Source organism: Prunus avium, chromosome 1 (genome assembly GCF_965620075.1).
Source record: "Prunus avium chromosome 1, drPruAviu1.hap1.1, whole genome shotgun sequence".
NCBI lineage: Eukaryota > Viridiplantae > Streptophyta > Magnoliopsida > Rosales > Rosaceae > Prunus > Prunus avium.
In genome coordinates, this window is record NC_142284.1 from 10528908 (window position 1) to 10654403 (window position 125496).

Consider the following 125496-nt stretch of genomic DNA (forward strand, 5'->3'; position numbering starts at 1 on the left):
GGGCGACGAGATCAATTAGTACATAGAATGAACGAACTCTTTAATCGATCTAGTTTCTAATTTGTTGATGTTTTAAATAGCGAGATTCACAAACTTTATGATTTTATATACGTTGAAGTTAAGAATCATAATATAATTCACATTTCTCGTAATGGTGTTGTAGTGAAATGACTTGGGAATCCTTTTGGTATTAGTACTTGGTTAATAATCAGCTGCTAATAAGTGTTTGGCAGTGAGATTGGTGTTTAAAAAAAGTGAAAGAAAACGGTAGAAGTTTGAGGAAAATTTGCAGAGTCATAGTTGTTGGGCCTGACTCTTGTACACATGCGTTCATACGTGGAAGGGATAAAATTGTGTTGGCATTTTGGTGACGAAGCCGTAAAGAAGACGCAATCTACACGTGGTGCATGGTCTCTTCTTCCTCTTAATTCAGTCAAACTAATACTGAACTTAACTGGATCAAAAATCTACTTGGCCTCTTCTGGTTTTTGGTATGGAAAATGCTAGAGGCATCAACTTGGGGCAATTGCATAATAAATATAAAATAAGAGAGAAAAACAAATATTTAAACAGCAAATAAAGTGAGCAAATAATGATGAGAAAATGAGTTGTTAAAGAACTCAGAGATATGGGCCAGCTGGCATGGCAGCAAATAAAAGATTCTGTTTCTTATTTGGTTAGAAAATTGATACATTTCTATTGGGACATCAATTCGGCCCAACCGATGAAATCGGTTGAGTAAAAAAATTAGTTTGGTTTTGATTAAGAAAAAGTTAAATGGTTTGAAAATCAAATGGGACCGCATATGATTTGGTTCGGTTTGATTTTAAACTTTTATAGACCGACCTAAATCAAATCGGACTGTTTTTATGTGTATATTTATTTATTTATATTATATTTTATATGTGTATTGAAATTGAAATTTATATTATATTTTACCTGTCGAATTAGGTAATAACTATATATGGATATTTGAATTGAGCTATATTAGTTATTGAAATTTGAAGTTTTATAGCATGTTGAGCTTTATGATGGTTTCATACTCTAGAAAATAATTTACGTATGAAGCAAGTTGTGAATTTATTGCTTGTAATTTGGCTAAGAATGTTGAAAATTTGCAAAAAGAAAGAGAATTGGGCTTAAGCCCAAATCGGCCGAACCAAACCGAACAAAACCGTCCTAAATTAATTCGGTTTCCTTTATGACTTTTCTCAAAACCAAACTGTTATAATGTAATTTATTCAGTCGTAGTTTTGAGATGAAACCGATCTAATCCGAACCGTGCTCACTTCTAATTTCTATTTTCCAGCATACTATGCTATCTCTGTATCTTGTATTTAAATAGATTTATATTTTCAACCATCAATCTTTACCACCTGTATCTATTGAAATGAAAATATAAGAAAGTGGCTGCAGAAACAAGCAAATTATGGTGAACTAGCTCAACGCAAGTTTGAGAGCTCCAAAAATTGGGTGGATCGGTTGAGCCATTTAAGACCACCTCCCCATGGATTTTTAGATAATGCCATTGCCAGGGTCGCAATGGGAGAGTGCAGTGATGCATTTTTCACGCCGCTAACTATCAATGGCACACGAAAAAAGAACACATCAACCCTAACATATTCTTCTGCATTATATACATATATAATAATATGTGCCAACCGGCCAACAACCAACTCCCTTAGACAAGTTCAATAAAAATGGAGTAATTTTTGAGTGCAATGATGACATCAATTCGTCGAATTAGTAATTCACTTATATTATAATATATTAATTTTGAGTCGTAACAGTCAGTTGAAGTACGATTTTGCAAAATTACTGCTAAAAATGAATTATAAGTTGCATGTTTTTAACTAACTTATAAAATGAATTTGTATCGTGTAAAATGTGTTTGGATTTATTATTATCAGCACGATCACAATCCACATGGGACTTTCCAGGCTGTTTTAAGTGGCGACAATACAATTGATAACTGCATTCTCCTTTACCAAATTACTCTGTTTAGACCAAGAAGTGTCTACAAGAATCATTCAAAATGTCGGTTCTTTTGCCTCTTTGAATTTATTCCAACATATGTTTTTTTTTTTTGGTGATTAATAATTGACATGCTGTGGAATATTAGTTAAGATTTTCTTTTACAGAGGTTTCAAAGAATCCACCGATTCAGCACTTTGCTAATGAAAAGGTGAAATGATGATGATGATGCGCATAATTAACTTCAAATTAGAAGAGGGAAATAATGGTGACCAAAAGCAAAGAATCTAAGATTTTTCTGATCATCTTTCGCTTCTTTTTTCTAACTAGGTGTCCAAAAGGTTAGCTTCTACATCGTTCATTTGTCATAGTATGAGTCATGATTCATGATACCGAGAGAAATTCTCATGCACTGGCGAATCTAGGAATTTTTTAACGGAGGTGCAATTTTGAAAGACTAAAAACTCATTGTGGAATGAACATCTAAGGTTTTTACCTAGATTGACATTAGGTCTCTTCATGCATTCATATCATATATGAAAAATTGTTTTATGTAAAAATATTGACTAAGTATAAAAAATGGTTTTTCGAAATAATCATTTTCTTAAGATAATTTTTGGCAGCTTTTATTACTTACACACCAAATAAGAAAACTTGATTTTATGAGATTTTAGTATGAAGTATATATTGACTTAATGAGCCATTATTTTTAGCCTAAATATTTTGCACTAAAACCGATTTTTCATATTTTGATTTGATAGGAATTTGATTTTCTATTATTTTTATTTGAATCCAAATGGGGGGTTCTACCTTATTTACATTGTCAACTTAAGTAAATGTCTTTGTCCTTTACTTTCATTTATTATTATATTACTCCATTTACTTAAATGTTGGAAATGGAAATAAGGTAATCTATATACCAGTTGAGCAAATGGGCAATTTGAAGCACCTATAATGGTTTTTCTGGCGAGGGAAGGTGCATCTGCACCTCCTTGCCCCTTAATAGGTCCGTCACTGCTCTCATGTAACGAAAATAACACTTTTATTAAACTTGGGTTGTTCATCATCATGCATATGTAGCCTTTACTTATTCAAACAAATATATTATTACACGTCGAGTCGACATTATGAAATTAGAGAGAAAATATATGCATGAAAACTTAACTATTCTGATCCAAAAAGAAAGAATACGATCAGATGTGACCGGTTAGAGTCCGAATCATCCACTTTTGCAACAAAACGACAGTAAGCAAATTTGGCCCATCGTCGACCTTGACATTAATTGGCTAATTAGTAGCTAAGGTATCATTCCTTCCAAACAAAAATTAATTGGGGCCCCGATCGTGCAATGCATTATACCATATACCATCCGGACAAGGTTGTTGTGTGGTAGGCATATTGTCACTTGGCTTTATATTCTCGTCCCCTTAATGATTTATGTGAGCAGAATTTCAATGCGCTTTATTCTCAACTCACATCATATGCCATGTGCATATATATATATATATATATTTCTTCTCTTTTTCGTTGTGTATGATTCATGTACACGTGAGAAATTGACGATTGTTACGAATAATTGACATTTATAATTTGGAGTCACTTATTCACGTGCATATGAATGATCCTCACTTAAATTTATTATGCTTTAGAGAGATTGCACAGTTGCTGTTGGCAATAATAAATCTTTGCAAAACAGAAAGCAAAATTGAGGGTCGCTTGTTATAATGTCATAATCAAGGTTGTCCTTGTCCAAGGAGAGAGGTCTCTTAAATCTTTTAAGTTCCAAATAACTATCTCTCTCTCTCTTTCTCTTTATGTGTCTGGTTCAAGGCGTGCACCGTTTGTCATACTATTTAATGCTTAATAAGAAGTCGCATCTGATGTAATATCTCACTCTCTCTCAGCGTCTATCTATTTCTGTTCATCTTCGAAAACCCTGTCACGCATGATTTTATATATAAAACACATCAAAACAAGACCTTGTTTTGTTCTCCACCATAAATAATTAGTAAGACATTAGAAAGATCGTGCACATTAGAGTTGAGAAGGAGCTAATCTGAATGCACATTAGGAGGATCCTAATACTAACCCCAAACTCTCAATAATGGAATAGATAATCTCCCTTTTTCATAAATTACAACCTGCATTGCATGCTAATAGGCTGTGATGTCCAGTGTAGAGGCCTTCTCAAATTGGGCCCATGAACTCTGCTACAAGCCTACAATGGTGCTCTCAGCATCTTCAAACTAGGCCAGCTTTAAACGACAAGTCATTGAGTGAGCATATTACTAATGGGCCCAAAATGTAAGAGAGAGAGAGAGAGAGAGAGAGAGAGAGAGAGAGAGAGAGACGTTTTGGTATCTGGCTATAAACATTAAACAACACGACGTGCCCGCAACATAAGGCCTAACTTCATGTGCGCTTCTTTCCTTAGTCTTTTGCTAGACATGGGGGCTTGACTTGATTGGTGTCTCATTCAAACCACATTTGTCCAAAGGTGTTATCTGGACCCGCAACACACAAAATATTTGTATTGACACACTTCAAATTTGAACCATTGATCATGCTGATTTTTACACGAGAATGTTGAGTAAATTATAAAATTTGACAAGAGAACGTTACCGTCCAAACAAATCTCCTCCACCATCCGAGTTCCAATCTGTTTAACGACATAAGTATGTATGTGTCTAAAATATAAATTTGATAAGACAAGTTAGGGTCTTAAAGAAATCGCCTCTTAGACTCATGTCCGAACATGAATTCAAAATCAAATATGAAGAGAGGGAGGGGAAGGGTTCCGTTGAGACAAAGACAAAAGGCTCTTTTCACACTCCAAACTCAAACCGCACTACCACCATGTCTTAAAAACGCATTTCTTGCCAATTGCTTTCAAGGATTACCAAATCCACAAACCTTCTTTGAATCACTCAAAGACGGCAACAATATCAAACAAAATAAAACAAAATAGTTCATTAAAAAAAAACACACACACACACATTACTTCACAAAATACAGCTTTCATTAAGCTGTTTATACTCTCAACGCGTTTCCAAAAAAACACACACACAGAGTCGACGCGATAAACAGTCGCACATATATAAACTCTCTCTCTTCCTCCAAATTCAAAATCCGAACTTTTGAAAACCCACCAACCCAAACGCCATGGACTTCAACTCCATGAGCTGCCCTTTGATCTTCACCCTCAGCTTTCTGCTTATTTTCACGGCCTTGCCCTCTTCATTCTCTCAGCCAACAGCGGATGCTCCAGCACCAGCCTCCGATTCGTGCAACGGCGTGTTCTTATCGTACGCCTACACCACCGGAGCCAAGCTCCCGCCGGAGCTCAAATCTAACCCCAAGCGCCAGCCCTACCGTTTCGAGTCCGTGCTCACGGTGCTCAACAACGGGCTCGAGGATCTGAAATCTTGGAGGGTCTTCGTGGGGTTTAAGAACGATGAGTACTTGGTCTCTGCCTCCAATGCCGTTTTGGCAGATGGGACTAGTTTGCCTGGAAGTGTGGGAAACGGCACCGTTTTTGCTGGGTTTCCGATGACCGATCTGAAAACTGCGATTAAGACTGCGGGAGACTTGACCCAGATGGAGGTTCAGGTCAAATTGCTCGGGACCCAATTCGGTGTGGCCCCACCCAAGGTTCCTCTGCCCTCGAATATCTCTTTGGCCAATGATGGGTTTGTTTGCCTCAACGCCGTGCAAGGTCAGTTCCTAGCATTCATTTTGGTCGTCTTGGGTATTTGTGGATTTGTGTTTTTCTGGTACATTTTTGGATGTTGGTATTTGATGAAATTTAATTTGGAGTACACAGATTTCATTTTTATCCGTTACCCTTTTTTTATGTTTAGCTGCTAGCAGTTCTTTTGATAGCTTTTATATTTTCAGGTTTCAATCATTTGTTTTGAATGTTCATTATATATAACTGTATTAAATTGAATTTGATGAGAGAATACCTGGTGTATGTTGGTGTGGAGATGAAGGGAAATTACGGTTATATCTGTTCTCAAATATTTGGAATTTGTTTAGAGATTATTTGAACATTTTCTTCCAATTTGCGTTGGACCGTATCAGTCTCATTGGTATATTGACTTGCCTTAAGTCACTAGGAAATTTTTTTACTCCTAGATTCATAACTACAATGGTGAATGTCTAGAACCACAAATCAAGATATCTTCCCCATTAGTTTTTCATTTTTGGAAGACAATGGCCTTCTATATCTGCAAGGAAAATTTGTTAGTCTTGATCTACAGAAAAAAATTTCGGTCTAGTTTTTGTTTAGCTTTTGGTTATAATCAGATCATTGCTTTCTATGTTTCCGTCATATTATTAGACTGTCATTTTTAGGGCGTCCTTTTCTCTACAGACCAATTTGTTAATAACAACCAGATGTCACCGTGATAACGTACATTTGACACTAAGTTGGGTTTTCACTTTTCACTTTTACTATCCATGTTAATGAGCATACTCTTACGCTTCTCTGATAATGTTCTTTCCAGGGACGAATGAAATGCATGTCTGTTGCACCGTAGACACAAAGTTTAAAACGAACATCACTGTAGATGAAAAGTTCCTCCCCCGCCAAAATGGAGATCTTACAATTATGTATGATGTGACCAATACTCAAGACTCAAATTACGGGGCACAAGTTACAATTGCCAACCATAACCCCCTAGGCCGTCTTGATAATTGGAAATTGAGCTGGGACTGGATGGCAGATGAATTTATATTTGCAATGAAAGGGGCTTATCCATCTATTGTAGATTCTTCTGACTGTATATTCGGCAGACAAGTTTCATACTACCAGGCTCTGGACTTCTCCACCGTATTGAATTGCGAAAGACGGCCAACCATAATTGACCTACCTCCAACCAGGGCCAATGACACTGTACTTGGTATGGTCCCTAATTGTTGCCGAAATGGTACAATCTTGCCACGATCAATGGATCCAAGCAAATCAATGTCATCATTCCAGATTCAAGTCTTTAAAATGCCTCCAGATCTTAACCGGTCCCAGTTCACACCGCCACAAAACTGGGCAATCAATGGCACGCTCAACCCTGATTATAAATGTGGCCCTCCTGTGCGGGTGAGTCCTAGCCAATTTCCTGATCGAAGTGGCTTGCCAGTGAATTCATCTGCGGTAGCCAGCTGGCAGGTTGTGTGCAATATTACACAGCTCAAGGGAGCAAGCCCTAGATGCTGTGTTTCATTTTCTGCTTTCTACAATGATTCGGTCATCCCATGCAACACTTGTGCATGTGGCTGCCCTAGTAATACAGCTCGAACTTGTAGTACAACTGCACCAGCTATGCTTCTTCCGCCGGAGACACTCCTTGTTCCCTTTGAGAACCGAACTGTCAAGGCAAAAGCTTGGGCTGAACTTAAACATCTACCAGTTCCAAACCCGACACCCTGTAGTGATAACTGTGGGGTCAGCATTAACTGGCATTTATATACAGACTACTCTCGTGGATGGAGTGCAAGGGTCACACTCTTCAATTGGGATGAAACTTCTTTTGTTGATTGGTTTGCTGCCGTGCAAATGGATAAAGCAGGCCCTGGTTTCGAAAAGATGTACTCTTTCAACGGAAGTAGCTTGGAATTGAATGGTGTCAACAATACCGTATTCATGCAGGGTCTTGAAGGATTGAACTACCTTGTGGCAGAAACAGATGCAGCCAACCCGCAGAAGGATCCTAGGGTGCCTGGGAAGCAGCAATCAGTCATCTCATTTACAAAGAAGAAGACTCCTGGAATTAATGTGATTGGTGGAGATGGGTTTCCAACGAAAGTATACTTTAATGGGGAGGAATGCTCACTTCCTTCAATATATCCAAGTAGTGGTAACAGAAAGAGTACACCGATAATGTTTTCAGTCCTAATGGTTGTAGCGTTCATGGTGATGTAGCAATAGCTGAGGGATGAGGCACTGCCAGATCTTTTAGCTGGTGCTGATTTTTTATATTCTTTCAGTGGTTTGATTGATATATGCTCAACCAGGAGGTTTTGCAAAATCTTAACGACTAGAAGACATGCATGCCATGACTGGTACTTATGAGGTTGTTAGGGGAAATTTGGTTGTCGCTGGTAATCTCTTGCGCTTCTTCTGCACATGCTGAAAGGAGGATAGACACAGCAAGTGACAGCAAATCATATGTAGCGATTGTTCTCATATTTTGTATAAACAATTACTGAACTAGGTGCTTGCTTTGATTTTTTTGTTATATGTATACATGTGGGAACGATTATCCAATATATCTTTTTGGAGTCACTGGAATTTAGGACAATTACTTTGTGCGCCTATACAAATTTTCTGCTCTGAGTGTTTGTGTTCTCTTTGCTTGCTTGTGGATTACAGGAAGCCAATAGGAAAAAAAATCTTCTGAGGCAGACTGTGCGTCTAAATAATTATATACTTTTAACTTGTTTAATGCAAATACCTAATCAACTTTTAGACTTGTTCAACTCAAATTATTCTATTCTTCAGGCTGTTCCTTTTTTCTTCTTTTGTTTCTTTTTCTGGCTGTTGGAATGATTCTAAAGCTCATGCTCAGCTAATGTGGACCACATCTTATCCGACCAATTCTTTTTTTTTTGGGAAAAGGTTATCCGACCAGTTCATGTTGGTTGCATTATTCCCATTTGCCAGTTACTCTCCCCGCAGCCATATCTTTCGTCACTAGTGTGCCTAAAAATAGTGAGACATCTCTAGTAGATTTACTGATTTGTTCTGCAACAGTGTAAATATTTCCCTTTTTTTAAGGGTAAAAATGTAATTCAGATTCCAAGACTTCATGGTGAAATTGCTTGTCATAAATTAGGCGAAATTCCATGTAATTGTTGAAACAAATCTCATGTACAAAAGATAGGAGAGATATTTTTAAGAATAGAAGTCACATAAGAAGGTGGTTAACACAAAAGCTAAAGCATGAATGAGAATCTCTACAAATTTAAGTACAAGAAAACAAACCAGAAAAGAATACCCCCGACTTTTGTCTTGAGTAACCAAATGGAATTTATGTACATCAAAGTCTGATTCCTTGACCGAGAGAGAAATGGAAGAGGCGGCAAAAGAAAATAACTAACAGGGCAAACTTCATGTGTTATTAGAGTTAGAAAGGCTCCTACAATGCCTGCAGGCGTATCAAAACCTACTCTAGAATACTCAAGATGCGCCGAAAACCGAGGACAGTTTCACCAGCACCCCAGAAATTGTTGCTTCTTTCTAGCCACTCAAAATTTTGCATGTATGCCTTTGCATTTCATGCAGCAGTATCTTGCATCACAAATTTCTTTTTGACCTGTTTGATCCGCCTCAATTACCCATCATCCTGACATTTAATCTGCTGGTTTCTTGAAGTAGAAACAAACTTGAATATCCACCATTTGATTGCGAAAGAAATGACTCCTATTGCAGCAATTATATACACCAGAGCTGCAAGCATACAGAATATTGTAGGGAGCACATTCTACACGGGAATATTATCCAAGGAATACCCGTCAAAGTCAAACTCATTTTCGGTGGCTCCAATTCCCTCTTGCTGCTGGAAAACAGAAGAACTTTCATATGAGTAAATAATAACCTTAACAGTTCGAAATTCATATCCAAAAATCTAAACACAGAAGGTAAAAAAATAGGGGAAGAAAAATTGACCTGTTTGAGAAGTGCACTCATTAGATCCTCCTGACCAAATTGTTCCTGAAAGAAGCTAGTTTGAGAACTTGCATCAGGAACCCTTTCAGCTTTAACCCTAACTGTATTGTCAACAATAAGACTGTTAAGGTGTTGACCATTATTTTGGACATTCACATGATGAGTGCCTTCTCCAATTGAGAACATAGCCTTTCCAACAGTAGATGGATTCCTGCTCTGTGCGCTCCTTTGGCTAGAAGAAAATCCTTGATGAACTAAAACTGAGGAGTCAAGGCTACCATGCATGGTGTTTGTATGTTGAGAGGCATCAAAGGTCAAGCCTACATTCTGTAAGTCCCAGTCATTAGATTTGTGCTGATGTAACTCATTATAAATACCATAACTTGGCCCAAATCCAGAAGATCTTTTTATTTCACAGTTCACATCTTCTGGAAATGCTCCTTTAGACGTGAGGCTGGACATTCCTGGTGTACTCCCAAGAGTAAAATTGTTTCCTGGCAGTTCTGAACTGTTGTTCAAGGGAAAGTTCAACATTGAGGAGTTCTGCTGGACTGGATTATATCCTGCCCCTCTGCCATTATCAGCAATCCCATTTCTTCCTAAAACTCCACTAGGAATTCCATTTGATAGGATAGGCTGCCCCATTGATGATGAAAGCCTAGGAACATGAGTTCCAGAAGTTTCATTCAGGATCTGCCCTCTTGACTGTGGTTGAGACATCTGCATAAGTAGAGCGCTGTTCTGGACTCCATGGGCATTGACTTGCATATTCACACCCCCAAGAGATTGTGCAGACTGGTGCAAGTTGGCAAGCTGCTTGGCCTCCATATTTGTTGGAATTCCATGAAGTAAGTTCATTGGCTTACTACTGCTCAGATGTTGTTGCCCCTCTGCAAACCTCAACTTTGGATTTTCAAAGCTGAATAAGTTCCTCTGATCAACAAGGGGCATAGGCATGCCAGATTTTGCTGTTGACCTACCAAGTCCGGCTTGGAGTGTGGCAAGACTTTGAGCAGGAAGTTGACCTGTGACGGCTAGCGTCTGAAGATCAAGCCCATTGAGGGACGACATAGCTCCAAAAGATGCTTCTTGGGGACTCAGGAAAGAGTTATTCAAATTACTCGGGTGCTGTGACACTCCACTCAACCTTCTAAGGTACAACCTATATTTCTGTTCCACAACTTCGCACGGTGAGTTTTTCTCAAACAGGGAATATATTTTTCTCAAAATGCATACCAAAAGAGGGGAAAAAAAACCAAAGAGCCTTTCTTGAGTTCACATCATAACAGACTTCCTCTTCATAATTATTTATTATATTATACAAAATTATACATACCTGAAGATGGCTAGCAACATTTTCTCTGGTCAGCCCAGGAACATTCATCAACTCCAGAATTTTCTTAGGAACAGCCTCTGTATCAAATTATCAAGTTTGATTAACATAAGGAATACATTTACAATAGGAAATAGACACATAATTTTGCATGGTTTAATTTTATCTAAAAGGCAAAGAAAATAATTCAATACTAACTCGCACTAAAATGCTAAACACAACATAGACTTTGATTTATGGAACAATTTGGATGTAAAAGGTGTATTAATTATGAGTCGTTTGTCAATGAATAAACAAGACAGACATGATAATGATATTTGATATGGCCAGCATGTCCATTTCTGTCAGTGTGAAGAATGTTTATATAGGTTCAAACTGATTCAGCTCCTAGTTGAAAAACTAGGCGCAAAACTCAAAGGACCACGAACACTAATTTGCTCCCAGCATCCATCTTCAGTCCAGTAGGAAACATGAAATTGAAAAAGATTGGGAAGAAAACATACTATCGATGCCTAATTGATTAACAGCACCCACAAACTGTTGATGGAGTTCAACTGACCAAACAACCCGTGGCTTCTTTAATGTGGATGAATCATCCCTCTCGTCAGCCTCTTCTTCCTCATCCTTCCTCCTCTTTGAGTTCTTCCAAGTCCCTTCATTTGCTGAGGACGAGTAATCTGCATCTTCAGATGGTTTCGGCTGCCGATCTCCTTCTTCCACACTTCCAGATTGCTCCACGTCCTTCCACTCATTCTTTTTCTTACGAACTACATGCTGCCATATGTTCTTCAGTGCCTCTATACGAACCGGTTTGATTAGGTAGTCACAAGCACCATGAGTGACCCCCTTCATAACAACACTTTTTCCATCATCAGCAGACATCACTGTTGAATCACATATCAGCTCCAAATTAATATATATACTATCTGGGTTAACAGCAGTTAAAATCCACACGAATTACTCAAACGGATAACTCACTGATAACAGGCAGGTCCATCTCAAGTCCAACGCGTTCCAGGAGTTTGAATCCATCCATGTCTGGCATGTGGACATCACTAATAACTATATCAAATCCATTTTTGTTCTCTCGAAGCAGCTCAAGTGCGATCTCCGCTCGATTACATTTCGTAACTAGAAAATCCCAAACAAACCAAATCAATCTCTCAAAAAATTGATTACAGAAATGATAAAACAACATAAATAAACAGAGCTATGAGTCTATAAAAGCGCAAATCAAAACTCAAGCTTATCCTTGGAACAATAAGATTAACTCTTTAAAAAAATAACAAAAGAAAAAAGATGAAAAATTAATGCTGTAGAAACCATGAAGAACAAGTCACAAACTTGAAGACAACCCATGATTTGAATCTAAACACAATTATAACTGAAAGTGTACAAAATGTCAAACTATAGACAAATCTTAACATTTGTTCCCTTTTCTACATCAGGTTCCCAATTCCCTAAATATCAGCTTGAGAAACACAAGAAACGATAACCCAAGTGGTAAACACTTGCACTAAATCAACCCAAAAGGAAAACAAGGTCATACTTTGAAACAGGAAATTGAAATCACCCAAAGGATTGAAGAAAACCCATGAAGCAAAACCCAAAAGAGAGAGAGAATTACAATTCAAGCAACTCTAATAAAAGGGTACCTTCATAGAGACATGTTCTAAGCATCTTCTCCAAGATCATAAGGCAAGTGGGATCATCGTCAACCACCAGGACTCTTAAACCCGCAGGAAACTGGTCAGAGACCACATCAGCCGATTTCCAAGCGCCACTTGAACTAGCCGTTGACATCGATCCCATACCGTTACTCAGATTCATGGCTTAAAAAACCCAAATCTCGGAGCCGAAAGAACAGGAGAGATATAGCTAAAAGAACAACCAGATACCCGAATTACATGCTTAAGCTTCGGTTTTGATTCACACCCAATTCAAAATTCAAAGAACCAGTTGAAACGAAAGCAACGAAAAGGAGAGAGATTTTGATTTTTCTGGTGATAAAATTTTTATTGTGTATAATTATATATTTATTCTTCAGATTGAAGTTGAAAGAGCTGGACTTGTCTCTCTCTCTCTCTCTTTCTCTCTCTTCTTCAAGCTCAAATTGTCTGTGTTTTGGTTTTATTTTATGATTTATTAATTTTTAATAATTTGGAATATTTTATTCAATGGTGGGTCACTCCTGGAAGAGTGGATCCAGCTCACATATAAAATTAACTTGATTAGCTAACATGATCCTCCTTCCCAAATTTACTCATAATTACTGTTTACTTTGTTACTTTGTATTTGGTTTTTACACTTTTACTATTTACAATTTCTTCAAAATCAAAACCTTCCTTTTTATCTGTTTCCTCTTTTTTGGACTCTTTATCTGTTTCCTCTTACTGCAACACAAATTGAGTGGTTATACTTTCACCTCTCCAATAATTCAGCATCAAACTCTTTTTCAATTTTCAATTTTCAAAATTAAACATCATAACTGAAAATTAATTGTTTTTTAATTTACTAATTTACCTAAGCTGCCCATGTGAGCTACCTAGTGAAAGAAAAATAATAAGGGCCTCCAATTTTGATGCACATTCAGTGTATTTTTTTATATATAGTAAATTGCATAATACCCACACAATGAATGTTTTTTTTTCCTTTTTAATAGAGGAAGTAGTAAATTTTCATTAAGATTGTCAAAGGTTATATACTCGAGCAAACAAACGTGACCTCATTACACGATGAATGTTTTAATTGACCCAAACAAGAGAAGAAAAAAAAAACCAACTTAATGAATGTGTTGGGATTTATTTTGTGTTTGATTTTTGTTGAAAAAGACTGAATTGGGTCACTAATAGTCTTTTTTTTGGAGAAAAAGGAAACAAAAAGGCCAAAAAGAAAAAGAAAAAAAAAACCACAAACACAACAACAACCTTAAATCCATATATGAATACAAAAACAGAAGCACTTTTTTTTATTTATAATGAAAATAGTTGAGGATAATGTTTGGTTTATTTTTCGGATCAACGTTGTTTACCAAAGCAAACCACCACTTCCATATATTGTGGGGGTGCTTTTGGTTTTCCACTTTCAAGTCCTCAATAGTGGTCATCCACAGTTCAGCCACTTGACATTTTTATATTGCAAAACAGGTCAATTAAATACACAAAACGGAACGGAAAAGGGTTTTGTGGAAGAAACCCCGTTGAACGAGTTTTTTTGATTCTTTTAAAGCTCAGCTGGGTTTTTACCTGCCTTCTGCTGGGTGTGCTGTCTGACCAGCTTTTACTTTTCATGCCAGTTACTTTTACCACCCTGCCTGCTCTACCCACTTCCCCCGTTCGACACGTGTCATTTGGTGCCTCTAAATAGGATAAGGCTTCCTTGGCCTGTATTGTTTGCTCTCTCATTTCCTAGTCATGACTCATCCCCCTGCACTTCACTTCACTGCACTGCACTGCATTCATGCTTGCTTTTTTAGTTTTGGTGCTGTTTCTGTGTGTGCGGTGTCGAAAATTAAAAAATCTATGTAGGCTTTGCATATGGAATATGGGGTATGTTCTCTTATGATTCGATGCAATTAACCTATAATTTTGGTATATGAGTTACTTCTTGTCGTTTTTACGACATTATTATTCTAATAGCATAACATGTTAGATATCTATATACATAATATATGAAACGAACCTCGTACCAGTCTTTCTATCTCAAGTAGCAGTTTTATTCCCTAATTCATGAACTAATTAGCAAGCTCACCCGAGGGATTTTCCCTCAAAGAAAACATAATATAAATAAAAAATTAGGGTTGCTTTTCCCAGTCCTAATGCAAGAAAAGCTGTGACAAGCCTTGCTAAAGTGGCCATAGCATACTGAAACCGTATATTCTCTAGTAGCCTTTTCTCTATTACGATGAAGAACACACCCCAACTACAAGTCTTTGCTTGCTTTTCAATTTCACCCTCAGAAAATATATTTGTGAGCAAAAAGAAAAGAAACCCCACTCTCGCTCTTAACAAGTCTCAAACCCCAAGAAAAAAACCAGCCAATGAAAGCTGTGGAAACTGCGAGTGGTTGCTTTTATGCTAAAGCTCTGGCAAGCTTGGGCTTTTCCCACAAATTTAAATCCTCAAACTTAATGATTTAATAATAATTGTTTATTGTTTCTGGTTCTAGCTTTTCATGGGTTTAGTTTTAGAGAGATGCTTTTAAGGCAAAATATGGAATATTATGTGTAACCCCCCAAACCTTTAGATTATTTCACGCGCGCCTATTAAACTATGCCATGCAAATGGCTTCTCTCTCTCCCCCTGGAGAAAAAGTTTTATGAAACCGGATATCACTATTTTGTTGTTCTCGATCAATAATGTTATTTTTCTTGTATCATAGCATTATTAAACGGAGATAACAAAACAATATTATACCCGTTGCAACTAAGTTTTTCTCTTTTGAGTGGGTTTCAGGTGATTGGAGCTGTTGTTGCTGCTCTGCCATGTGGCATCTCATGGAACTTGGAGAAAAAGTCCAAAGCTACTTTTACTAACTTTCCCTATCTCCTTTGCCAAATTGCCCACTTAAATCATGAGTGCCATATCCCAAGTCCCAAGCAACACACCCAACACAAAATGAATGATAATGGCCTCACTCTTTTTTACCCTTAGCATGCGCCTTGTGAGATTTTTTTTTTTACTTGTGATCTTGACAAAATTTTCTAACTTGATTGCTTTCCCTTTTGGATGTGAAAAACAAATGGGAAAGTGGTAATTGTTTGCTTTTGTTTTTGTTTTTGGGAGAGTTTTCTCTTTTGCTTTGTAAGTTATGGGGTGTCATTGTTGTATATTCCCTTGAGTTGTTAACAATCATTGTCATTTGCTTTGACTAAAAAGGGTTGTGTCCTTCCTTACCCATTCCCTCTCACATGTTCTCTTGTTGCCACGTTAACATCACTTGCTTGTTGTAATCAATATCAAAAAAATCACCTGTGAGCATGCCTTTCCCAACATCATTGAAACCATTTTGGTTGTTTTTACCACTTTTTGGCAAATCAAATAATTTTCGGGGTTGTTCTTTTTCACGTGGTAATGCTAAAAGCAGTGTCGTTCGGTTAATTATCAACTCCTAAACTATACATATTATCTTTTAACTAGATTGTTCTGCCAATCGATGATATCAATTTTACTGTAATTTTTCAACACATGGGAGTTAGTTGGCTTCTTATGTTGAACATGCAAGAATTTGCCTAGCCTACCGTTTGATGTTGGCAAAAGATTTATAAATATTTCTTGAGGGTTTACTCTGTTTTTTGTTTTAGTGTTGAAATTGCAAGATTTTGATCCCAAGTTTACAGCAAAGATCCAGCTAGCTATGCTAATGCTAGCAACACCAATGATGAACGAACAACGAGTCAAAAGACCCACCCAGAAGACTAGACAAGTACTGAGATGACTCGACTCGGGGCCCACTGGCCCCACTCTGGGCTGGTCCACGTCAGCAGCGACGAAGGCAAACGCACACGAGACGTGTTGGACGACGTTCCTTTCGACCCGGGAAATCGGACGGACACGTGGTGGTGTCCTTAGTGCAACCGGCGGGACCCGCCCCGGGACTGTACAAAAAGGAAAGGCCAAGACGTTAACGGGAGAACTGGGCCAACGCGGGAAGGGAAGGCATTGGGCTGGGCCCCACCGCACACCTCATCAGTGATGAAAAGAGTAAGGGGCCCACTTATAACGTACGTGCGCCTCTCATACACATCCCTATCGGCTGTCACTAGCTAGGACACAAAATAGAGAAAATAGAGTTTAGGGTTTTGTTTGTTTTTTTGGTGATGGAAAAGAAGGTTGGATGCGTTTGATTTGAGTAGGTTGAAAAATTGGAGGACTTTTATTGTTTTGTGTATTTGAGAGGGAGATTCTATCAGTCTATGTTGAGCATGCATATATTTCTCAAACTTTTTCTACGGTTGTTTCATAACTTTTCAGATACGTAATCAATTTATAGAAGATAATCATGGTCATCACATAGACATCAAAAACAATATATATATCTATGGACAGTGGCGGATCCAGGATTATGTGGCCAAGGGGGCTTAGTGTAAAAGTTCCAAAATTTTTCTAAACAGAGGAAGCATGAATGAAAGGGAATAACATAAAGGTGAGCACTGAAAATGGAAGGGAATAACATAAACAAATTGAACTATAAAAACCCAGCTGCTGTTTTGCCCAGAAATTTGAAGCTTTTTCGTCACCAAAAGTTTTTAGTGATAGATGTTCATCAGATTTTTCGTGGCTAAAAATTTTCTGCGACGGTGTTCTTCAGATTTTTCGTCACTAAAAGTCAAATTTCTAGATCAACTTCAGACTTATATACAAGGGTAAGTTCTAGGTTTCTATATTTAGTTTAGTCGTTTCCTGATTTTATTTGCAGGCTGTTTCACAAATTAGACCAGAATAATAACACATACATATGGGAATGAAGATGTGAAATTGGGAATGAAGAGTTTGGAGCTGCTGTGCAGAATCGGGTGTAAGTGATGCTGTTTTTTTTTATTTTTTATTTAAAAACCTGGCCCAAAACGACGTCGTTTTGAGGCCAGGTCAATAAAAAAAAAATTTGACTGAGCCTTGGACCAAACGACGTCGTTTGGCAAGGCAGGTTTTGAAAAAAAATTAGCACGCAGCGTGCGCAATGCGCAGCAGCAGAGGAAGAGTTCGGCTGGGAATTTCATCGAGCAGTTGGTGTACAGGGGCTTCCAGCAGCAGTCCAAGGGGGCTTTCATGGAGTCCCTTCCCAATTTTTCAGCATTCCAAGGGGGCTTCAGCCCCCTCTTGTCCCAACGTCGATCCGCCTCTGTCTATGGATGTTACGAAAGCGTACATGAGTATGTTTTGATTCAAACACTTACGTTATGCGAATACAGATTTTAAGTACATGAGTAACTTCTCTTAACATTTAAACTACAAACCCCTTGCTGCGCTATCTTGCTATCTTAATAAATCTAATCGGTTGGAGTATTTGCAACAAACTCATTAGTGCAGTGGTTTGGGGCATGAGTAGGAGCCCTACCATCTATGTAGTGTGTGTGAATTTAGTATATTATCTCTATATATATAGTCTTAAATCACGACAATTGCATATTAGGGTCAGAGAATGAATCTCCCAATAGCTGTATATATAGTAATACACATGTAGGGTTGTAGGTAAATCCCAAGCCTTAAAACATGTACCCAATTGGGCTCACACATAAGTAGTCCATACTATATATATATATAAGATACATTTGTTAAGGTGCACCAATACTAGAACGATTATAATATAAAGGGCTAACCGTCAATTCTCAACCCAATAAATATTCCAATCAAACTCGATATTACCGGAAAAAATACTCCCAACCCCAACTAATAATAAACAATTTGCAATACTGAATTCCAAAATTGAATTAGGGTGGTGATAAAAAAAAAGGTCACAGGTGGGTTGCTGTCCCATCTATTTTGAAGCCATTTTTGGTAACATTAGGAATTGCAATTATACAAGAAAGGATAGACCAACACGTTGCAGTACTGGTGGCTCTGCTTCCCGACACCCAACTTGTTGTTCAACTTCAATGGTTCAGAGATGGTTCCAAAAAAATATTTTGAATCAGAAGAATTATTGAAGTGAAAGGTCCGAGACTACCTGTCAAGCAAGCAAGCAAGCAATCAACGGCCAAAGGGGAAAGAAGAAAGCCTTATGATATCAAATATTGGACGTGCATGTGGATCCACAAAACTCAAGTCTCTCTCTCTCTCTCTCTCTCTCTCTCTCTCTCTCTCAGGCTTAGCACAGATAAGTTCCAAGTATAGTAGCTCCCCACCACCTTTGCCAGCCTCGCAAGCAAGCAAACAAGTAGTAGGTCCATCCATTCATCCAATCCAATCTCGAGTTGACTGTATATAAGGTTTGATTCACTAGAAGATACAGCCACAGCCAGCGCCAAGAACGAAAATCAGATTACAAAGTTACAAACTTTGTCACTACCATCCCATTTACCGTGACGTGATCTGAATCATCGATTATGTTGATTATTACATAGGACATGTTTATTTAAGGAATTAAGAAATAACTAGAATCAGATCAAGTATTTAATTCCTAGTTTCGAGAGTATTTGATCACATATTTTTTTATTCCTTATGAGCTAGTAAACGCATGAGAAGTCAAAAATTGAAATAATTTTAATACTCATTTTTATAAATAAACATATATAGTAAGAGAACATTCATCATATATAAACTCAACGCGGGGAGAAAAAGGAAAATAAAATAAAAGAGGAAACATATAATTTTCTCCAAGCTGGCAACTTGGGTTGGGGGGTGTTATTTTTTTAGGTATGAATGATGGGAATAACGTACGCTGTTCTCTCATGTGGCAGGTCCATTATATATCTGGGATTGCTTGCAGGAAATTAATTCCTCACATGACATTGTCTATAACAGGAGAAAAAGAAAAAAAAAAGGGGTACTTGACCACTCTACAAGTTATAGGAATTCATTAATGCTTGGGGTACGAACTCATGTTCAAACGGGGTGTTGTCACCAGCAGGCCATTTCTATAATTAAGATCGTTTTTGCCAAGTTGGGTATTTCGTTTAGTCCAACAATTGGGATGAAACTTCATATGCTTTCTCATATTTTTGGTGCAATTGTGGCTTACAACACGGAATTCGCAGTTCAAGTGGTTAAAAATAATTATTCATGTATCTGATGTCCTGTGTTCGAATTCCCCCTCCTCCTCGATGTCTTTTCCTCGATGTCTCTTGTATCAATTTATTTGAGTTTTTAATTATGCATGCATGATGATTGTAGATATAATTGAAAGTCGTCATAATCCATCCTAAATGATAAGGGTGGCCCCAATAGCAAACAACAAGGATACACCATCGTGTCGTGCACATGGAGTGGTTTATTTTTGATTTCCTAGGATGAATATGCACATGTAATGTAACTGTAACAGAAGCACCACCTGCGAGATCTTCAGTCCCACTTTCCACTAGAGACCATCACAAATTCACAAAATTCAGAATATGACTAGGGGGACGTTGGGTTCATCTGGGTCATTTGGTGATCATAGGAGATATATGCCCTAACCCGTAATCATCCATAAACTTGATTTGGTCTATAGTCACTTGTAAATACCCACTCAACCTCATAGGTCACAACGACCCAAATCAACACACAACGATTCTAGACATGTCATGCATTTTGAGGATCACTAGTGGGTTGTAGTTTGAAAGGTACGAGAAGAAGTGTTACGACTACTTTTATTTATATGGCCTGGGTCAACCCAAATCCACTTGGGGGATTTATGGGCGTAACAACATTAAACATTTATAAGGAACTTATAACTCAAATGATTAAGGTCATTTATCCATGCCCGCAATTATAGCTTTCTCGCAACTAAAGAAGCCCGTTTCTCATGAAGCTACAAATAAGCTCAAGATGGACAAAGGCCCACAAGAGGGAAAATGGCAAAGGGCCAACTTCAAATTTCAAACCCAACCAAGAACATGTTAGATGCCATGGCCCATGCTAGAGATTCAAGCAGGAACCCAAAGAGGCCCTAAACGCGAGAGACCATGAGAAAATAGTGAAGCACCAAACTGAAAACGGTAAGGCTAGCTCGCAAAACTCGGTGAGTGGTAGTGTTAGAGGCCTTCCGCAATTGCTGCTCATTCCACCACTCTCCTCCTTATAAAAACTGTTTGAAAAAACTAACCTCTCCCACCACACCCACTTCCTATAAGATCAAGTGCCCGTTTTCAGCTTCAAGCAAATCTACGTATCTGCAAATGGTAGTTTCATTTTCAACCCATCAGGTATTTAGCTTCTTTACGCTCTGCATTCTTTATTTCTGGACCTTTTTTTCCTTTTTCTTTTTGTTATAGGTACCATGACCAAGTTAATGGCAGACAACTCCTTTTCAGTTTCTGGGGAAAAATGAGGACATGCTCCATGTGCTATTCTAACTTGCAAGTACCAAAGTTGGGTCTTCAGTCACCTTCTCTTGGATTAACATCTTTAGGCAGAAGAGCAACAATAACCATCTTCAACCACTTTTAAAATGCTTAAGAAGCATACAATACTCTGATGCTCCAGCAAAGATTTTGGACAACGAATTTTTAAAGCATTTTGTGAAAGTATTTGGTCTGGATCTTGAAACCACTGGATTTTTCGAAAAAGGAAAGATCGTTGAAATTGCGGTCCGGGATCTTCATGGGGGCAAGAACAGTTGTTTCCAAACCCTGGTAAACCCCGAACAACATGTTCCAAATTCTCATATCCATGGTATAACAACCGACATGGTGACACATTCAGGTGTCCCAAGGTATGCTGTTCTTTTAAGGCCTTTTAATTTCCTGTCAACATTATTCCAGTCAGGCATTGCAGGTAGTTATTATGTATAGTTTTGTTTTTTGTTTTTTATAAAGAACATGTATAGTTGTTAGAATATGACTAAACCTTCTAAGGTGCTGGATAACATGAGTACTGGTAGTCACATGTAAATTTAGTAGATGAAATACTAAGCTAATGTAGGCATTAGGCAATACCTGATTACAAGTTCTTGTTTAGAATGGCGGAGTTGATTCCAATCCTTGTCGAATACATCAAAAGCCGCCAAGTACCCGGAGGGCATGTTATACTTGCAGCTCACAATGCACGCTGTTTCGATGTACCATTTTTGCTCAAGGAATTCAGCTGCGGCTCATTTGACGTTCCTCCTGACTGGTTGTTTCTTGACACCCTTGCTCTGGCTCGAGAGTTGAGGAAATTACATGGTAAGAGCTATAAAAATAAAAGAAAGAACACAGTTTATTTTACAAGATTAATGATTTCTGGTACTATTAACAGGATCAAAGGCTCTTCCAAAGATCTCACTTCAGGGTCTTCGTGAGTTCTATAGGATCCCTCTAGAGGGTTCAAATCACAGGGCCATGTCAGATGTAAATGTGCTATCATCTATACTTCCCAACATGACTTTTGACCTGAAGCTTGGTGTCGATGACCTTTTGCAGAGGACTTTTAAGGCCTCGGCCTGCAACATTACGTGAACGAGAACATGAAGAAGAGCTGAAGCTGCAAGCATGCCGTCGTTTTCTGCTCTTGTTTTCCTCTGTACCACTGTAATTATGTAGGCAATTGTTTGTTTGTGTATCATTTCTGGTAAGCATTATCCAATCTGCCTTGATACATGAAACAACATATTTTGTTTCATATGGTCATGATTTTGTTTGACATTGATTTGCAGATACTGTTGGAGTGTAAACCCCAGAAATAGGTAGTTCAATGAAATTACTTTATCGTTCAAAGTGTGGACATATTTTATTTATGAGACTGCAGCAATGAATGTGGTTTATTTGTACATGTGATTGAATCATACACGTGAGCAAGGGATTTCTAATTATAAATCACAAGTGTTTATTATTTTAAACCAAACACAGTCAGTAATAAGACAGGAAATGTTATTGTCTGAGAATCTTATGGTACAATTAATGTTTATAATTTAGAGTTAGCAAATTCTAAATGGATGTAGTTATGAGGGTATGATTTTGGTTCAAAGGACAACTAGCACATGAATTAAAACATCCTATATTCAATGGGACTCATAATTATGTAGGACACAACCTCTTTAAATCAGAAACAATATTGACCTGATATTAGTTACGGAATACATTTACAATTCCAAAGCTGTTGAAGAGACTATTTGAGATGCTCTTACTCCACAATATCACTCAATGCTCGAAACTTTCTGTATTTTTTGGCCATCTTTCAACTGCCGTTCATGGAAAAAATCATCCAAGATGTGAAAAAAATACAATTCTTTAAATTAAATTGATATGATTGCGTGAGTAACTAGCTAAACGATTTTTGGTTTGGAAATATTTTTACTCACCAATTTAACCTAAAGTGTACTCTCATTATCTTTCTCAACACTTGACATATGTCCATGAGCATAACCATAGTTAACTATTTGCTTTGTATTTGTGTAACCATGTCTATAACTATAAACACGTGTCAAGTGTTGAGAATGATTATGATGATACACCTTGTATTAAAGTGTTGAGCAAAAATAAGGACATCCTTATTAGAGAAAGCATTCTATACTTGGAAAAACATCTAAAATAAATTTTCTTTTATGGGATATTTAATAATCCGTAATTAGAATCAAAATGGTTTTCCCTTTTCAGTGTTAATTCGAGCAAAAGAAGTTGAAATGGATTTGGATTTACATAGCTTAGTCTAGGGCTGTCAATGGGTCGTGTCGTGTCGGGTTCGTGTCGTGTCAAACTTTTAAACGTGTCAAGAAACCCCAACCCAAACACGACCCATTTATTAATCGTGTTAGGAAATGCAAACCCAAACCCAACCTATTTATAAACGGGTTGACACGACACGACCTGTTTATGACCTGTTTACTAAACAGGTTGGGTTAGGTCATAAACAGGTAACCTACCTGTTTAATAACCTGTTTACTAACTTGCTTGGGTTAGGTCATAAACAGGTAACCTACCTGTTTAATGACCTGTTTAATAACCTGTTTGCTTCAAATTTAAATTCTAACAACCATCTCAAATATTCTGCCAAATCAAACATTCCAAAATGACAATAAAATTAAAAACTTCAAAATCCCTCTAAAATCCAAATCAAACATAAACAAAAAAAACTTTGATTAAATTACAACATCACATTCCCAACTCAAATATTCAGCCACCATTGTTAATGATGGTACTAGAGCACTCGCCAGATTGTGAGGGATTTATGTCCAACCGACTAATATCCTCAGTCAGTTCTTCCAAGTTGGGTTCTAAAGTGGAATTTTCTGCAATTCAAACCATAAGACTTTAGATGATGATAAAAAGAAACAAATACAATGAATAAGATTATGGGAAATATACCTTGGTCACCAAATAACCAATCTCGTGTACAAATTAGTGCCTCAACATTTTCAGGTTTGAGAGCACTACGATACTGATCAAGCACTCTACCACCAACACTAAATGATGCCTCGGATGCGACTGTAGATATTGGAATAGATAGTACATCACGAGCCAAAATAGATAGTTCAGGATATCGGAATTGGTTTGCTTTCCAAAAATCTAGAACATTCAAATTTATCTTCCTGTCTACTTTAGGCTCATCCAAATACAATTGCAACTGTGACTTTTGGGAAGAAATGGTAAACTCCTCACTTTCAAATGTATCAAATTCCTAACAATATGGCAACATTATCAATATCAGCCCATAGTGAAATGTAAACTGAAATTTTATGTATTATGAACAAAATAAATAGCTTTTTTACCTTCATAACATCCATGCATTCCTTAGAAATCATGTCATCAACATGAGAAGGAACACCATTTGAGGTATTTGATGTACCAGCAACTGATTCAGACGTAGAATGTGTTTGCATGTATAAATCAAAGAGTGTATACAACATATCACGAACTTTGGCCATTTCTTGGGAATTTGAACCATACAACCTTTTATAACAAAATTCCACAAATTGCATTTTATATCTAGGATCCAATATTACAGCAATTGCAAGGATCAAACTATACTCTTTCCAATACTTATCAAACTTTTCCATCATTTGAGTTGCCATAGATCTCATGAAATTATCTGAATCAATCTTAGCCTTTCTCAAAGTATCTTCCACCACAAACACTTGAGGAAAATACAAATTTGCAGTAGTGTATTTAGTCCCAGAAAACAAGCAAGTCACATCATAAAACACCTTAAGAAACTTGTTAAGTTTTTCTAATTTTTGCCACTCATCTTCAGAGAGAGAATGCTTGTAATTAGAATCACTTAATTGCAAATGCAGAAATGCCCGTTGATAGTAAAGTGCACTATCAATCATAAGAAATGTGGAGTTCCATCTAGTGGGTACATCTTGACTACATCTTGACACAAGCCTTTTTTACAATCTAAAGAAACTTGGGCAGCACAATCTAAGAATTTCGTTTTCCTCCCTTGTGAACCTCTAACATACTTGATACTTTCCCTAATTTTCCCCACAGAATCATGAATGTGTTTCAAGCCATCTTGCACTATCAAATTCAGGATGTGAGCACAACATCGAACATGAAAAAATATACCATTCATTAATAGTGCATTCTTCAAGTTAAGCTGCCCCTTTAACAACATAACAAAACTATCATTTGAAGATGCATTGTCCAAAGTCATAGAAAAAAGTTTCTTTTCCACCCCCAATAAGTCAACAACGTATAGATTTTCTCACACAATGCAACACCACTATGAGGAGGAGGCATAAACCTTATTATTTGGATCGATAGGAAGAATTTCAAACTTAGTCCATACATGTGATGTGAGTTTACGCCTCTTACCAAACTGATTTATTTCGCTGGCACTGTTATTGTTAGCTGGATCTGATTCTTGCACATCACTTGTAGCTGCTCCATCGTTAACACTGTCACTCCCATCTTCAAAAATATTCATATGTATAAAACATAATAAGTTTATGTTAATCAAAACAAAAACAAAAAAATATAGTTTATGTATAAATCATGTTTCCATCTTTTGTATTGTGATATACAATTTTGTCGTTGAAGATGTATCATCACATACATCCTAATAATTAATCAGATACATTGAGTGCAAGAAAAACTTTTAGTAAATTTTACACTTCAGAAATTACACCAAGTTTACTGCCTAAGAGATAATTAAGGCTCCAGCTGAACCTCTGATTCAACCTGAATCTGGGAAGGTTCTGGCGCAGAGCTTTCTAGTAACTAAGTGATGGCCCAGAATTCTACCTTCTGCACCAGAGTTGGGTTCTTACCTACTTGGAGGAGTATTGATGAAGCTGCAGCAACAGAGATGAGTGCAAGCCCAGCAGCGATGGTGGTGAGGGATGCAGACAGAGGGAGAGAGAAAAGAAGGAGATGACGGCAAATGGGTTTAATCAAAGTGATAGAGTCTTTGTCCTTTTACTTTAATTTATTTTTATATTACTCCATTTACTTAAGTTTACAATGTAAATAAGGAAGTACCCCCCATTTGGATTCAAATAAAAATACTAGAAAATCAAATTCCCACCAAATCAAAATATGAAAAATCAGTTTTAGTGCAAAATACGATTTAGGCTAAAAATGATGGCTCATTAAGTCAATATATACTTCATACTAAAATCCCATTAAATCAAGTTTTCTTATTTGATATCTAAGGAATAAAAACCGCCAAAAATTATCTTGAGAAAATGATTATTCCGAAAAACCATTTTGCATACTTAGTCAATATTGCACATCCGCTAAAAAAGTGACATGATACAAATTTTATAAGTTATACGAAATTTCTTTTGGGATTAGAGTTTAGGGTTTAGGGTTTAGGGATTAGAGTTTAGGGATTATGGTTTAGAGTTTAGGGTTTAGAGTTTAGGGTTTAGAGTTTAGGGTTTAGGTTTAGGGATTATAGTTTAGTGTTTAGTGTTTAGAGTTTAGGGTTTAGGGTTTAGGGATTAGAGTTTAGGGATTAGGGTTTAGAGTTTAGGGATTAGGGTTTAGGGTTTAGAGTTTAGGGATTAGGGATTAAAACGTTAAACCATAAACCCTAGATACATAATTAACTCAAATAATAAGGAATAATTACTAACAAATATAATTTAGGGAAAAAAATATAATAATTAAGTGCTCATCAGTTTATAAAGACATTATAAATATCAAATGTTGTAACATATAATCACAAAGTTATCAACACCAAGATGGATAAGGAGCAAGGAGAGGGGTGAAATTGGCTGGGTGAAAAACCCATTGGGTGTGCTGAAGGTTTAATTTCTTTAATTTTTTTCGCGGGTTGGCAGGTATTAAACGGGTTGACACGACCCATGACACGACCCGTTTAATAAACGGGTTAAATAGGTAATTAAATGGGTTGGCGGGTTGACCCGAAACTCACCCGTTTATAAATGGGTCAGTGGCGGGTTGACCCGAAAATTACCCGTTTATAATCGTGCCGTGTTCGGGTCGTGTTTTTCCCGTGCGGGTTTCGAGTCGTGTAACGGGTCGAGTCGGAAATTGACACCCCTAGCTTAGTCCAATCCAAACCAATTTTCACTAATTTCTCTAAAGCGTGCGGGCCCCATATAGTTCTAATCAAAACGTGCGCGAGAAGGCGAGACCATAAAAACCGCGTTTAGCTACGAATATTAAACAAAAAATCGAAAAAGTTAAAAAGGAAAAAAAACTCTGAAATCACGACTTCCACACGTGTGAATGACATTCACACACACGCTGTCTGTCCAATGAAATCCTTCCACCTGTATAAAAAACGCATGGCTCTGGTAGTTAGGGGCATTTCCGAAATTAACAGGAAATCCGCGGGCTATTTCCATCACGAAGGATCTATAAAATGGAGCTTAACCCCTACCGGAAGTTCGGTGGAGAGTCTTCTGTGTTCTCTCTCACGCTATTTCTTGGTCGCTTCCTCACACTCACACCTCCACACACACACACACACACACACACACACACACACTCGCTTTATATCTCGTCGTCTTCAATCTTTCTAGGGTTTTATAAATTCGGACCCAAATTCGATTTGAGCTCCCAATTCGCCATCGCCTTGATTGAATTGTGTATGTGTATCAAGATGGAGTCTGATAATTCGTGGAGCAGTCTCTTCTCGAGCTCTTCGTCGAGGCGGTACCAATCTCGATCCGGTCACTTTTCCCAAACTACCCCAGGTTCGCGTCATTTTTCTTGTTTTTTTGGTGTTTTGTGAATTTGTTTGGTGCTGATGGTTGTGGTCGTTGCAGATCTGTTTGCGCACGACGAAACTGATGGAGACGATGAGTTAAAGGCCGAGTTTTTGTGCCCTTTTTGCGCCGAGGATTTTGATGTTGTTGGGCTTTGTTGCCACATCGATGAGGAACATCCGGTGGAGGCTAAGAACGGGGTATGTAATTCAATTTTTTGAATTTAGTTAATTTTGAAGTTTTGCACTTTTAATCGATTAGTTCCAGCTGGCTTTGCTTTTAGAAATTTGAAAAGTACGAGCTCTCAAGGTTTTCTTTTGTTTTTCTCCTAGAAATGTTAGTGTTTGCGTTTTGATGATCGTTCAGTTCTCATTTTAGCTTAGAAAGGAACATTTAATTTGCATAATTTACTAAGTAACTCATGATTCCGTACAGACTGAGCGAACTTTAGGGGAGGAAATCTATCATTGTGATAGCATTCAAAGGGATGCTAGTGGTTTACTTGGTTTTTTGTCGTTTGGCTGAGGTTTTGAATGGGTTTGGTTGAGTTGGACTTTCCTTTGAGTAGGTTTGAGTTGCAACTTAGAGGTACTTTCGTTGAGATGGGTTTGTTATGACTGGTGATGGGGTAGATGATGGTGAGACAAGAGGGTTAATTATCTTAGTAATTGATTTTTTTTTGAAGCCTTTTAGAAAGGCAATGTTGGAATTTTCCTTGTTAGTGTTGTGCGTGGTATGCTCAACACTAGACTGGTATATGGGTTTGAGCTAGTCTGTAGGAGCTCGGTTAGTCAGGTCAACCTTGTAGTTATCTTTCTTCGTTAATGTACAGATAGTTAATCTTGCATGTGTAATTGTTTTCTTAAATTGAATAAAAAGGTAGGACTGGTTCACATGGGTTGTTTATGAACGTGCCCTTTGTTACCATTTATAATTTTCATTTCTCTTGGATTATTTATGAACTAGCCTATTGTTATTGTTTTGAATGTTCTGTTTTCATTTTTTTCCAGGTCTGTCCAGTTTGTGCCAAAAGGGTGGGAGCAAACCTTGTGAGCCATATTACCACGCAACATGGGAGTTTGTTAAAGATATCCTTTGGTGAATTTCACTTTGGTTTTGAATTTTTCCATGCTTGTTTTGGTTATCATTTACATACATGCTTATTGTATCTATATCTAGAGGTTGAATTTGTTATCAAATGAACACTTTTGAAAGAAATAAGTGTGATTTAGAAAAGCCAACTTTTGTTGTATTTAATTTTAATGGCAGAACATATGGGTATTACAGTCAGAAATGGTTGTTTTGTTAAAAATATGGCCTTTATCTTAAATTCACTCTTGCATATTTTCATGTATCTGGCCAGCACACTGACTAGTTATCATAGTGTTGTTGAGTATCACCTTCAACTTGTTCCCTTTGTTAGACTCTTCATTTGCACCAGTCACTCCTATTCTAGAATGGCCATTTATTGCATCGAAACTTGGATAACTTTCACTTCCATGTTTATATATGTTTTGGTCATATTTCCTTTTTAAGTCTGGAGTATGAAGTGATGTATTCCTTGACTATAGATTACGTTCAGCGCAAGAGGAAATTTCGCAGGGGATCTAATTCAACATTTTCTATATTAAGGAAAGAGCTGCGAGAAGGAAGTTTACAAGCCCTTCTCGGAGGTTCTTCTTTCCTTGTTTCTTCAAACACGGAAGCTGATCCTTTGCTGTCTTCCTTTATATATAACCCACCCACAGTTGATGAGGATGTGAGCGCACAACCCGATCCTTTAGTCGAAGCTTCTTTTGTAAAGGAAAGCACAAAGGAAGAGTTCTCAGAAAGGTATGAGCATTAGCATGACTTTGAGTCTGTTTATTTGTTTTTGTTGTGTGTGGTGAATTTACTATGATTTCTATAGAGTTTTAATGCTGGCTGGTCTATGATGACAGAATCGTGCAACAACCACCGCTATCGCATAAGGACCAAGAAGAGAAGGCGCGGAAGTGTGAGTTTGTTCAAGGATTGCTGATGTCCACCATCCTTGATGACTTATGAGTTAGAAGAGGGTGTAGTGGTGAGAGATACGGAATTGACAAGTTAGGACCAGAGCGCAGAGCCCAAGTAATACGAGGGAAGAAAGTCGTGCTATTTATGTATCAACGGGTAATAGTTAGATATGAACAAGCATGTATTCGTATTGTACTCGGAGCTTTATGTGTAAAATGGAAATATGAAATAAATTTATCCACTTTGCCTTTTGCTTTCTACATGTTCTTGATAACTTGCCAAAGGTTATCTTGGAATTAATGCGCACTGATCATAAGTTAGTAACTTAAAAATTCAAATAGGATAGGGGAAACTTTTCATGTCACTAGATTCTGTGAAAGAAGAGAATTTTTCGTTCTGCAAAGAAATGCAGAAATTGGAAGGTGCTAGACTAGATTTGACAATGCAGCCTAGGTTGGTTCTATGAACCTACGTAAATGAAAATGATTGTAGGGGGCAGATGGCAAAATTGGAGGAGTGGAAGAAACTCATCTAGGATTGCAATAGAGTTTTGATGCCGGCTAAAACTGGCCCACACTAAAGACTCACATTTACAATTGTCCTCTCAAGCAGAACCCAACTAATCTCAAGCAGAACCCAACTAATCAAAGACTGTCACGTGGAAAAGTTATTAAATGTGAAATGCCTTGATTGGTCTGGGATTGCAAAATAGTGTTATTTCTATTTCACACAAGTGTTTTTCTCTGCCAAGACTCTGCTCACCAAACCTAACCCTTTCTTCCTTCCAAATAATTAAGGATAATCCCTTGGCCTAAAGAGCTCTTGGCCTTGTACGCCATCCCTCAGCTAGATAAGGTCTGAAATTGCCCTAATCAATCTAATTCTTGAATTTTCAAGCTTTGAAATTTGGATTTTATGTGTTGGTAGATATAGAAAAGTCATGAAATGAAATAATTCCAAAACCTATATATACTAAAGGGAAGTTGAAAATCGAAATAATTCCAAATTCATTCAAAATAAGTAAACATGCCACTAAATGATCAAAATAATTCCAATATTTATTTCAGGTAAGTAAACATGCCACTGAATGATCAAAATAATTCCAATATTTATTTCAGGTAAGTAAACATGCCACCCAAGGGGATGGGTCAAGCCACAAATATTAAACATAAAGGGTTAATCGTTTTATTAGAGCACTTACACCCATTTGCCATGACAAAGGGCAAGGGGAGGCAAGTGCTGTTACTATTCACTTAAATAGTGACAGCCCTTGCAAAAAGTAAGGTTTGTTTTCACCCATTGCCATGGCAAGACAAATATTATTCACTTTTAGTTTTTATTTTTTATTTTTTATACCTAAACAATTAATTTGGAGAATATTTTCGATTGCCACGTGTCATTTTTTATTATATAAAATTATCATCCCATATTTCGGATAAGATTTTCCGATAAAATTTTCAGATTAAATTTTTGGATAAGATTTTCGGTTGCCACGTGTCCATATCTATTATAAAATTCACATCTCACTCATCATACAATTAAATACCTACTCACTCATCATACAATTGAAATATTCCTGATCCTCATAGTCCGACACAATCGAGTACAAAGACGACTCGATCATTGGCGGAGGAGGTTCCATCGGATCATGACATGGGGGAGTATTTTCCTTCGGATGACATAATAGTGCCATTATTTCCGACACGGAACGCACCAAGGGAACTAACTGCAGGCATTGTCCACTTGAGGAGCCATGTGTAATGATTTTCCCTTTTTTTTTGTTTTGCCTTGAATAATATATTAAAAAAATTAAATTGGAAATGCATATAAAAAAGAACACGCCACGTGGTGTGTTATCGTTGGTGGACGTCAGGGCTGACACCAGCGCACGGAAATTTGAATTTTTTTTAACGTTGGCGAGTGCAATTTTTTAAACTCGGGCCCTGATGTCAACTACCTTCGAGCTCGAGGTCGGGCTGGTTTGGCCTGCGGGCTGGCTCGGTTACGTGGGACCCACAACTTGCTCGGACAAGCTTGGCCCGTTGGAAGCGCTCGCCTGGGCTTGGGCTCTATCCTGCACTAGCTGGAGGCAACGGGTGAAATCGCTCATGAACTTAGACCCGATTTGCATTTGAGTCCCTAAATTTCCAAAATCGTTCTCATGGTCCTTCAATTTCACTTTCGTTAGGACAAATGGTCTTGCCGTCAATTTTGTTAACCTTTTCTGTTAAATACAGGGGCAAAATGGTATTTTTATATTAATTAAAAAAATAACATCTTTAAAATAACAATAAAAGAAAATCAAATAAAAAACCAACAAAAAAAGAAAAAGAAAAATCAACTTTGGGGAGATTAGAAATCGGGATAGAGGGGGGGAGAGAGTGTTTAATTTTAATTTTTTATTCATATTTTAATCAATTTAATTTAAAAAAAAATTAACAGAAAAATTATTTTTTATTCATATTTTAATCAATTCATATTTTTTTTATTCATATCATTTTACCCCTACATTTAACAGAAAAATTAACAAAATTGATGGCAGAACCATTTGTTCTAACGAAACTGATGTTGAAAGACCACAGGAATAATTTTGGAAATTGAGGGACTCAAATCGAAATTGGGTCTAAGTTCAGCGACTAATAAAACGATTAATCCTAAACATAAAAACCTCTAAAATCACGACCTCCACACGTGTGAATGACATTCACACACACGCTATCTGTCTAATCAAATCCTTGCACCTGTCTAAAAATCGCATGGCTCAGGTAGTTAGGGGCATCTACGAAATTACCAGAAAATCCGCGGGCTATTTCCGCCACGCGGGGACTATAACAGCAGGTAAACCATACCGGAGGTTCGGTAGAGAGTCTTCTGTGTTCTCTCTCAAGCTATTTCTTGGTCGCTTCCTCACACTCGCACCACACCCACACACACACTCGCTTTATCTCTCGTCGTCTTCAATCTTCCTAGGGTTTTATAAATTTGTACCAAATTCGATTTGAGCTCCCAATTCGCCATCGCCTTGATTGAATTGTGTATGTGTATCAAGATGGAGTCTGATAATTCGTGGAGCAGTCTCTTCTCGAGCTCTTCGTCGAGGCGGTACCAATCTCGATCCGGTCACTTTTCCCAAACTACCCCAGGTTTGCGTCATTTTTCTTGTTTTCGGTGTTTTGTGAATTTGTTTGGTGCTGATGGTTGTGGTTGTTGCAGATCTCTTTCCGCACGACGAAACTGATGGAGACGATGAGTTAAAGGCCGAGTTTTTGTGCCCTTTTTGCGCCGAGGATTTTGATGTTGTTGGGCTTTGTTGCCACATCGATGAGGAACATCCGGTGGAGGCTAAGAACGGGGTATGTAATTCAATTTTTTGAATTTAGTTAATTTTGAAGTTTTGCATTCTAAATCGATTAGTTCCAGCTGGCTTTGCTTTTAGAAATTTGGAAAATTACTAGCTCTTAAGGTTTTCTTTTGTTTTTGCCCTAGAAATGTTAGTGTAAGCGTTTTGATGATCGTTCAGTTCTCATTTTAGCTTAGAAAGAACATTTAATTTGCATAATTTACTAAGAAACTCATGATTCCGTACAGATTGAGCGAACTTTAGGGGAGGAAATCTATCATTGTGATAGCATTCAAAGGGATGCTAGTGGTTTACTTGGTTTTTTTGTCGTTTGGCTGTGGTTTTGAATGGGTTTGGTTGAGTTGGACTTTCCTTTGAGTAGGTTTGAGTTGCAACTTAAAGGTACTTTCATTGAGGTGGGTTTGTTATGACTGGTGATGAGGTGCATGGGGTAGATGATGGTGAGACAAGAGGGTTAATCATCTTAGTATTTGATTTTTGTTTGAAGCCTTTTAGAAAGGCAATGTTGGAATTTTCCTTGTTAGTGTTGTGCGTGGTATGCTCAACACTAGACTGGTATATGGGCTTGAGTGTGACCTATGGGTTTGAGCTAGTCTGTAGGAGCTCGGTTAGTCAGGTCAACCTTGTAGTTATCTTTATTCGTTAATGTACTGATAGTTAATCTTGCATGTGTAATTGTTTTCTTAAATTGAATAAAAAGGTAGGAATGTTTCACTTGGGTTGTTTATGAACGTGCCCATTGTTACTATTTAAAATTTTCCTTTCTCTTGGATTGTTTATGAACTAGGCCATTGTTATTGTTTTGAATGTTCTGCTTTTTTTTTTCCAGGTCTGTCCGGTTTGTGCCAAAAGGGTGGGAGCAAACCTTGTGAGCCATATTACCACGCAACATGGGAGTTTGTTAAAGATATCCTTTGGTGAATTTCACATTAGTTTTGAATTTTTCCATGCTTGGTTTGGTTATCATTTACATACATGCTTATTGTATCTATATCTAGGGGGTTGAATTTGTTATCAAATGAACACTTTTGAAAGAAATAAGTGTGATTTAGAAAAGCCCGCTTTTGCTGTATTTGATTTTAATGGCAGAACATATGGGTATGACAGTTAGAAATGGTTGTTTCGTTAAAAATACGGCCTTTATCTTAGATTCACGCTTGCATATTTTCATGTATCTGGCCAGCACACTGACTAGTTATCATAGTGTTGTTGAGTATTTCCTTCACCTTGTTCCCTTTGTTAGGCTCTTCATTTGCACCAGTCACTCCTATTCTAGAATGGCCATTTATTGCATCGACACTTGGATAACTTTCACTTCCATGTTTATTTATGTTTTGGTCATATTTCCTTTTGAAGTCTGGAGTATGAAGTGATGTGTTCCTTGACTATAGATTACGTTCAGCGCAAGAGGAAATTTCGCAGGGGATCCAATTCAACATTTTCTTTATTAAAGAAAGAGCTTCGAGAAGGAAGTTTACAAGCCCTTCTCGGAGGTTCTTCTTTCCTTGTTTCTTCAAACACGGAAGCTGATCCTTTGCTGTCTTCCTTTATATATAACCCTCCCACAGTTGATGAGGATGTGAGCGCACAACCCCATCCTTTAGTTGAAACTTCTTTTGTAAAGGAAAGCACGAAGGAAGAGTTCTCAGAAAGGTATGAGCATTAGCATGACTTTGAGTCTATTTATTTGTTTTTGTTGTATTTGGTGAACTTAATATGATTTCTATAGAGTTTTTAACGCTGGGTGGTCAATGATGACAGAACCGTGCAACAACCACCGCTATCGCATAAGGACCAAGAAGAAAAGGGGCGGAAGTGTGAGTTTGTTCAAGGATTGCTGATGTCCACCATCCTTGATGACTTATGAGCTAGAAGGGGGGGTGTAGTGGTGAGAGATGGAATTGAAAAGTTAGGACCAGAGCGCAGAGCCCAAGTAATACAAGGGAAGTCGTGCTATTTACTTGACCCAAAAAAAAAAAAAAGTCGTGCTATTTATGTAACAACCGGTAATAGTTAGATCAGAACAAGTATGTATTCGTATTGTACTCGGAGCTTTATGTGTATAATGGAAATATGAAATAATTTATCCACTTTGCCTTTTGCTTTCTACATGTTCTTGATAACTTGCCAAAGGTTATGTAGGAATCAATGCGCACTGATCATAAGTTGGTAACTTAAAAATTCAAATAGAATGGGGGGAAACTTTTCATGTCACTAGATTCTATGAAAGGAGAGAATTTTTCATTTTAAAAAGAAATGCAGAAAGTGGAAGGTGCTATACGAGATTTGACAATGTAGCCTAGGTTGGTTCAATGAATTTACGTAAATGTAAATGATTGTAGAAAAGGGGCAGAGGGCAAAATTGGAGGAGTGGACGAAATTCATTTAGGATTTCAATGGAGTTTTGATGCCGGCTAAAATTGGTTCACATGATTATTACGTATCAGTAATGGAGAAAGTAAGGAATCAGAGAATTTAGGAATCGAGGAACTACTGAATCAGTATGGCCCCATTAAGCTGTTTACTAAACATATGGAATTAGCAAAGGAATGAGGTTGATTCCCATTGTCATTGTATACTAATTTTCATAAATCAGAATCCAAATTAATTTGATTACTAAAATGTCCTGCACATTTTCACCACAGCACATATATAATTCTCAAATTGGCTAAGGAGACCAAACTAATCCTGCAGCAAACCAGTAAGGCGATGTAAACATGAGGAATCAATATGCTGAACAAGATGAACATCAAGAGCCCAGTTCAATGATAATGTTAATAACACCTTTGTCCAGAGCCAATTTCAAACGAAAAAATAAACTCCAATAAATATATATCTTTCACTTACGTAACTAGTAAACAATCAAATAATAATACCTTGCATAATCTTCATACGATTAAAAACATAAGCTTCATACTACCAAAAGAGAGATATATAATCTCCACAAAAGTCTTTATTTATGACCGTACTTGTTTTGTGATGAATGTGAAGACAGAAGCTAGAAGAAGAAGAAGAAGAAGAAGAAGAAGATAGATAGATAGATAGAATGACTTGCATAGCACAAGGCGTTACTGTTTGTTCTGGGAGGTTGTGTCTGCAACGCTAACGTGAAAAAGAAGTTGGAGCATCTTGAAACTTCTTGGCGTGAGTTTTTTTTAATTTTTATAGGGTTTGGGGTGTTTTGGAATTATGGTAAAGTGGTAAGAGTATTTTTGGAAGTTATTAAGAGAAAACATGAATGAGAATCGTATCGACTACTCCCCTAGTTGATATGATACTTAATTTTGAGGGGATGTGATTATGAATTTTGAGGTGAGGCCACTTATTTTTTCATTCATGATTGCAAGTAAACGCAGGGAAAGTTAGGAATGAAAATCATTCCCTTTCCTCCCATACCCATTACTGATACGTAAACATGCCCTAAATGTTACCAAAATTTTCTTACATACAAAAGGAAAGTCAGGAATCAAAATAATTCAAATATTCATTCAAGATAAGTAAACATGCCACTGGAGGATCAAAATAATTCCAATAATCATTCCAGGTAAGTAGACATGCCACCTAAGGGGATGGGACTCACCCGCTTGTACTTCAAGTTCAAGGCAGACAGCCCAAGTCCATCTGGCACGATGTGAAATTTGGAGAATGAATATGAATGCAAGGACTCCCACATTATTCATCCGATGATATTCACTTATTAGTTCGCCACGCGATCACATCATATATAACACAACATGTTCGTCTTGAACTGAACTGTCAATTCTTACACATGCTAAGATTAAACATACTAAACAAAAGGCACCTATACATATATATACAAACATCAGTAATTTTTTTTCTTTTCTTTTTCATTATCATCATCATCATCATCTAGATAGTAATTAAAACAAGAGTCAACAGCTACAAACATGTTCCTGAGAGATCTCATCACCCTAAACTTCGAAATAGCAAATAGACTAAGAAGAGCTGTCATCATAATGCCTGATGCAATGCATGACGCCCATTCTGAAGCACACTCCCCAAATTAAAAGGCCTTTATTAATGATAGTTTCATCACAATTCTTCTTTCGGCCTATCAAGCAAAGCCCTCACAAAGCACAATCACACGCTTTCATAATCCTGCTTTGATGTAATATAAGATTTCAATGGGCCAAATCTACGTAATATAACGACAGGAGTGAGTGCCAACAGTGTTATCCAACCAATAACATGAAAAACCGGCCAGTGAATAGGGTTTATCCTCATCAGTAGGTTATATCCCATGTGTATTGGGATGATAACTGCAAGCTGACTAGAGATAACTCTCATCCTCACCTCCTGGGTGTGCTGTGTGACACAAAGAAATTGAAATCCGGATGATTAACTTGTAGTAGCCTGAGCCAGTTGTCAGCTGCTCTCAATAGAGAATTAGCCTTTTGACACTCATGAACTCCGTTAAGATTCCAAAAGGAAACCTTGAACTTGTAGGAAGCAAGCCCAAAGATTGGCAACGACTGCTTGAAGGTTGCATTTTGTACCTCTCTAGCTTGTGCACCACTAAACCGAAGCCTATCAGTGCTTGTACCTGTCCCAGGCCCCCAGACAATATCATCAACCATAATGAGACTTGCAAAACACATAAGTAGAGAGAGAGAGGGAGAGAGTGATGGTACCCTTTATGGGAGTCGACAGGGAATGAAAGGTTAAGAAGCAGGCATCCAGGCTCTGTAATGTTGGACCTGTAGGTATCCTATATATCGGATACCTTTATCAAGAATTTACACAGAATTTTTTTTAGATTTATGATCACATTTGTATCAATCTTCTGTTGTATAATCACTGGACTGGACAAGGGTATAAAATGCATACCATGCTACAGAAACCCAACTAGAAGGTGATAAATCACAGCTCCTGTATGTTCTCAGCTCTGGAAATTGAGATGCAAGAACTGAAATCTGTTGGATGCAAGTGGTGAATGTATGTTACAATCAAATTCAAAAGGAAAAAAAAATAATTCAAATTCAATGTGGTAAATGTTCTGAGAAGATCAATGACTTGCCTTATCAGCCAAAGGTTCACGACCAAATGGTTGATCATGCTCCATATATTGAAATATAAGCTGACCAGGAGGGTTGCAAACCTCACCACTTTCGTCACTTGAGGAACCATTGAAGGGTTTATTCCTTGGTAAGGCTCTATTCCAACCATGGCCATTTACATCTGCAACATTCTGCCAACTTAAAGCACTATAAGGAGCACCATTTAATCCTCTTTCTGTTCCATAATCACTGCTTCCATCGCTACTTGTCTCCCTAGATGACTCTGCATCACTCTCATCACCAGGCCTCCTGTAACAAGATGCACACAAGAAAAGTTACTAACCAACAGATTGATCACCTCTGAATGAACATTGAGCTTGTGTTCTTCTGTACAAAATTTATTCACAGCTAAGGAATATGTAATTCATTGGCTCCAGTACTAGCATATTTCACTAAAGCCAATAATAATACAGTTCAAACTAGCTATTAGCATGCAACTCTGGGCAACATTTTGCCAAAAACTGTAAGACATTCACTTTACCACAAAGTAACACCATATCCAAGTACCACATCATGCACCATATCAAAGATCTTGTCATCCACTGCCTATAAGATGCCCCACCTGATGAACGGACCAAACCCATTACACTGCCATAATTCGTCTTCACAACCTAATTTCAAAATATATCTTTCCCACTGCCTATTATCACCTCCATTTTCCCCACAGAGCTTGATAAAAACACATTAACTATCCTCATATACTGCAAGATTCAGCTACAGTTAAAACAAATTGTAACACAACCAACAAAATGGTATCCACAATCGCCTTGACCATTCCATTCAAAGAATGTGTGGATTTCGTAAAACAGTTTTTAAGCTACAAGCGAAGGGGCTGTAAATAAAGACATTAAAATTTCAGAACACTGTAACATACAAATACAATCAGGATTTCAGGACATTGTAATGGACAGATATAATCAGGGCAAGTAGGCAACTAAATCTCAGAGAGTGACTCAATAAAGAGATCATATACAACAACCTCAAATGAAATGCAAGGAATCCAACAATGATAATAAAAAGAATTAATCACACCAAAATGCACAGCAGGCTCCATCTGCTTCAGTCACTAAATTCAAATTTCCTCGAGATTTTCCCCACAAAATGACATTTATGTCAACCCATAAACCAGACACAATAAAGGATGAACAGTAACATTAAAGCATGAACATTGCACAGAGTTTAGCAACTACAAACATAAACTATAATCCAGAGTGCTTAAGTAGAAAAATCACACAGACTGAATTGATTGAAAGTGTTGTGTTTACGATATTGCTGACCTTATTCTTGTGGAGGGCTTTGATGGGTCTACATAGAGCTGAATAGCAGACAAATAAGGAACATAGTACTGGATAACAGAGTCACTCCCATTTAATAAAAGCGGGACACCTGCGCCGTACGCACTCCACTCCTTGAAAGATTCCCATAAATCTCCAAGAACAAAGTAGGGATGCAACTCTGGCTCATGAGTCCTCCATCTCCTCACGCTTGTCTATCCATCACCAAAATGGGACCTCATGAGAAACGCATGTACAATTACAGTAACAACACACCAAACCCACAACAGGAAATTGCCATATAAAATTGAAAACCCAATACGTATGATTCTTCAAGTAGAAAACTTTAACTAAAGTTTGACAGATAAAGTTGTATTGAGCTCAATTTGGAGTGTTTAGAAGTGATACAGATAACCAATTTGAAAATTCTCAGCAATGCCACACAAATATACACAATTCCTCGCCTAAATTTCCATAATCTAGGTTGTTTGAGTCCAATTAACCATTATTTTCTAGCAGCCTCACAGCCCATAACACAAGTAATGATTTTTCTTTTATATTTCATGATGATTTTGCAATACCTTGGGGATATACTGAGCCTGAACCACGGGCGTGGTGTACTCCAAGAACCGATCCAAATTCGTGGCATCGGTGAGCACTGCCCGACCCGACCCGGAACTGTGCGACGTCGCACAGTCGTCGGACTCCACAGACTGCCTTTGATGCTTCTCCTGCTCTAGCTTTTGTCGCTGCTGCTGCTGTCGTTGTCGTATCGCTGGCGGGTTGTAGAACCGGTTCTCACCCCGAGTCCGACCGATCGAGACGCCGCCGTAGCCTGACATTGCCTAAAAATAAAACCAGTATACGGTGTCGTATCGAGGCGAAACTGTTTCGAGAGTACGGTTTTGAGCAGACGAGAGCTGAAAGGGGTTTTTGAGGGAAAGCGAAGAGTCCAGAAGAACTTGTGGTCTTGTGGGTTTGCTCCAGAAGAGCTTTCTATATATGCTGGATGCGCAATTACGATAATGTCCTTCCCTGTTCGAGATTGACGGACTTGTCCAGCTCCGAAGTGGAAACTGGAATGTATAGTCTCTACGCTCCCTGATTCTGCGAATCTACTTTCAGATGCGTTCTTCAGGGCAAGTGGGTGGGCCTGAACCAGCCCAATTTAGCTGGGTCTAGTGGGCCTTGACCCGACCCGTTAAAGGACTTGATTGCCCCTCATTTCTTAGCGAATACATAGAGGTATAGGCAAAGTATAATTCTATCGAGTTTGATGGTCGTTGTATTCTGTACTGGTGACAAAAGCTTGAATCAGTCGTCTATGAACTTAAGGCTTTTAGAACTCATGGGGGTATTTATGAGAATTGACAAGTGGCTTACAATAATAAAGAAATCAGATTGCTGATACATTTTTTTTAAAACCAAACAAGCGATAGCATTTTATTAGATCAATTAAAAAAGTACATAGGGAGCCATCTCGATTAGCAATACGACGGATATGGGTAAAGTTTCCCAATTACCAAAGTCAGCTCTAGAGAGGAAACGACTTGGAGAGAATAAATCACAAAGAACTTGTCTAAAAACCCATATCTACCGTCTAAGTTGTCTTAGGTCAATTACATCAAGGACAAAACTTGGCCACCGACATAACTCTAGAGAAACTAGACCAACTCGCAAATTCAACAAAATTTTTGGGAATTACAAGAGAAAACCAGACAACTTATAGAGTTTCTGGACTTTAATACCAAACTACACCAAATCTAAGAAACCAAACAACACAGACTAAAGGAGCAGAAACACTTTGCTCTACAAATGATGCACAACCAAAACCATCCAGATCTATAACAGAGACAGCCAGATCTACCAAAAGGAGAGAAGAGAAGAGCGTCATGATCTGCCATGGCGCGAGAGAGTACTGAAAATCTGATGGGGAATAAACCCTAGATATGAAGCGTCTTGTTCTATCTCCTCCACTCTCTACCATATGCTTTGCTGTGAAACAGAAAAACAAAAAACAAAAGAGCAAGAGGAAAATAGGGACAAGGGGAAGGGAAGGGGGGATGGGAAGCCACCGACCCCAAAGGGGGCGGCGGCTCCTAGGGTTTCTTTGATTTTTGTTAAAACTTTCCTCCTAGAAAATTAAGCTTTCTTAAGAAACAACAATATTACTTGCAATTGCATGATATAGTTAGTTGATTTGATTGCAGTGGCGGTTCTACAGCTAGGGCAGGGTAGGCAGCTGCCTACCCCAAAATTTTTGACTAAAAAAAAAAACCTATATATAAACAAGGTTATTTCTAGCCATCACATGTGATAGTGTAAACCTTTGCCTACCCAGCCCATGTAAAACTACCCACATGTGTTATGGCCCAGTCAAACTTTAAAAAAAGGGGGAACATAACTTGTAAGAGCATCTCCAACCGATATGTCAAAAGTGCCACATAGATATTTAACAGCTAGAAATAACATCTCACACACTCTAACCGATGTGTCAAAGCTGATGTGGAATGAAGGCTGAAGATTGAGATGTTATTTTTGACATCCCAAAAGCAAGATGTCAAATGAATATTTTATTATTTTTTCTTTTCTATTCTTTTTAATTAAAAATAAATCAACACTAAAATGTAATAAAATAATAATTTAATTTGACATATCGGGTGGAGTGTAAAGCTGTGTAAGATGTCAAATTGCCATATCAGCCATCAAATTTAAATTTGATGTTTGGTATTTGACATCTCCCTTGGAGATGCTCTAAGCAGCCAAAGAGCTTTTGACTGTGCAATTCCAGACAGTTTCGGCAACTTCTTCTCGAGTCGACAGTCTTGGTTGTGCAATAGTCAAGCTGTGCAATTGTGGATAGCCCCTTCTCTTTTAGATTTAAATAGTTTAGTTTTGTGTTGCATTGCATTTATTTGTTTTTTTTTAGTTAAGCTTTTATTTATGTATAGAGATTCATATTTGAGGGTAATGCTCATTACGTCCCCCCTGACTAGGTGTATCTTTTTATTTTTATGAATGAAATTCACTCGTACCGTCAAGTTTTTAAGGTAAGTTTCGCCTACCTGACTTTTGAATCCTGGATCCGCCACTGGTTGATTGTATTCTGGGTCAGACGAGATTCATTTGTTATATCATTCATTATGATCCTTTAGTAATTGACATATAACTTATCATGTGGTGATTAGGTCAGCTCATGTAGTTATAAATATGACGCTTTAAATTGATCAGATTTTGTGACAGATGAGATCCATTTGTTCTATCAGTTACCGTGATCCCTTGGTAGTCGACATGCCTTGTCTTATGGTGATCAAGTCAACTCATGCAGTTAGAAATATTATGCTTTAAATTGATCATGGCAAATGAGATCCACAATTATTTTGATCCTTTGGTAGTTGACATATGCCTTGTCGTGTAGCGATCGAGCCAAATTTTAGTCTTGTTGTGTAGTATTCAAATTTTAGTCAAATTTTAGCTAACATAATTACAAGGGCGGAATCATGAATTTTTCAATAAGTAAATTAGCTAAAGTTATTAGCTTAAAATCTAATGATATATTTTTTTTTTGGGTACTTATAGTTTCTATAGTTTTTTCTATAAATAAAAGTATATACATTAAATCTTATAAACTAAACACAAGAAAAAATCGAATTAGAGCCATATTATTCACAAAAGGGTGAATTTCATTTAGAAAAATGCTTCTCTTTTAGAGATAAATTAATGAAAAAATAAATTAATTAAAATTGATGTTGGGACAAATTTTGACACCAAATACAAATGTGGCAGTGCTGAATGTGTGAGAATTGACTAGAAGGTATGGCAGTGACAATGGCATTTCATGCCTTTCTTTTTGTTTGAATTAGAAAGGAGTAGCATTCACTTTAGCCATTGAAATAGTAACTCTTTGAATAACCTGAAAGAGGGTGAGACTCCTGTACTGCATAAGGGCCATAGCCATAAGGACATAAGCGAAGTCAAGGAATTTCCTTCTAACTAGTGGTTGAGAGTTAGCAAGCTACCTTCATTCAACAGATTTGTGGTTGAGTCAATAACATGCTCTGACTATGCCTATTGGTATTGGTAAGGTATGAAATTGTATATATTTTTAATTTATTTTAAGGTTAAGATACTAGGGTATATAGGTGTAATATTTTTTTCTCCCAGAACCTTCCCTGGGCTACAGCCCATGGCAGCCCACGTAGTGGTTCTGCCAACGCATAGCTAGAAAGCAATGATAGCAAACTACTTAAAAAGTGTTTTCTCCATCAATTTTCTCTATTTTGACTAATCTCTAATATTTTATTATTTTTCTCTTCTCTTCTCTAAATTAAAAGTTCATTGAAAAATCAAAAAGTAAGAGGTGAGATAGGGTTGTGGGCCGAGGAAAAGACACGAGGAAGAAATAGAGAACTCTCAATTTCTCTCTCCTCCTCTCTAAATATAGAGAACAACCAAACTCAAATAAGGAGTTCTTCAAAATAGAGAGCCATATGGTAAGTCTGTTAGAGGTGTGTTTTGCCCTCATTCTAGTTAAAATGCCTAAAAACAATAGTATAGCAACTCTGCTGGAGATGCTTTTATATCATTTATTACAAGATTTGCTAATTGACATAGACCTTCTTTTATAGTTGTTCGATCAACTCATGTAGGTAGAAAATATAATTCTTTGTTTTTGGTCAAGTTGAAGATATACTTTAAATTGATTATTTGGTATGATATCCATTTATTATATAAATTATCACAATCTTTTGGTAATTGGCATATGCAAATATCATTAAAAAAACCTTGCAAATATCATAAAATCCATAATTTCATTTTATTTATTGCAAATGAAAGGAAATACAACATTCACTCTTCAATCAAAAGCTCCAAGCACAAGCCAAACACCATTTTCGAAGGAAAAAGAACAAAGAGAATGCCAAAGAGGACATAAGATTGAATAATACAGCTATGAAAATTTAGTTGTAGGCATCATGGTGTTCCAAGAGGTAGTTCTCAATGAGCTTGAAGAGGTGGGAGGCCTTCTCTTTGCCAGCCTTAACATGCTCTTCCTTGATCTCAAAATCACCCTTTGTGTGGTAGTGGCTGGTGCTCTTGACGACAGAACCACTGCCAGATGCCACCAACTTAGTCTCATATGAGATCTTCTCAATTGTCTCAGAGATTGCATCTCCTTCAATCACACTGTACTTGTACACGAAGTTCTCTTTGTCAATCCCATCAATTCTGTGCTTCACATAGCTGTAAGTGCTACCTGCACAAATATATACATATATACCAGATGAATCTTTCTGTTATGAGATAAGATGACCCCAAAACAATATTTCTGTAACATTATTATAACAAACCAGAAGAAAAAAAAAACTCTAAACTTACCTTCACCAAAGTTAATTTTCTTGATGGTTCCAACGCCTCCATCTCCTTCAAGGATCTCGGTGCTCTTTACTGCCTGTGGTGCAATTTTTGGGACGAGGTTGTCAGCATCAAGAACAAAGGCATTGAACAACCTAGCAGGGGGGATGACAGAGTTGATCTCGGTTTCATATGTGAACACACCCATGATTCTGTAAAAAGTGTTTGGGAAGTGAGAAAAAAATAATTGATGGAGAGGGAAGGCTAAGAAAGATGATGTAATTAAGTCGGAGATTTTGGGTTGTGAAGAAGTGAGGAGGAGGTATGGTATTTATAGGAACCAAGTGATCAAAAGGTTTATGCAAGTTTGTAATTGTTTAATTGGTTGTATTCGTTGTGACGTGGGAGCCATTACTTTTGTACAAAGGAATTTTGTAATTTAGTCAATGGAAGGGCCATCTGCAAATTGAATTTAAAATTCCAATTAATCCACGAGGTGGACTAACCTCAATTATTTTTTGCCTATTGTTTGATAAAAGTTAAAAATTTCCATGTGCATGAAATGAGTGCTTTGGCTGAGCATATTCGGTAACAATATAGTAGCAAATTGACAGTGTCTCTGACTCCATATATATGATGGTTCAAAGAAACAACTTAGTTCTTTGTTGGCTATTAAAATTTGAAACCACTCTTGGGCTGCACCGATTAAGACTAGATATATACACACAAGTACGAATGAATCATATTATTTAAGCAAGTTGGCAATAATTTAGTTTATCTGACCATACATATGTAATGTGGATGTCTCTTGCTGGTTTATTAAGTGGGTCTTTTAATAAATTCATTAAGGGGTCTAGTCAGATTGATGACTCCAGTTTTTCCCAATTGTGGATTTTTGGGTCACTATGTTTTCTGTGTTGATGTTTGATGAATGCTGGATTTTTGAGTGAACAATTTCCGGTGAGGGGGATTTCTCATTCACACACAATTAAGGGCATTTCCAGCGGGAGGGGTTAGCCCGAGCAAGAGGCCCCCTAGGCCCCCAATCACATTTCCCGTGGCTAGCGCTTGAAGAAGCCCGGGCAAGATGACTAAATGATGACATTATTGTGATGTCAGCATCCAATTTAAATAAAAAAATTGAAAAAGGAAAAAATTTCAGATTTTTTATTTATTATGAATACCTAGCCATATTCTTCACTTCTCACACCAAAATTCTATACAAATTTCTCTTCTCATATCTCATGTGAATAGTAATTGCCTTTGGATTGCCATGACAATAGGTGGAAAACCAATAAAAAAATTGCTAGGGCAAATACTATTCATGTGAATAGTAACATCCCTTACCCCCCTTGCCTCCCCTTGCCTTTTGCCATGGTAAATGGGTGGAAATGCTCTAAAGTGTCATGGTGATTCGAAACCTAAGACCACTAGTCCATAAGTCAAGTGAAGGCCCTTTTTCACTGGACTAGACCTGTTGGCATGATTTTTTTTTAGTCTACTGTTATGTATATTTACAACCGACATGGTCATTGGCCTGTGTTAAATAAATAAGTTAATAAACGCGGACTGTGTATCAATGGATAAGAGCATAAGACTTGTTTCTAAATTAAATATTTTGAGCCATTTCAATTTGAAGATGTGAAAACCCCCAAAAGGAAAACTATGTGCAATCAATTGTTGACCCATTGATATTGGAGCCCATGTTGAAATGCAAGTCAAGTCATCCTAATTTGAAGTTTGAAGTTCTGGAAGTGCATATACTAGTTGTGAGGTACGTACGTAGGGACAACCATACTTGAAAATCTGGAATTTACTTCTTTGAAAAGTTTCTGATTCCAACTTTTGATCAATTGGGTATTAGGCACCGCCCTAATTTGAAAAAAATGGTTCGATTGCTAAATAGAAATTATTATTATACGTAGATGATTATTGATGCATGTGAAATTTACCATAAACTCACATTGCTTAACAATTAACAATTTATTTACGTTCATGTAAACGACTCTTCTGAGCGCGCTACTGTAACCACTGTTATATGTTGGATACATGCTGAATAAACTTTTGAATAAACTTTTAGAGCGGCTTCCTTGACTGATTAATTATTCAAGAAACTCAAAATCATGATTTCCTTTCCACAATGGAAACATGCACTGAACTTTGCCAAAGCTCTTTTTGTTCTAGCCAAACCATCAGCCTCATTCTCTATAAATATACCACCTCTGCTACTCACATTTCTTCATCTCAAACTTAAGCTTTCTAAGATCAATTTAATCACCTCTACAGAATCCATTCTTTCTTTGATCACATTTTCTAAGCTCTTATTGTTGTGAATTAAGACCAATTCACTCCCCTTTAGACCTTTGTTGTTGATGGACTTTGGACAAGACTCAATGATGGATGAGTCTTACACACACACAGAAAATAACCAAGCACAAATGACACAAGTGTTTATAGAGGTTCAGCAAATTTTGCCTACATCCTCTTGGTGATCCCCTTGAGAAATTTCACTAATGAAGATAGGTTACAACTTTGGTTTACAATTGAAAACCCCCTTAGAACACTACCCTCACAATCTGTTTCTCTCTCACCCTTGCTCAACACCTTGATACACTTGAGAACTCTCTCTTCTACTTGACTCACTAGTTTCTAGCTACTTTGCCTCTCCCTTTGCTATATTGCTTCCTCTCTATCTCAAATACACAACCCCTTGCACTTGAGAAAAGCCTCATCACATCTTCCCACGTTCTGCCCTTGTTTTACTGAAGTAGATCACACCTTGGGCAGGCAAAGGGCTTGATAATGACAGCTACAAGTTCAGCTACCCAATAAAGGTAGGAACACCTTGAAACAAGCCAACATCTTTCCTTAAGTTGCTCTCCTTGCTTCCCAGCAACTTGCCACCTTTCATTTAAGTCAGAAGTGACTTAAAATATCCTTGCAAGTGGATAGAAAACGATAGCACACTAAAGAAACTGTTGAGAAACAGTGCAAACTCGAAACAGCATGTGTCGGGCGACCGGTCGCAAGAAGATTTCGCTCCAGGCCTCGACTCTGCCTGAAAACGACTGGTCGCAAATAGCTGGCGACCGGTCGCTAGTCGACTTAGCTCCAGACTTCGACTCTTCCTGAAAACGATCGGTCGCAAATGTCGTGCGACCGGTCGCTGGTCCAAGATTTAGTATCCTTTATGCGAGCCAATTTTCCAACACTTATATCATCATCATAATCATGGGTGTGTTCACTTATGAAACTGAGTTCACCTCTGTCATCCCACCACCAAGATTGTTCAAGGCCTTTGTTCTTGATGCCGACAGCCTCATCCCGAAGATTGCCCCACAAGCAATCAAAAGCTCAGAAGTTGTTCGAGGAGATGGAGGGGTAGGAACCATCAAGAAGATTACCCTTGGTGAAGGAAGCCAATACAGCTATGTGAAGCATCAGATTGACAGCATTGACAAAGAAAACTTTGTCTACAGCTACAGTTTGATTGAAGGAGATGCTATCTCTGAAACCATTGAGAAAGTCTGTTATGAGATTAAGTTGGTGGCATCTGCTGATGGTGGTTCCATCATAAAGAACACCAGCAACTACCACACAAAGGGAGATGTTGATATCAAGGAAGAGCATGTTAAGGCTGGCAAAGAGAGAGCCTCTGGTTTGTTCAAGCTTATTGAAAACCACCTTGTGGCCAACCCAGATGCCTACAACTAAAATGTTCTTCATGTGATAATGTAGCATGTTAAAGAGAGTCTTTGGTTCCTACTTCCAGAGTCATCATCATTCAATGATGTTGTTATCCTTTTTCTTTTCTTTCCTTGTTGTGTCTGGCCTTTTGCTATATCAAAGTGTGAATGCTCAATTTTTTTTTCATACTCTAATAAATAAAATGAATATCATTTTATATTTTTATTGTATTTGCAAGTTTTGTCTATAACATTATTGCAAAATGAGTTACCAAAGCAAGCATGCCCTATTTTAACTCAAATTTACTCTGTTTTCTTTTATGCCATTTGGAATTCATACCCTGGGAGATCAAATTAATCAAGTAGGATTGCTTTAAAAATAAATGAGAATGAATGCTGCAGAGTTTTTCTTTTGAGCAATGGCATGCCTGCATTAGGCAGAAGATTAAGGCCAAATTTGTAGTCTGCTATCCGGTGTCTTTTATATCCATTCGGAGATGAAAAATGGTTAGACTTTAAAGTCTTTGAGTCCGTGATGGATTGAATCGCATTTCCTACTGTGTTGAGCTGAACTGAGCTGAATACTTTTACTGGGAGAGCAATTTCAGCTAAAATATTTATGTTGGATCATCAAAGTCTATGAGGAAAACTTGTACCGGGCTGCTCGTGCTGCTTTGTTCTGTTCAGCTACTTAGCACTGTGGTAGGAACATTCTTACACAATTTGTTATCGGACTGAAGTAATGACATAGCATATTACTGCTGAATCAATTGGCCTAAACTGGACACGTTCTGATGTGTTGAGAATATTTCCATTCCCAACGGACATGTGACATAATCAAAGTCTGATAAGTGATTCTTGCAACACACATACCAAATCCATAAAGTCCACTTTCAAAGATACAAGTGAATTGCGGTTCTGCACTTTGAACCATATTTGAAGTATTGCTTTCTAATGTCAACCGAACTAGTCACCGTTAATTTGTTTAAATGTTGAACGAATCATATAAATGTTGGAATTAACAAACTTAGTGTACTAAATGCAGCAGACAGTTTGATTTGTATTTGATTAGACCAATAGTTTCATTGTGCACATATATTTTCACAGAAAATCAAATTAATTGTGTCCAAATTTTCTTTATTGAAAAATTGAAATCAAATACAAGTACATTACTCTTTAAAACCACACCATTGACTAAACAGGAAAAGGGACGACAGATGAAGATTGTTGTCCAAACATGTTTAGTTGTAGGCATCAGGGTTGGTCACAAGATAGGTCTCGATAACCTTGAACAAAGCATGGGCCCTTTCTTTTCCAGCCTTAACATGCTCTTCCTTGATCTCAACATCTCCCTTGGTGTGGTAGTTGCTGGTGTTTTTTATGATGGAACCTCCATCTGCAGATGCCACCAACTTAATCTCATAAGAGATTTTCTCAATTTTGTCTGAAAGAGCATCTCCTTCAATCAAACTGTAGCTGTACACAAAGTTATCTTTGTCAAGCGCATCAACCTGGTGCTTCACATAGCTGTATTCACTTCCTGTAATTTGAAAATTTGAGGATGGTCAATGTCAATTTTTATAGAAATTGAGACAATGCTGCTTTTAAGAAACATGTTAACTAGAAAAACAAGTTAGTAGAGAGAGAGAGAGATTGGTGGAAAGTAAACTAACCTTCACCGAAGCTAGTCTTCTTGATGGTTCCAACACCTCCATCTCCTTCAACAATTTCAGCACTTTTAACTGCTTGTGGAGCAATCTTTGGGACGAGGTTGTCAGCATCTAGAACAAGGGCTTTGAACAACCTAGGTGGAGCAATGACAGAGGTGAACTCGGTTTCGTATGTGAAGACACCCATGATGATGATAAATTTAAGAGCTTAGAAGATGATCAAAGAAAGAATGAATGTGGAGGAAGCTAAAAGAGAATGATTGATATTGGTGTGAGGAAACCAGAGGGAGTATTTATAGGTTAAGGGTGAAGTGTCTATTGTGTAAAGTGACCCCAATGGATATAAAGTTGTTTGGACAAGTTTTCAGTGGTTGTTTCCCATGTAAATATTTTAGTCAAAGAAAGCCACCTCTACAAGTTGATTTTAAAAATTCCGACTTATTACAACCAGCTGATGTGCTAATTAATTTTCTAATAGAATGTTCTAAAACACATGTCTACGTACACAGTCCATTCTGATTGGCTAGTAGTATCATATTGGACGTATGCTTGCCCTTTTTGATGATCATAATATTACAACACAACTGGTGTGCTGCTGAGTCTGTTGACTGCTGACTGCGGACTCAATAATATCCTTATTCATTCAATTGAAAAATCTAAAGTCCTTTTCACTTTCATTTTCAAAGTCTAAAGTCTTTGATATACAGCTGACATTTCACACAGCCTCAATCTATAAATAGCACCTCCAGTTCTCACATTTTCCAGCATCAAATATCATCCCTGCCAATCATCTAATCCTTTCACACTTCCATTCTTTCTTTGATCATTTTCTAAGCTCTAAAATCATCATCATGGGTGTCTTCACATACACAGACGAGTCCACCTCTGTCATCCCCCCACCAAGATTGTTCAAAGCCCTTGTTCTTGAAGCTGACACCCTCATCCCCAAAATTGCACCCCAATCAGTGAAAAGTGCTGAAATTGTTGAAGGAGATGGAGGTGTTGGAACCATCAAGAAGATTAGCTTTGGTGAAGGTTGGTTTCTGCCATTGCCTCTTCTAAGTTTAACTCGTTTGTTTAATTAATAACATAAATCTTGAAAGCATTAATCTCTTAATTTCTAATTATAATCCTCATTTTACAGGAAGTCATTACAGCTATGTGAAGCACCGGATCGATGGGCTTGACAAAGATAACTTTGCGTACAGCTACAGTTTGGTTGAAGGAGATGCTCTTTCAGACAAGGTCGAGAAAATCAGTTATGAGATTAAGTTGGTGGCATCTGCTGATGGAGGTTCCATCATAAAGAGCACCAGCAACTACCACACCACTGGTGATGTTGAGATCAAGGAAGAGGATGTTAAGGCTGGCAAAGAGAAGGCAACTGGTCTGTTCAAGCTTATTGAGAACTACCTTGTGGCCAACCCAGATGCCTACAACTAAAACCTTAAATGAACATATACTGCATGTGCTTTCTCTGTCATTATATTGGTGTGACTTTAATTTTTCATTTTCATTTTCTTGTGTATCAAGCCGGAGCTGCGTTGGCTTGCACCTAAGGCTATGATAAATTGTAATGTTTGTATTTGATTTTATTCTCAATAAATAAAGCAAAAATCAGTTGCTGGTCTTTACAAATTTGGTCTGTAGTATCTTTTTTCTTCAATTTGGCGAATTTCAATCTTTTTTTTACTAATAAAAATTTATGAAAATTTACTAGTGCAAAGTAAAGATTCGATAAAATTGGAATGATATGAAAGACACGCATAAATCGAGAAATGGCCCTTTGGTTTGGTCAAGGTTTTTGAGAAGTACCATTTGGGGCAACCCTGATGCCTACAAGTAAAACTCTTGTCACAGTAGTGCTTGCAAAGAGAAACAAAACTGAGTTTTTATCAAAAATAGCCAAAATTTCGCCTCTCTTTTCATAAATGTCAGTTTTTATAAAAACTTTCAAATATAGCAAAAAATATAATTATTGATATATAATTATTATGACTCTGCTAATCTGCTTAGAGATATATAATTATTGATGAGGTATTTCCTTTGGCTTTAAAATATGCTTTATACTGTATTCGAGGTTTACCATGGTTCTTCCTTTCTGGAAACTGATATATAGGGGTATTTGTATCCTTTATACTTTCTGAAATCAAATCATCATGATATATTTCATTGGCGTTATGAGTTTCAGGGGGAGATGTTACATGAATGACTTCCTCAGAAGGTGATTAGTGTGGTACTAGAGCTGAAGGCAGGTATGGAGCGAGCAAAATCTCAGAAAACAATACAACTTCCTCCTTATGATTTTGGAGGCGTGGAGTTGACTGGTCGTTTTCCACTGACGGCATAGGCTCAATGTTCGGCAAAATAAGACAAAGTGACTGGTCGTTTGGACACAGTGGCACCACATGTGAAGGAATAAAAGGGGGCGACCGGTCGTTTTGGAGGGGTGACGGGTTGCTTTGATGCTGAATCTTTTCCATTGTGAAAAAGTCCAGAAAAGTCTGGGTGTTTGGCTGTAGATTCTCCTTCTGTGCTTTTGAAAAATATATGTCGTGTTCCCGGAACACTACATCTAGTGTTTGAAGAGGAGTTTGGAAATTCTAGATACTAGAGGGAATCCTATTTATAAGGTAAGCTGCAAAGAGGACGGCCTCGCCCCAAAAAGAGTGAGGCATGTTGGCACCAAATAAAAATGCACGAACGACTTCCAATAAATGTCGGTTCTTTCTCTCAGCCACCCCATTTTGTTGGAGAGTATATGTACATGAGCGTTGATGTATGATACCATGATCCTGTAAGAATTGTTTGAGATCATGATTAAGAAATTCTTCGCCATTGTCAGAACGGAGAACCTGTATTTGGGCATGAAACTGAGTCGCCACTATTTTATGGAACTGTTGAAACATTCAACTGACTTCCCATTTGGTTTTGAGAAGGTAAACCCAGGTCATTCTGGTGCTATCATCAATGAAAGTGACAAACCATCGAGCTCCAGCCAGAGTAGCAATTTGAGCAGGCCCCTAAACATCAGAATGAATAAGGGAGAAGAGAACCAAACTTTTATTTGTACTTAAGGGGAATAGAACGCGATGACTCTTAGCCAATTCACACATATCACACTGGAAGTTGGAAACATCAAAACTGGAAAATAATGATAGAAACAACTTCTTCAGATAACCGAATGAGGCATGCCCAAGACGTTTATGCCATAGCCAAACTTTGTCTCTCTGCCTTTCAGAACTAGCTCCACTGGTTGTGAAAGCTTGACCAACCTTGGTCTCACTGTAAGGTGCTCAATCCAAGTAGTAGAGTTTGCCCCGCCTAGTACCACAACCAATCGTCTTCCTCATGAGGGTGTTCTGAAAAACACAATGATTCGGCCAAAATGTTACAGTACACCCCAAAGTAATAGTAAGTTGTGTAACAGACAACAAGTTATGGTCCAAAGAAGGAACGAGCAATACATAATCCAGATGTATGGAGTTATAGAGAGATAGAGAGCCCTCCTTAACCACCAGGGAGGGGGTACCATTAGCATTAGACACCAACGATGGAGTGGTTGATTTGCGACTAATAAGTTGGCTAGGATCAAATGTCATGTGATCCGTAGCACCCGAGTCAATAATCCATGTGGGCTTTGGAGAGGGTGTATGAAAAGCAGAACCTTTGGTAGAGGCGATAGAAGCATGAGCCTGGGTAGATGGTTCAGCAGGAGTGACCGCATGCTTCTATGAGTCTGCAAGGAGGGAGTGAATCGTAGGGGGTTCTGACATCGCAGCGGAAGTAAGATTTGATATGAGTGTGTGTTTGTGGTTAAGGAGTTGATTTGAGAATTGGAGGAATTTGATTTGAGGAACTTGAGGAGTTTGATTTGAGGACTTTGATGTATGAATTTGATTTAGGAATTTGATTTGAGAGGTATGTGTTTAAGGAGTTTGATAAGAGGATTTGATTTGAGAGGTGTAAGATTTGTATTTGAGGAATTTGGATTTGAAGGTTTATAGACAACCTAGGATCAATTGCTCTGATACCATGCTAAAACATGAATATGGTTTGAATACTTTATGTTAATTGTATTCTTCTCCATAAGGATGTATATATAGGAGTTTACATGAATGCTTTACAAGGAAATATATACAGTAAATAATTAGGAGAATATCTCTTAATTATATAAGGATATGTCAACTATATAAAATAAGAAAGTAAATCCCCTAATTAATCAAGAAACTCCCTGATTAATTAGGATAGCTCACGTCAACAAACATAAGCAATTTCTATATAAGAGAAATTTATTTTTATTTTCTATAAATAACAAAGTGAATCAGAGCCGCCTTAGCTTTAGATGTGTATGTATCCATACTCAATCAGTCCGAGGAGGAACACTTTCAAAAGCAGAGAGAGGCTGAATGAAGGAAGCACTGTTTTGAATCATACTCGAAAAGAAGAATTGAATTAATTACACATGTTATTTATTGGATGATATACTTGACAAGTGTGGTAAGAGATGATCTCCTGCGAATTTTTTTTGGGATTTTTCACATGTTAGTGAAGATATGACTGCACCAGCGTCATGTTGTCAAGAAAATATTGATTCACTTAAAATCTTAGCCCTCCTCAGTCATTGTTAATTTTGAGTTTTTCATTTTGATTAGAGGAAACTTCCATTCAAACAGCCAAAACAATTGACTCTGACAGATTAAAAAAAAAACAGTTTACTATTAGTTGGTAACAATTACTCAAAAGGGGAAAAAAGAAGTACTGAAATTTATGTTTTATTTATTTATTGGGACTGAAATTTGTTGGAATTTTAAAAAGGTTTTAAAATTTTTACCGTTTTGATTTGTTTAATTATTTTGGATGTTTTAGTTTATTTATTGTGGGGGTTATAAATATTTAAGGGGGTGTACTCAATTTAGATTTTAAAAGATTTTAAAGAAGTTTAAAAGTTTAGGTGTATTCAATCACGATTTTATAAAAGTCTATTCAATTCTTGGTGTATTCAATTCAGACTTTTTAAACTCCATTCAAATTTAGGTGTATTTAATCACGACTTTAAAAGACTTCATAAAAGTTTGGGGTGTATTAAAAAACTCATTGATTTTAAAGGAAATACAAAAAGTGGTGGATTTCGTTTGATAATAGACTAATTTTAGGCCATGACAAATCTTTGCTTCACCCAAGAGATTTTGATACATATATTATTTTTATTCTCAAGATATGATTTCACCACTTCTACTACCACCACCATTTTATCATGACTATCATCATCACCACTACCACCACAGTCATCATCATCGTCGTCGCTGCCACCACCACTGTCATTGCCTCCACCCCCTAGCACCACCACCACCATCACCTCCACCTCCACTACCACCCATCGCCGCCCCCACTACCAGCCCCACCATCACCCCCACTATCACCACTACTACCACTAGCACTATCACTGCCACCGCCACCACCTCCACCACCCTTACCCCTACCTCCACCACCACTACCACCCTACTATCAGCCCCATCACCATCACTGCCACCGCCACCACCTCCACTACCCTTACCCTTACCCCTCCACCACTACCTCCCCCATAAACCACCATCACCACCACCATTGCCATCACCACCATTGGCTTCACCACCGTCGCCATTGCTATAAACTCCATTAAAATCAATAATAAAATTCTAACAAACTCAATTAAAATCTATACACGAATTCAGTCAAAGTCTATGTGAAGTTTGTAGAATTCAGTCAAACTAAATTAAATTAAATTAAACTCCATCAACTTTATAACTCTTTTAAAATCATTTAAAATCTTAATTTTTAGGTTTTATCTATATATTAAATGCCTTAATTTTCTAGTTTAATGTGGTGGAGGTTATATGTTCTTAGATGCCCATAAAAGGCCACTCCTCATTCACATTTGATATACTAATATAATACCATACTACCACAATACCACATACTACAATGACCACCACAATATGATTCTCTCATCTTATACCTTTTATACTTTCTATACTTATATTATTATTTTTGGGCAACGGTTCTATGACTTGGATACTTATATCCGATTGTAAACGTGCTCATAGCGGACCTTGAGCCTGTGTATTGGGGGTCGTATCTTGGAGTCTTGTAGACCATCAATACCTGCACGTAGGGATTCTACAAAGGCTTTAAGATAGCGTCTTTAACGTGCTTCACCATAACAGACTTGCTTTCATAATCTTAATTATTTTACTTTTATTTACCTATTATTTGTTTATTTAGTTTTACTTTACCTTAAAAGAGTTTCCAATTTATTTTATATATTATTTATATTATAAAGGGTTTTGCTTTTGGCTTTTACGGAAAGAGGAAACTATATTTTTTATAACAAAACTAAGTACAACATTACTCTTCAATCTTAACTCCAAAAGTGCATGCAAGTCAGAGACCTGCATGCTTTGGTATGCTAGAGAAGAAAAAGAATTGAAAGCCACATTGCTGAAGAAACAGAGAAAACAGGACACAAGACTGTTGCCCCTATAGATGGGTTTAGTTGTAGGCATCAGGGTTGGCCACAAGATAGGTCTCAATAATCTTGAACAAAGCTTGGGCCTTCTCTTTGCCGGCTTTAACATGCTCTTCCTTGATCTCAACATCACCTTTGGTGTGGTAGCTGCTGGTGTTCTTTATGATGGAACCTCCGTCTGCAGATGCCACCAACTTAATGTCATAAGAGATTTTCTCTATTTTGTCTGAAAGAGCATCTCCTTCAATCAAACTGTAGCTGTACACAAAGTTATCTTTGTCAAGCGCATCAACCTGGTGCTTCATGTAGCTGTATTCACTTCCTGTAATTTGAAAATTTCAGGATGGTTAATGCCAATCTTTTTAGAAATTATGACACTAATGCTTTCAAGATACATATTAACTTGAAAACCAAGTTAATTAGTAGAGAGAGAGAGAGAGAGAGAGAGATTGGTGGAAAGTAAACAAACCTTCACCGAAGCTAGTCTTCTTGATGGTTCCAACACCTCCATCTCCTTCAACAATTTCAGCACTTTTAATTGCTTGTGGGGCAATCTTTGGGACTAGGTTGTCAGCATCTAGAACAAGGGCTTTGAACAACCTAGCAGGAGGAACGACTGAGGTGAATTCGGTTTCGTATGTGAAGACACCCATGGTAGATGATGATGATTTAAGAGCTTAGAAAATGATCAAAAGTAAGAATGAAATATGGAAAGAAGGAAAGAGAATTGATAAATTACTTGATGTTGGAAGCTACGAGCACTGGAGGTCGTAGGTTAAGGGTGAAGAGTCTGATGTGTAAAGTGACCCCAATGGATATAAAGTTGTTTTCCATGTGAATATTTTAGTCAAACAAAGCTCCCCTACAAGTTGGCTAGTCAAACAAAGCATCTATAAGCAAAAGCAACTCTTCAGGTTATGTTTTTTTTAATATTTATTTATAAATTTTATTAAATTTTTATTTATTTATAGAGAATGGCACAATGGACCATTTGTCCAACATAATGAAGGTAATTTAGGGCTCACTCAACTATACTTTATGATGTTAATTTTTGGTCTCATGTTGCTTTTTGCATCAAAAGTGTTATTCCATTAGTACCTGTTTTGAGAGAAGTTGATTCAGAGGGGAGACCCGCCATGAGATTTATTTATGAGTTAATGGATGTTGCAATAGAGAAGATTGCTTTTAATTGTGGAAAAGTTGAAAGAAAGTATAAACTAATTTGGAGAAGAATAGAAGAAAGATGGGGCCCACAACTTCATCAACCTTTACATGTTGCTGGTTATTATTTGAACCCTTAATTGCGTTATGAAGAGACCTTTTCTAATGTTGGTGAAGTGAGGAAGGGATTGGAAGATTGCATGACTAGGATGTTGTCTTTTGAGGATCGTATGGCTACTGATATCCAGTTGGACTTGTATGATGAGGCAAAAGGAGAGTTTGGAGGTCGTCTTGCTGTGAATTCAAGGAAACTACGAACTCCATGTTATAATCTTTACTTTTTCATTTTAATTCGATTATAATAAACACTTGAAATAAATGTTAAACTTAATTAGATGGATTTGTTATGTTTTGTTTTGTCTTTTAGCAAATTGGTGGAAGCGTTTTGGAAGGGACACACCTGAGTTGACGAAGTTTGCTATTCGGGTCCTTAGCCTTACTTGTAGTGTATCTGAGTGTGGGAGGAATTGGAGCACATTTGAGCATGTAAAGTTCTTCGGTTAAATTATTGTTCAAATTTTGATGATTCTAAATCTAATTTTGTCTGTTTATGTTCATTTTAGATTCATACAAAGAAAAGAAATAGACTTGAACATCAAAAGCTCAATGCTCTAGTAAATATGAAGTATAATACGACACTAAGAGAGAGAAGTATTAGAAGTATAATGCTTCTAAATCTAATTTTGTCTGTTTATGTTCATTTTAGATATAAAGTTGTTTTCCATGTGAATATTTTAGTCAAAGAAAGCCACTCTACAAGTTGGTTTTAAAAATTCCAAGTTATTACAACTAGCTGGAATTTTTTCATAGAATGTTCTGGTGTGCTGCGTCTTCTGACTGCTGACTGCTGACTCAATAATATTCTCATTCAATCAACTGAAAAATGTAACGTCCTTTTCACATTCTTTTTCTTATGGCCAACCCTGTTGCCTACAACTAAAACAATCTATGAGATAATGCATGTTCCAAGCAACAGTCTGGTGTCCTGCTTTCTCTGTCGTTGGCTAAGGGTTGGCTTTTTTTCCTTCTGTCAGGCCAGAGCACTCTTTGGCTTGCATTTGGCGTTATGATAAATTGTAGTATTGTATTTGATCAAGCAAAAATCATTTAATTATAATACCAAAGGAAAGGGTAGAGAATTTCGAAAGATAACAAACTAAGGTCTAAACTTTTTTTAATATTATTAATTTAAACTACTATAATTTACGAGAAGAGGGATCATCTCAGGTGAAAGGGGCATAACCAACCAGCTTAACCACGTCTACGTCGCGGTCTTTACTTTACAATTTTGACATTGACTTACCGAAAAGAAATATAAAGTATAGACTTGACTTCAACTTGATTAGAGCAGCAAGGTTGGTAAAAGAAATTACTTGAAAGAGAAGCCCTGAAAAGTCTAAATTAGATGACACACGATACGTTTAGGAAAGGGATAGGGAGCCAATCACAATACACTATTGTATAATCTCTGCAGTTGGATCCTTAAGTGAGGTAAAATATGTAATTAATGATGATACACAAGGCAGAGTTAATCAACAAAAAGAGATAAAGGATGTAACTAATCCTTCTTTGAATTTGATCATGAAAACAGTCCATGTGCATTCAGAATAGACTCTGCTTGTTAGACAGACAAGTTAATTTAGAACATCCTGCTAGAAATCAAGATATTATTAAGTTAGCACACCAGTTGGAATAGTTGAATTTTTCAAATCAACATCTACTGGAGGCTTTATTTCCTTGACTCAAATATTGCTGTATTTCATTGAAAATCATATTTTCCTTTTCACATGGACAAGAACCATTGGAAAATTATAAATTTGTCTAAATTCCCTTATTAATGAAAGCCATTTTACAAATATGGCCTTTCCCCATTAACCTATAAATACTACCTCTAGTGCTCACACTTCCTCACACCAATATCAATCATTCTCTTAGCTTCCTCCACATTCATTCTTTCTTTGATCATATTTTCTAAGCTCTCAAATCATCATCTTCATCATGGGTGTCTTCACATACGCAGACGAGTCCACCTCAGTCATCCCCCCACCAAGATTGTTCAAAGCCCTTGTTCTTGAAGCTGACACCCTCATCCCCAAGATTGCTCCCCAGTCAGTGAAAAGTGCTGAAATTGTTGAAGGAGATGGAGGTGTTGGAACCATCAAGAAGATTAGCTTCGGTGAAGGTTGGTTTCTGCCATTGCCTCTTCTAAGTTTAACTTGTTTGCTTAATTAAGAGCATAAATCTTGAAAGCATTAATCTCTTAATTTCTAATTATAATCCTCATTTTACAGGAAGTCATTACAGCTATGTGAAGCACCGGATCGACGGGCTTGACAAAGATAACTTTGTGTACAGCTACAGTTTGGTTGAAGGAGATGCTCTTTCAGACAAGGTTGAGAAAATCAGTTATGAGATTAAGTTGGTGGCATCTGCTAATGGAGGTTCCATCATAAAGAGCACCAGCAACTACCACACCACTGGCGATGTTGAGATCAAGGAAGAGGATGTTAAGGCTGGCAAAGAGAAGGCAACTGGTTTGTTCAAGCTTATTGAGAACTACCTTGTGGCCAACCCAGATGCCTACAACTAAATGTAGCATGTTGAAGAGAGTCTTTGCTTCCTGAGTCATCATTCAATGATGTTTGTTTTCCTTTTTCTTTTCTTTCCTTGTTGTGTGTGGCCAAGGGCTTGCACTTGGAGGCCTTTGTTATATCAAAGTGTGACTGTTGTATTTTTTTTCATTCTCTAATAAATAAAAGGAATATCATCATTATAGTATTTGCAAGTTTTTTCTCTAACTTTATTACCCAAATGAGTTACCAAAGCAAGCATGCCCTATTTTGATTCAAATATACTCTGTTTTTCTTGTATGCCATTTGGGAATTCATACCCCGGGAGACCAAATTAATCAAGTAAGATTGCTTATAAAAATCAATGAGAATGAATGCTGTAGAACTTTTCTTTTGAGCAATAGGATGCCTGCATTAGGCAGAAGATTAAGGCCAAACTTATAGTCTGCTATCCAGTGTAATTTTTATCCATTCAGAGATGAAAAGTGGTTAGAATTTAAAGTCCTTGAGGTGGTAAGGAGTCTGTGTTGAATTGAATCACACTTCCTACTGTGTTGAGCTGCGAACTGAGCTAAATATTTTTATTGGGAGAGCAATTTTAGCTAAACAGTTTATGTTGGATCATCAAATTCTATGAGAAAAACTTGCTAACTGGAAATAGACATGTTCTGATATTGGTGGATTTAGCTTTATGCATTGACATTCTAAATGTGAAGGGGGAAATACAATATAACAAACTAAAGAAATAACAAAATTTTGGAGATGTGACGCCCGAAGGCTACACAGAGCTCCTATACAAACTTACTTGAGACCAACTTTAATAAGATTGATACTTCAAAGACTCTATTACAACACACACTTGATACTCTTGATTCTCTTGGTACGCACTTAAAATAGAGTGGATACAACGCTTATTTATGGGCCATAATATTAACTCAACATTAAACCTAATCATAACTATTATACCCACTAAACCTCACATTAACTCCAACTCATACACTAGGTAATAGCTAAACCCTTTAAATTCTAACTTTTTATTTGCTAAACTTCTAACATTTGAAATTACCTCAACATTGAGAATATTTTCATTCTCAATGGGACATGTGACATAATCTAACCTGATAAATGATTCGCGCCACACATACCAAATCCTCGAAGTCCATTTTCAAAGATAAAAGTGAATTTCGGTTCTGCAGTTTGAACTATCTTTTAAGTATTGCTTTCTAATAATGTCAACCGAATTATTCATTAGTAATTCGGGAGTAACATTCTACACAGCATGACGTTAATTTGTTTAAAAGTTGAAAGAATCAATATAAATGTACTGAATGCAGCAGAAAATTTGATTTGTATCTGATTAGAACAATAACAAAGTTGGTAAAATGTCCTCACAAGTTACAGTAAAAGATCTGAACATACTAATGTGGAATTCATTCTGCACATACAGTTGCACAGACAATCAAATAAATGCTTTCCAAATTTTCTTGATTGATCAATTGAAATCAAATACAAGTACATTACTCGTTAAAACCATACCGTTAAGTAAACAGAAAAAGAAGGACAAAATGACAGATTATTGTCCAAACATGCAGTAGTATCGCAGACATGTTTAGTTGTAGGCATCAGGGTTGCCCAAAAGGTACTTCTCAACGACCTTGAACAAACCAGAGGCTCTTTCTTTGCCAGCCTTAACATCCTCCTCCTTGATCTCAAGATCACCTATTGAGTGGTAGTTGCTGGTGTTCTTTATGATGGAACCTCCATCAGCAGATGCCACCAACTTAATCTCATAACAGATTTTCTGAATCTTGTCTGTAATAGAATCTCCTTCAATCAAACTGTAGCTGTACACAAAGTTGTCTTTGTCAAGCCGGTCAATCCGGTACTTCACATAGCTGTATTCACTTCCTGTAAAATGAAGATTAATTAGAAATTAAGAGATTACTGCTTTCAGGATTTATGTTAATTAAGCAAACAAGTTAGAAATTAAGAGATTGCTGCTTTCAAGATACATAATAACTAGAAAACCAAGTTAAGTTAGTAGAGAGAGAGAGAGAGAGAGAGAGAGAGAGAGAGAGAGAGAGAGAGAGAGAGAATGGTGGAAAGTAAACAAACCTTCACCAAATCTAATCTTCTTGATTGTTCCAACACCTCCATCTCCTTCAACAATTTCAGCACTTTTAACTGCTTGTGAAGCAATCTTTGGTACCAGGTTGTCAGCATCCAGAACAAGAGCTTTGAACAATCTAGGTGGGGGGATGACAGAGGTGAACTCAATTTCATATGTGAACACACCCATGATGATGAATTAGAGTTAAGAAGTTGATGAAAGAAAGAAATAACCAAATGTTTGGGAAGCAAAGTGAACTGATATTGGGAGATCTAGCGTTTGATGTTGGAAAGAATGAGCACTGGAGGTTGTATTTAAAGTGGCCCCCAAAGATAAAGGAGTTTGGTTAAGTTTTTGATTTTTCAATGGTTGAAAAAGGACACCATAGTTTTCCTACATGGTAATTTTCCGTATTCTAGATAAAGCCATTTAGAGATGCAATATTGTTGACCCAATGCAGCCAAAGTTGAAATATGCAAGTCAAGTCATCCTATTTGAAGTTCTGGAAGTATATACTAGCTGTGACGAACGGACAACAATATTGGTAAATTTCAAATTTGGAAGTATATACTAGCTGTAACATTGCAACTCATGTCATCTGCCATCGCATTTGTTAAAGTGGTGAAATGCCCCTTGAAATTTATACCTAACTTTCAATTTATCCAATATCTTTTTAAATATATTTTTTTTTATAAAGAAAGTTAAGGATATGAATTTTTTTTTTCACCAATGTCCCCATGCCATCTAAATTCTATACATTTCATTCAATTTTCTGTTAAATCATTAAAAGACAATTATTTTTTAAAAAAAAATAGAAGAAAAAGCTAACAAAAGAAACTTGGGACCCACTGACCCAAACCCAGCGCCTCACTCCCCCACTCATCCCACCCAGAAACCAAAACCCAACCCCCACCCCCCTCCCAGAAACCAAAACCAACCCAGCGCCCCCCTCCGCCCAGCTTTCTTCTCCTCAATTCCCATGATCACCACCCGCAACCCACCATGCACAGAGAGAGAGAGAAAATATTTCAATTCTTAAAAGTTTTTTTATTTTAATTTTCAGTATTTATTTATGTTTAATATACGAAACAACCAATTTACCCTTATATTTAAAGGAAAATTGGATGAAATGTTTAGGATTTAGACGGCATGGGGTCATTGGCGAAAAAAAAATTCATATACTTAATTTTCTGAAAAAATGTATAGGGTTAAATTAAAAGTTGGGTACAAGTTTAGGGGGCATTAATTTCACCAGTCTAGCCTATTTATATTGAGTGCTGCTATTTCCACCCCCTAATCCTATTTTCCCACCCACCTTATCTTTAAAATTTTAGAGACAAATTTACCCCTTTGTAAAATGACTTCTAAGGACTTAGGGAAAAAACATGTTTCACCCATTAAGAATTAAAAAAACTGAAAAATAAAATAAAAAGGAAAATTGAAAAAAAAAAAAAAAAAAAAACCTAACGCATTTTTGTTTTGCACTCTTGAGTCAGCCGCCACAACCTCCTCTGTTGCCTTCTCAATCTCATCTCATCCACTTCACTGGAAGATAAATTTTGAATCTTCATAAAAGTAATTGGCAGTCTATATTCCCATTATATTACATATACCTAAACAGTATTTGCTTTTTTTTTTTTAAACGATATTTTCATTCTATTTGTATGGGCTCTTTGCTTCAAACATGTTGCTTTCATGGTGGATTACTGGGCAAGTGAGTTGTTCAAGTTTGTATGGGAAAAAAGAACAAGCAAAAATTCAGCAGCCACCCACCCAACTACAACGCTGAAATTTTAAAGAACAGAAAGAGACCTTTCAATTTGGAAAAAAAAAAAAAAACGACCTCTCAAGATTTTCCGAAGATGAAGGAAGGAACCAACTTGCTTCATGGTGGAAGATTGAATGAGCATTGAATAGTCCGGGGAGGGGAGGAGAGAGGGAAGAGTAGAAAGAATGAGAAAAAAGAAAAAGAAAAAATATAATTAATAATTAAAGGGCATTTTAGGAATAATAGTGGGTGGAAAGATAGGATTGTGTTTTTTTAAATTTATATGGTGAGTGGGCAAAAAAGGTGGGTGGGAAAATAGGACAGGTGGGTGAAAATAGCAGCACTCTTTATATTAATATACATCCGATGCTGATGCATCTAGAGATCAAGGAAGAGCATGTTACGGCAGGCAAAGAAGCCTCAGTTCTGTTTAAGATCATTGAGAACCATCTCTTGGCTAACCCTGATGCCTACAACTAATTATTTTCATGTCAATGTACGTAGCATGTTGAAGAGAGAGAGTCTTGCATTTCCAGTCATCATAAAAAATGATGATGTTTTCTTTTTTCTTTTCATTCTTTGTGTCTGGACAAATCAATATATTCTTAGTATTTGCAAGTTTTGTGTCTATCCACTTGAATACACACTCTGCTTTTCTTCTATGCCATATGCAAAATCTCCATAGGGTATATTGATTGACAAAATCTCCATAGGGTATATTGATTGATAATCTAATCCCCTAATCCCATTACAATCAGGAACTAGCGGATGCCCAAATAAAGTAGACAACTTATTGTCTTTAATAAAAGGTCTTCAGAAGTTGGAGAAATGAGGGAGACATGACATTGATAGGTTTAAGAAGATAAATCAGATTTTTTTGTTTTATTAATTATTGTGGAACAAATCAAATACAAAGACATTACTCTTTTATCAGAACTTCAAATGCAAACCAAAGAATGCTCTGGCCTGGTAGAAAGAAAAACAGAAATGAAAGCCAACACTATGTTGAATAAAGACTGCTGTAGTATGAGAAAAAGAAAGAATTGAAAGCCACACTGTTTAACAAACAGAGAAAGGAGAGGCCACAAGATTATTTCCCTTAGCATGTAGTATATATCATTGATGGTTTTAGTTGTAGGCATCAGGGTTGGCCACAAGATAGGTCTCAATAACCTTGAACAAAGCATGGGCCCTTTCCTTGCCAGCCTTAACATGCTCTTCCTTGATCTCAACATCACCCTTGGTGTGGTAGTTGCTGGTGTTCTTTATGATGGAACCGCCTGCAGATGCCACCAACTTAATCTCATAAGAGATTTTCTCAATTTTGTCTGAAAGAGCATCTCCTTCAATCAAACTATAGCTGTACACAAAGTTCTCTTTGTCAAGCGCGTCAACCTGGTGCTTCACGTAGCTGTATTCACTTCCTGTAATTTGAAAATTTGAGAAATTAAGACACTACTGCTTTCACGATACGTATTAACTAGAAAACCAAGTTAATTAGTAGAGAGAGACAATATTGGTGGAAAGTAAACAAACCTTCCCCAAAGCTAGTCTTCTTGATGGTTCCAACTCCTCCATCTCCTTCAACAATTTCAGCACTTTTAACAGCTTGTGGAGCAATCTTTGGGACTAGGTTGTCAGCATCTAGAACAAGGGCTTTGAACAACCTAGGTGGAGCAATGACAGATGTGAACTCGGTTTCGTATGTGAAGACACCCATGATGATGATAATTTAAGAGCTTAGAAGATGATCAAAGAAAGAATGAATGTGGAGGAAGCTAAGAATGATTGATATTGGTGTGAGGAAATGTGAGCACCAGAGGGAGTATTTATAGGTTAAGGGTGAAGTGTCTATTGTGTAAAGTGACCCCAATGGATATTAAGTTGTTTGGACAAGTTTTCAGTGGTTGTTTCCCATGTGAATATTTTAGTCAAAGAACGCCACTTCTACAAGTTGATTTTAAATATTCCAACTTATTACAACCAGCTGATGTGCTAATTAATTTTCTAATAGAATGTTCTAAAACACATGTCTACGTACACAGTCTAAAGTCTTTGATATACAGCTGAGATTTCACACAGCCTGACCTTCAGCCTCAATCTATAAATAGCACCTCCAGTTCTCACATTTTCCACCATCAAATATCATCCCTGCCAATCATCTAATCCTTTCACACTTTCATTCTTTCTTTGATCATTTTCTAAGCTCTAAAATCATCATCATGGGTGTCTTCACATACACAGACGAGTCCACCTCAGTCATCCCCCCACTGAGATTGTTCAAAGCCCTTGTTCTTGAAGCTGACACCCTCATCCCCAAGATTGCTCCCCAATCAGTGAAAAGTGCTGAAATTGTTGAAGGAGATGGAGGTGTTGGAACCATCAAGAAGATTAGCTTTGGTGAAGGTTTGTTTCTTCCATTGCCTCTTCTAAGTCTAACTTGTTTGTTTAATTAATAACATAAATCTTGAAAGCATTAATCTCTTAATTTCTAATTAAATCTTCATTTTACAGGAAGTCATTACAGCTATGTGAAGCATCGGATCGACGGGCTTGACAAAGATAACTTTGAGTACAGCTACAGTTTGGTTGAAGGAGATGCACTTTCAGACAAGGTTGAGAAAATCAGTTATGAGATCAAGTTGGTGGCATCTGCTGATGGAGGTTCCATCATCAAGAGCACCAGCAACTACCACACTACAGGTGATGTTGAGATCAAGCAAGAGGATGTTAAGGCTGGCAAAGAGAAGGCAACTGGTCTGTTCAAGCTTATTGAGAACTACCTTGTGGCCAACCCAGATGCCTACAACTAAAACCTTAAATGAAAATATACTGCATGTCCTTTCTCTGTCATTATATTGGTGTGGCTTTCATTTTTCCTTTTCTTTTTCTTGTGTATCAAGCCAGAGCTGCTTTGGCTTGCACCTAAGGCTATGATAAATTGTAATGTTTCTATTTGATTTGATTCTAAATCAATGAAGCAAAAATCAGTTGCTGGTCTTTACAAATTTGGTCTGCAGTATATCTTTTTTCTTCAAATTCGTGAATTTCAATATTTTTTTTTACTAATAAAAATTTACTAGTGCAAAGTAAAGATTTGATAAAATTGGAATGATAAGGATGACATGTGTGGGAGAATATTCGCCCACGAGAATATTCGCCCAAGATTCCTTCGTCTTCTCCGCTTCTCTTTCTCACTGCAAAATAAATCGGAGTAAAAGGACCACACCCGAGGGGTGTTGGCCAAAGGCCCTCCGATGCCTAAGTTAGGTTGGGTGTTTCAAGGAAAACCGGGTGGCCAGAGCCGTGTGTGGTGTTGGGAGCCTTGTGTGAGAGAGAGAAATAATAGGAAGGGGGAAGGGTTTATGAGAAATAATTTATGCAGAGTTTCAGTAGGAATTCAGACATACCTCAACCCTCGTGTGTAGCCAATATTTATAGAGGGTCTCAGAGGCTTTAATTTGGCGAGGTTGGTGGGGTTGGTGTATTTAGGGGTTAGGGATTTAATCAAATCCCTAATTAAAACAAAAATCAAAGACATCTAATTTAAATCAAATAACCTCCTAATTAATTCAAATAATTCCCAATTAGGCTACGTAATTCCCAATTAGGTCAAATAATTCTCAAATTGATTGGCCTAATTATTTAACCTAGAATGAGATATTTTGCTTCCACAAATGCCCCCCCAGCTTCTGCATGGCGCGTGGCGGCATGGAGGAGGTGTGAATTAGATGTTGGGCTGTTCAGCTGTAATTGGGTTTCCTTCTGTGACTTCTCGAGTACAAACTTCATGGAGCCTTTTTCGAGCACTATGTCCCCGACATACGCCCGCAGGCGACAAGCCTTACCTCCACTGAAGGCAAGCTACTTCTCGAGTACAAACTTCATGGAGCCTTTTTCGAGTGTTATGTCCCTGACATACACCAGCAGGCGACAAGCCTTACCTCTATTGCAGGCAAGCTACTTCTCGAGTACAAACTCAATGGAGCCTTTTTCGAGCGCTATGTCCCTGACATACGCCCACAGGCGACAAGCCTTACCTCCACTGAAGGCAAGCTACTTCTCGAGTACAAACTTCATGGAGTCTCTTTCAAGCGTTATGTTCCCGACATACGCACACAGGCGACAAGCCTTACCTCCATTGTAGGCAAGCTACTTCCCGAGTACAAACTCAATGGAGCCTTTTTCAAGCGCTATGTCTCCGGGCATACACTTACAAGATACAATGAGAATTGAAGTTTAAAAGATAATTGAAAATTCCATAGTAAAGTGGCCAACCAGCCGAGTTCAACAAGAAATGAGCTTCATTCTGCTCAACCGGCACCAGCTGCTCTGCAGCCTCAGCTGCCTCCACCTCCGCATCTGCCCCAAACTCGTCAGCTGTACCACCATGGGCATTGTCTTCCCCCATTCCAGCTTCATTTGCTACATGCTCTTCAACCGCTTCTACGTCCATAGCATTAGTCTGCTCACCTTGAGCAGAGGGCAGGACAAAACAGAGTGGCTCACCATCATCATCTTCAATAGGACAACATGGAGAAACACCATTATGGCAATCCAAATATCCCAACTTGTACGCGTTCGCAGCAATCTCATGCTTGGATGCCTCCGTGGCTTCCACATAGGTGTTAAACTTGGCCAGCAGTTTGTCGCGATCCTGGACCAGAGCAGCATGTTTACGTTCAAGATGAAAGTAGGCTTCCTTGTGTTCGAGCAGGGTAGCCATAAGAGACTCAAGCTTACCATCCTTCTGGCCAACAGAACTCTTAAGCGCTGACATACTCTCGTTCATCTCGGAAATCCTCGCATCATGGCAAATCCGCTCGTTCGAGAGCTTGTTAGCCAGATCAGCATTCTTCTTCACCAGCTCGTCAAGCAGGACAGAAGAGGGGGCAACAGCACGTGAGTTCCGCATGGCCCCAACACTAAAAATCATCCCCTTTTGAAGATGATACATGGCAGCTTCTTCTTGCTTATCCAAGGAAAGGCTCGAGAAAGCACCAAGGTCACCAGCTTGATACACGTGGTCGACCAGCCTCGCACAGGCAGTTGGACTTGACAGGAAGCCCGTTTTAAGCAGATCAAACACGGACTCACCCCCAGCAGGGTTACCACCAATTTTCGGACCAGCAGTTCGCACAGCTGAAGGACTCTTTGCTCGAGCAGACGACTCTTTAGCTCTCTTGGCTGCAACTTGCAACATCGAGTCAGCTCCGCACTTGACTGTTCGTGGCATTGCAGATGAGTCATGGTTTCTAGGTAGAGGTACAGTCCTCTCAGTTTGATCTTCGGATCGGCGTAGACGCCCCAAACCTTGCTTCTCAACAGCCTGCTTACAAGGCAAATCACGAATTTTGGGTAGCACGGGCGGAAACTTGAACAGAATATCCCGAACCTCCTGCATGCCACTGACTGTTTTGCTGTTCGAGCTGACAAGGCGTTTGGTCCCAGCAGACGAAGTATGAGCAACTCCCACATGGACCTTCTCAGCATGCAAGACCCTGTTGTTAATATTATGTTAACTCGCAATTGTACGGGGCAATTAGTAGTATAGCAAGACAAGTACGAGGTCGTACCCACGAAGACTGAGAAGTTAAAACTAGTTATGTACTTAGATTACCAAATTCAAGAAAGTAGGAGGTTATGTCTAAAACAGAATTTAAAACAAGAGTGGTTGTGATTGTTGAACAAAAGAAGCAAAATGAAATTGCAAACAAAAACAAGTAAACAAATGTAACAAAGAGTGGTTTTAAGAGTTGGAAAACAGATTTTGAGACTAGGGCATTCGAATCACCATAACAATTCAATTCTGGGTTATAAAGATTCAAGTAACAAGTCTAATTCAGATTCAAAGATTGATTCTAGCTAAAGTATGATTAGGCCATGGTGTTTGGTCCTAACCTTGTGTTTCTAATTCCCTAATTTGATCATTTGTTGTCTAACCTAAAATTAAGCATTAGGAACCCATTAAGCATAGAAGAACATTTTAAACAACCAAGTATGTATCTAATCCCTGTTGTCGAATGTCCATACATACTCTTCCTATTCATAGTTCAATTCGAATTAAAGCATGGTGTATACTCTTAATTCAAACCAAGATAGTTAACAAACAAGTTCTAATGGTGATCAATCATTCAAACAAGCATGTTAACTTATAAGCATAATGAATAAGAACATGAATCATGAATCAAACTTGAAACTCCAAACTTATAAACCCAGAATATTCATGTTAGGTTACATCGAAGCCCTAGTTATGGATTTAGCTACTCATAATGGAAAAGAGACTTGAACAGAAATGAGAAAACATAATGAATACAATAAGAGTAGAAAAACCCTTTTTCTGAAGTTCTTGTGGTGTCCAAGGCTTCTCCAAGTGCTTCTCCACTTCTAATGCTTCTCCAAGAGCTTCCCCACTTCTAGAAAGATGTATGAAGGATATGGAGGTGATTTGGGATGAGTTTGAGTGAGTGGTGATGGCTAAGGAAGATGAAATTCGTAGGGAAATGGAAGAGAGGTTTGCTGGAGTTGTTTTGGTGATTGTTGGAGTGTTTGGGATTTTGAGAGTGTTTGAGGATGGTTGGAGTGAATTGTGGGGGTTGTGAATCTCATGATTTGTTGTGTCTTGAATGTGGAATGGATGTGGTATTTATAGGGAGAGGGGAGTGACAAATCTGAATTCAATATGGCTAATGCATACAACACTTGCATTATAAAAGATGAATTGGTTGATGCACTTCACTAATGCATACAACACTTGCATTATAAAATCTGAATTGGTTGATGCACTTCACCAATAGATCCCACCAGCAGCCCTAGCTCATCTTCATGTCACCATGACCAAGCTTCCAACCAGAAATGATAGCTCATACCTAGCTCACCATGACCAAGCATCCAACCAGCACATGCTGAGGTCAGCATAACCAGCAACTTCAAGGGCTTACAACTTGGGCTTCTCTTAATCAAATTAGGACTTTAAGCACTCGAAATTGAAGTTCAGAATGTCTTCTTTCCAGCCATATGTCATTTGGGCCAATCCAAGGTCGGAGGAGGAAGTTAAGGCCAAAACAAATTGCTAACTCATTTTGCGCGCTGATAAAATCCATCCTGAGCATGGCTCTGTGTTTGCTAGGTAACAGACTCCATATTTATCCAATGGGGCTGAATTTTGGATATGTTATAGTACACACCCATTGGAACAACTTTCATGAAGAATGCTGCCTCATCCGAGCTATGTAGGTTGCTGAAACAAAGCTTGCAATATGACCTACGGAACTGGACTGGCAGGGGGCTGTAGCCAAAATGAGTTTGTCTTTTAAGCTCTTCTTCCATTCATCCAAATTAGGCCTTAACATGCTTGAATTGCATGAATTATGCTCTCTTGCTCTATTGGCCTACAAAACACACAAAGGGAGGGAAATAACTTAGAATTATAGGAACTAAGCAAAAGAAGTAAGTAAATTGGGCATGTATATGTATGAAATTATGAGCTTAACACACCCCCAAACTTAGATTTTGCTAGTCCTCGAGCAAAACAAAAGAGAAACAAAGATAAAAACAAAACAAGAAGTTAACTAGACCACTTTCGTAGGTAACTCGATTGCATTGAGCGTATGCAACAAGCCTTTAAACCTCTAGGCATCCCTAGTAGGAGGAGTTGTGTCTCCTGAGGGTTTAACAGATACGATACCCACAAACGTTTTTCTAACTCTACAAAACAAAATGGTTAGAAAAACAACTTTGAAATCAACTAATGAAAATGAAAGAAAGTTTTAGTCATACCTCCAACACCATAGAGTTGCCAAGATAGGTCATCAATCAGTGTGTACAAGTGGAAGCTATAGCTCAAAGGCACACAGTTTCAAAGCAAGCACACTCAAACCTTGAATAGAGAACATGCTTCGACTCTAATTCTCACAGATAACACTCAATCACTCAGAACCTATGTTTTAATTCTCTCAAGAAAGCATAAGTGAGTGTATGAAATAGAAGCACAAATTTGGTTAGATCTCATGAAAGGAATTAAATACTAAGAATAGAGATACACACATACTTACCAGCACCCATGAATACATCCTCAAAGATCAGCTAGGTCTTTCACAATGTTGTAATGAAAGGCTAAGGTTTAGGGGAAATGGAAGAATTGGAAGGAAAAACAAATAACTTAAGAACATACCAAGGTTGCATGCTTCATTAATCTGCAAGGCATCATTGATTTAGATTGGCATGGCAGCAAACTTCATGGTATCTCCTGGCATAGACTTTATTTTTCACACTTAGATCAAATCGAAACACTTTCATCTTCGTTGATTTGATCTGCATCTTCATTAACTTCATTGCACAGATTCACATCATCTTTATTTAGGTACATGGCTGCAACTTCCTTGCTTCAAACTTTATCTTGGCACACCTTGGTATATTTCTAAGCTATAGGGTATGGCTACAATAGGTCAAGTATCTCAGATTGAGATACAAAGGTAGGGAAATGATGAGGGTGATAGAAGAAAAGGCTTTAAGTGTTTGGCTTCAAGAGGGTTGATGGAACACACATATAGGTAGGGTGAAAAGAAAGCACATAGAATGGTTATGCACACATAGCCTAGCATCACTTCAATGAGTTCATTCATGAATGAGAGCAAGCACATGATATCTGCAAAAGAGAATCATCCTTAGTATTCAATCAAAATGGAATAATGAGATCAATTAGAGTGAATTGAAGAAAATAAGTATGGATGAGAAATAGAACACTTTAAACCCTCTCAAGAAAGCAATTAGGCTCGATATAGCTCACTAGGGTAGTCTCCACTATTTTCCTTCAAGAATTTGAGCGTGGTACTTTAGCCACCAGAATTCTAAGAGCAAAAGCTTTGTGAAGTGCAAAATTCTGATATGAAAACCTCAAATAGCAGCTCCATAGCATTGATTGTATGACATTCTTTAAAAAAAATAAAAATAAAAAATAAAAAAAATAAAAAAAATAAAAAAAAATTGTGACAAGAGAACGAAAATTGAAAACACAAATGGATAAGAAAATTGAAATTGAAAACCTTCCCCCCAGACCTGAATTGAACATTGTCCTCAATGTGAAAGCATACAAAAGATGATTGAGAACAAACAAATGATAAAGGGAAAAGTTTAGAAGAAGGTTTAGGAAAAATAAAAAATAAAAAAAATGAATATATAAGCAACTCATGGATGACCAGTTAAGGGCCTCAGAAAACACAGCCAGGGGATCCGGGAAGGTTGGAGGGGTCACAATGGTCCCGCTTAAAACCCAAACTTCTTAGACACCGAAGGTGTCGCCTAAAGAACTCCTAGACACTGTATTGACGGAAGTGCTCACTGGAGTTACCATAAGTTAGCTCATATGAAAAATCTTTTTAAATTTTTAAATTTTTTTTATTTTTTTTAAATTTTTATAAAAAAAAAAAAAACAGAAATTTAAAATAATAACAAGTAAAGAGAAAGGATTGAAATGCTCCCCCTTGATGCGATTAGGTCGATTGCTACCAAGCACCTTCTTCTTGAACACATGGGTTGCCTCCCAAGAAGCGCCTTAGTTACTGTCTTGGCAAGACATTGTGCAATCAGCTAAGTTGATGGTACGAAGGGAAGTTGATCTACCACATGGCCAGTTTGGATGCCAGCTGAAACTCCCTCATAGAATGGCTTTAAACGTTGTCCATTTACTTTGAAAGTCGAGCCATCTTTAGGGTTTTGAATCTCCACAGCTCCATAGGGAGAAACATTGACCACGGTGAATGGGCCTTGCCATCTAGACTTCAATTTTCCTGGAAAGAGACGCAAACGTGAGTTAAACAAAAGAACTGACATACCTTTGGAGAACTCTTTCCGTTGAATGTTTCTGTCATGGTAACTCTTGGTTCGTTCTTTGTAAAGCTTTGCATTCTCATAAGACTCATGTCTAATTTCTTCCAATTCATTCAGCTGAAACTTTCTTGCATGGCCTGCCTTGTCTAGATCAAAATTTAACTTCTTGATGGCCCAAAAAGCATTGTGTTCAAGCTCCATTGGCAGGTGACAAGCTTTCCCAAACACAAGACGATAAGGGCTCATTCCAATGGGAGTCTTATATGCTGTCCTATAAGCCCATAATGCATCATTGAGCTTGGCTGCCCAATCTTTCCTTGTATTGTTCACCACCTTCTCCAGGATGTGCTTAATTTCTCTATTGCTTATTTCCACTTGACCAGAAGTTTGCGGATGATATGGTGTAGAGACTCGATGGGTGATGTTGTACTTCTTCATGAGTGCTTCGAATGGCTTGTTACAGAAGTGGCTGCCTCCATCACTAATGACAGCCCTTGGAGTACCAAACCTTGTGAAAATATTATCCTTCAAGAACTTCAGCACCACCTTATAATCATTGGTTTTGGTGGCTATGGCTTCCACCCATTTAGACACATAATCAACAGCAACAAGTATGTAAGTATAACCAAAGGAAGATGGGAATGGTCCCATGAAATCAATACCCCACACATCGAAGAGCTCCACAACAAGTATGTTATTCAATGGCATTTCATTCCTGCGACTTATGTTCCCCATCTTTTGGCACCTATCACACTTAACACAAAAATTAAATGCATCTTTAAATAGAGTGGGCCAAAAGAAACCAGATTGCAGAATTTTAAGTGCTGTTTTCTTAGCTCCAAAGTGACCTCCACAGGCCAATTCGTGGCTATGCCTAAGTATGCTTTCTTGCTCTTCTTCTGGAACACATCTTCTGATGAGTTGATCCGGGCAATGCTTGAATAAGAAAGGTTCATCCCATACATAATGTTTCACCATGGAAAAGAACTTCTTCTTATCCTGAGAAGTTAGATCATTTCTAAGAACACCACAAGCAAGATAATTAACAAAATCAGCATACCATGGCTCTTTGACTTGGGCAGCATATAGTTGTTCATCAGGGAAAGTCTCATTCAAGGGTAGCACAGCTCCTCCTTTTTCTTCAACCACAATTCTGCTCAAATGATCAGCTACCACATTCTCACATCCCTTCTTATCTCGAATCTCCAAATCGAATTCTTGCAGCAAGAGAATCCATCTAATCAAGCGTGGTTTGGCATCCTTCTTAGTGAGCAAGTATCTAAGGGCTGCATGGTCAGAATAAACAATTACTTTAGAACCAACAAGGTAAGAACGAAATTTTTCTAAAGTAAAAACCACAGCAAGCAACTCCTTCTCTGTTGTGGAGTAGTTGATTTGAGCATCATTCAAGGTCCGGCTAGCATAATGAATCACATGGGGCAGCTTGTTCTTCTTTTGACCTAAAACTGCACCAATAGCAAAGTCAGAGGCATCACACATTATTTCAAATGGTAAAGACCAATCCGAAGCTATGATAATAGGGGCTGAAGTTAGCTCCCTCTTCAAGGTAGAAAAAGCTTCCATGCAAGCTTCATTAAACTCAAAAACAGCATCCTTAGCAAGGAGATTACACAATGGCCTTGTAATGCTTGAGAAATTTTTGATGAACCTTCTATAGAATCCAGCATGACCTAGAAAGCTTCTAATTCCTTTAACAGAGGTAGGGGGTGGAAGATTTGAGATGAGGTCGATCTTGGCTTTATCCACTTCGATTCCCTTGCTTGAAATCACATGGCCTAGTACAATGCCTTGTCTCACCATGAAGTGACACTTCTCCCAATTCAAAATCAGATTTGTTTCCTGGCATCTTTTAAGCACTAGAGACAAGTGGTGAAGACAATTATCAAAAGAGGAACCAAAAACTGAAAAATCATCCATAAATACCTCAATGAATCGTTCCACCATATCTGAAAAGATTGACATCATGCATCTTTGGAAAGTTGCTGGGGCATTGCATAAACCGAATGGCATCCTTCTATAAGCAAACGTACCAAATGGGCATGTGAATGTGGTTTTCTCTTGGTCTTCCGGAGCAATGGGAATTTGATTATAACCTGAAAAACCATCAAGAAAACAATAGTAAGCATGGCCAGATAAACGTTCAAGCATTTGATCAATAAAAGGTAAGGGGAAATGATCTTTTCTAGTGGATGTGTTCAACTTCCTGTAATCAATGCAAACTCTCCAACCAGTGACAGTTCGTGTAGGAACTAGCTCATTCTTCTCATTCTTCACAACGGTGATTCCGGACTTCTTTGGAACAACTTGCACAGGGCTCACCCACTTAGAATCTGAAATTGGGTAGATGATTCCTACATCGAGTAGCTTTAAAACTTCAGCTCTAACCACCTCTTTCATGTTGGGATTTAGCCTCCTTTGGGCATCACGAGATGGTTTGCTGTCTTCTTCCATTAAAATCCGGTGCATGCACATGCTTGGACTAATTCCTTTGATGTCTGCTATGGTCCACCCAATGGCTGTTTTATGCTCTTTTAGAACTTTAATTAAGCTCTCTTCTTCATGTGAGGAGAGACCTGCAGCAATTATAACAGGGAGAGTTTCGTTAGCACCCAAATATGTATATTTAAGATTATTGGGAAGAGGTTTAAGTTCTAGCTTTGGTGGGATGACAATGGATGGCTCCAATTTCGTGGATGATGGTCCAAGAGGCTCGATTGGTGGCCTAAAGGATGGTGGGTATGGCGGAAACACTTCTAAGGCAGCCACCACTTCTTGGAACTCCGGTTCACAAAGATCTTCCTCTTCTTGTGTTAAGACAGCTTCTAGAGCATCATTAGACTTTCTCTGCAAAATTTTGGAAGAAACCTCATGATCCACAACATCAATTGAAAAGCAAGAATCAAGAGAGATAGAAGGTTGAGATAGAGCATTAAGCATTTTAAATTCAACAGTTTCACCCAAAACAGTCATGGAGAGAGTGCTATCTTTCACTTTGATGATTGTGTCTGCAGTGGCCATGAATGGCCTGCCTAGGAGAATGGGATCAACACGATCTCCATTTGGATTGTCTTCCATGTCCATCACTACAAAATCAGCAGGGAGAATTAGTGTATTAACTTGAACTAGAATATCTTCTACAATACCTTTTGGATATTTTATAGAATGATCAGCTAGTTCAAGTCGCATTGAAGTCTTCTTCATCCCTTCTAAGCCAAGCTCTTGATAAACTGAATATGGCAAAACATTGATGCTTGCTCCCAAGTCCAACATGGCTCTTCCAACCTTCTTGCCTCCAATGTTAATGGGAATGTCAAAGCTGCCAGGATCATCTAGTTTTGGTGGAAGCTTCCTTTGCAATACAGCACTTACATTCTGGTCGAGCTTTACTCCTTCATTTGGAGCGAAATTGAGCTTGTGAGTTTTCAAGTCCTTGATGAATTTTCCATATGCAGGAATCTGTTCAAGAAGATCAAGCAAAGGCAAATTGATATTAACTTTACTCAAAATATCATAAATCTCTTTAAAAGTCTTATCTTGCTTTGCTTTCTTAAGACGGCCTGGAAATGGAATCTGTGGAACATATGGAGCGGGTGGCACGTATCTATCTTCTTGAAGATGTGGTGGCACAAATTTGTCATCCCTTTTATGCAATTGGAATTGATCGGATTTCTGAGAATCTGATTTGGCCTTAGGAGCAGATTGAGAAGTTTTGAGTTGTTCTCCTTCCGTGGCCATGGTCTCCTCCTCTTCATTTTCTACAATCACAACATCATTTGAAAGATTAGAATCATCTTTATTATCAATGATCTTACCTGATCTGAGCACATGAATGGCCTTGGCTTCTGGGTTCTTTGGATTGATCTCAGTTTGGCTTGGCCATTTCCCAGGCACTCTTTGAGTTATTTCAGCAGCTATTTGGCCTAATTGGACTTCCAATTTGGAGATGGCAGCTTGTGTAGTTTGCTGAAAATTGGATTGGTTGATTGCCATCTGCTTCACTATATCTTCCAATGATGATGATGATTGTTGTGGCCTTTGGAATGAAGGGGGATTTGCTTGATTCTGGGTATTTCTCCATGAAAAGTTTGGATGATTCCTCCAACCTGGATTATAACTTTGAGAGTATGGATCATTTCTTGGACCTTGGTTGTAGGAATTTACCAACTTAGCTTGCTCTTGCACAAATTCTGGATATCCAGCCCCAAGTGGACAAGCTGTGGTAGCATGGTCATGAGATTCACAAATGCTACACACTTCCTTCGGAGGGCTTCTTGAGTTTAATGCAAGAAGAGCATCTAGCTTTTGTTCCAGTTTTGAAATCTGCACACTAGAAGCATCATTAGAACCACTAATAACACGTTTACCTCTTGTATCCGTATGTTGGGTCTCCATTGCTATCTCCTCAAAGAGTTCGTACGTTTCTTCTGGAGTTTTGGTTTTAAAAGAACCACCTGCAAAATTGGTGACTATATTATGACTAGAAGGGGTTAGTCCTTTATAAAACATACGCATTTGAAGCTTCAATGGAATCCCATGATGAGGACATTGGTTGAGCAACCCATTGAATTTCTCCCATGCTTCACAAAACGATTCATCATCTTGCTGTGCAAATAACAAGATCTTGTCCCTAAGCATGTCGGTCTTTTGCGTGGAGAAGTATTTTTCCAGGAACTTCTTTTGAATGGCAGACCATGTAGTGAGTGAACCAGGCTTCAAAGAATTCAACCAATACTTCGCCTTATCCTTTAAAGTGTATGGAAACACTCTCATTCGAAGTTGATCTTCTGTCACACCTGTCAAGGGAAAAGAACTCACAACATTAAAAATATCCTTTATATGAGTCAATGGATCTTCATTAGGTAAACCATAAAAGGAAGGCAGCATATTAAGATGAGAAGATTTAAGCTCATAATTTCGAGCTACAGTGGGCAGCAAAATGCTTGAAGGAGATGCTGGAATTGTTGGGATATCAAGTTCTCCCATGAACTCAATGGCAGCCATCATTTCTTCTTCTTCTTGGTCTGAACTTGCTTCCGAATTTGAAAGTGAAGAACCGGGAAGTTCAGTGTGGAGAGCAAGACTTGTAAATGTAGCAAGAGCTTGCTCTTTTGCAGTTGACAACTCCCTTTCTAGACGATTCTGAATTTCAGAGGTCACTCGTCTGGGTTGCAATGATGGTCCTGCGTTCAAAGATCTAGAACGTTGGAACGAAGACCTCACTTGTTCAAGTAATGGATTTTTAGACATAAACTACCTGAAACAGAAAATTAGATTAATTAGAAACACTAAAAAGAATAGGGTAACCTTGGGCACATAACTAGGGAAGAACTTTCGTTCAGTCCCCCGGCAACGGCGCCAAAATTTGTTGTTAATATTATGTTAACTCGCAATTGTACGGGGCAATTAGTAGTATAGCAAGACAAGTACGAGGTCGTACCCACGAAGACTGAGAAGTTAAAACTAGTTATGTACTTAGATTACCAAATTCAAGAAAGTAGGAGGTTATGTCTAAAACAGAATTTAAAACAAGAGTGGTTGTGATTGTTGAACAAAAGAAGCAAAATGAAATTGCAAACAAAAACAAGTAAATAAATGTAACAAAGAGTGGTTTTAAGAGTTGGAAAACAGATTTTGAGACTAGGGCATTCGAATCACCATAACAATTCAATTCTGGGTTATAAAGATTCAAGTAACAAGTCTAATTCAGATTCAAAGATTGATTCTAGCTAAAGTATGATTAGGCCATGGTGTTTGGTCCTAACCTTGTGTTCCTAATTCCCTAATTTGATCATTTGTTGTCTAACCTAAAATTAAGCATTAGGAACCCATTAAGCATAGAAGAACATTTTAAACAACCAAGTATGTATCTAATCCCTGTTGTCGAATGTCCATACATACTCTTCCTATTCATAGTTCAATTCGAATTAAAGCATGGTGTATACTCTTAATTCAAACCAAGATAGTTAACAAACAAGTTCTAATGGTGATCAATCATTCAAACAAGCATGTTAACTTATAAGCATAATGAATAAGAACATGAATCATGAATCAAACTTGAAACTCCAAACTTATAAACCCAGAATATTCATGTTAGGTTACATCGAAGCCCTAGTTATGGATTTAGCTACTCATAATGGAAAAGAGACTTGAACAGAAATGAGAAAACATAATGAATACAATAAGAGTAGAAAAACCCTTTTTCTGAAGTTCTTGTGGTGTCCAAGGCTTCTCCAAGTGCTTCTCCACTTCTAATGCTTCTCCAAGAGCTTCCCCACTTCTAGAAAGATGTATGAAGGATATGGAGGTGATTTGGGATGAGTTTGAGTGAGTGGTGATGGCTAAGGAAGATGAAATTCGTAGGGAAATGGAAGAGAGGTTTGCTGGAGTTGTTTTGGTGATTGTTGGAGTGTTTGGGATTTTGAGAGTGTTTGAGGATGGTTGGAGTGAATTGTGGGGGTTGTGAATCTCATGATTTGTTGTGTCTTGAATGTGGAATGGATGTGGTATTTATAGGGAGAGGGGAGTGACAAATCTGAATTCAATATGGCTAATGCATACAACACTTGCATTATAAAAGATGAATTGGTTGATGCACTTCACTAATGCATACAACACTTGCATTATAAAATCTGAATTGGTTGATGCACTTCACCAATAGATCCCACCAGCAGCCCTAGCTCATCTTCATGTCACCATGACCAAGCTTCCAACCAGAAATGATAGCTCATACCTAGCTCACCATGACCAAGCATCCAACCAGCACATGCTGAGGTCAGCATAACCAGCAACTTCAAGGGCTTACAACTTGGGCTTCTCTTAATCAAATTAGGACTTTAAGCACTCGAAATTGAAGTTCAGAATGTCTTCTTTCCAGCCATATGTCATTTGGGCCAATCCAAGGTCGGAGGAGGAAGTTAAGGCCAAAACAAATTGCTAACTCATTTTGCGCGCTGATAAAATCCATCCTGAGCATGGCTCTGTGTTTGCTAGGTAACAGACTCCATATTTATCCAATGGGGCTGAATTTTGGATATGTTATAGTACACACCCATTGGAACAACTTTCATGAAGAATGCTGCCTCATCCGAGCTATGTAGGTTGCTGAAACAAAGCTTGCAATATGACCTACGGAACTGGACTGGCAGGGGGCTGTAGCCAAAATGAGTTTGTCTTTTAAGCTCTTCTTCCATTCATCCAAATTAGGCCTTAACATGCTTGAATTGCATGAATTATGCTCTCTTGCTCTATTGGCCTACAAAACACACAAAGGGAGGGAAATAACTTAGAATTATAGGAACTAAGCAAAAGAAGTAAGTAAATTGGGCATGTATATGTATGAAATTATGAGCTTAACACACCCCCCTTGAGGAAGACTTGCTCGTGGCAGAAGAAAGTCTCGGCTGCTTTCGTTATGGAGACGTGTCCCTTGATCGTGAGATTGCGGCTTCATCGCGGGCAGATCTGCTACTAGCCTTCCTCTCCCCCGGAAACTCGGTCGAGGACTCTTCCTGCTCGACTGGCGGATCACCTAAGTCAAAGCCATGCAGCTTCCATCTTTCAATATCCTCCACAGGGGGCAGACCGCCGACCTCCTTCCAGTGTTCGCTCAGCAACCAGCACCATTCACGAAACTGAGCATGGATGTTCAAAGCTTGCTGAACCTTGGTCATGTTCAGGTCGAGATAGAGCTTCTTGCAGATGTTATTCTCTGCAAGCAGTAGATGAAAGTCAGTCAGATACACAACAAAGTTTCAGAAAGACTATAGCAGATCAAAGAAGTACAACTTACCATCACAATAGATATGAGGAACGAGCGGACCGTCGCTGACCTCCCATTCCCATCTGCCGATGACTTCCAGCACATTTGTATGCCACGCATGATCGCCTTGACTCAGACTATCCCTAGTTCGTGGCACAAAAAATTGAAGCAGTTTGGACCAACCCCAATAACTAAGCTGGCCCGAACTGCCACCCGCTCTAGCAGCAGACCAGCGCACCTCTAGCCCAGTTACAGCTAGACTGCCCAAGTCAAAGTCCAATTGGCAAGTCAAAAACCTCTTCCACTCAGGAGCCCAAGTCACAGAAGGAAGCCCAATTATAGCTGGACAGCCCAACATCTAATTCACACCTCCTCCATGCCGCCACGCGCCATGCAGAAGCTGGGGGGCATTTGTGGAAGCAAAATATCTCAGTCTAGGTCAAATAATTAGGCCAATCAATTTGGGAATTATTTGACCTAATTTGGGGTTACCAAACCAAATTGGGAGTTATCTGAATTAATTAGGAGGTTATTTGATTTAAATTAGACGTCTTTGATTTTCGTCTTAATTAGGGATTTGATTAAATCCCTAACCCCTAAATACACCAACCCCACCAACCACACCAACCACACCAACCTCGCCCAAATTAAAGCCTCTGAGACCCTCTATAAATATTGGCTACACACGATGATTGAGGTACGTCTGAATTCCTACTGAAACTCTGCATAAATTATTTCTCATAAGCCCTTCTCCCTTCCTATTCTTTCTCTCTCTCGCACAAGGCTCCGGCCACCACACACGTCTCCGCCCACCCGGTTTTCCTTGAAACACCTAACCTAACTTAGGCATCGGAGGGCCTTTGGCCAACACCCCCCGGGTGTGGTCCTTTTACTCCGATTTATTTTGCAGGGAGAAAGAGAAGCAGAGAAGACGAAGGAATCTTGGGCGAATATTCTTGTGGGGAAAATTGCTCCCACAACATGCATAAATTGAGAAATGACCCATTGGTTTGGTCAAGGTTTTTGAGAAGTACCATTTGGGGCAACCCTGATGCCTACAAGTAAAACTATCTGTTGCAGTACTGCTTGTAGAGAGCAACAAAAGTCTTGTGTCCTCTTTTTCCACCTTCATTCATTGGTGCAGCTTTCATTTCTATGATGAGTGTGTATTTATTTGAATTCAATCTTTATAATTAAAGGAACATCATTTGGTAATTATTTGATTCCGCTAATTAAGGTGACTCAGTCTATTTTCCATTGTTTGAAATGACACTCAGCGTAGTTCTTGCTACACTATCTGTTGCCGCGAATGCCCAGCAAGTTGATAGGGAGAATTGCTAGTGAAATTATGTTGGGCATCGCAGCTACGGCCAACATAGCAGATATCCACAATATGAAGATTCACGACACTGTTTACAGTAGAATTTGGTTCTCGTTTGTCCAATTCGCAGATGCTCAGCCTCATTTTAAAGCATTTCAGTATAAAAAAATTTGGTTTTTGACATGTTAGTCAAGATATGATTGCACCAGCGTCATGTTGTCAAACGGTCATTGTTAGTTTTGAGTTTTTCATTTTGATTAGAGGAAACTTCCATTCAAACAGCCAAAACAATTTACTATTAGTTGGTAACAATTACTCAAATTAATGTTTTATGTTTTATTGGGACTGAAATTAAGTACTGAAATTTATGTTTAATTTTTTTATTGGGACTGAAATTAAGTACAATATTACTCTTCAATCTTGACTCCAAAAGGACCACAAGCAATTTATGTGAGATTCCACATCGACCAACGGAGAGGGGGTGATTATATGTATATACCCGCATCAATCTAGCATGAGGCATTTTGGGAGCTCATTGGCTTCGGAGTCATGGGAACTCCGAAGTTAAGCGAGTTGGGGCTAGAGCAATCCCAGGATGGGTGACCCATTGGGAAGTTGCTCGTGAGTTCCCAGAAACAAAACCGTGAGGGTAGAGTGGGGGGCCCAAAGGTGACAATATCGTACTACAGCGGAGCCGATCTCAGGATGTGACAATTTAAGCCTGACAACATGATATCAGTAAAGAATCAAAGACACCAAAGGCAAACACAAAAACTAACAAAAGCAATAGTAGCCAATATGCCATTCATAGCCAACCCAAAAATAAAGTGTCTCATTGGGCATTAAAAACCTTTCATTTAAGTATATGAAACACTATAGATCCTATTATCTTGTGATTGTTGTTCTAGGCCTCTGGGTGGAATTCATGAAAGCAGGGGAAAAGAAGAACATTGCACAAAACCATTTTTGTGAAGGCTATCAAATGATTTTTGTTGGTTTCATTTATTGAAATTGAAATAAAATGCAACATTACTCTTTAATCATAACTCCAAAGTGTAAGCCAAAGACTGCTTTGGCATAATAAAAAAAAGAAAAAAGTAAAAAGAAAAAAGAAAAAAGAAAAGCCACAATGTAGAATAATTAATAGAGAAAGGACACAACATTATTGCTTATAGATAAGTTCATAATTGATTGTTAGTTTTTTTATATATTGGGTTGTCTTAAGATTGTCTCTTACGTGAATCAAACCTTGGTGCACTTAGGGGGTGAGGGGAGAGTTTAGCCCACTTTTTCACAGTGGTGCCACCCTATGTGCCATAATTGATTGTTAGTTGTTGGCTATAAATTTCATATGCATCAACGGTTGACCATCATCTATTTCGCGTAATTGTTAACCTTTACTAAACAGCAGCAAATCTTCTGAAGTTAATTAGTACACTAGCTGGAATCAAATGGGACGGTGCCCAATGTTGATAAAAAGTTGGAGGCAGGAACTTTCTAAAGAAGTAAATTCCAAATTTCACAATATGATTGTCCCCACCGCACAAATAGTATGCACTTCCAGAACTTCAAATTTGGATGACTTGACTTGCATTTCAACATGGGCTGCCCATCATTTTCATTTGCATTTCAAGAGTCCCACATATGGAAACACCAAGAGACATCCACATTACATTGTAATTGTATGGTCAGATATTATCTAGTCTTAATCGCTGCAGCCCAAGTGGGTTTCGAATTTCAATTTCTTATTGAAAAGCATTCTCATTTCTTGGAAAACTTCCTCTCTTGGGTTCTCATACATATGAAATCACAGACACTGTCAATTTGTTACAATGTGAGAGAATATAGTCGTCCAAAGCACTCATTGAATGCACATGGAAATTTTTAACTTGTATTCAAACAGTTGGCAAGAAATAATTGAGGTTAGTCCACCTCGTGGATTAATTGGAATTTTAAATTCAATTTGCAGATGGTCCTTCCCTTGACTAAATTACAAAATTCCTTTGTACAAAAGTAATGGCTCCCACGTCACAATGAATACAACCAATTAAACAATTACAAACTTGCATAAACCTTTTGATCACCTGGTTCCTATAAATACCATACCTCCTCCTCACTTCTTCACAACCCAAAATCTCCCATTTACATCATCTTTCTTAGTCATCAATTACTTTTTTTTCTCACTTTCCAAACACTTTTTACAGAATCATGGGTGTGTTCACATATGAAACCGAGATCAACTCTGTCATCCCCCCTGCTAGGTTGTTCAATGCCTTTGTTCTTGATGCTGACAACCTCGTCCCAAAAATTGCACCACAGGCAGTTAAGAGCACTGAGATCCTTGAAGGAGATGGAGGCGTTGGAACCATCAAGAAAATTAACTTTGGTGAAGGTAAGTTTAGAATTTTTTTTTTCTCTTCTGGTTTGTAATTTTAACGTTACAGAAATATGTTTTTGGGGTCATCTTATTTCATAACAGAAAGATTCATCTGGTATATATGTATATATTTGTGCAGGTAGCACTTACAGCTATGTGAAGCACAGAATTGATGGGATTGACAAAGAGAACTTCGTGTACAAGTACAGTGTTATCGAAGGAGACGCAATCTCAGAGACAATTGAGAAGATCTCATATGAGACTAAGTTGGTGGCATCTGGCAGTGGTTCTGTCGTCAAGAGCACCAGCAACTACTACACCAAGGGAGATTTTGAGATCAAGGAAGAGCATGTCAAGGCTGGCAAAGAGAAGGCCTCTCATCTCTTCAAGCTCATTGAGAACTACCTCTTGGAACACCATGATGCCTACAACTAAATTTTCATAGCTTTATCACTTGGTGATATTCAATCTTATGTCCTCTTTGGCATCAAATAATGGTGTGGTTTTTTTTTTTCTTCATTTCTTTCCAAAACCGTGTTTGGCTTGTGCTTGGAGCTTTGGTTTGAAGAGTGATTAATACTATATTTTCTTTCGTTTCCAATGAATAAAATGAAAATCATGGATATATGATGATATTTGCAAGCTCTTTTCTTGTAACATTGTAATGCATAATGTCAACGAACATGAGAACCAAATTCTTGTAAATTCAATCTTATGTCCTCTTGTGGGGACCAAATCTAACGTATCATGGCCTAACCCATATGCCACAACTAAACAACGTGAGATGATCAAACTTCCCTCCCACTAGAGGAGTGCGGAACAAGGGAGACACAAATCGCTCGTCTGATCCCATTACCATGAAGTGGAGGACGGGATGCGCAAAGCTAGGGAAGTGGGGCTAAACCCATGACCTCGGAGTGCTATAAAAATCCAGCTAGACCTCCAGCAAAGGTATGAGAAATTAAACTGAACACTAAGAGTACGTCGCACAAACACTGACTTGAGCGTCGGAGTGACTTTTGCAGGTACTCACCCCCTTTCCATCGTTCGATTTCGGGAACGTAATCCGGAGTTCTCTTTCAACTAAGGAAGCGTGCGGACTTCAGTCAAGAACCTGTGGAGGTATTTCTTCTTGAAAGAAATCTTGCTCCAACAGTTGGCGCTGTCTGTGGGAATCTCACAAAGTTGATCATAAATATGACTAAACCTGCATGGGGAACTCCAAACACCTCCATCCCGGGGAATGCGATGTCCAGTCCTCGACCCGGAAGCGCAAGGTCCAACGCCCAAGATGGGGAACCAAGCCTTTCTGTTATCCAGTTGAGGGAAATCATGAAAGAATTGCGCGAAACAAGAAAGGTAGCGGAGAAAGCTCTGGAGAAGGCGCAGAACATTGCTTGCCGTGAGGGCTCAAAAGAGGGCAAGAGGAAGCAGAGACATGAGATCTCTGAGAGAGACTCCTCTAGCAGCACACACTCGAGCGTCCGTGACACGGCCACGGTAGAAGATCAAGACAAAGATCTCGACCCGCATAAAATGGCGAAAAGGGCGAAGGACATTGATTTGCGCAGTTAGATCAAGAAGATTATCAGAGGGTACAAGCCACAAACACCCGTTGAACTAGCTTTGGAGGCAGTGAAAGGAATCTGCAAATCGCCATTCACGAAAGACATCCTAAAAGCCAAGAAGCCAGTTAAGTTCACCCAACCCAAGTTTAAGCTGTTCGAGGGCACGACTGATCCCATTGAACACATCTACCATTTCCAACAACAAATGGTGCTCGAAGGAGATGACGAGGCCGGTTATGTAAGTTGTTCCCCTCAAGGTTGTCGGGATCGGCCCTGATTTGGTTTAGACAGTTGAAACCAAGGTCTATTGGCGATTTCACCCAACTTTGTGAAATGTTCATATCTCAGTACATTTGCATTCAAAAAAGAAGAAAGGACGTCACGATCCTATTCAGCACGAAGCAAAGTACCGGAGAAAGCCTTAAAGACTACTTGAGGCGTTTTACGGAGGAAATGTCTACTTTTGAGGAATGTGATTCTCATACTGCTTCGCTGGCGTTTCGTGAGGGGGTCATACCAGGAACAAAAATGCACAGGTCTTTAGTGAAGACCCCACCAGTGGATATGAGGGAAGTGATGGCCCGGGCGGATGGAATCATCAAACTAGAGGAAGAAGAGCTCACCCAGTCAAAACGCATCACTTCCACCATTGCGACCCCAAAGACTCCACCGGAGCAAAAAGCGGAGACAAAGCGATATTCCTCAAGACAAGAATTTAGCACTGGACCTAAGCAAAGACGACCCTACCAGGCTCAAGGCGAGTTTAGCCAAACTTTTTCACGAGAAGAAGGGCAAAGGTATATTCCGAACACCACCTGCGATCCGCGAATCCCCAGAAAAGCAGGACAAGAACAAGATGTGCGGGCTTCAATCAAGAACCTGTGGAGGTATTGAGTTCCCTTACAACGACGCACTAGTGGTGACCCTCCGCGTTGCCAATTTGATGGTAAAAAGAGTGATGATTGAAGGCGGAAGTAGCGCAAACGTGTTATTCTAGAGCACCTTCAAAAGAATGAAGCTGGATGAAAAGGAGATTCAACCAAACCCAACACCGATCTACGCATTTGAAGGGACGAAAGCGCAACCAATCGGAGACGTGACTCTGCCGGTCATTGCCGCAGGTAAGACCCTATTCGTTACTTTCGTAGTTGTGGATGCGCCGAGCGCGTATAATGCTATAATGGGAAGGAATTGGATTCATCGAATGGATGGAGAAGAATCGACACGTTGCCAAGTGATGAGGTGCATTTCCGAGGATGGGAGAACCACAGTTGATATCAAGGGGGATCAAGTGGAGGCCAGAAGATGCTACAGCATAGCAACTAATCCTAAGGCTGCGACTTCGCAGCAATGCGAGGATTTATATAGCAATTAACGGAGGACCCACCAAAACAAGAGGAGGAGGATAACTCAGAGCTTCCGACGATCGAACCACTCAAGGAAGAAGTTCTGGATCCTTCTTATCCTGATAGAAAATGTTAGTGGGCTCCCTCCTATCTGAAGCTGAGGTAGAACAACTAATGAAGTTATTAATAGAGAATAAGGACGTGTTCGCGTGGTCACATGCGGACATGCCGGGAATCGATCCGGAGATTGCGTGTCATCGGCTGAACGTTGACCTAAACCACCCCCCGTACCAGCAGAAGCAGAGGAGGTTCACACCTCAGCGGAACCAAATTATTAGCGATGAAGTGGACCGATTGCTCGAGGCAGGATTCATTCGAGAAGTGTGGTGCCCGACCTGGGTCTCGAATGTGGTGGTAGTAAGTAAAAAGGATGGGAGATGGCGTGTGTGTGTAGACTACATCAACCTGAATAAAGTGTGCTCGAAAGACTGTTATCCGATACCAAAGATCGATCAAATGGTAGATGCTACCGCCGGGTATGAACTTCTCTCATTCCTGGACGCTTATTCGGGATATAGTCAAATCCCAATGACAATTGAAGACCAGGAAAAGACGGCATTCATCAGTGAGCGGGGCTTGTACTGTTACACAGTGATGCCATTTGGGTTGAAGAACACAGGGTCGACATATCAAAGATTAGTGAACAAGATGTTCAAAAGACTGATCGGCAAAATGATGGAGGTTTACATCGATAACATGGTCATCAAGAGCCAGGAAAAATCTCAACATGTCAGGCAATTGGAAGAAGTCTTCAATATACTAAGAAGATACCGCATGTGGCTTAACCCGAAGAAGTGCGCATTCGGTGTTTCGTCAGGGCAGTTCTTGGGGCAAATAGTGAACAAGCGAGGCATCGAGCCCAACCCATCGAAGGTGGAGGGGCTGCGGAATATGCCTGATCCAAGAACGCCTAGAGATGTGCAAGTTCTGACTGGGCGAATAGCGGCTCTCAGTCGATTCATTTCAAGATTGTCAGATTGTTGTAAGCCATTCTTCCGGGCAATTCGAAACAAGGACGGAAGCGTATGGGGGCCAGAACAAAGAGAAGCCTTTGAGCAGCTGAAGAAGTACCTCGCTAGTCCCCTGACCTTGACTATTCCAAAGCAAGGTGAACCTTTATACATATATATATGGCTGTCACTGAAATTGCTGTAAGTGCTGTGCTGCTAAGGGAGGAAAATTCAATCCAGCAACCCATATTTTATGTGAGCAAGAGCATAATTGAGGCCGAGAAGAGATATCCACCAGCTGAGAAACTCGTGTTAGCTTTAGTGACGGCCAAGTGGAAACTTCGACAATACTTCGAGGCACACACGATCATCGTATTGATGACCCAACCAATCAGGGTGGTCATGTCCAAGCCAGACCTCTCAGGAAGAGTTACAAAGTGGGCCATCGAGCTCGGAGCATTCGACATTAGATATCAACCTCGGATAGCCCAGAAGGGCCAGGTAATTGCCGATTTCCTAGTGGAATGCTATCCATCTAACAAACAACAGGAAAACCGTGATGAGGCCAAGGAGGCACCAAACTCGGACGAGGCCCAATGGGAATTGTATGTAGACGGATCATCTAATCAGGCAGAAGCCGGAGTAGGAATCGTCCTCTCGTCGCTTGAAGGAGTGGACCTGGAGTACTCCGTCCGATTAGACTTCCCCGTCTCAAACAACATGGTGGAATACGCTAGTGTTATGACTCCAACTAGCTAGGACGCTGAAGGTGGAACGCTTAGTTGTCTATAGCGACTCTCGCCTCATAGTCGGCCAGACAACTGAGGAGTACGCGACTAAGGATGAATGAATAGGGGCATATCAACGGTTGGTAAAGGATTTAGCTAGCAAGTTCGAAGAAATAGAGTTTGAACGGATACCGAGAGAAATGAACGTTCAGGCAGATCGCTTGGCCCACGCCGCATCAACATCGGTGGAAGACATGAGGGTCGCCCCGGTGGGACTCTTATTGAGTCCCAGTATACCAATTGATCCTGGAGTTATGCCGATTGATGCTGAAGAAGAAATGTGGATAACTCCAATCATGAACTATCTCACGAAGGAAACCCAACCCAATGACCCGATTGAGGCAAGAAAATTGCAAATAAAGGCCGCAAGGTATGCCATTATAGATGATACACTTTTTCGTAAGTCTTTTTTAGGGCCGTATCTCAGATGCCTCGATCCACGTGAAGCTGAATGGGTGCTAAAAGAAATTCACCAAGGGACATGTGGGAACCACACGGGTGGGAGGAGCTTAGCCCACAAAGCGTTGACCCAAGGATATTTTTGGCCTTACATGGCCCACGATGCAGAACAATTTTCAAGGAAATGCGATAAATGTCAAAGGCATGTGCCCCTTATCAGACAACTAGCCAAGGAACTTAACCCTGTTGTAGGGCCTTGGCCATTCGCCCGATGGGGGATAGACATCGAGGGACCACTTCCCACCGCAGTGGGGGGCAAGAAGTTCGTCCTTTTGGCCACTGATTACTTCCCCAAGTGGGTGGAAGCCGAGGCTTACAAAACAGTGACCCAAATAGATGTGGTAAGATTCGTATGGCGAAATATAATTTGTCGCTTTGGGATACCAAGGGCCATAGTGACAGACAACGGGACCCAGTTCGATAACCATAAATTCAGAAGTTACTGCGAGGAAAAAGGGATCATTCAGCAGTTCTCGTCCCGAAGTTAACCTCAGGGAAACAGGCAAGCTGAGACAACTAATCGTACGATATTTGATTGCTTGAAGAGAAGGCTTGAATAATGCAAAGGCAAATGGTCAGAGGAACTGCCAAACGTATTATGGGCATACCGTACTACCAAACGGAAACCAATCGGCGAAATCCCTTTTTCCTTGGCTTATGGAATCGAAGCCGTCGTCCCCACAGAAATTGGACTACCCACAATCAGGACATTAGTGGTAGAGAGCAATGATAATGAGCAACAGCTAGCTCACAAGAACAGCGAGAAACTGCAGCGTTATGACTTGTGAACTACAAGAACCAGACAGCCAATTACTTCAATAAACGAGTACGGCAGAGGAAATTCAAGGTAGGCGAATGGGTACTAAGAAAGGTCATGGAGAACACCAAGGATCTAAACGCAGGGAAATTTGGACGGACATGGGAAGGACAGTACGAGGTAACGGAGGCTTATGGAAAAGGGGCCTATATGCTGAGGCATATCGAGAGCGGTCAATACGTACCACGCCCTTGGAATGCAATTCATATGAGGAAGTATTTCATTTGATTTTATAGTTTTCATTTCTTTGTTGCTTTCATCTTTATGTCATTTACGAATTTTCCCTAAATTGTCCATCGTTCGATGAACACGTAATGGAACACATGTTTTCTTCACATTCGAAATGTTTGGTCAAAGGCCATGTCTGTTTAAATTAGCATCACCTGAATCCACATGGTCGAAGACCTTGTAAATAAGAAAATGTGTATACTAATCCATGGGCACAGAAGGTGCTTGGCCAAAAGTATGATTGAAGATCGAAATTAAGACGTGGTCGAAGATCACGCATGAAGAAGTGATTGGAAATTGCGCATAAATGACACAACATTAGCAATAGACGACGCAACATTAGCAATAGGGACAACGGTCCCAACCGACCCAGAAGGGGTTGGCCCATGAAAGGCTGCTGGTGGGGTCCTGTGATGGGGGACGTAATCCGCCAGAGGACGGTCTGCAGGGTGCATACCCTGAAATAGTTCGTAGCCAGCGGGATCAAATTCCAACTCATCATCATAGTCATCTGGGCCCGCCACAAACCGGTGCTCAGGGAGCTGTTGACCTTGAACCCAACCGTATCTGAATTGCCTGGCCATCTCGACCCTGATCTGCTTGGTGTTGGCTTGATACTCCTCGTCCCTATTGCGTGTGGCATCCACCAGTTCTTGCTTAAGGCGGTCAACCTCCATCAGTACAGTGTTTTGGTCACCTTTCAGAGTTCGCAGTTTGCCCCGCTGCTCGAGCTCATTCTCACATTCTTTGATGCACTTCTCGCTAAGTTCGAGGGTCGCCGTTTTTTCGCATATCTCGCGGCTCATAGTGTAACAACCCAATCCTTAATTAATATTTAACTAATATTTTAATAAGGAAAAAGACTAAACTACCCTTAGAATATTTTATTAGGTTTTAAGTTGACTTGTTGACCGGGGAAGAATTTGGGAAAACTACTTGTACCATTGCGTAGAGCACGACGAAACGAGTCCGTAGACACGTAGTGGACTCGAATCGGAACAGTAACGAAGAAAATACAAGCAAATTATGAAAAAGGGCAAAGATGTAATTTTCGAAAACAAGATTTTTAAAAATATGGATTCTTCCTTTTCTCTCCTCACTCTCTCTCTCCGCATCTCTCCTCTCTCCCCGATACCCAGCCCAGTCGACACCCTCCAAACCTCCACAACTGTCCAGCCGCCACCATACCTTCCCGGACCGGCTAAGACTGAACCGGCCAGCTCATGCCGTCAAAGCCTAGCCCTCAGCCGCCGCTAATAGCTGGAGAACTCGCCGGAAAAAGCTTCGAAATCGCTGGTTTTTGGCAAAACTTCCCAAGCTTCGTTCTCCCTCCTCCAGCCGCCAAATCGGATGAGTTAGGTATGGTTTTTCGACTGATTTTCATGCTCTAGCTGTTGGTTGGGTAGGTTTTCAGAGATTTTGAAGTTTGATAGGTTGATTTACGAGTTGAGTTACTGCCGATTTTGCGTCGCCATTTTCAGCTACTTCCGGCCACTTTTTGGCCACAGTCCAAGAATAAAAGTAGTTCCAATTAGGTGTTTTACCTAGACTAGGAGTTTGGGCCGGCGGTTTGGAGATTTTCCTGCCGCTGGAAATTGTTATGCACACGGCGCGTGAGTCATGTGTCAAAGACCACTCTTGGTCCCAGAACGATCCTCATGTCTTCACGAGCGCGTAAGAATTCGCGGATCTCAATTCGGATAACGTTTGAACCCCGAACGGATCTCGCATAGTGTGCGATTTTCGGGTTCATTACGGTTGGACCGTTGGATCGTAGTCAAACTGGAATATATCAATCTAGGTATGGGGCCCACCGGATTGGCAAAACCTCAAAACCAAGCGCATCCCAACTGTTGTTGGGATCGGCTAGGAAAGAGAAAGCATGAAGCATGGGGCCCATTGGATTAGCAAAAGCTCAAAGCCAAGCACACCCCAACTGGGGTGGGTTAGCAAAGAGGAAAATGCGCAGGGGCCCACCGGATCGGCAAAGGTGCATAAATCCATAATAAAGAGAGGGGTCCACTTGCGCATGGGATTGGCTGTCCGCATTTGGATACTCCACATGGTAATATGATAGTACATAGTTGAAGCTTGAAAAGTTAGCAACATGCATGAAAATTCACATTTGGATATTTCACATGCAAGAGGTGGAAGCAACACATATGAGTAGGAATCACATTTTTGGGTTTGACCAGCAAGCCGAAGAAAGGAAAACGCATGGCTCATTTTCGGGCTTAGCCATGAGCCCATCATGGCGGCATGTGCCCAATCCAAAGAAACCACGTTCCAAAATACCACTTAGATCATTTTTTCCTCTCCACCCGCGAAGCATGTAGAGAGGAAAAAAGGGGGGCACTGTGGGGACCAAATCTAACGTATCATGGCCTAACCCATATGCCACAACTAAACAACGTGGGATGATTAAACTTCCCTCCCACTAGAGGAGTGCGGAACAAGGGAGACACAAATCGCTCGTCTAATCCCATTACCATGAAGTGGAGGACGGGATGCCCAAAGCTAGGGAAGTAGGGCTAAACCCACGACCTCGGAGTGCTATAAAAACCCAACTAGACCTCCAACAAAGGTACGAGAAATTGAACCGAACACTAAGAGTACGTTGCACAAACACTGACTTGAGTGTCGGAGTGACTTTTGCAGGTACTCACCCCCTTTCCATCGTTCGATTTCGGGAACGTAATCCGGAGTTCTCTTTCAACCAAGGAAGCGTGCGGGCTTCAATCAAGAACCTGTGGAGGTATTTCTTCTTGAAAGAAATCCTGCTCCAACAATATCATATTTGAAGCGGCATGTGTCAATTACCAACGATCATAATAATTGAAATAACAATCGGACCTTATATGCGACATAATACGATCAATTAATGAAATGAAAGAATATCATTTCGTTTTCCTGTTGTAAACCATTTGAGAATTCATACTATAAATACCGATGCCCCGTGCAAGGGACTTTGTAGCTCAAGTGGTTAAGAGCATTTTGTACGAGATCCTAAATTCAATTCCCCCTCCCCCAATATAGCTTGTATAAAAAATAAAAATAAATAAATACTGATAACCCATGATGTTGATATCAAAGCTTAGATAATGATCGAACATAGAATGAAATGTGGAGGAAGATAAGAGATTAATAGATTAAAGGGTGAAAGGTATGTTATGTAAACTGCAACACAAATTTATAGTTGTTCTTTGGATGTCGCCGTTGTGAACAGGAAGCAGTCTGTATCAATGGATATGGAGCTCGAAGTCGACACTACTAAAAAAAACCCCTTGCGCGACCAAACTTTGCGAGACGAAACAAAATTCGTCGCGCAAAGTCACTTTGCGCGACAAATATTAATCATCGTCACTCAAAGTCTTACGCGACTCAATTTTGCGCAACGAAAAACAAATCGTCGCACAAAGTCACTTTGCGCGACGACAAAGCATCATCGCGAAAAGTAGCTTTGAGCGACGAATAGTGATTAGTCTCGCAAAGTATTTACAAAAATAAATAAATAAATAATAATTTTTAAAAAATTTTGGATGCCTTTGCGCGACGAAATAATAATATTCGTCTCGCAAAGTCTTCACTAAAATTTAAAAAAAATATTAAAAAAATTTTGGATGACTTTGCGCGACGAAATAATAATCTTCGTCTCGCAAAGTCTATACAAAAATAAATAAAATAAAAAAATTATTTTGCTAGAAAAATATATTATTGTAGTTCGGATTGGGTTTTTGTTAGAAAATATATATTTGAAATTGACGATCGAATTGTTTCATTGTATTCATATAGGGCCAAGGAATGTAGCTGTAAAAAATCATCAAAATCGAAATTCAAATAACCGTTAAATCGTGATTTTTCGTTTATAACCGTCGAAAAGTTTTGTCCTATTACTTGATCTCTGAATGTTTATTTTTTCCGATTTTTGGCGTATATGATCTCGAAGTATAAACAAACAAGTTTGACTGTTGGATCGTTAAAACTAGTTTCGTAGAATGCGTATGCCATCAAAATAATATATTCACTAACAATTAAGAGTTTATAAACTTTCATTAAATACAATATAAGATTTTGTGGTATCCACTAGTGTAAATATTTTCAATTGAAGATCAAATTGAGTCATTGTATTCATATAGGGTCAAGGAGTGTAGCTGTAAAAAATCATCAAAATCGGAGTTAAAATAACCGTTTAATTGTGATTTTTGTTTATAACCATCGAAAAGTTTTGTCCTATTACTTAATCTCTGAATGTTTATTTTTTCCGATTTTTGGCGTATATGATCTCGAAGTGTAAACAAACAAATTTGACGGTTGGATCGTTGAAACTAGTTTTTTAGAATGCGTATGCCATGAAAACAATATATTCACTAAGAAATAAGAGTTTATTTATACTTTTATTAAATATAACATAAGATTTTGTGGTATCTACTAGTGTAAATATTTTAAATTGACTATCGAATGCAATCATTGTATTCATATAGGGTCAAGGAGTGTAGCTGTAAAAAATCATCAAAATCAGGGTTGAAATAACCGTTAAATCATGATTTTTCGTTTATAACCGTCGAAAAGTTTTGTCCTATTACTTAATCTCTGAATGTTTATTTTTTCCGATTTTTGGCGTATATGATCTCAAAGTGTAAACAAAAAAATTTGACGGTTGGATCGTTGAAACTAGTTTTTTAGAATGCGTATTCCATGAAAACAATATATTCACTAAGAAATAAGAGTTTATTTATACTTTTATTAAATATAACATAAGATTTTGTGGTATCTACTAGTGTAAATATTTTAAATTGATGATCGAATGCAGTCATTGTATTCATATAGGGTCAAGGAGTGTAGCTGTAAAAAATCATCAAAATCAAGGTTGAAATAACCGTTAAATCATGATTTTTCGTTTATAACCGTCGAAATGTTTTGTCCCATTAATTGATCTCTTAATGTTTATTTTTTCTGAATTTTGGTGTATATGATCTCGAAGTATAAACAAACAATTTTGACGGTTGGATCGTTGAGTAGCTTTAAATTTATTTATTTTGTACGTATAACACTTAAGAAATCGAATAGTATATGTATTTATTAGTAGCTTTAAATATTTTTTAAGACTTTGCGCGACCAATTAGTATTTCGTCGCGCAAAGTATACTCTCAAAATTTGGGCGTGTGCCAAAAATGGGAATTTAAAAAAAAAAAAATTTCGACTTTGCGCGACCAGTATATAAATATTCGTCGCGCAAAGTATACTCTAAAAATTTGGCGGGCACCAAAAATGGGATTTTTTTAATAAAAAATTTCGACTGTGCGCGACCAATATATAAATATTTGTCGCGCAAAGTATACTCTAAAAATTTGGCGGGCACCAAAAATGGGTTTTTTTTAATAAAAAATTTCGACTTTGCGCGACCAATATATAAATATTCGTCGCGCAAAGTATACTCTAAAAATTTGGCGGGCACCAAAAATGGGATTTTTTTTAAAAAAATTCGACTTTGCACGACCAATATATAAATATTCATTGCGCAAAGTATTCTCTAAAAAATTGGCGGGCACAAAAAATGGTATGCGGGAATATTTTGGTCGTGCAAAAGTTTGGGCGACCAGAAATTCGTCGCCCAAAACTGAAAAAATTTGGCGGGCACCGAAAATGGGAATTTTTTTTTAAATTTTTTTAAACACTTTGCGCGACCAATATATTGTTTCGTCGCGCAAAGTGATACGTTCTTTAAAAGTAAAATAATTCCTCCACCATTTTCTCAATGTCTTCTAAATCCTACCATTTCTCTCTCTTTCCCACTCCCCAAATCCTACCATTTCTCTCACACTCACTCTCTCATATCTCTTTTCATCATCTCTCACTCTCACTCACTCTCTCATCTCTCTCTCACTATCTTCTCTAATTCTCTCACACTCACTTCTCTGTAAATTTTAATTTTTTTTTCATTAATATGTGTTTTTGGAGTTAGTTTTGAGTTTATGCCAATTATTTGTCATTATTTTATGTTATTGTTTTGTTATTTGACAATATTTGTTTTTTTTTTTTGTAGGGAATTGTTGAGGCTAAAGTTGAGGATTTGATATAAGATGCTTGTAGATTTTATTATTGTACTTTGTTCATTTAAGTGTACATTTTGAATATTATGTATATTGGATAATTTGACCACTATTTTTCTTATGTAATTTTATTTTGAATATGTCAATTTAAATTAAAGTAATTAAGAAAAATAAAATCATACAATTAAATTAAATTTAAAAAATTAATATAATGAAATTGATATAAGAGTAATAATAATAAAAAATGTCAAAAACCTTGCGCGACAAAATATTTCGTCACGCAAACTATTAAATTAGTTTATTTTAGTTTAAAATTTTCAAAAAAATAAAAAAAAGATAAAAAAAAATGAATATTTCGTCGCGCAAACCTTTGAGCGACGTTAACATTCGTCGCGCAAAGTACATTTGCGCGACATTAGCTTTCGTCGCGCAAAGTAGATAATATTCGTCGCGCAAAATAGATAATATTCGTCGCGTAAAGTAATTAATATTCGTCGTGCAAAGTTGTTATTGTCCGTCGCGCAAAGTTGTTATTTTCGTCGCGCAAAGTCGTCATGATTCGTCGCGCAAGTTGTTATCCTTCGTCGCGCAAAGTGGCTTTGTGCGACGAAGAATTTTCGCCGTCGCGCAAACCCTTTCTTTACGAGTTTTGTGCGACCAAAATTTCATTGCGCAAAGTTTGCGCGACGAAATTTTCCTTTGCGCGACAAAAAATCATTCATCGCGCAAAGTGTTTTTTGTAGTAGTGCGAAGTGATCGAACCTGCAAAACATAATTGGCAAAGGAAAGGTAAAACTTTTCACTATCTAGCGAAAGTAGAAGAGACGAAAAAAGTAATCTTATTTAGAGTATGAGGCACAGCCTAGCTCAACATATTATGGTAGGTAAGAGAGCTACTGCATATGGCTTCTGAATATATATGTATATTTAAATAGTATAGCCGACCGGCTACACTCTTTAAATATATTCGAATATTTTAAAGGTATAGCTGCGCTCGATTCGCACCCTGTTCTTGGTCTCGCGATTGACGGCGCCGATGTGCTCGCTGTGGACTTCTTGTTTATTGCTCTGTTTCTCACCTTGTATGACTTTTTTCGGGTTTGGAATTCGATTGGCTGTGCTTTGAAAATAAATAGAAATTCATAAGCATGCTGCAAAACGAGGATTGCTCAGTTTTAAAAATACAAGTGTAGCTATTCTTGATTTTGTGATGGCTTCTGATATTTAGCTATGTTTTTAGCTTTCACGTAAGATATTAACGATTGGGTTAGTCTTAATTTGGGGTAATGCTAGGCTTACCACATTTTTCATACCACATTCATACCACCTCTATAATAGAGGTGGAGCCCACCAATATAATGGGCCCCACCTCTATTAGAGAGGTGGTATGAATGTGGTATGAAAAATGTGGTAAGTCTAGCATTTTCCCTTAATTTGTGTAGAATGGTGTGTGCGGCTGTGTTGGGTACAAGGAAGGTACTGTTTTAGCCCCTCAAAATGGTACTATTCACAAAATCTAGCCTCTCAAATTTTTTGTGGTTCTAGTGATGGTGAGGGGCTAAAATTCAAAACTTGTTATTAGTTTATTATTATTTTATTTGTGATAAAAATCAAAGCATAAGAAGGTGATGATGTCTGCGATTTGCCTTATGTTTTTGTATTGACCTATCATAGCAGCCGAGCATAGACTACAACGAGACCTTTGCACCAATTGCTAGACTGGACACTATAAGAGCACTGGTAGCACTAGCAGCTTTGATACCACTGTTAGTTTATGGGAGAAGAGGTTTAGGAAATTGTTGGTTTAGTGTTTAGGACAATAGCTTAACTTGGAATGAAATTTTTTTGAAAAAATAACAAAGTAGTTTTATTTGAAGTAGGAAAGGTACAAGGCTTGATTACTTGAGTTGGCTGATTGCTTGAGTTGGGTAGCTGTAGTTTTCAGCTTACATTTTTGTATAGGCAACAAGCCTATATATAGGAGAGAACTAATCGGCATAAGCTTAGTCGGTGAGTTTAGCACTTTGAATATTTTAAAGCACACTTTGATCTCAGATTTTTTTTTTTATTCACCGACTTTAGTCACCAATATTCTAGACTTTTCTATATTATTCAAGACTTTTATATATTGTTCAAGGTACTAATGTGCATTACTTTTTAACATGTACCAAGTCCAAGGCAAACCCACACCTTTAACTGACAATGAAGCTGGTAGAACCCAAATTACAAATATAAACGAGTTTGGTTTTAGTTGTAGGCATCAGGGTTGGCCGTTAGGTAGTCTTCAACAAGCTTGAAGAGACTGGAAGCCTTTGCTTTGCCAGCCTTAACTTGCTCCTCCTTGATCACAACATCTCCCTTAGCATGGTAGTGGCTAGTGGTCTTGATGATGGATCCTCCGTTGGGAGATGCCACCAACTTGGTCTCATAAGCGATCTTCTCGATTGCGTCAGACAAGGCATCTCCTTCAATCAAAGTGTAGCTGTACGAAAAGTTGTCCTTGTCGATCCCATCGACCCTGTGCTTCACAAACCCGAATTGGCTGCCTGCAAATGGATTAAAACATAAATTAGTAAAATTCTTTGAGTTCATCGAAGTGTCAAAAAAATGTGAACATATACAGAGAATAAGGGGTCAACTAGCTAACCTTCACCAAAGGTAATTTTCTTGATGGTTCCAACGCCTCCATCGCCTTCAACGATTTCAGCACCTTTGACTGCAGATGGAGCAATCTTGGGGATGAGGGTATCGGCGTCGAGGATGAAAGCCTTGAACAACCTTGCTGGTGGGATGACAGAGGTGAACTCTGTTTCATATGTGAAAACACCCATGATGATGAGTTTTTTACTTGGAAAACTGATCAAAGGAAGATTTTAAGGGAATAAGAGAATTGTTGAACTACAAGGAGGTTATGAGTTGAAGAAAATGAGGATGCTGATAGTGATATTTATCGATCACAACTAAGAGCATGAGCGGAGTTGAAGGTTCCCATCTGGTGTGTGAATAGCTGTCCTTGTACATTGTTAACCAGTTTATGCAAGTTGCTAATAAAATTGTATTGGATATGTCCAAAACGGTCAAGGAAAGCTCCCAGAGACGAATTAATTTACAACCCAATTGGTTCTAGACTGTGTACTATATGGGGTCGGGTTCTAGATGGTCTTCCAATTATAATTTGAATTTTCAATAAACAAATAGTCGGTCATGAAAGTTAACTTCATCAGCTGTTGTTTCCGAATCCATGAGAAATCATTTTTTTCCTGCTTTTTGCCTTTTATAGATGGCAGTACAGCTAGGTATTATTTATTTGTTTAATTTGGCTTTTGTTTTCACCTTTTTCTAGTTTTTGGTTTCAGGACTTTGATTCCACAATGGCAACTGGCTGCCAGTCAACATCGGCCTTTTTTTAAATAAATAAAAAATTATTTTCTAGTCAACATTGGCTTGTTTTTTTAATTTTATTTTATTGATACTGTTTTTTAAATTTTATGAGTACTTTGGATATGAGCTGCAGTAAATTTTTGCCTAGATTCACTGCAAAAATCTACTTCACAACCAGACTAAGGAACATTTACTGATGTTGCAAATGTCTTCCGTGACATATTGAATATATGCCAGACTAAATGCATGCTTAGCAGTTGATCAGTCTTGTACTTTGGCTGCCTGAGTGAGTGGAAAAGTATATGTTTAAGCCTATCAGATCAGATGTTCATCTTCATTCATCCCACAAACTAAGACTTTATCAGTCTATAAGATGTACAAATTGACCTTATTAGTTAAATAATTCTGTTATGTATAATATATCTGCATCAAGTACTCCAAGTACATATATAACTGATGAGGTTAGCAACTCTGGTTGGCTGGACTATTTGGGTTTTTAAAATTATCTATTTGAGGCGGCTTCTTAGACTTGAACAGTAAGTCACTGAAATTGAAAATTCTAGCCTCCTTTTCCAACAGGGACATTCATTGAAAACTTTAATCTACAAGGGAAATTTCTAACACCATGACCATATGCTTCCATCTATAAATAGCACCTCCAGTGCTCACATTTTCCAGCATCAAATACCATCCCTGCCAATCATCTAATCCTTTCACACTTTCATCTTCTTTGATCATTTTCTAAGCTCTAAAGTCATCACCATGGGTGTCTTCACATACTCAGACGAGTCCACCTCAGTCATCCCCCCACCAAGATTGTTCAAAGCCCTTGTTCTTGAAGTTGACACCCTCATCCCCAAGATTGCTCCCCAATCAATTAAAAGTGCTGAAATTGTTGAAGGAGATGGAGGTGTTGGAACCATCAGGAAGATTAGCTTTAGTGAAGGTTGGTTTCTTCCACTGCCTCTTCTAAGTCTAACTTGTTTGCTTGATTAACATAAATCTTGAAGGCAGTAAGCTCTTAAATTCTAATCAAATCTTCATTTTACAGGAAGTCATTACAGCTATATGAAGCACCGGATCGACGGGCTTGACAAAGATAACTTTGAGTACAGCTACAGTTTGGTTGAAGGAGGAGCTCTTTCAGACAAGGTTGAGAAAATCAGTTATGAGATTAAGTTGGTGGCATCTGCTGATGGAGGTTCCATCATAAAGAGCACCAGCAACTACCACGCCACAGGTGATGTTGAGATCAAGGAAGAGGATGTTAAGGCTGGGAAAGAGAAGGCAAGTGGTCTGTTCAAGCTTATTGAGAACTACCTTGTGGCCAACCCAGATGCCTGCAACTAAAACCTTAAATGAATATATACTGCATGATGTGCTTTCTCTGTCATTATATTGGTGTGGCTTTCATTTTTCCTTTTCTTTTTCTGGTGTATCAACCCAGAGCTGCTTTGGCTTGCACCTAAGGCTATGATAAATTGTAATGTGTGTATTTGATTTGATTCTCAATAAATAAAGCAAAAATCAGTTGCTGGTCTTTACAAATTTGGTCTGCAGTTAGACAAGGATATACAATAAAAGCAGAAGAGCATATCTGCTTGAATATTTATTTTGTTCTTTGTTAAATACCTTTGGGGAACAATATAAAAGAATACAGAAAATACATTAATAGCACTCAAAATAAGAGAAATTCCATTTCTGTTTAATTAAATGTTGGCCACAAATGGCTTTGCAAAGTCAGAAGATTTGATTCATAACAAATGGGCAGCATAGTGAGTTTCAAAGAATAACAAAACTCGTGGTCTCTGGATATTTATGAAGTGTGTGGACTTGACTTCAATTTGATTAGAACAGCAAATTTGGTAGAAGAGATGACTTGAGAAGAGAAGCGATTGAAAGTCTAAATTAGATGACATGATTTGTGAAAGTGATAGGGAGCCAAACCACAATACAATAATGTATAATTCCTGCATTGTGGGGTCTTTGATGAGGTAGAAGATTTATGATTAATGGACATTTGAAGCAGAAGATGGTACAGATGGCTGATGTTGAAGCAGGGCATCCTCTGTCCGATTAGAGAGGACTCAAGTCTACAAGACGTATACATGGGGCCAAATTACACGTGTCATATTTGCTGATTACATCTCTTATAGAATGAAAATATAATTATACATGCTAATGAGGTCTAGCTCATTGAAAAAAGGCCTTAATTTGCAGACTAGTGGTCTCATATTCGAATCCTCATAGCACCTTCATAGTGTGTGTATGAGAAATCTCCCCTCCCCCTCCCCCTTCCCAACTTTGGCAAAAACAAACATAATTAAACATATGGGTTTTATAATTTCTATATTTGTAAAAGATATAATACTTTTGTCTGGTTTGCAACACTATCGTGCCAAGCTTAAGACCAGAATGAAACCTCAAATAGAAGCTCGTTTCGCCTTGCCCAAATAGAAGCCCAAAGTGGAGAGCCCACTTATTCTCTATATAATAGTAGAGAGACTGTATAATGAGGGGTCATTTGATACATCTTGTAAGAGTATCTTCAACAGCCTTTTCAACAACTTTAGAATTCTAAAATAAGCGAGCCACATTACTTTGGAAAAACAAAATCAACCTTGAAATTATAAAAACATGCATTTTTTTTCTTTTCAAATAATAAATACATAGACATTCTTCACATGTTTTCATATTTTTCATTCTTTTCCATAACATTGTATTAATTGAATTTGAAGAGTCTGATATTGCATAAATTATAAAGTGGCAAATAAACCTTTTCAAATTACCACATAGGTCAACAAATTTTAATTTGAAGAGTTTAGTTTGCTGCTACTATTGGAGATAAGCATTTCCAACAACCTCTTCAAAGGCTTTGGGACACTAAAATAGGTGAGCCACATTTAAAAAACTTTCTCCAATAGCCTTGTCAAACCCACTCACCAAATCTGGGACTCCTTCTTCACTCCTCAACGCATTTATTAAGCTTTGAAACAACAAAAGCTGTCTTAAAATGTTAAGAGCCTACATGAGGCTGAGTTAACAATAATGAATTATTATTTAAATATTAATTTGGTATTATTAAATCGAATTAAATATTAGTGTTTGATTAACAGAAAAAGAAAAGTCAAACACTGAATTAATTAAATTGAAGAGGTTGATGGGGGTACAAAATAGTAAAGTAGCAAACTTTACCCTTCAAATTACCACGTAGGTCAACAAGCCACAATTTGAAGAGTTTAGATTGAAGAGACTATTGGAGATGCTTAATTTATCCACATTAACATAATCATTAATGTGATTAGTTAATACATTACAAATAGGGTTTTATTCTTGTAACAAAGTGAGGCAAATTAGGTTTTTTGTTGTTGATGATATTCTTTAATATCAAATGGCACCGAAAACAGTACTGATCCTGCTATTTTTGTTTCGTCTTTTTTCCGCACTCTGTTAATTATCCAAATTATGAGTCCCGCCAACTTTGAAGGTTGTCTTTTATGTCAAAAATAATGCTGAGCATCTATTTCCTTCTCTTTTTGTCCGGACAGTGAGCATTCAGAACTCTGGCTTTATTCCTTGCATATGTATTTCGGAACATAATTGGTGTTGCTTTTCAATAATGAATTGCAATATTATGTGCAATATTATGTAAGGGACGTATAGCTGAAGCGATTAAGAACATTTACTCTTGCATTTGAGGTCTTACATTCGATTCCCCCCTCCCCTAAATATTGCTTGTGTTAAAATAAAAATTGCAATACTCTGATCACAGGAACATTCCACATGTGCATTCCATATAATACTTGGCATTCGGAGTCGACTATGCATGTAGATAGACTTGTTAATTTTGGAACATCCTATTGGCCAATAAGAATATTATTAAGTTAGCACACCAGTTGAAATAAGTTGAATTTTCCAAATAAACTTTTAGTGGTGGCTTAATTTCTTTGACTAAAATATTGAAACATTGAATTGGGAATTATATTTTTCCTTTTCACATGTACAACCACCGCTAAAAAAAAATTTAAAATTGTATAAATATGGGAGCTACTTTACACATATACCCTTCCCCTAACTGATAAATACCACCTCTGGTGCTCATACTTCCTCACACCAATATCAAACATTCTCCTAGCTTCCTCCACATCTCAATCTTTCTTTGATCAATTTCTAAGCTCTAAAATCATCACCATGGGTGTCTTCACATACTCAGACGAGTCCACCTCAGTCATCCCCCCACCAAGATTGTTCAAAGCCCTTGTTCTTGAAGCTGACACCCTCATCCCCAAGATTGCTCCCCAATCAGTGAAAACTGCTGAAATTGTTGAAGGAGATGGAGGTGTTGGAACCATCAAGAAGATTAGCTTCGGTGAAGGTTTGTTTCTTCCATTGCCTCTTCTAAGTCTAACTTGTTTGCTTGATTAATAACATAAATCTTGAAAGCAGTAATCTCTTAATTTCTAATTAAATCTTCATTTTACAGGAAGTCATTACAGCTATGTGAAGCACCGGATCGACGGGCTTGACAAAGATAACTTTGTGTACAACTACACTTTGGTTGAAGGAGATGCTCTTTCAGACAAGATTGAGAAAATCACTTATGAGATTAAGTTGGTGGCATCTGCTGATGGAGGTTCCATCATAAAGAGCACCAGCAACTACCATACCACAGGTGATGTTGAGATCAAGGAAGAGGATGTCAAGGCTGGGAAAGAGAAGGCAACTGGTCTGTTCAAGCTTATTGAGAACTACCTTGCGGCCAACCCAGATGCCTGCAACTAAAACCTTAAAATGAATATATACTGCAATGAGGGGCTTTCATTTTCCTTTTCTGTCATTGGTGTGGCTTTCATTTTCCTTTTCTTTTTCTGGTGTATGAAGCCAGAGCTGCTTTGGCTTGCACCTGAGGCTATGATGATTTGTAATGTTTGTATTTGATTTGATTCTCAATAAATGAAGCAAAAATCAATTACTAGTCTTTACAATACAATAATGTATAATCCCAACAATTGGATCTTTGATGAGGTAGAAGATTTATGATTGATGGGCTGATTTTGAAGCAGGGTAGCCTCTGTGTGATTAGACAGACCTCAAGTATACATGGTAAAAGTAACATTACACATATCATATTTAGTGATCGACACACCGTATTTACCGATCACATCTCTCATAAAGTGAGCTTCCTTTCAAAAGTAGAGGAAACAGAATGAGTTTCCACAGAACACAAAAGACTATGGGAAGTTTTTAGACTTTTAACAAACTTAAAAAACAAACATGGCCGAGAGCAACCTCTACAATTCCACAAGTAGAAAGATGGTGCCCAGCAGGGCTTTGAAACTGATCAGGATCATTATTATTAAAATGTTCCATGATACGAGGTGAATGATTGTCAATAGTTCCAGATGACCCGTGAGAGATTATTAAGTTGACTGGAATTCAGTTTTCATGGAAAATACCATTACTGCACCAGCAGTATCAAGATTGGACATAGGTGGATAATCAACAAAAACCATAAAAAGAGCATTCAAGTAGTGTTCAACAGTGATAGGAAGATGGAACTTAACAGCAAACAACGCAGACATAGAGACAGATATAACATATGAACATATTTAGATAAGATAGATAAATGAAAAGCAAAAGAGTTCTACGCCTAACAAAAGAAAGTGAAAAGATAAAAGTAGTTTTGTTACCCTTAAGAACTAGTGAGAATATTAGAAAAAAGAATCCAGTAGATTAAAACCAAACAACACACAGAGAATCAACATTACCGTGATTAGTTTGACAGTAAAAAACCCATCAAGTATCAAAATATACCAAAGTGGTACATAACCAGATCAGAAGAACAAAGCACAAGGATTTATATTTATGGTAATAACATGGTGGTCCAACATTGAGAATATATTTATATATAAAAAACCGAATGAGATACGAAAATAAAGACAGAGGAACATACCTGATTTTACCATTGCAAATAGACACAAAGGAAAGTATAAATCAATCAACAGACCAAATCCAAGAAATAAAAGGTGTCAGATGTCAGAACAAAGGAAAGCAGCCAGAAATTCCATCCAAAAGAAAGATTAATCAGTGAGAAGAGCATGCAAGAAACCATCTCTAGATTACAGACCCTTTGCTCGAAATCATGAGGAGAAAGACTAACACAAAAGCAAGTATGCCTAAGATAAAACAGATTACATAAAAGACTAGTAAGCCAAAAAACCACAACCATCCATTAATAACCGAAAACCAGAGCCAATTTAGGACTTGATGAAGCAAAAACCAAGATCCATTCCAAAATAAAGTTTGGACTAGATCTGGAAAAGTACAATTGTTTCCCCATCTACCAATACATAAAAGCCAGACAAACGAACTATTAATTGTATATCTAAGTAGGGTAGGTAACAGAGAAGGGCAAGAAGAACTAACAAAAAACCAACAATTGATAAGTACAATGTGGAATCATTTGAGAGAAAACCTAGTGCTTGAACTGAAATTAAATTTTATATTTCAAATTCAAATTCAAAAATATTATAAAAGAAAAACTCATGACTAAGTACATAAACTTCCTACTTCTTAGCCACTTGAGCTAAACTTGAGTTCATCGATACAAAGTCCAGTTGGAAATACTTTATAATCCCTTGAAATAAATAAACTGTAAGTAAATAGATAAAAACTTGAAAGAAAAACAAAATCAATGCCAAGTTTTGTTGCACAAATACTGGAGAGTTAGGTTGCAAGACTAAAGAAAGCATTCCAACTTTACAATAAACAGAGGTTACAGAATACATCTACGGAGCACAGAACATGTATAAACATGTAAAGAGGCTCACAGTAACTTTGATGAATTTTCAGAGAAGGTGTAATAGTATGTGTTTTATCATATGTTGATTTCTAGGGAATACCCAATCTGGTAGCTTGTTTAGCTACAATGAACTTATATTCATTACTTTCCTCTGATAGTCATTCAGGTTTGCTTTTCTGTTTTTCCTTTTTTCCTCGGCTCATTTTTCCTTGTCTTAATTAGGGTGCTCTGCAGCTCAGTGATACTCACCCATCTCTAAAAAATAGCTGAGGTCATGAGAGTGCTTGTTGATGAAGAGCATTTGGGTTGGAATAAAGCGTGGGACATTGCTTGCAACTGGCTTGCGAGCATATGCAGCAGATCCTGACCTTCAACAAGAATGGATGGTGGTACTCTCTAGGCTTGATATCTGCTTTGGAACCAAAAATATATTAAGCTTTTGGCTCTTCTTTTGTATTATTATTATTTAAATCTGTTGTATATATGCTCATGTTGTAGGTTAAGAAGGTTAACAAAATGAGGCTCGCTGAGTACATTGAAGCAATGAGTGGTGTGAAGGTTTGGTCACAAGTTCTTAGAACTTCTATCCTGTTCATCTTTTCTCTTTTGTCTTGAAGGTATGTCTAATAGATTACACTGACATTTATCACTTTCAACTGCAGGTTAGTTTAGATGCAATGTTTGATGTGCACACAAAGCGAATACACGAGTGCAAAAGGCAGCTGCTTAATATACTTGGCATTATCCATCGATATGACTGTATCGAGGTGAATCTGATTTTATATGGTGAAAAACTTTGCATTCCATATTTTTATAACTTATTAACAAAGAACTACCTTAAACCTTCTAAAGGGAGCTATCACCATCCTCCAGCATTGTGCATACTTAGTTCATCTTCTTGTCATGGTAATTTAAGAAGTTGGACAGTAATTTGTAGATTTTTCAATGAGATATGATGTGCAGTTGGAACTTTCTTTTCATGTTTTTTGTATTTTAGCCCTACACCCTAAAATAAAATGACAAAATTGTACATTTAAAGAGTATAGCCGCTAATATGTTCAAATATTTTAAACGTATAGCCGGTCGGCTATACTTTGTAAATACATTCAAATATTTTAAACGTATAGCCGCACGGCTATACTCTTTAAATATATTCGAACGAACAGGAAGCCTGCACTCGCAGAGGACGGAACTTGCACTCGCAGTCACTGCTTCGTCCTCTGGGTTCGGCACCGAAAAAGACCCAACCCGCCTAGCCGCCTAGCTCCCACCTAGCTACCGCCTAGCCGCCTAGCGACTGCCTAGCCGCCTAGAGCCCGCCTAGAAACCGCCTAGCCGCCTAGCCGCCTAGAGCCCGCCTAGAAACCGCCTAGCCGCCTAGCGCCCGCCTAGAAACCGCCTAGAGACCGCCTAGCAGCCTAGCGCCCGCCTAGCCGATTGACTGAAAGTTTGAAACCCGAAATTGAAAAAATTTAGCTGCAAATTGGAGCTTGAGACTGGGAAGCCGAAGCAGTGAAGCACAAGTCAGGTCCATAGAAGAAGGGATGACAACTCCTCCCAGAGTTTGCTTGGTTCTTTTCTCATTTCTGTCACACCTGCTCTTGAAAGAGCCACCGAGGAAAAATCCTTACTACTAAATAAGGGAAAATTGGATTCAAACAACATTTCCTGTTGGATCACTTCACAAATTTTTTTAAACATTAAATTACTGTTACCTTTTTGTATATAATCTGCAGATTCGAGACATAAATGGAGTATCAAGACAGGAGGTGGATGAAATTATCAATATGTTTGCTCGGCAAGTTTGTGTTTCATCATCTGACAATATTCAGAAAAGGTACTCCTTGAGTTTTCTTTTCTTTTTCTTTTTCCTCATGGAAATGTTTAATCATTTCAATAATGTCTGTCAATTTGTTGTGTTAAGTGAGTTTGATAAAACTCCTTTAATTATAAGTTATAACTTAATGAGAAATTGTTTATCTGCCCAATGCAAGTTATAGATATCAGCATATCCTTGAGCTTGTCAGGCACTAGTGAGCAGAAAATACAGGTTATGTATATTTGAATGTATGTTGAAATATACACTGATGATAGTGACAAGCTATGGGTATCAACGAGTTAGAGTGATGGATTTGTTTTTCAATTTACTTGGAAATAGTGACAGTTTTTAATTAATCGGTTTATCATGTCTGCTATTGTCCTTTGCTCCAAAGAAGCTGCAATTACATATTCCCCTTCAAGAAGTAAAATCGTTTTCTTTGTTCAATTGATTTGCCCAAGTAGTTCAACTTCATCAGAATTAGTTTGTTTGATTAACACATATCTTTTTTTCTTTTTTCCTGGGTACATGAAGCATATAATTTTCTATTGCGATGGTCGAAATGTGCCCAGAGTACTTCTTAGAGATGTCTCCACTGCAATTCAGTTGGGTCTTTCTCACAGCTATATGACCAATCCACCAAGTCCCAGTCTTGTTGAAAGTTCAGTATAAATCCTTTCAAGCAGCTATATACTGGGGACTTGTCAATACTACATGCACCATTTGGACCACATATTCCATATTTGTCACAGATATCAGTCGGTGCTATTAGATAAACAACCCAACCTTGGTTTCCATCACTCCCGATGTAGCTCAGCCCAAATCCATCTTGAGTCAAAGCCAGCCTGAAAAGAGTTGAGCTGTTGAGAAGCTTATAACCTTAATATACTTCATCATCATTATCCAACACAAAATCATATGTTGGATTTATATTATGCATCCCACTAAATTGGATTCCATTCCATGGTGCAGTCCGATATTTTATAACAGAACCCTCCCTCAGAATTAATTCATGGTATCCAAGTTGATATGCATAATGTCCTTGAGAAGGATCCTGGGGGCTTTTCCAGGGTGTAAGATGCCAATGAAAACCTGTGATTTTGTTCCCAACAAGCGTCATAGCTGGTATTATTGTATCACCTGGGTAATCAAAACTCTGCCATAAAATATTATCAGGGTCATTATGACCATTGCCATCTATCACAACAAGATTTCCGGAATCCAAAAGCTGTGCCACTGGATTCTGTGCAGAACTTGATGTGTTGGAAGACCAAACTGTAGTGTTCTTATGGTCGACAAGGACAAGAATTCCAGGGCTGCTCACCTTGAGTACACCTGATGAACCAGTGAGGGGTGTGTTTCTTTTAATCTGCACTATATATGGAGAGTCTGACTCTAATTAGAAGATAATTGTATTAATTTGGTAAAGCTTTGTCTGTAACTGTCTCTCACCTTAAAAAATCTCACAGTTAGCAGCATTGGCAATACTTGATTAGAAAGTAGAAACCCTACAGTATATAGTTAAGTTGAGTAGCTGGGAAGACAATTTAGTAAGCTTTCAATACTAAAGTTGAATAGTGGGGAGACAAATTACTAAAGTTTCAAGGACAGATAAATAGGATGAATTTCTCATAAGGGATCCCCTTTCACTGTAGCTTGGAGTAGAATTCGTATTGGCACAATATCAATTATCGATGTAAACACGTTACTGATGCATTATCGACAATATCAATGCACGTCATACCAAATTTAGATGCGTAATTGAATGCAAATAAACATCACTCTCTCCTGTGTGAAATGGAGAAAATTCTCTTCAATCAAAAGTGGGCTTACTCCAAATTTAGTTCAAGAACGATGGTGTCTCGCCTGACAATTGACAATTAGGAGTGTTTCTCTAGTAGAAAATCTAAATCATTTGTGGTCATCCACTCACTTGGTCAGTCTTCCAGAATCAAATACCAAATCAACTCAAAGGAAGCTGCAATTTTCTGAATTGTATACTTGTTTTAATTCTTCCTATTTTTTTCTCTCTTTCAGTTTTTTTTCTCCCTCAAGTTAATACTTAAGTGAGTTGACAAATGGGGGAAAAAAACGAGTAGAAGTGATGAACCCCACATTTGACTTTAATAGACAAATGCCCAAGAGAAGTACCAATAAGAGCATCTCCAATTGGGAGGTGCTATCCTATAATTTGACACAGTTTCATTTTTTTCAATTCTAACATCATGTCATCTATATAGCAATAGGCCATTGTAGTTAAATTTTCAAATAACCAAGTTGCTCTCTATATCCTATTGGAAACTGAAGGGGTAGATGACTAGAAAACAACTTAACATCTATTTGGTGCTGCTTCTTCCAAACATTAGAAAAACAGAGCTACACCCAGGAGGAGCCCAGGAGATGACACAATACTGCCTAATATAATTCTTACTTTCTTCACATTCATTGAGACTATAAAATATAAACCCAAGTGGCCTAACCCCAGGGGCGGAAATTGGGTTTTAGCAGGTTTAGCACTGATTGTTGTCTATAGTTGAAAGCATAAAAAAGTGAGAAGTTGGATATTGATAAAGAAAAAAAACCTTCTGTAATGTCTATCATCCATTGATCATAACAGACGAATTTTGAAAGAAGAGTTTGATAATTGTGTCCAAATCCAAAATTATAGAGTAACAACCTTTGGGTTTGATATGTTTTGACTTTACTTTTTGTACATGATCATGAAGAGATGGATAACTCCCAATTGACTGTTCCATATCCAAAGATGTTTCTTTTTTTCTCTTGTTTTCTTTAAAATTTGCATTAACAAAATGACTTTTGAGATTAAAAGTGCCTCCATACCTAGTTCTGATTCTGCCATTCTAAAATAAATATCTTGCCCATTTTCAGTGAAATTTCTTACATCAATCAGCTCACTAAACCACAGCAGGCACCCACTTCCTCCATCCCTGGTATCAAAGTTTGCAAAAGCTGTGCAGGAGCAGTTCTTCATGCACAACATCTCACATTCCTTGAGTTCCATACTTCTGTTAAACCCAGATTCATCATTTGCAGAAGATCCATCATTTGCAGTCCGTTTTGTTCACTCTTAAGGTTTGTTTCCCGTTTCAGCTTCAAGTCTTCAGCTTTCAGGTATATGCTAAATTGAAAGCAAATATAGAATATTTGGTTGCATTTGTATGTCACAGAGAGACTCATTGGCTACTGGTGAGAGGCTTAATGCTCTAGGAGAAGGGGTTCATATCTTTTTCAATTTATTTTTTGCAATTTTCAATTCAATGAAAAAGTAGCAGAAAGAGTTTGTTGGATTTGAGAAATAGGCTTTGCAATGCTTTTTAGGTACAGCTTCTGTGGGCTGCATCAGGAAAGTACAACTTCGATCTTCATGTTTTAGAGTCTAAAGCACAAGATGCTGAGGATAGACTCGAAACGGTTGCCTCTTAGGCTCAAAAGGTCATGCACTGATGTACTCAATCCATCTATGGTCTATAGCTATGAGTGTGTGGTGTTCATTTTGCCATTGGCTTCTTGCTCTTTGCTTTAAGATGGCTGACATTGTTACAGAACAATGGATTCAAATTCAGCAGCTTGAGCAGGCTCTTCATAGGTACCACATATGTCTTTCATGATTCAATTTCAAAGGATATGCTTTGCATGAAAATTCGATTATATATTACAGGTGGTTTAGACAGAGAAAGTGCAAAACCTAAAGAATGATCTAAAATGGTCTACTTCTCAGAAGATTTACAAACACATACGCTTATATAGATATCCAAAATTACAAATGAAAGGAGCTTTAACATCAAATTAATTATATATTATGACTCATAAAAACACCCACTTTTGCTTGCTTGGGTTGAGTATTGCATATAACTTTTGGTTCATTTCGGAGAAACATTTCCAATGTCTACTGCAAAGCATTTGAAACAGAGTAAATAAAGTCCAAGAAGCCAGTTCCCTTGAGAAGACCTTTACCAGTCAAGAGTTCAAAATCTAACAACAATAGGAACCCAATCACAGCTGCCTTCCCATTTATGATTTCGTTCCTCTTCGTGAAACCGAACGCCACATCTAGACCCTCATCAACCACCATTTTCACCTGAATTAACAATTTAGCACGTCACCATGAATCGAACAAATCATCGTTAGCAAATCACAGTTTGAGACATGCACCAAGGCAAGCCAAGTACATTTTTTCAATGTTTAGTTTCTTAAAGAACAAGAAAAGAAAAAGAAAAATACCTCATCCACATTGACATCAGTAGCTGTAAAACCCGGTTGAGCCTTGCCACTGAAGACAATTTCTGCAGCTGCATCAGATTGGAGTGAAGCAGTACCGAGGCTGATGTAAATGTTTTGATCATCAGTTTTGACAGGGTAGACGTAAAGCGTCCTCAAAGCGGGTGTGAGGACTCGGAGCACTGGGTTTTTGGGATACCACTCCTTAATGGATCCGTTGCGCAGATCAAATGTGCTATCAGTTGATGGGCAAACTATACACCCATCCTGCAATGCAACCAGTATCAATAAGTTACTAACAATTAGGATTAGGAACAAATTAATTAACTGAATGAAAAGTAATTAATTAATTGGCTTGCCTGGGTGAGCTTGGCGTTGAGAAGGCCTTCGCTATAAGCCCCTTCAGCAGGGGAGCGATTCTCAATAGCAAAGACCTGATCTTTATACCACAGCAAGAGTATGGCTTCCCCATCTTGAATTATGACGCGCCGCTCCCCGCTTGGCAGCGCGGCCAGCGGCACTACCGGCACCCAGTTCTCCTCGCCGCCGCCGCCAGACGCCGATGACGACCCGTCTGCCACCGACACCTCCATCGCTTGGCACCTCGTCGTCATTCTCCGACGAGGCACAGAGTGGTAATTTCGTGCATTAACACCGTGGTAAGAATTGTGCGGCAGTATCTGTTTCTGGGGGGTTAGTAGAGGGCGGGATGCAGCAGGTGTAGGATGAGTAGTAAGATGGTAATTTGGGGGCAATGCGGGGGCGAAGGGTGAAGTAGAGGCCATAGAAGAGTGTTTGGGTGGAGGATAGAGAAAAGAGTAGGGGAGGGGGAGGAGAGAAAGTGAAGGGTCCGTGTAGTGGATAAGGAGTAGGGATGCTTGCTGCTATTCACACAGTCGCTCAAAAGTCACTGTGATCAAAGTTGGCCACGTTGTCATTTGCATTACACGTGTGACATTAATAGTGGACTTAGGGGGAAAGGGTTATAAAGATGTGCCAATATTGTCAAATGATTTTCTTTTAGTTATAAAGATTGAATTCAATGAAATACACACTCATCATAGCTTAACACAAAGACAGCTTTGGTTTGAAATAAAAAAAGAAACAAAACAATTAACTATCAAGAAACTCAAATGATTTTCCTTCCCCACCCTTCCCTCCCCCTCCACTCCTTCTCCACCCTAACCCTTCCCCTCCCCTACACCCCTCCCCTTTCTCCCCTCCCCTCCTCCCCGTTCCTCACTTCTCTCCTGGGGTTGTTTGCATCCTCTTTATGAGTTGGGTGTTTGTTTGTAGTATAGTGACTCTAGTCTATACTTGTAGTTTCTACTTGTGAGAGTTTAAAAGTTGTAGTTGTATTTATAGTTTTAGGCATTGCGGTTCATGTCTGGCATGTTCAAACTTGCCGCTTTTATGCCGAAATTTCTTTGGCCTTATAAGGCTATTGGTGGAGATACGCTTCGTACGCTTGTTGTTGCCAGTATGTTTCTATGTATATGGATTAATCTTGTGCTAGGCACATATATAGAGGCCTGCTAACTAGGGCCATGGCCAAACCCAAATTTTGAAAATTTTTTAATACCTAAATAACCCAACGGATTTCAGACCCTTAAAAGAAGGGAAAAAAAAAAGGTAGCCCATGTACTCCAACTAGCCTTTTGTTTATTATTTTATTGAATTTTTGTGTCCATAATTTGTAGGGTTATTTACTTAAATGGTCCTCAAACTTATACCCGAGTTTCATTTTGGCCCCTCAACTAAATTATTCGTTCAAATGGTCTACCAACTCTTTATTGATGGGCGTATTGGTCCTACCGTTACATTTTCTTTTAAATTTAGTCATGGTCTACCAACTCTTGTAAATTTACACTTTAAATAATACTTTTGACGACTAAAAAATTAAAAATTAATACAAATTTTCTTTATTTTTAAAATTAATAAAACAACAAAAAGTAACCCCAAAAAACAAATTCCACCCACCCAACCCCACCCCCATCTCATCCTCTCCCACTCCAATCCTATTCCCCATCTCATCGTGGGTCTGCAATGGGATGTTGTTGCCATTGTTGCCAAGGTTTGCCCCTGACTTAATGGGGTGCACTGTTTTGAAACTATTGTTCCTTACTGAATCAAAACAATCTAAGGGCATGTTTACGTATCAGTAATGGAGAAAGTAAGGAATCAGAGAATTTAGGAATCGGGGAACTACTGAATCGGTATGGGAAGAATCATTCCCATTAAGCTGTTTACTAAACATATGGAATTAGCAAAGGAATGGAGTTGATTCCCATTGTTATTGTTTAATAACAATGATAATGTTAATAACACCTTTGTCAAGAGCCAATTTCAAACGAAAAAGACGAAAAAATAAACTCCAATAAATATATATCTTTCACCTACGTAACTAGTAAACAATCAAATAATAATGACATGCATAATCTTCATACTACCAAAAAAAGAGATATATAATCTCCACAAAAGTCTTTATATATGACCGTACTATATGTTTTGTGATGAATGTGAAGACAGAAGATAGAAGAAGAAGATAGATAGATAGAATGATTTACATAGCACAAGGCGTTGCTGCTGCTTATGGGAGGTTGTGTCTGCAACGATAACGTGAAAAAGAAGTTGGAGCGTCTTGAAACTTCTTGGCGTGAGTTTTTTCTTTTTTTTTATATATATATATATTTTTTTAGGGTTTGGGGTGTTTTGGAATTATGGTAAAGTAGTAAAGGTATTTTTGGAAGTTATTAAGAGAAAACAGGAATGAGAATCGTATCGACTACTCCCCCCTAGGTGATCTGATACCCAATTTTGAGGGGATGTGATTACGGATTTTGAGGTGGGGCCCACTTATTTTTTCATTCCTGATTGCAAGTAAACGCAAGGGAAGTCAGGAATGAAAATCATTCCCTTTCCTCCCATACCCATTACTGATACGTAAACATGCCCTAAGTCTCTCTCTGTATTTTCTTCTCCCCAACAACCCAAACCACCCCAACCTCAATCGCAACCCAGACCCCACCCCCACCCCTAGCCGCAACCCACCTCCAAGCCTTACCCACGACCCAACCCCCGTGACTATGCCACAAATGGAATTTAATCTGATGCTCGCCACCATGGTCTTAAATATCGATAATATCCCCGATATTATCCCGATAATATCTGATTTTTGGGGGTCCGATATTTTAACAACTAACCATATAGTTATCGTCAATATATCGATATTATCCCGATATTATCCCGATATTATCGGAAAGATATTTTCAACACTTTTATGAATGATTTGGTCAATATATCGAGATATTATCGATAATATCCCGATAATATCCCGATAATATCCCGATATGAAACTCAAAAAATGTAGAGAACTGAAGTAGCTCATTGAACTGATTTGGGTACTCTACGGAAAGCATGTCTCCTAGAGTAATACAAAAGTAGCTCATTGAGCTAATAAACAAAGCATGTCTAGCCGACAGAATGCTCACATGCTTTTACAAAATGGATAAAATATAAAACTTAGCTTTGGATTCCTGGCTTGGTTTACAAAATGGATAAAATATAAAACTCACCAACGTTTTTTCAACTTACATTACTTACCCTACCATTCAACCACTCACCTGCTTTTACTTACCCTACCATGGCAGTAGGCAGGCAGGACCAGGAATTGGTGCCATAGGGAAGAACTATACTCGTAGAGAAAGAGGCGAGGGGACATTGTCAAGTCAAGAAGATGACTCGTTATCTATAACTTCGGACTCTGTTGGAGTAGGAAGTAGTAACTATGGTTATACTCATAACCAACCATTTCCCTACCCTTCATATCCCATTCCTGTTGGGATGGAATCAAGTGACACATGGAAAGAATCTGAGACTCAATCTTCAAATGATTTTGCTTATGGACAACGTCAACCAATCTCGGATCCATATGGGTGGCATGTTAACAATTACATGGAAAACTATTTTGGGGATTTATCATTTGATGACTACTCTTCAAAATATACTTACTCTACACATAGAGATGATGAAGATAGTGAAAATTTTGAACCTCATAGGAACTCTATGTGGTACTAAGTCACTCATGTATCTTACCATGCAATGTATAAAGTGTAAAATATTGTAGTAATTCATTATATATAAATGATTATGGTGTGTTTAATCTTCTTTCATTAATTACTACATATTTATACACTTACGGTGTTTGCTAGCTCGCTATATAATCAACTTAAATCAATTAAATCCATCATGCAATGCATTTCCTTCCAATTTTTTGTGATAAACTAATAGATAATTGACTAAATTAACATCCTACAAAGTTTCAATAAAAATTTCCAAGTTTTTCTTACAATTTCCGTGGTTTTTATTCAATTTTTTCCAATACCGATAATATCCCGATATTTCCTGCGATATTTCCGTGTTTTTTGACTTCCGATACTTCCGATACCTCCGATATTTAAGACCATGCTCGCCACTACATCGGAATGAAAAGTAAGACCATCGGAGCCGACTCGTAGTAGAAGGGTACCGTCGCGCCCTAATGATGATGTTGCAAAGGAGGAGGAGGGGACATAGAGGGAGGGGGAGAGATGGTGGGTTGTGGGGAGGAGAAGATGGGGCGAAAGCCCCGATTTAGGACTATTTTACCCCTATATTTGACAGCAATATTGACAGAATGTAATGGTAGGACCAAAGTCCTGATTAATAAAGAGTTGGTGGACTATTTGAACGGATAATTTAGTTTAGGGACAAAATGCAACTCGGGTATAAGTTTGAGGACCATTTGATAACCCTAATTTGCATTATCCATATCCTTTATAAGGAGGCACAAGTGGGCTCTATTTTTTCATCCAGGTCATTTTGATCTAGACTCTTTGAAGCCTCTATTGGATTATATTGGGTCTTGGGCATTAGGTTTTTCATTTAGAGCTTCGACCCCTTATTTGGATTCCAAGAGTATCAATGTTTGTCAATGGGGTCTAGTCTAGTGGATAATGACCTTGATTTGCAGATCAGAGGTCTTAGGTTTTGAACCTCCATGACATTATGGTTGTATGTGTACGTGTGAGAAACCCCCTCCCCTTTAGTTTAGATTGTTGCTTGTACTCTAAAAAAATAAAGTATCAGTGTTTGAGTAGCTTTCATTTGGGTACTCATATGCTCCTATGATTGCCTATATCCCATTTTCTTTCATTGATGAATAGTGATGTGTGTGTATGCCGATTGTTGTCTGTGGGTTGGAATCTATTAAAATTGTTGTAACTTGCAAATAGTCTGACAGTTAGCCCTAGTCAAAATATCATAAATAAAAAGTAGATTTTGTCGAATTTTCAATAAAAAATTTCCGATTGGAAAATTATGCATAAAATTTACCCCTAGTCATTTTTTATTCATGGATATGTGCATGTGCGGTTACTATGCTTCCATCTTTGTATTAACTTTTTGCGGGTATTTTTATTGGCTCTTGTGACTTATGGTCTTTGTGCCTAATTTATGAATATAATTATTGCTTTTCTCTATTGTTGCTCTTTGCAAGCAGTGACAGATAGTTTTACTTGTAGGCATCATGGTTGCCTCAAATGGTACTTCTCAAGAACCTTGAGCAAACCAAAGGACCATTTCTCGAGTTATGCGTGTCATTCTTATCGTTCCAATTTTATCGAATCTTTACTTTGTACTAGGTAAAGAAAAGATTGAAATTCACGAAATTGGAGAAAATATATACTGCAGACGAAATTTAGATCTAGAAAGACTACCATGAAATGATAAATATAAAATTTATGTTTTATTTATTGATATTGAAATCGAATACAACATTACTCTTTAATCATGACTCCAAAGTGCAAGCCAAAGACCTAATTTGGTATGATACAAAAGAAACAACTGAAAGCCACACAGCTCAATAAACAGAGAAAGCATACAGTATATATAATATATTTTAGTTGTAGGCATCAGGGTTGGCCACAAGATAGGTCTCAATAATGTTGAACAAAGCATGGGCCCTTTCTTTGCCAGCCTTAACATGCTCTTCCTTGATCTCAACATCACCTTTGGTGTGGTAGTTGCTGGTGTTCTTGATGATGGAACCTCCATCTGCAGATGCCACCAACTTAATCTCATAAGAGATTTTCTCAATTTTGTCTGAAAGAGCATCTCCTTCAATCAAACTAGCTGTACACAAAGTTATCTTTGTCAAGCGCATCAACCTGGTGCTTCACATAGCTGTATTCACTTGCTTCAAATTGAAAATTTGAGAAATTAAGATACTATTGCTTTCAATACATATTAACTAGAAAATCAAGACAGAAAATATAGGTGGAAAGTAAACAAACCTTCCCCAAAGCTAGTCTTCTTGATGGTTCCAACTCCTCCATATCTCCTTCAACAATTTCAGCACTTTTAACTGCTTGTGGATGGGACTATGAGTCAAACAATATGGTAGAATATTTTCTTATATATTTCATTCTCTGAAAGGAGGTATTTATAATACAAGGTTACAAACCCTAGTAGGGTTAAACTAGGAAATAAGTGGAATCCTAATTACATAATATCTATACAAAAGGAAATAAATAAAATCCTAAGAGAATAAGAAGGAAATATCCTAATAGAATAGGATATCTCGCTAACACTCCCCCTCAAGTTGGAGCAAAGACGTCACGCATGCCCAACTTGTCAAGCGAGTTGAGAAAGATACTTGTAGAAACAGCTTTCGTAAGAACATCGGCTAACTGATACTCTGAACAGATGAAGGGGAAGGAAACAATCTCTACATCCAACTTTTCTTTAATGAAATTTCGATCAACCTCCACATGCTTTGTACGATCATGTTGTACAGGGTTATGAGCAATTGCAATCGCAGCCGTATTGTCACAATATAAATCCATGGGTTTTTTAGGCCCAAAACCAAGGTCTCTCAACAATCTCCTCAACCATAGTAACTCAGATACACCATGGGCCATCCCCCGATACTCGGCCTCAGCACTAGATCGAGACACCACCTTTTGTTTCTTGCTCCTCCACGTAACAGGATTGCCACCAACAAACATAAAATACCCAGATGTCGAACGCCTATCTGTAGCTGAACCTGCCCAATCAGCATCTGTGTATCCTTCCACATCTGTATGACCATACTTGGAAAACATTACCCCCTTGCCAGGAGTTACTTTGAGATACCTCAAAATACGTGTCACAGCTCTCATATGATCTTCACTAGGCAAGTGCATAAACTGACTCACTACACTCACTGCATACGCTATGTTAGGACGTGTATGAGCTAAATAAATTAATTTCCCCACAAACCGTTGATAGCGCTCTTTATTAGTAGGAACTTAATCAGGATATAACCCCAACTTGTGATTCTGTTCACTAGGAGTATTAATTGGTTTACAATCCAACATTCCAGTTTCTGCAAGTAAATCCAACACATACTTCCTTTGGGATAAAAAGATACCATGTTTAGATCTGGCAACTTCAATCCCAAGAAAATACTTCAAGTCACCTAATGATTTCATCTCAAACTCAGACGCCAGATATTTATGGAGATTTTGCATTTTTGCCTGATCATCTCCAGTCACAATCATATCATCAACATAAATAATTAAAGCTATCAATTTACCTTTATGACGCTTTAGGAACAAAGTATGATCTGAGTTACTCTGCACATACCCAAACTTCTTAATAGAGACTGTAAATCTCCCAAACCACGCTCTTGGTGACTGCTTCAATCCATATAAAGACTTCCGCAGCTTACACACAACACCATCTTTAGAGGTTACAGGAATACCAGGAAGGAGATCCATGTAAATCTCCTCCTTGAGGTCACCATGGAGGAATGCATTTTTAACATTAAATTGTAATAGCGGCCAATCATGGTTAGCGGCCAAGGACAAGAGTACGCGCACAGTATTGAGCTTTGCTACTGGAGCAAAGGTCTCCGTGTAATCCACTCTATAGGTCTGAGTATACCCTTTTGCTACCAATCTTGCCTTGTAACGGTCAATGGACCCATCAGCCTTGTGCTTCAAAGTAAACACCCATCTGCACCCAACTGCCTTTTTTTCCTTTGGTAAAGGAACTAACTCCCACGTGGCATTTTTTGTTCAAGGCTTCCATCTCAATATGAATTGCATATACCCATTTTGGATTAGATAAAGCATCTTGCAGCTTAGTTGGCACACATACACTAGATAATTGACACAAATATGATGCATATGACTTAGACAAACGATAAGTTGACACATAATGGCTAATGGGATATTTAGACTTGGCATGTATATCAGGAGAATATTGTACTTTAGGTTTCCCACGAGTGGTTCGTGGGGGTAACTGATAAGGTGACACAGATAGATCATTAGAAATTACCTCACTTGATTCACTATCACGAGTAGATTGGGCACTGGCAAGGCAGAAGGGGGTCTTGTATCAATCTCATCTACACCAGAGTCTCCAGTATCACTATCACATTCTTCTGGGGAAGAGCCAGAAAACTCCAAAAAAAGGCCTGGCGACCGGTCGTTGGGCTGTCGTCGTCGCTCATCGAGGCAGGTGACCGGTCATTTCCAGGCAGGTTGCATCGCGACCGGTCGCTTCCTCTATGCGACTGGTAGTTTCTAGGCAGGTTCGTTGGCGACCGGTCGCTTCTTCTAGACGACCGGTCGCTTCCTGTTCGCCAGAAATTCCTTCTTCCTGTCCAAGATTTTCCACATTTTCCACTCCGAAACTCTTCAATTCACTCCCCCTCTCCCCTTGAATTGAAGAGGAGGAGGAAACATAATAGGGTACTTCTTCATGAAAGGTGACATCCAAAGTAACATGTACCTTCTGAGTAGACGGGTGATAGCACTTATAACCCTTCTGAGTAGTAGAATAACCAATAAAGATGCATCGGAGAGCACAAGGATCAAGTTTACTCCGTTAATGGGAGTAGACATGAACATAAGCAACACACCCAAACATCTTTGGAGGTAACTTAGAGACCGAAACCGGAGAAGTATAAGCACACAACACATCAAGTGGAGTCTTGAAATCAAGAACCCGACTAGGAGTACGGTTAATCAAGTAAGCCGCTGCTAAGACATCATGTCCCAAAAGATGATGGGGAACAGACATATCCAACATCAGAGAGCGGGCAACTTCAAGTAACTGACGATTCTTCCTTTCAGACACGACATTCTGTTGAGGTGTGAATGGAGTGGTAGTTTGGTGAATGATACCTTGATCACGAAAGAACTGGGTCAAGGTATGATTCACATATTCACCGCCATTATCAGTCCGAAACACTTTCACATGAGCATGAAACTGAGTAGAGACCATGGCACAAAAGTCAGGGAGAATAGAGGCAACATCTTGTTTATTCTTCATCGAATACACCCATGTTAAGCGAGTGCAATCATCAATAAACGTAACAAACCAACGGAAACCATTAGAAGTCACACGAGCAGGACCCCAGACATCAGAATGTACTAACTCAAAAGGCAAAGCAGCTTTATTATTACTTAAGGGAAAAACAGTACGATGACTCTTGGCCAAAATACATGTCTCACACTTAAAACTGGACTCATCACATGAGCGAAATAAAGATGAAAACAGATGCTTAAGGTAGCCAAATGACGGGTGTCCCAAGTGACAATGACATAACCAAATTTGTTGTTTGTCTTTGACACTGCAACGTTGAACAGTATTAACGACACGATCACGAATTGGTGTAGAAGGCAATGTCAAATAATATAACCCCCCCTATTCGTTTACCATGCCCAATCACCTCGTGAGTCTTGAGATCCTGAAAAAAGCAATGGGTAAGATAGAAAGTAGTAGAAGCATTAAGTGTATCAAGTAATCGACCAACAGATAACAAGTTACAATGGATATTGGGAACTAATAATGCACGAGACAAAGACAGAGTTGGAGTGAGAGAGATTGTGCCCTCGCCAATAATTGGAGAGGGCAAGCCATTAGCACTAGTTATGTATGGGTCACGGGTGTTACTAGACAACTCATCAAAAAATTTAGCATCATAAGTCATATGATCAGAAGCACCAGTGTCAATTATCCAAGTATTGGAGTCAGTACCTGGAATAGAGTCAGAAACACGCAAATTTGTAGAAGCAGCAGCAACAACACCAACAATGGAGTTACCACCCATGATTGTAGCAGAAACTCAACAAAGCACGCAGAGTATACAACAGAACACAGCACAGACACAAATACGGCAAATGCACGAAGACAAAGCACACAGAGTATTGTTGTGTAGATACAGCTGCACCAAAATGGATTCAGTTGCATCCTCAACTTGTGATACTCGCAAGTGCACGAGCCGTTTGGTAGTATAGCGTATGTAAGTGCGAGGTCGATCCCACGAGGATTGGTGATTGAATGATCCAATTCATTTCTCCTACACAAAACAGAAATGAAAAAGAAAGGAAATAAATAAAACAAGGAAGAAAGAAAATAACTAACTCAAGTAGATAAGTTCCCAAGTTCAATTAGATTAACGGATTGATTCTAGCTAATGTATGATTAAGCCATGGTGTTTGGTCATAACCTTGTGTTCCTAATTCCCTAATTTGATCATTTGTTGTCTAACCTAAAATTAAGCATTAGGAACCCATTAAGCATAGAAGAACAATTTAAACAACCAAGCATGTATCTAATCCCTGTTGTCGAATGTCCATACATACTCTTCCTATTCATAGTTCAATTCGAATTAAAGCATGGTGTCTACTCTTAATTCAAACCAAGATAGCTAACATGCAAGCCTAAATGGTGATCAATCATTCAAACTAGCATATTAACTTATAAGCATAATGAATAAGAACAAAAACCATAATTGAAACTTGGAAACTAATCAAACTTGAAACTAAAGAAAAGAATTTACATAATGAAAAGTAAAGTGGAACTAAGAAAAACTTAAGGAGAATTTCAGCACAAATATTTCATTACTACAATTGAAAACTAGAAAGAGAAACTAAGAGAATTTGAGGGAGAGAAGGGAAGGGAGCTCTAGAGAAGTGTTTGAGAGCTCCCCCCCTTGGGGTGTGTTTACAAGCTTGGGAAACCTCACTATATATAGGCCTAAGGAAGCTGAAAATCTGAATTAAGTATGGCTAATGCATACAACACTTGTTTTATAAAATCTGAAATGGTTGATGCACTTCACTAATGCATACAACACTTCCATTATAAAATCTGAAATGGTTGATGCAATTCACTAATAAATCCCACCAGCAGCCCTAGCTCATCTTCATGTCACCATGACCAAGCTTCCAACCAGAAATAATAGCTCATCCTGAGGTCAGCATGACCAGCAACTTCAAGGGCTTACGAATTGAGCTTCCCTTAAGCAAATTAAGACTTTAAGCACTCAAACTTGAAGTTCAGA

The 125496-nt window shown here is 38.3% G+C and overlaps 20 protein-coding genes, 1 long non-coding RNA gene, 1 other non-coding gene and 2 pseudogenes across 23 annotated transcripts; 13 read left to right on the plus strand and 11 right to left on the minus strand.

Annotated features, from left to right (window-relative positions):
- The first annotated feature begins 5002 nt into the window (after nucleotides 1-5002).
- On the plus strand, nucleotides 5003-8273 carry LOC110750241 (COBRA-like protein 7). Its single transcript, XM_021950540.2, has 2 exons — nucleotides 5003-5689; nucleotides 6483-8273. The coding sequence occupies exons 1-2, from the start codon at nucleotides 5137-5139 to the stop codon at nucleotides 7892-7894; spliced, it is 1965 nt and encodes a 654-aa protein (XP_021806232.2). The 5' UTR covers nucleotides 5003-5136; the 3' UTR covers nucleotides 7895-8273.
- Nucleotides 8274-8843: 570 nt separating this feature from the next.
- LOC110750217 (two-component response regulator ARR2) lies at nucleotides 8844-13093 on the minus strand. 2 transcript variants are annotated; one of them, XM_021950510.2, is made up of 6 exons: nucleotides 12629-13093; nucleotides 11952-12104; nucleotides 11477-11857; nucleotides 10977-11053; nucleotides 9641-10810; nucleotides 8844-9527 (listed from the first exon to the last, which is right to left on the minus strand). In XM_021950510.2, exons 1-6 carry the CDS (start codon nucleotides 12801-12803, stop codon nucleotides 9456-9458), a joined length of 2028 nt encoding a protein of 675 aa, XP_021806202.1. In that variant the 5' UTR covers nucleotides 12804-13093; the 3' UTR covers nucleotides 8844-9455. The 2 variants fall into 2 exon arrangements, with proteins under 2 accessions (XP_021806202.1, XP_021806200.1); XM_021950508.2 differs by having other exon boundaries at nucleotides 8844-9530; nucleotides 12629-13092.
- A 7842-nt stretch (nucleotides 13094-20935) lies between these two features.
- Nucleotides 20936-22047, plus strand: LOC110750197 (exonuclease DPD1, chloroplastic/mitochondrial pseudogene; annotated as a pseudogene).
- A 1638-nt stretch (nucleotides 22048-23685) lies between these two features.
- On the minus strand, nucleotides 23686-25456 carry LOC148297280 (zinc finger BED domain-containing protein DAYSLEEPER-like). The gene is made up of 4 exons (XM_088246432.1): nucleotides 25345-25456; nucleotides 24297-24379; nucleotides 23893-24205; nucleotides 23686-23816 (listed from the first exon to the last, which is right to left on the minus strand). The coding sequence occupies exons 1-4, from the start codon at nucleotides 25454-25456 to the stop codon at nucleotides 23701-23703; spliced, it is 624 nt and encodes a 207-aa protein (XP_088102558.1). The 3' UTR covers nucleotides 23686-23700.
- Nucleotides 25457-27385: 1929 nt separating this feature from the next.
- LOC110750242 (protein DEHYDRATION-INDUCED 19 homolog 4-like) lies at nucleotides 27386-29966 on the plus strand. The gene is made up of 5 exons (XM_021950541.2): nucleotides 27386-27698; nucleotides 27771-27910; nucleotides 28721-28798; nucleotides 29287-29543; nucleotides 29651-29966. The coding sequence occupies exons 1-5, from the start codon at nucleotides 27593-27595 to the stop codon at nucleotides 29754-29756; spliced, it is 687 nt and encodes a 228-aa protein (XP_021806233.1). The 5' UTR covers nucleotides 27386-27592; the 3' UTR covers nucleotides 29757-29966.
- Nucleotides 29967-32539: 2573 nt separating this feature from the next.
- LOC110750263 (protein DEHYDRATION-INDUCED 19 homolog 4) lies at nucleotides 32540-35159 on the plus strand. The gene is made up of 5 exons (XM_021950562.2): nucleotides 32540-32851; nucleotides 32922-33061; nucleotides 33899-33976; nucleotides 34466-34722; nucleotides 34831-35159. Exons 1-5 carry the CDS (start codon nucleotides 32746-32748, stop codon nucleotides 34934-34936), a joined length of 687 nt encoding a protein of 228 aa, XP_021806254.1. The 5' UTR covers nucleotides 32540-32745; the 3' UTR covers nucleotides 34937-35159.
- Nucleotides 35160-36530: 1371 nt separating this feature from the next.
- On the minus strand, nucleotides 36531-40520 carry LOC110750280 (uncharacterized). The gene is made up of 6 exons (XM_021950581.2): nucleotides 40003-40520; nucleotides 39425-39636; nucleotides 38108-38396; nucleotides 37918-38003; nucleotides 37722-37813; nucleotides 36531-37633 (listed from the first exon to the last, which is right to left on the minus strand). Exons 1-6 carry the CDS (start codon nucleotides 40261-40263, stop codon nucleotides 37380-37382), a joined length of 1194 nt encoding a protein of 397 aa, XP_021806273.1. The 5' UTR covers nucleotides 40264-40520; the 3' UTR covers nucleotides 36531-37379.
- Nucleotides 40521-44165: 3645 nt separating this feature from the next.
- LOC110750182 (major strawberry allergen Fra a 1-3-like) lies at nucleotides 44166-45083 on the minus strand. The gene is made up of 2 exons (XM_021950470.2): nucleotides 44798-45083; nucleotides 44166-44675 (listed from the first exon to the last, which is right to left on the minus strand). Exons 1-2 carry the CDS (start codon nucleotides 44979-44981, stop codon nucleotides 44380-44382), a joined length of 480 nt encoding a protein of 159 aa, XP_021806162.1. The 5' UTR covers nucleotides 44982-45083; the 3' UTR covers nucleotides 44166-44379.
- Nucleotides 45084-47990: 2907 nt separating this feature from the next.
- LOC110750266 (major strawberry allergen Fra a 1.08) lies at nucleotides 47991-48599 on the plus strand. The gene has a single exon (XM_021950566.2). The coding sequence runs from the start codon at nucleotides 48005-48007 to the stop codon at nucleotides 48485-48487; it is 483 nt and encodes a 160-aa protein (XP_021806258.2). The 5' UTR covers nucleotides 47991-48004; the 3' UTR covers nucleotides 48488-48599.
- Nucleotides 48600-49490: 891 nt separating this feature from the next.
- Nucleotides 49491-50402, minus strand: LOC110750205 (major strawberry allergen Fra a 1.08). Its single transcript, XM_021950492.2, has 2 exons — nucleotides 50133-50402; nucleotides 49491-49999 (listed from the first exon to the last, which is right to left on the minus strand). Exons 1-2 carry the CDS (start codon nucleotides 50314-50316, stop codon nucleotides 49701-49703), a joined length of 483 nt encoding a protein of 160 aa, XP_021806184.2. The 5' UTR covers nucleotides 50317-50402; the 3' UTR covers nucleotides 49491-49700.
- A 484-nt stretch (nucleotides 50403-50886) lies between these two features.
- LOC110750254 (major strawberry allergen Fra a 1.08-like) lies at nucleotides 50887-51767 on the plus strand. The gene is made up of 2 exons (XM_021950553.2): nucleotides 50887-51164; nucleotides 51274-51767. Exons 1-2 carry the CDS (start codon nucleotides 50981-50983, stop codon nucleotides 51570-51572), a joined length of 483 nt encoding a protein of 160 aa, XP_021806245.2. The 5' UTR covers nucleotides 50887-50980; the 3' UTR covers nucleotides 51573-51767.
- Nucleotides 51768-56471: 4704 nt separating this feature from the next.
- Nucleotides 56472-57411, minus strand: LOC110750260 (major strawberry allergen Fra a 1.08-like). The gene is made up of 2 exons (XM_088247015.1): nucleotides 57107-57411; nucleotides 56472-56959 (listed from the first exon to the last, which is right to left on the minus strand). The coding sequence occupies exons 1-2, from the start codon at nucleotides 57288-57290 to the stop codon at nucleotides 56661-56663; spliced, it is 483 nt and encodes a 160-aa protein (XP_088103141.1). The 5' UTR covers nucleotides 57291-57411; the 3' UTR covers nucleotides 56472-56660.
- Nucleotides 57412-59747: 2336 nt separating this feature from the next.
- Nucleotides 59748-60636, plus strand: LOC110750253 (major strawberry allergen Fra a 1.08). The gene is made up of 2 exons (XM_021950552.2): nucleotides 59748-60040; nucleotides 60150-60636. The coding sequence occupies exons 1-2, from the start codon at nucleotides 59857-59859 to the stop codon at nucleotides 60446-60448; spliced, it is 483 nt and encodes a 160-aa protein (XP_021806244.2). The 5' UTR covers nucleotides 59748-59856; the 3' UTR covers nucleotides 60449-60636.
- A 1253-nt stretch (nucleotides 60637-61889) lies between these two features.
- LOC110750257 (major strawberry allergen Fra a 1.07) lies at nucleotides 61890-62837 on the minus strand. Its single transcript, XM_021950557.2, has 2 exons — nucleotides 62544-62837; nucleotides 61890-62336 (listed from the first exon to the last, which is right to left on the minus strand). The coding sequence occupies exons 1-2, from the start codon at nucleotides 62725-62727 to the stop codon at nucleotides 62038-62040; spliced, it is 483 nt and encodes a 160-aa protein (XP_021806249.1). The 5' UTR covers nucleotides 62728-62837; the 3' UTR covers nucleotides 61890-62037.
- A 2474-nt stretch (nucleotides 62838-65311) lies between these two features.
- Nucleotides 65312-66101, minus strand: LOC110750258 (major strawberry allergen Fra a 1-3-like). Its single transcript, XM_021950558.2, has 2 exons — nucleotides 65843-66101; nucleotides 65312-65730 (listed from the first exon to the last, which is right to left on the minus strand). Exons 1-2 carry the CDS (start codon nucleotides 66024-66026, stop codon nucleotides 65435-65437), a joined length of 480 nt encoding a protein of 159 aa, XP_021806250.2. The 5' UTR covers nucleotides 66027-66101; the 3' UTR covers nucleotides 65312-65434.
- A 327-nt stretch (nucleotides 66102-66428) lies between these two features.
- Nucleotides 66429-67314, plus strand: LOC110750255 (major strawberry allergen Fra a 1.08-like). The gene is made up of 2 exons (XM_021950554.2): nucleotides 66429-66712; nucleotides 66821-67314. Exons 1-2 carry the CDS (start codon nucleotides 66529-66531, stop codon nucleotides 67117-67119), a joined length of 483 nt encoding a protein of 160 aa, XP_021806246.1. The 5' UTR covers nucleotides 66429-66528; the 3' UTR covers nucleotides 67120-67314.
- Nucleotides 67315-78683: 11369 nt separating this feature from the next.
- On the plus strand, nucleotides 78684-78790 carry LOC148297281 (small nucleolar RNA R71). Its single transcript, XR_015833224.1, has one exon. It is a non-coding gene; the product is annotated as a small nucleolar RNA R71 (small nucleolar RNA).
- A 6550-nt stretch (nucleotides 78791-85340) lies between these two features.
- On the plus strand, nucleotides 85341-86254 carry LOC110750259 (major strawberry allergen Fra a 1-3). The gene is made up of 2 exons (XM_021950559.2): nucleotides 85341-85627; nucleotides 85752-86254. Exons 1-2 carry the CDS (start codon nucleotides 85444-85446, stop codon nucleotides 86045-86047), a joined length of 480 nt encoding a protein of 159 aa, XP_021806251.1. The 5' UTR covers nucleotides 85341-85443; the 3' UTR covers nucleotides 86048-86254.
- Nucleotides 86255-99864: 13610 nt separating this feature from the next.
- Nucleotides 99865-100883, minus strand: LOC110750256 (major allergen Pru ar 1). The gene is made up of 2 exons (XM_021950556.2): nucleotides 100526-100883; nucleotides 99865-100424 (listed from the first exon to the last, which is right to left on the minus strand). Exons 1-2 carry the CDS (start codon nucleotides 100707-100709, stop codon nucleotides 100126-100128), a joined length of 483 nt encoding a protein of 160 aa, XP_021806248.1. The 5' UTR covers nucleotides 100710-100883; the 3' UTR covers nucleotides 99865-100125.
- Nucleotides 100884-101918: 1035 nt separating this feature from the next.
- On the plus strand, nucleotides 101919-102807 carry LOC110750250 (major strawberry allergen Fra a 1.08). Its single transcript, XM_021950550.2, has 2 exons — nucleotides 101919-102205; nucleotides 102311-102807. The coding sequence occupies exons 1-2, from the start codon at nucleotides 102022-102024 to the stop codon at nucleotides 102607-102609; spliced, it is 483 nt and encodes a 160-aa protein (XP_021806242.1). The 5' UTR covers nucleotides 101919-102021; the 3' UTR covers nucleotides 102610-102807.
- A 2543-nt stretch (nucleotides 102808-105350) lies between these two features.
- LOC110750251 (major strawberry allergen Fra a 1.08) lies at nucleotides 105351-106252 on the plus strand. Its single transcript, XM_021950551.2, has 2 exons — nucleotides 105351-105634; nucleotides 105743-106252. The coding sequence occupies exons 1-2, from the start codon at nucleotides 105451-105453 to the stop codon at nucleotides 106039-106041; spliced, it is 483 nt and encodes a 160-aa protein (XP_021806243.1). The 5' UTR covers nucleotides 105351-105450; the 3' UTR covers nucleotides 106042-106252.
- Nucleotides 106253-109401: 3149 nt separating this feature from the next.
- Nucleotides 109402-113576, plus strand: LOC110750278 (uncharacterized). Its single transcript, XR_002525706.2, has 3 exons — nucleotides 109402-109898; nucleotides 112770-112973; nucleotides 113220-113576. It is a non-coding gene; the product is annotated as an uncharacterized LOC110750278 (long non-coding RNA).
- Nucleotides 113577-113623: 47 nt separating this feature from the next.
- LOC110750277 (Rieske (2Fe-2S) domain-containing protein) lies at nucleotides 113624-114994 on the minus strand. Its single transcript, XM_021950579.2, has 3 exons — nucleotides 114479-114994; nucleotides 114123-114386; nucleotides 113624-113979 (listed from the first exon to the last, which is right to left on the minus strand). The coding sequence occupies exons 1-3, from the start codon at nucleotides 114902-114904 to the stop codon at nucleotides 113788-113790; spliced, it is 882 nt and encodes a 293-aa protein (XP_021806271.2). The 5' UTR covers nucleotides 114905-114994; the 3' UTR covers nucleotides 113624-113787.
- A 5063-nt stretch (nucleotides 114995-120057) lies between these two features.
- On the minus strand, nucleotides 120058-121918 carry LOC110750194 (major strawberry allergen Fra a 1.05 pseudogene; annotated as a pseudogene).
- Nucleotides 121919-125496: the final 3578 nt, after the last annotated feature.

Excerpts from the sequence above, each read along its gene's own strand:
- LOC110750241 (XM_021950540.2), top strand. The coding sequence starts at position 5,137 with ATGGACTTCAACTCCATGAGCTGCCCTTTGATCTTCACCCTCAGCTTT. Across the intron at positions 5,690-6,482 it reads TTGCCTCAACGCCGTGCAAG|GGACGAATGAAATGCATGTC; the intron begins GTCAGTTCCTAG and ends TGTTCTTTCCAG.
- LOC110750217 (XM_021950508.2), bottom strand. The coding sequence starts at position 12,803 with ATGAATCTGAGTAACGGTATGGGATCGATGTCAACGGCTAGTTCAAGT. Across the intron at positions 12,105-12,628 it reads TAGAACATGTCTCTATGAAG|TTACGAAATGTAATCGAGCG; the intron begins GTACCCTTTTAT and ends GGGATTTTCTAG. Across the intron at positions 10,811-10,976 it reads ATGTTGCTAGCCATCTTCAG|AAATATAGGTTGTACCTTAG; the intron begins GTATGTATAATT and ends GTTGTGGAACAG.
- LOC148297280 (XM_088246432.1), bottom strand. The coding sequence starts at position 25,456 with ATGAATATTTTTGAAGATGGGAGTGACAGTGTTAACGATGGAGCAGCT. Across the intron at positions 24,206-24,296 it reads AATGCATGGATGTTATGAAG|GAATTTGATACATTTGAAAG; the intron begins GTAAAAAAGCTA and ends CCATATTGTTAG. Across the intron at positions 23,817-23,892 it reads TTGGTTATTTGGTGACCAAG|AAAATTCCACTTTAGAACCC; the intron begins GTATATTTCCCA and ends TTTGAATTGCAG.
- LOC110750242 (XM_021950541.2), top strand. The coding sequence starts at position 27,593 with ATGTGTATCAAGATGGAGTCTGATAATTCGTGGAGCAGTCTCTTCTCG. Across the intron at positions 27,699-27,770 it reads CTTTTCCCAAACTACCCCAG|ATCTGTTTGCGCACGACGAA; the intron begins GTTCGCGTCATT and ends TGGTCGTTGCAG. Across the intron at positions 27,911-28,720 it reads CGGTGGAGGCTAAGAACGGG|GTCTGTCCAGTTTGTGCCAA; the intron begins GTATGTAATTCA and ends ATTTTTTTCCAG.
- LOC110750263 (XM_021950562.2), top strand. The coding sequence starts at position 32,746 with ATGTGTATCAAGATGGAGTCTGATAATTCGTGGAGCAGTCTCTTCTCG. Across the intron at positions 32,852-32,921 it reads CTTTTCCCAAACTACCCCAG|ATCTCTTTCCGCACGACGAA; the intron begins GTTTGCGTCATT and ends TGGTTGTTGCAG. Across the intron at positions 33,977-34,465 it reads AACATGGGAGTTTGTTAAAG|GTTCAGCGCAAGAGGAAATT; the intron begins ATATCCTTTGGT and ends ACTATAGATTAC.
- LOC110750280 (XM_021950581.2), bottom strand. The coding sequence starts at position 40,263 with ATGTCAGGCTACGGCGGCGTCTCGATCGGTCGGACTCGGGGTGAGAAC. Across the intron at positions 39,637-40,002 it reads AGGCTCAGTATATCCCCAAG|ACAAGCGTGAGGAGATGGAG; the intron begins GTATTGCAAAAT and ends GGTGATGGATAG. Across the intron at positions 38,004-38,107 it reads GTGAACCTTTGGCTGATAAG|ATTTCAGTTCTTGCATCTCA; the intron begins GCAAGTCATTGA and ends TGCATCCAACAG.
- LOC110750182 (XM_021950470.2), bottom strand. The coding sequence starts at position 44,981 with ATGGGTGTGTTCACATATGAAACCGAGATCAACTCTGTCATCCCCCCT. Across the intron at positions 44,676-44,797 it reads GAAAATTAACTTTGGTGAAG|GTAGCACTTACAGCTATGTG; the intron begins GTAAGTTTAGAG and ends ATATTTGTGCAG.
- LOC110750266 (XM_021950566.2), top strand. The coding sequence starts at position 48,005 with ATGGGTGTGTTCACTTATGAAACTGAGTTCACCTCTGTCATCCCACCA.
- LOC110750205 (XM_021950492.2), bottom strand. The coding sequence starts at position 50,316 with ATGGGTGTCTTCACATACGAAACCGAGTTCACCTCTGTCATTGCTCCA. Across the intron at positions 50,000-50,132 it reads GAAGACTAGCTTCGGTGAAG|GAAGTGAATACAGCTATGTG; the intron begins GTTAGTTTACTT and ends TTCAAATTACAG.
- LOC110750254 (XM_021950553.2), top strand. The coding sequence starts at position 50,981 with ATGGGTGTCTTCACATACACAGACGAGTCCACCTCTGTCATCCCCCCA. Across the intron at positions 51,165-51,273 it reads GAAGATTAGCTTTGGTGAAG|GAAGTCATTACAGCTATGTG; the intron begins GTTGGTTTCTGC and ends CTCATTTTACAG.
- LOC110750260 (XM_088247015.1), bottom strand. The coding sequence starts at position 57,290 with ATGGGTGTCTTCACATACGAAACCGAATTCACCTCAGTCGTTCCTCCT. Across the intron at positions 56,960-57,106 it reads GAAGACTAGCTTCGGTGAAG|GAAGTGAATACAGCTACATG; the intron begins GTTTGTTTACTT and ends TTCAAATTACAG.
- LOC110750253 (XM_021950552.2), top strand. The coding sequence starts at position 59,857 with ATGGGTGTCTTCACATACGCAGACGAGTCCACCTCAGTCATCCCCCCA. Across the intron at positions 60,041-60,149 it reads GAAGATTAGCTTCGGTGAAG|GAAGTCATTACAGCTATGTG; the intron begins GTTGGTTTCTGC and ends CTCATTTTACAG.
- LOC110750257 (XM_021950557.2), bottom strand. The coding sequence starts at position 62,727 with ATGGGTGTGTTCACATATGAAATTGAGTTCACCTCTGTCATCCCCCCA. Across the intron at positions 62,337-62,543 it reads GAAGATTAGATTTGGTGAAG|GAAGTGAATACAGCTATGTG; the intron begins GTTTGTTTACTT and ends TTCATTTTACAG.
- LOC110750258 (XM_021950558.2), bottom strand. The coding sequence starts at position 66,026 with ATGGGTGTCTTCACATACGAAACCGAGTTCACATCTGTCATTGCTCCA. Across the intron at positions 65,731-65,842 it reads GAAGACTAGCTTTGGGGAAG|GAAGTGAATACAGCTACGTG; the intron begins GTTTGTTTACTT and ends TTCAAATTACAG.
- LOC110750255 (XM_021950554.2), top strand. The coding sequence starts at position 66,529 with ATGGGTGTCTTCACATACACAGACGAGTCCACCTCAGTCATCCCCCCA. Across the intron at positions 66,713-66,820 it reads GAAGATTAGCTTTGGTGAAG|GAAGTCATTACAGCTATGTG; the intron begins GTTTGTTTCTTC and ends TTCATTTTACAG.
- LOC110750259 (XM_021950559.2), top strand. The coding sequence starts at position 85,444 with ATGGGTGTGTTCACATATGAAACCGAGATCAACTCTGTCATCCCCCCT. Across the intron at positions 85,628-85,751 it reads GAAAATTAACTTTGGTGAAG|GTAGCACTTACAGCTATGTG; the intron begins GTAAGTTTAGAA and ends ATATTTGTGCAG.
- LOC110750256 (XM_021950556.2), bottom strand. The coding sequence starts at position 100,709 with ATGGGTGTTTTCACATATGAAACAGAGTTCACCTCTGTCATCCCACCA. Across the intron at positions 100,425-100,525 it reads GAAAATTACCTTTGGTGAAG|GCAGCCAATTCGGGTTTGTG; the intron begins GTTAGCTAGTTG and ends ATCCATTTGCAG.
- LOC110750250 (XM_021950550.2), top strand. The coding sequence starts at position 102,022 with ATGGGTGTCTTCACATACTCAGACGAGTCCACCTCAGTCATCCCCCCA. Across the intron at positions 102,206-102,310 it reads GAAGATTAGCTTTAGTGAAG|GAAGTCATTACAGCTATATG; the intron begins GTTGGTTTCTTC and ends TTCATTTTACAG.
- LOC110750251 (XM_021950551.2), top strand. The coding sequence starts at position 105,451 with ATGGGTGTCTTCACATACTCAGACGAGTCCACCTCAGTCATCCCCCCA. Across the intron at positions 105,635-105,742 it reads GAAGATTAGCTTCGGTGAAG|GAAGTCATTACAGCTATGTG; the intron begins GTTTGTTTCTTC and ends TTCATTTTACAG.
- LOC110750277 (XM_021950579.2), bottom strand. The coding sequence starts at position 114,904 with ATGGCCTCTACTTCACCCTTCGCCCCCGCATTGCCCCCAAATTACCAT. Across the intron at positions 114,387-114,478 it reads TCAACGCCAAGCTCACCCAG|GATGGGTGTATAGTTTGCCC; the intron begins GCAAGCCAATTA and ends GTTGCATTGCAG. Across the intron at positions 113,980-114,122 it reads CTGATGTCAATGTGGATGAG|GTGAAAATGGTGGTTGATGA; the intron begins GTATTTTTCTTT and ends TTGTTAATTCAG.